This window comes from Streptopelia decaocto, assembly GCF_964273445.1.
Source record: "Streptopelia decaocto genome assembly, chromosome: 5".
NCBI lineage: Eukaryota > Metazoa > Chordata > Aves > Columbiformes > Columbidae > Streptopelia > Streptopelia decaocto.
Genome location: NC_138659.1, coordinates 61,495,690 through 61,631,809, shown reverse-complemented (window position 1 = coordinate 61,631,809; position 136,120 = coordinate 61,495,690). Strand labels below are relative to the sequence as shown.

The 136,120-nt window shown below is 41.8% G+C and overlaps 1 protein-coding gene across 9 annotated transcripts; it reads right to left on the bottom strand.

The window, feature by feature from the left end:
- Window positions 1-20,804: 20,804 nt before the first annotated feature.
- Window positions 20,805-120,485, bottom strand: ADD3 (adducin 3). Of its 9 annotated transcripts, XM_082054102.1 has the most exons (17): window positions 110,685-110,893; window positions 86,636-86,682; window positions 68,669-68,707; window positions 49,484-49,707; window positions 36,207-36,345; window positions 34,581-34,732; window positions 34,377-34,457; window positions 33,151-33,300; window positions 32,153-32,296; window positions 31,966-32,064; window positions 30,846-31,028; window positions 29,759-30,016; window positions 27,971-28,090; window positions 26,218-26,307; window positions 24,917-25,040; window positions 23,871-23,966; window positions 20,805-23,185 (listed from the first exon to the last, which is right to left on the bottom strand). In XM_082054102.1, the coding sequence occupies exons 4-17, from the start codon at window positions 49,676-49,678 to the stop codon at window positions 22,887-22,889; spliced, it is 2,130 nt and encodes a 709-aa protein (XP_081910228.1). In that variant the 5' UTR covers window positions 49,679-49,707; window positions 68,669-68,707; window positions 86,636-86,682; window positions 110,685-110,893; the 3' UTR covers window positions 20,805-22,886. The 9 variants fall into 9 exon arrangements, with proteins under 9 accessions (XP_081910228.1, XP_081910225.1, XP_081910226.1 ...); XM_082054099.1 differs by lacking the exons at window positions 68,669-68,707; window positions 110,685-110,893 and adding an exon at window positions 120,380-120,485; XM_082054100.1 differs by lacking the exons at window positions 68,669-68,707; window positions 110,685-110,893 and adding an exon at window positions 112,178-112,195.
- Between the last annotated feature and the right edge of the window lie 15,635 nt (window positions 120,486-136,120).

The following is a 136,120-nucleotide window of genomic DNA, read 5'->3' as shown; positions in this document are numbered from 1 at the left end:
GGGGAGCTGTGTTGGCGGCGGCGGCGGCACCGCGCCCCCGGGGATGGTGAAACGGCGCTGGCGGTGCCAGTGTGGCGTTGGGGGTCCCACTGTGACACAGAGGCACAGACGAGCTCGCAGTGCCCCTTTGTCACCCTATGTCACCTCCCGTCGCTGCCCCAGGGTCCTTCCCTGCTCGGGGTCCCAGGGTGACAGGCAGGCTGGGGACCTCTGCTGTGGCCAGCCCTGCAGGCACAGCTCCATCTCCAGCGGACCCCCTCGGCACGAAGCACCAGTGGTTTAATACCAAATTACTCTCCCTTTTTGAGCAGTGTCTCACAAAAAGCCCTCTCTGGATCTCTGGATTCAGACTCCAGAAGCAATTAATAAATTATTTTTTTCCAAAGCAAAACAAAGCTGGAGAGCAGTACCAGCCTCTCTCCCTGTGTCCATCCCTGCAGACCTGGGGTCAGGGCCACGCACTCCATGGCTGGGATATACCCTTATTTTCCTCTTGTTTTGTACCCAGACAGGTAGAGAAATAGCACCTGTGCCCCAGGGAGAGAGCACAGGACCTGACCCAGGCTGAGAAGGAGGAGGAGGGTGAGTCTTCACACTTCCACAAGCCATCTGCAATCTCAGGTCCATGAGTTTTGAGGTGGCAGCAGGAGGGGACCCTGCTGGCGCTGGGCTGGCAGCAGGTGCCCTCCAACACCCTCCCGGCTGGCTCTGTTTCCACCCATGGCGGCAACGCCTGGGCTGTGGTGCTACACAGGCAACGTGAAACCCTGCTCCTGCCCAGCCAGTCAGGTTGGTCAGGATCCTTTGAGGAGCCCTGCAGGAGCAGCTGGCGTGAAGCACCATCCCAGAGATGGGCTGGGGTGCGCAACCTGCTCATGCCTGGCTGCTGTGGGGCTCTGTGAGCTTTGCTGGGTTCACCAGCCTTGCAGGGGCCAGCACCAGCTGGAGGTAAGGAGAGGAGAAAAGAGTTCATGGCGACGTTTAAAAGATGCCATATTAGTAAGCGCTAATTAGTACATGGAGCCTGCTGCATCATGGGCACCTGAATCATCCAAGAGGGGATGATTCCCCAGACAGCAGCACATGCGATGAGATCCCTCTGGCTCCCCATTGCTGGGGGCTGGCAGGCTATTTTTGAGAAGCGTGGCTGCAGGATTTCGCTGGTCACATGCCTTTCCTGGGGCTGGCTCTCCAGGCGGCTCAGCCCAGCCTCTCCCGTGTCCCCGTGGCACCTACACCACGTCATTCTTCCCAGGCTGCTGCTGCATCCAAGTTGCCACAACTTGTCCTGTCACTGCATTTGGCAGAGTGCCCCTAGTACCACCCAAAATGGGCTGATTGGTGGCACAGGGTGGACTGGCAGGGCCTGGAGATGTGGAGTCCCTGGAAAATTAGGAAGCGGGGGATCACAAAGCATCGGCTGGATTTGGACGTGGCCTAGGGAAGAGGGTAGAAGGCAGAGGTTAGAGCCCAGTGTGCCGGGAGCAGAGCGGGACCACACGCTGCTGCCGGGCTGGGATGCGCTCAGCCCCCACAGACGTCTGGCCATCCAAAAGAGCAGGATTTTGGCTGGAAGAGCAGGGCCTGATCAGAGCAGGGGTGCAGGTGTGAGCCAGGCTGAGCCTGAAACTATAATACATCCAGGCAAGCGAAGGACTTAAAATTTACTTGGCTTTTATTAACTCCACTAACTACCTGAGACATGATTCCTGATTTACAAGTGTGCACTGGCAAACACTCCCATGAAAATGTCAGGCAGAAAAGTCTGCAGCTTTCTAATTGCACAGGGACTGAGCTGGGGACGCAACTCTGCTTTAAACCGAAACTGGGCACAAGTGGGTGCCCAGCTCAGCATAGCACTGACGTTGTCTTTCTGCCTGCTCACCAACAGGGAGAAAGGTTTCTGTGATCTTAGCTTAAAGTATGAGAAGTCATTGCTGAAAACAGACTGAAGGCAGTGGAGGCAGCCAGTGGGAGACCGCTTAAAAATCAAGGGATTTTAAAATCTTGTCCCATCTCCCAGAAGATGAGGATGTGTATGGTCATCCGGAGTTCACACCGTAAATCCCACACTTAATGGCAGCATCCTCTGTTGCCTATTGCATCTCTTGGTCCTCCTCATACATCCCCCAAACTCTTCTACTGGGATTTTTTGAATGCTTTGTATGAATTGGTGCTGATTCAGCCACTGTGTTTCCCAGTGTGACATCCCCAGATTCAAAGCCAGAACAACCATAATTTTGATTCCCTTCCCTTTGAGCTTAGTTCCAAGATTTTTTTTTTTTTTCTTTAAAGTTACCCCTACAGAGGAAAGCAATCTGAATTGTAAGTCTCTCCAAACAACCTGCCCTGGAAGGGTTAGAGCGTCCCTGCCATGGTTGGACAGACTACAGGATGTCCCAGACACCCTCAAGAACTGTGGTGGGTCTGGCCCAGCTTTGAGCCCCAGATACCATCCCCAGAGCTCCTGTCTGGGTGGGAGCCATGTCCTAGACCCTTCGATACTCTGTTTCTTCTAACATTTTTCTCTGTGTGCCCATCTTTGGCTGCTGGTGACAGGAGGCTGAATTGGCCTGGCTGGCTTCATCCTTTGCTGTAGCAACCCCAAATCACAGCTCCTGTCTGAATCCTGGGGGTCCATACATGGTCTATAAAATGTTGGAGGCTGCGCTTGGAGACCTGCCATGAGGATGGTCCTCGTTGAGGTTTGTTCTCAGACAAGGCACAGCTCAGGCTTTCACATGTCAATGACGCCGGCAGGTGCAGGAACACTTGCCTGTCCTGTCTGCTCCTGGCACAGCAAAGGGTTACAGTGTTTGTTAGGGAATGCGGTAGACAGATACCAGCATTTCCAAGGGAATGATCCAAAGGCAGGATTTCCAAGGGAACTGGCTCAGCAGAAATTGAGTTTCTAAGGGATGTGAGGTAGGGGCGGGTACATTGCAAAAAAAAGGGGTGGGCAGGGAAGAGCACATGGACAGGTCATAGAATCATAGAATCACAGAATGTCCTGAGTTGGAAGGGACCCACAAGGATCATTGAGTCCAGCTCCTGTCCCTGCATATGACAACCCCAAAGTTCACACTATGTGTCTGAGGGTGTTCTTAAATTGCTTCTTGAAGAAGATTGCAGAGGCAACACAAAAGGAGGGATAAGGCAGGAGGTTCTGCAGTGTCACCAGATCCGTACATCCAGCAGCTGTGGTCCAGCACCTTCACCCACAGCAGCCTTCTAAACACAGCCAGGTAAGGGTGTGCTCTCTTTATTTGCCTTCTCTTTTGTTTAACCTTTGAGCTCACCCTGAAGTCTCATTGCCATTTTTTTCTCTACAAAGTGGTGGCAGAGCTGCTTCTTGGAGAGAAGCAGAAGGATGGGGTGCAGCCCCATGGGCCCATGGCAGCAGGAACCAGGGTGAGCTGGGGTGAGCCGGGGTGAGCTGCCGGCACAGCCCCATGGCTCACACCATCGGTACGGCCTCCGCTGCCCGGGCACCTCGCCAAAGCATCACTCGCCACATGGAACATCCCTGGACTTTTTATCAGCAGCCTACGACCACGTGCTGCCTTTGGCACGGAACAGTGAGGGGATGGCCTTGGGGTGCAGAGGTTGGGTGCTCATGGTGCCACTGCCAAATTCTCACTCGTGGAAGTGGGAAAAATATATACCTCATCCTTTTGGGATTGGGCCAGGTGGGAAGTAAGATTGCTGGAGTGGTTTTGTTTTACAGTGCTCCATTACACAGCAAGGAGTGTGGGTTTAGGTGCAAAGCTGCCTGGCAGTGTGAGTTGCCATGAGAAACCCCTGGTTTGAGAGTGAGCATCCCACTCGGCTCTGCAGCGGGTATCTCGTGTGTGTGTCATGCCCTTGTCGGGCTGAACAGTGAAAAACGGAGCTACTGCTCTGAGCATGAATGGTGAGTCCCCTTTGGTGGGTGTATTTTGACATTGTTCTGCTGGTATCATGCACTCGCAGCTGCTATTTCCCCACATTGCAGTTGTTATCTGTTCAGTTTGCTCCAGTGGCAGCACCACTGTAAATCACCCCCTGGACAGACCTGGCAGGGTTTGGAGAGGGTTTGAAAGGATGGGGGACAGGACAAACCTGGGTTTCAGTCTGCAAAGGCTCCTGGAGGCACCTGCTCTCTCCTTTCTGACTAATCCCATTGTAATCCTTTCATAAAATTTCACCTGCCTTTAAAAGACTGCTGCTGCCCTTTCAGAAGGACAAACCTGTTTTCCAAACAGTAATTACGCTGCCCATCTGCCAAGGGCAAGCATTTCTCACTGCACAAGAGTGATATCAATATATTAAAAAATTGTTTGGAGGGCTATCACATCTCTCTCTCTTCTATTTTTTTTTTTTAATGAACACAGTTGTTGTGGTGGTGACGGGCTAGAGCAGGTCTGGAGCAGTTGTACCCTGAATGGCAGCAGATCTCTGATAAATCCTGGGTGATTCCTAAAGGCTTGACTTTGCCGTTGGACCTGAGAAGTTTATGAGCTCAGGCCCAAGCCAAGAAGCTGCTGCAGCTGCCAGGTTATTCCAGCAGCGCTAGTGGGCACCATTAGCTCTCACAGCCCATTTGGGTGCCCGTGTGGGGTGCCCAGCAGTGCCCCAGCTGTTATGTGCAGGTCGGGATCTTCCCGTACCATCACCTTCACCAGGACAAGCCATAGGTTGCAGCAGGGAAGCAGAAAGCCTCTATCCATGCCAAGAATCGTGGTTATGAGGAGCAGCATTTTGTTTTTCAGCATTTCTTTCCCAGCTCTGATACCAGCCTTTCCATTTCCAGATATCCAGGCACTCATTTTATCATTTGCAACCCAGTTTGCAAAAATAATCAGCCCCTGGCCTTGGCACTCAGCCGTGTGTCAGACTGTAGGGGCTTGCTTTGCAGGGGAGCTCCATCCCTGGAGATGTGTTATTGGCCTTGCTATTTGTGGTCAGCCAAGTGGTCCCAGCCCAGTGGTGAGCACAGGTGGGGCCCAGCTCCTCACACAGGTGCCCAGCCACTGTTTTGTCAGGATACAGAAATCTGCCAACACAGAGCGATGTACAGAGTTCAGTGAAATCTTGTATTTCATCTTTCCTGTTTCACATCTTTGTTGGACACAATTCATAATTCTTCTAATGCCACCACTGAAAGTCTTCTCCATCATCAGAGGTCCAGAGTGTGCTCTCTATGGGGTCGCCAAAACCAGCCTTGGGTTCTGACTGCCAACATGTTTGGGCTTTAAGAGGTCAGGGAAGAAGTGGTGACCAGTCCTCTGTCCCCCCTGTGCCCACAGCACATCCATCAAACAGCTCCTGAGATGCTGGGTGGGGGTGCAATGGTCCATCAAAGCACCAACGATTCTTCAGATGTTGAAGGCCCAGCCAGCTCTCAGACACTTCCCAGCATTCCCTCTTCCCTGATGACACTTATTCCATCAGTGGGTTATTTATGAGGAAGAATCCAGCATTTCCCTTGTTCAAAGAAAAAAAGGGAAAAGGCTTATGGCAAGAAGAAAACCTGAGAAGAGGTTTAAAGAAGATGTATTACTTCATATTTAAATCAGATCATTCTTTCACTTTTTCAAAGCATGGGTAAACCGCATGGGCCATCAAAAGCCTATCTTTATCTTGAAGAGGAAGGGCCAAAGAGGAGGAATGTTGCTATTTTCATTTCCTCTATGATATTAATCTGATTTGTTTCAAACTTCTAGATGAAAGTTTCCAATTCAACCCATGGATTTTGCAAGGACTCAGCTGGGAAGTTTTGTAGTCAACATTTGAATGGCTTGTGAGTATTTCTGCTCCTGAGCATCCTTCATTAGAGAGAAGTTAATGAACTAAACTCTCCCCAGCATCAGCTGCAGGGTTTCCCTCCAGGCCCTTGGCTGCCTGTTATCCCTGGTCCTGAGCTGTGACATGGGACAAGGATTCGCAGCAGGGCCACATGTCCTTCTGTGAGGCAGGTAGATGTTTGCAGCCAAGGGTTGTATCCTCCTTAGAGATGCTGTCAGAGCTAGAAATTGTGTTGGTGTTCCCTCCTGCTGCTCCTGTCCTGCCCAGCCACACCATTTATCTCAGATCTGTTTATGCTGCTACTTCTTAGAGTTTCATCCTTCTAGTATCCCTAAAGCTTCTACTTTATTTCCTTTGAAATCCTTCCTTACAAGCTACCTGTGTGGTGCCTCCTGATCTCCTCCAGCATTCATTAAGCAAGCCTGAGCCATGATCTCTCCTTTTACAATGAGTACTTTTTTATTCCCCTCCAAGCCTCCTAATTGCCCTTCCCCACTCTCCATCTTTGCAATTTATAGTTTTCTGTTTGGAGGCCGTGAGCCGGAACAAGCTCTTCTTGGCTTTTACTAGATCTTCACCGTTCACGCTTGGCCTTGCACAGTAGTTGCTACACAGTACTGATATAAAAATAATATAGAATTTTTTTCTTGCCCACCCTTAAGGGAAAACACACATATGGTCTAAAACTGCGTTGTGCCAGCAGAAAAAAGCACATCTCTTGGTGGGTGGATTCACTGCTGAATAAACTTGTCTGGTTTGTGTGGCTCCATGAGGGATGGATGGGATCTGCCGAGGTGGGTGGGGGGATGGATGCAGGGAACAGCCCGAGAGCATGGCCCTGGTGACATGGGCCAAGTGGACGATCTAGTTCTCCAGCTGTTGAACCGAAAACTTTACACCACTCCTAGGAATATACTGACTGATCCTCAGGTTTAGGCTGGTGGATGAAGAGAAGATCGTTTAACATTGCTCCAGGCAGGAAGAACTTATGACATTCTCAGTGTGCGATTTTGCGTGCGCTGGCTTTGGGTTTTTATGTTAAACTCGAGATCTGTGACATCCAACACATCATTGCTGAGATTTGTGCTTTCTGGCCCGGGGCTGTTAAGATGAGCCTTGCAGGATGCACTGGGGGAAGAGCTTAGAAAGAGGGACCCACGCTTCCCAAGAGATGGTAGTTTGAGCCTCTTCAGACTTTTGAATGCCTTGTGTCGCTCCCCGCAAATGGCCTTTCAACTGATTTGATAGGAAATATCCTTTGGATCCCCCTGTGTTTTGATGCATTAGCTCAGGATGGGCTTCCCAAGGTGCTGACAGTGATGAAACCGCACATCCCTGGGACCATGTACATATTTCAGCTACTCTGGTGCTTTGTTTTTCCCTTTCATCTCCCTGGGTGTCATGCCTCAGTGAGCTGCCGAAAATAAAGCCCAGAGGAAGAGAAAGGTGGCAGCTTTATGAGGAGAAATGTCCAGAGAGGTTTCAAGCCATTCTCCCAGAAGATGACAGAGCATGTGGAAATACTGCACAATATTTGGAGGGACAGGGGTTTGGTTTCACCCTCCCCAGGGCTGTCGCTTCAACAATACCTTATTTCTGCTTTGCCAAATCTTTCAGAGCTTGGACTCATCACACAGTCTGTACAAAGAGGAGATCCCAGCTTATGCACAGACAAATTAGTTTCCTGGATTTTTGTAGCTAAACTGGGCTTCACAATAGCTAGGGCTGGTGTTAAGGTGGGGAAATCCATCAGGACACAGCTGACACTTGACTTCGGTAATGCCAGTAACAAAATAATAGTGAAAAATTACCCACTGCTCTTCAAAGGTGCTCCTCAGTTATTCTGAATAAAAAGGTGGATACAAGGTTTAATTTTTTAAATTAATCAAATTTTAGAAGAAATGTTGTGTGCTGAATGGGTCATGCCCAGACCTGGTGTTATCAGTCGCCTGCAGCCAGAAGGGGTCAGTGCCCAGGGAAAGACCACTGGAGCCTGAGGGGCACAGGCTGCTGGGGCAGTTTTGGGGCTGGGGGGACACAAGGATGCTGCTCTTGGCCCCACGCTGTGTCATGGCAGGCAGGGGAAATCAGTCCCTGGCCACAGTGTCAGCAGTGACAGAGACTGACTGGGGAAGGGAGCAGGTGACCTGGAGGTGACAGCACTTTTGGGAGGAGCTCCAGTTCGGGAGGAACCTCAGGAGCAGCTGGCGCCACCAGCCACCAGTTCTGCTGGGTTAGTGTGGGAGCAACGCATCGGGAGACAACTTGTGGTGTAATTACAGTTGCCTAATGATTTCCTTCATTTCTCACCAGCATTTTCCTCCAACACCTCCATGACCTGTGGCTCGGCTCACTGGACTTCTGTGGGGCATTGGCAGGCAGGGTTTGACCCCCGGAGCTGATGTAGGAAGGTTTCCCAGCACATCCCAAGAAAAGAAGCAGCACAGCAGTGCTGGGATGCCGTTTTTCTCATCTTTACTTTCTTGGCATCATAATATTCAGATACAAACAGATGGGACCTACTGCTACTCAGAGCACCTGGTGTTGCAAGGGGAGGGTGAACCCAGAGAAGATCATTTAGTCCAACTCCTGCTATTCTGAGCAGCCACGTCATATAATCCCCGTCACAAATTTCCCAGCCTCCCGGCAGCCCCTACCAGTTAATACCTATTTGTTCGTGTGCCAACATTATCTGCGGTTTAAAAGCTGTAGTCTCTCCCCAGTATTTCCCTGGGGCTTTCCCGTCTCACTGTAATTAAGGAGCAGGATTGTGACCCTGCCCGGGATCCCTGCCTTCACCCCGGACACCGATGATCATTGCGCTGGCACCACTGGCAAGTCACGGCAGCTCGGCTCCCGTTGTGCCACCCACAGCTGTGCTGCGCAGTTGGTTTCTCATTTCTCTCCAGGCGACTGAGATCCCCACATCTTACACCCACCATCTCACAGAAGAACCCGCTGTTGCCGGTCCTGACTCCCATTTTAGGGGTGGAGGATGATGTCCACAGCCCCTTGGCTCCCCTGGGCCAGCATGGTACCCGTTTTGCAGCTCATTTACTAATCCTCACCTGCTCCAGTTCCACTAACAACTTCTTGCATGGCACTGCCAGGTACATCTGAAGAAGAGATATGATCTGTTGCATCACTTGGCCTAGAAAAATAACTGGCTGTAAAGGAAAAACATCAGTGTGACCTGTTCATTGCACTTCTAACCTTCTCCCCGTCCCCTCCACGTCTCTGACTGTTGTTTACCCCAGAACCACAAATGCTGTAGGATCCCCTAAAGAGCAAACTGCTTGCAGAGTAAAAAAAAGATACAACACCTTGCAATGCCCTGACTGCCCCCAGCCCAATGTGCCAGAGAGTGGCGAATGACTGCGGGTCCCTGGCAGGGCCGGCCAGGCAGCACCTCCAGCAGGAACCTGTTTGTTCCGTGTCATTGACTCGCTGCCCTGCGTTGGGTATTTCCCTTCCTGGGCACTCCTACAGCCACTGTTCATTCAGGGCTTGCAAAACACTTACAAACCTGTGCGTGTTGACTTCAGAAAGCCAGCGACAAAGAGGAATACAAATTATCTGCTCTGGTTTTCAGACTGCTGAACTTGGTGGGAGATGACTCAGTCCAGACCAGCCAGTTAAATCCGTGGCTGTCATGAGACTCCGACACCAATTTTCCCATCGCCGGCTTCAGCTGCCAGACTGCCTCACCATGAGCATCACTTTGGCAGCGCTTAAAAGTGCTGTTTTCAAAGGTTCCCATCTAAATGTTCCCTTCAATGCTCTCAGCACCTGCAGGAAGCTGATCCCAGAGATCCTGGTTCAAACCTACCCTTGTTTATCTGACTAACATAGAGAAAACACTCTGTGCCACAGAGAGTTGGCTCCATCCCTCAGAGCACTCACAGCTTCTGGCAAATGGAGAAAAAGGGATTTATTGGGGTGCCCAGGATTAGCAACAGGATTCGCTGTCTTCAGAACACTTGAGGTGATTCAGTGTTGGAGGCTGAAGGAGGGAGATGTGACCGTGCTGCAGGTCGTGGTGGGTGAAGCAGGATGGGGACAGCAAATCCCACCCAGGGGTGGCGCAAGAGGCTGGTGGTGGAACAGCACTGGCACAAGCTCGATGCCAGGAGCTGGGACACATGGGCGCTGGAGAAGACACCGTAGAAAACCAGGGCTGATTTGATGAGAAGCCAAACTGAAGCAATGAGTCATACTGGGGATGTACAGGACATGGTCACCCAGCGCCACTGCCAGCAGGAACAACCCGCAGTGGCTGGAAAGCACCAGAGAAAAGCAGAGGCAGGGCTGCAGAGGGAAACCAAAGAGTCCTGTGGCCGCTGGTGAGCTGACCCAGCAGTGCACAGGGTGAGCATTGCCAGCCATTCAGGGTGAAGCCAAACTGGTGAAAACTCCCTGGATCCAGGCGCCATCCCTGCCGTGTGCTGGTGTCACCCAGCTGGGCAGCCAGACACGGCAGAGGGCAGAGCAAAGACATAATAAATAAAAAGGTTAATGTTTTCCACCCGCCTGTCCCAGCTGCCATGCAGATTGCAGCTGTTTCTCCCCAGTCACGTTGGCCGCAATACTCGTTGGGTTGGTATTTAATTGCCTCTCCCTAACGACACATTAGGCAGGGTGTAATTTGCCAGTGTTGGTCAAACAATACAGATAAACCCGGTTTGCACACAAAGGCAGCGGAGCAGGGAAACTTCGCCATCTGATTCTGCTCCCCTTTGGAGCTGGTGGCTCCAGACGTGGGCGGGATGTGAAACAACAGACGTCTCGGCCTTCGGGAGGAGGAAGGAAAATGTCAAATAACAGGAGACACCCTCTTGCGCCGGGGTGAAGCTGTAAGTGCCCCCAACATCACCAGGGCTGGGGGGCCGGGTGCCAGCTCAGGGGCTGGCTAAGTGCTGTTACAGCTCAGCACATCCCTTCTCTTGGACTTTCCTTTCTTCTTCCCAAATTTCAGGCGTAAGGATATTTTAAGGTTCCTCTCTTTGCTACTTTTTAACCTCTCTGGTGTGAGTGTATATATGTGAGATGGCAACTTTGTTCTTGCCTGGGCATCACCCAGCTGGAGATTAAAAACCCAACAGGTCTTCAATTGAGGAGGCAGAACAGCTGCCATAACACCAATGTGGGCCCAATGTGGGCCCTCGGTGTTTCTCGGTGTTTGCCTTCAGTAGAACCAGGTAAAAAATGAACAAAAAGGGAAGGCTTCATTCCACAGCCATAACTTCTTGTTCTGGCTCTGCAGCACCATGATCTCAGAGCACCTCTGCCCTCCTTTGGTTTCCCTCGCACCTCAGGCTGTGGCCAGGGGAAAGAGATTTCACCCAGATGCTATAAATAAATGAGAAGAAGAGGGTTAAAAGTCAGCCTAGCCTCGCAATGCACGTGTTGAAAAAGCAAAGCACACCCTTCCTTGTACTGGCCCAGACCTGTGTTTATGACCATGTCTAGCACAGCCACACATTACAAAAGAACATAGAAATGGGCAATCCCCAATATTGATACAGTGAGAAGGGCAGTTCCACAGATCATGGGTGGATTTTAGTGTTCCTTAAATATTTACACAATCTACGTTGTTAGTCAGAGTCACTTTTAAAGAACTGAAAATCTGCCACATGCAGTGAGCTTTAAAACACTCAGAAATGAAGTATCGTCATTACAATTAACTGAGGAATCACCTGGTTTTGGGCACCCTGAGTGTTTTTAGGATGGTAGGTACGTAATCCTGCCTGTGCAGCAGTGATTCCTGTGGGTCACTCACTTCATGTGTGGGTCTGTGGGAGCTCTGCTTCACCCTACAGAGGGAAGATTTATTCAGGATGTCACTAGGCTACTGCATCCCATCCCTGGACCACTTAGCATCCTCCTCCCATTTCTAACATGTCACACACATGCGATGAAACTGGCTGCTTCGTCACCAAGTTGCACATTAACACCCACACCTACAGCACAGGGCAATTTATGGGAAATTGTCAGATAACCTTGTCGTGGCGCCCGGCATCCTGGCACCTGGTAGCCGGGGTGCGCCCGGGCACAGGGGACGCCACCGGTGCCTGTTCGGGCACAACCTGGGGGGAAGCAAACAAACAAACAACAGAAAAGGGGCTGCTTGTTTGAAGGTCTCTGGAACAGGAGGAAATCAAAGGTGCGTCAAAATGGAAAAGCACAAAGCCAGCAGGGAAACGAGGTTTATTTATAAGCTTCTAGATGGACGCAAACAATGGGCTGGGAGATTTTTATCCCACCCAGAAATGGAAAAAAAATCTGGCACAGTGGGAGAAGCTTGCTGTGGAGCCCCAGCTGAGTGCTTGGCCTGCAGCATCCGGGGGCTGTCGAGGATGCAGCTCCGCTGCCTGTCCAGGGCTGTACCCTCGGCAGGTGGGCATGAGATGCTTGTGGCTTCCTCCAAAGCTCCATCACAACAAGCTCTGGTGGTGGTAAAAAGCTACACAGCACCGTGGTGTGTGGTTCCTCCCTGAGGTGGTGGGGAGCACCCACAGGTGGGCTGGTTTGGCGGTAGGTTCCTGTTCCTGAACAGCAGCAGCCCTGAGTGTGTTTTGGAGCAGGCAGTGCAACAGCAAAACCTCACTCCTGCTCATCAGGTGTCTGGGAACTGTTTGTAACTTACTGCATGTCCTCATTTCTCCTGAGTACAGGGAGTGTACAGTGAGCCACGGCCGGTGGCAAGTCACAGCCTGGTGTTAGTTCTGGCTGCCTCCACCTGCCTGTGCCCCAGAGCAGCTCATAAAGGACAGTGGCATGCCCAGTGCTCCTCCTGCAGCCGCTAAGCTTTGGCGCCTGTATCAGCCAAGATGTGACGGTGATGGGACCTGGGCACAGCAGCTCCTGCTCTAACGCTTCTCCAGCCACCCCACAGAGCCCAGGCAGCGCTTGCATGGTGTATGACGCTCAGCCATCCCCAACAGCTCTATTGCAGATCTCGGACTTCTGTTCAAAGTTAATAACAGTAAGAAACACTTTTCCTCTTTCAAAGATTGTCAGAGCCAGGATCACGATGGAGGGATAATTTGCAGCCTCTCTTTCAAGCACCCACTGGGCCCAGGGAGGTTTCAGGTGAGCAACGTCAGCTCCTGCCCAGCTGAGCGGGAGGAAGGCTCAGAGCTGCCTCTTGCAGCATCCCCTTGTTTCATTGGGAATGGAAGTCAGAGCACTAAAGATGCTCAAGATCACAAGTTCGTGTTAAAACGTAACAGCATTTCATGATCTTGCCACTGCAGAGCACCACCTGATTTATTGACCTGTGGGGACAAGACTCTGCGAGGCCATGTCCTCCACAAGCTTGGCACGTTGTTTGCATTGCATATGTACTGTGCATTTCTTTAACAGCCTTTGCTCAGTGTGTAGGGCTGCCAGAGGCAGGTGCTGCTTTGTGGGCAGTGCAGACGGCATTTACACGGACACCGAGGGAGCACAGTGCTGTGTTTCCATTCACCCGGATGCCGCTTTGGCTCTTTCACGTAATATCAGTTTTTCTGAGGAAATGTTTGGGTTTTTTTTGTTTTTTTGTTTTTTTGTTTTTTTTTTTCCTGATTGTCCAGTAAATCAGTGGTATTGACAGCCTTGATTAGATCTAAAGGAGGGCAGGGGCCATATTTTGGGTCACCCTGCTTTAGGCAGCAGTGCTCCCCAGCTCTGGGGGCAGCACCAGCATGCACAGGGATTAAAGGCTGGATCCACATGTCACAGGGGTGTAATGCAGCATGTGTGGCTTGCCAAAATCCACCCCAAAAAGGCACTTGTGGTCCATGATGAGTCTCAGCAAGCTGTGCCATGTTGATTTGGGGGTCGAGGTGGCTGGAGGTGCCATCTGGGAGCCCGGTCCCACCAGAGGAGCCTTTGACCTGCTCACACAGACCCTCTGCAGGTCAAAGGCTCAGATGAGATTATTTTCACACAGACAAAGGTGCTGATCCTGTATAAAACACACTGATCTCTCCAGCTAAATTGGCTGCCTGTCACTACCCTGCGCAGCACGCGATGGTGTGCACATCCTGGTGTTCACACCAGCACCCGCCTGGGTTACACTGGAGGAAGATGCTGAAAGGAAAAGTGAAGGTTTTTGCACTTGTACCTTGCTTTTAAGCCTAAAATGCTCAACATAAGAAAATCATCAAGAATATTTCCTCTTGTCCCCCCAGTTCACAGAAAGCTTATTTTAAATGAGGGATGCTGTCCTTTATTGAAGTGTTTGTAAGAGGCTCAGCAGCCCCAGCGAGTGGCTGGTACCCCGGGAATCCTCACCAGACCAGCAGGCACAAGGGTGCTGGCAGGACAGTCCAGCTAACACTGACCATGAGCCTCCATCCTCATTCCAAGAAGACATCTGGGGCACCTCTAGTACCATAAAGCAGCTGGAGAGGCAGAAATAAAGCCAAATAGAGTAAGTCAGCCCGAAACATCTGGTTATAAGAAAAATCATTGCAATAACCAAATATTCTCCCATTGCACAGACCATGGCAGAGCAAAGCCTGCTCACGGTGCCTCTTGCAGGTAACTTGTGAAGTTGATCCCATTAAATAAATCCAGGAAAGACCAGCTGCTCCAGCTGAAGGTGAGCGATCGCATTTAGGTGACTTGTCAGCCCGAAAATCAATGCCTAAATGGATGTGATTACTTATTAGATGTAAACACTGTTGAATAAATCTGAATAAACTCTAATTATTTATACAGCATATTCCTAATGCTGGCTGAATGTTGATTCAGCTTTAATACAGAACTGAAGCAAGGCAAGGTAAATGATTTCATATCTCTGTAGATATGATTAGCATGTGTAATATGTATATACAAATGTATGTAATTAAAGGTATTGGTGTTTGAGAGAGTTGTCTGGCCAGTGGAAAGAGTAAGTACTAGCAACACTTTGTACTACCTGCTAGAGAGGGAAGGACATTTAAAAATCACTGAATAAGAAAGGGGTAGTTCATATTTGGGGAAAGGAGTTACTGCCCCACGTTCTGCCTCTGCTGAGTGGGTTTGACAGCCAACTTCTCCATTTTATTTGTTGAGCTAAAGAATTGGGGCTGGAAGTGTCTGACCGCCAAGGGCCGGTGTATGAGCCACAGCTGCTGCAGCGTGTTCACACCATCTTCTGTAGGTCATTTTTGGCATCCAGTGAAGATGTAACTGAGAAAATGGTGAGGGTTTGGTACTCTGGAGCCTCTCTAAGGCCCCAGCACAGCTCCCACCTGGGTACACATCTGCACGCCCATCCAGGTGATAAGGCAGAGTCAGGGCTGTGTTTATCACCCCTGCTCTGCCAGGCTCCTGCTCGGCTCACACATCCCCTGCACAGGTGGCTTGTGCTGCAGGTCCTGGAGATGCTGCCAGATAACAGGACCTGAGAAAGGCTCACCTGCCACAGCTGCCTGCCCTTCTCCATTCCAAGTGCCTGGCAGATGGCACACAAGGTAAATGTCCTCCATTTTACAACTTGTCTGGGCTTCAGGTTGGAGTTTTTTAGTCTGGTAAAAGCAAGAATTAGTCCTTGCGTCTGGTCTTGCACAGAGGGAGGCACCACGCAATTGCCTGTCCAGCTGATGCACATGCAACTGCACCTTAATTGCATTTATTTTCCGGTTTTATCAAGGCACTGGCTGCAGTTTCTCTTCACTCAAGTTTGATGTTTGGAGTTGGTGTCAAAGGGAGCAGGTTTTGTGCTCCAGGAGCCTGCAGGCAGATGGTACCTCAGCACGTGGAGGGACAGGGTGATGGCCTCTGACATGCAGGCAATGGCGAGTCCATCCCACTGCCTCAGGGTAGAGCTGGATTTCTTTATAAAAATTATTTTTAAAGCAAGCTAACTTCACAGGCACACACAGCTTGGGACTGAGTTTATACAAGTTTAGTGAAGTTTTGAATGTTTGCAGCACCTCTGTTACTTTGCTGTTACAATAGAGGGAAAAGAAAGGAGGTGATGTCCCAGCATCTGCTCTGTCGTACCATGAAGCCATCTATCTGTATGGGGACTCAAAACGTCCCCAAGCCTTAGTGCTGTCATGCCAAGCACCCGCTTGAGAAACACAGGGGCAGGTCCCTGCACTGCCATTAACACTCAGAGACCCTTAACATGAAGGCATATTCATTAATGGTCAATTAGCTGCTCTCAACACCCTGGAGACAGAAAACCAGCCATCCGCAGCAACCTCCCTTTCCCCATCCCCACGGGAGCACGGAGGAGTGGGGAAGGGCTTGGAAATTGGGATGTTTACTGAGGAACTCAATCCCCACGAGCTCCTCAAGCACGACAGCCGGTTGCCATGCTGCTCTTCCCCCTGCAGCTCAGGGGTGATTTGGCTCTTGCTGCATCAAGCCAAGGGCTGAACAAGCAACTTGTTCTGTGGTTCCCCCGGGCACTGGTGAGTGTGCTCAACCCTTTGAGAGAAATCAGGCTGTTAATTCAAGAACATCATTTGAAGCAATGTTTGAACTTTCCATACCTTTGGGAGGAGAAGGATCAGCCTGTTCTTGATGAGAAGGTCAGGGAGCAGCCAGCAGCTGACGTGCCAAAGGTCAAAACCAGAACTAGCCGGCAGAATCTGCTGGGGAGCAGACGGCTCCTGTTTAAAGCTGTGCTGGGGACAACACTGCCACCCCAGAGCATTTCACTTATTCCTTACAGAGTTCAACTACTTGCTGTCCTGATAACCCAAAGCACAAGTTTTGTTTTTTTCAAATTAGAAGTTTGCAAAAGCTACAGCAGCATCCAGAGACATGCAGTCACACCAATCTATTGCTGCAAATGCAAAACGAAAGGCGCCTGGAAATTACAACACTGATGTAGGCAAGACAGAAAAGTGCAGGATCCTTCAGCACTGGTGGGTACAGGGTATCTCTCCCTGGAGAGATGGGGAGCCCTGGGAAGGGTCTTCAGCAGCCCCTCACTCCTCTGTCTGGGGGAGGTGAGGGGCCTGGCAGCTCTGGCACAGCTGGGACATACAAATGTTGACCAGAGATAGGAAGGAGAAGCTAGAAAAGGTCAGGAAAGAAAGATCAAAAAGGAAGTTCTGCTAAACACGTGCTGCAAATGTTTTCAGCTGTCACTTTTTTTTTTCCCCCCTTTATGTGCTTCATTTACAGGCAGTTCCCAAGTAAGAAACACATGGAGAACACCTTCCACTTTCTCAAAGTCAAATGTGTCTTTTTCATTCTTGGAGACAATTCGGAGCATCTGTCCCTTTGACCACCATATATGAGAGATATAATACACTAATATATCTGTATTATGTATCTATAATGTATATTTTAAAATACATAATAATGTATCTATCTCCATCCTCTCCCCCTTTTCTCTGATTTTCTGTGCATAACAGTTAACAGCACCAACAGCTCAGTCTTTCCATTCTCAAGTTTGACTAATCCAGAAAAACAACTGTAGCAAATCAGGATAAAGGTCCAACTTGTCCAATATCCTGTTTTCCACAAAAATGAAGGGAAGGCACTTGAAGAAAAGCATAAAAACAGGGTGAGCATGCAGTGATGTTTCCAAGACCTTGCCCTCAGCCTCCAGCAATGTGCAGTTCGGAGACCAAGATGCCAAGTGTGCCTTTGGTAGAACTTCCCTGCTGAAGAGCAAGCAGACACAAATGGGTTGGCTGTAGCAGAGCACCCCGTTCCCTTTTAAAGAGTTATGAAAATGTAGTACAACTCACCAAACTGTCGCAGTTGAACTTCCAAATCAGCAGGTTTTTCTAATGTTTTAAAGTATCCTTCTTCACTGTAGACCTTACCAGAGACACAGGTGCTGTGACTTCTAGCTCTCCACTCACACCCCTGCAGCTCACCCGAGGGGCAGATCAGAGAGACCATGCCTGACCCTGAGACACCTGAAGCTCTGCAGCTCCTCAGCCCTGTCCCTGTCCCCCAGACCTTCCACCGGGGTCTCCTGCCTTTTCTGCCCCCATCATCCAGGGATGCTGAGAGCTCTCTGGCCTGTGGGCAAGGTTGCTGGAGAAAATACTGAACATACCAATATGCTTCTGCTCAGTGGAGCGAGCTTACAAGTGAAAAAATAATAAAATATTCTTAGCGAGTTGCAACAGTGTGAGCGGATTGAGGGGAGCGGAGGAGTCTTGCCTCCCGGACACAGCCTGCTCCATTGCTGGATTTTGAAATGAATCAATAAAGAAAATGAGTCCGACAGCCAGATGTCTGCTTTCATCTTGCTGCGCTGGAACTGGAATAAAGCCCACAAAATCTCCACCAAAATACTTTCTTTGAAAGCTCTTTGTTAATGGCTTTCTGACTGCAGGGAATGACGGCAGCAAACGCGAAGGTCTGATGCCATCTAATGGCCGCTTCCATTTTTACCGCTTACAGGCTGTGTTCGACTTTGGGACTCCCAACCACAATTGCAGAGCGCGAACTCTTAAATTTACGTTGCTCCCTGCAGACACAGAAAGAAGAAGGGCACAACCAGTTGTAAAGGGACTTTGAGAACGCATCTAAGGAAATATTTTCTCTCCCCGGCTCAGCATAATTGCCCTGTGTAGCTCCCACCACTGATGAGGTATCAGGGTTAAATACCTACACGGATGATATCAGAGCCAGGATGGAGACATTATCTGTGATCAGGTTTGCCCTCCAGTTCTCATCATCAGGCTTTGTTCTGTTGGCTTACAAGTTGATCACACTTGACTGAAACTTTCCATGCTGTGTGCTGGTCCAAGTGAAAACTGCTTGGGTGTGTTTGCATATACTATCGGCATGCATAGAATATAAAGCTAATGTAATCAAACACTTCCAAAGAACAAGGCTGTAGAAAAACACAAGTTTCTCCACATTACATTCTGGCAATCTTATCTTCTAGAAACCTAAATTGTTGCTGCCTTCACAACTGAGATTAGAAATTGTGGCAAAGGGATGAGTAACCTTTATGTAAGGGATGTGCTTTCTGCTATTCCTTTAAGAGTCTGTGTAAGCTCAGCCAATCTTCAAGTCTCTAAAAATAGGAGTTTATACAGGCTCTGTGACAGCTAAAATGTCAGAAGCGCCCATCTGCACTGATCGCCCTCCCGCCCTTCCCCGCCGGCTGCTCGTGCCGTCTGAGCTGCACACAAGGCAGCGCCCGCAGACAGACTGACCGCGCTCCAGCTGCCCGCACACACATCCCCGGGCAGACTCTAATTAGTGCTTTTCAATGAGTCCTCCACCTCATTTAACATACCGGACCTTTGAAAGAACAAACATGAACCCAGGCAATCACCCTGTGGCGAGGGTGATTTCCCCACCAGTCTGCAGGAAGAGGAGGAACATCGGTGCTCACGTCAAAAGTTGCCACCAGACCCGCACGCCTGGACTGGGCCAACACTGGCCCTTTCTCCCTGTCATTGGCTACTTAGCAGTACGTTGGATTTGAGAAGCTTCCACAGGCTGAAACAGTGAAAACTCAACAGTCTTGCAAACTGGACTTCCAGAAAATACAACATCCTCAACTACTGAACACCAGAGAAAACAGCAAGATATGCTACATGCTCAACAGTGGACAATAACTGAGCTGGCAAGGCAGGAAAATATTGGTCAAAATGGCCTATTACAGCCTTCACCAGGACATTCTCCTATCTAAATCAGCATCTAAATCCTGATCTAAAGTATACCTTATTCTGCAGTTTTCACAAATTGAGCAAAATCTGGTTTGCCATGTAACACTTGCCTCCAGAACAGGTGAGAGTCCATAAAAGAAGTCAGCAGGTGATCACCTGGATCACAACACAGATTTTAGTACGGCCATACCTACACAAAAGTGGGGTAGAAAGATGCACAACTTTATAAATCCCTTGTTTTCCACTACAAGGTTCTTGAGTGATAGCTTGCAAGTAACTGCCTCTTCTTTGTATTGCTCTTTCTTGGATTAAGCATCCTAATGGTAATAATTATTTCCTATTGTGTCAATGATCTGTTTTGAAGCTCATCTTTCCAAGGGCTCCCTCTTCCCAAGATTTAAGCCTTAATATACATTATGCCTGCTATGAACATCCTTTTGACTTGCAGAATCTCAGATCCTTCTTGTTAACACTTGAAAGAGTCAGATCTAAGTGAAAACAAAGGGTCTGCTGTGGTTCATACGCTCTTGCGAACAGAGTTCAAAGCAGAAAACTATAGATGCACTTAACCTCACAGTGTCAGCCCCTCCGTGTTCATCGAGTGTCCGCTTTCATGTTAGTGCAGCACTAAGCAGACTGATTCTGGAGACAAACGATAGTAAGAAAATTACTTGAACCTTGGTTAAGATTTATTGAAAATGCTGAACCAAAATTGTCCTCCCACACAGGGACTGAGTTCATGGAACTGTCTCCAGACTCAGAGGGCTGGATTTTGACTTTCTTGTAAACAGAAACAAAAGGCTGATTTACAGGAAGACAATGAAAATAAACATTTGTGAAGTCCTTAAAGACATTTCACAGAGTTGATATAGCTATAAAAACACAACACTGCAACTTCTGCAGCCTCAGGGACTCCGAGATACACCATATGCTGGCAGAGCATGACACAGACGTCTTCCAATAACTTTGCATTAAAAGCCTTCTCTACAAAATAACTTTGTTTTCATTAGTAGAATTAAAAATAGTAATTTCCACAAGCTATTTCCCTGCTCTGTACTTACACAGACCTTAAACCATCCAAGTCCCACATCTCGGGCCATCACACGTAAACCCACGCTGCAGAGCAGAACACACAACCCAAGGAGCCGGGGAAGCAGCCGGGGTGAGGAAACCCTGTGGCATGGACGCAAAACAGCCTGACAATGCCGCCTGTTTTACCACAGGCCCGTCCTCGTTCATCTCCGGGATCTGTGACACAGAAAACAATTGTTCTCTAATAAGATCAGATTATTTTCTTGCATAGCTTTCGGAATAAGCATAAGCAAGAATCCATCTTCAGAATAAACTCTCGAGAAGTAACACGCATAATCAAAGCATCTTTTCTACAAGCGAGAGACTCAAGAGCACTGTTACAAACAAAAGGCTGCTACACAAAATCTATCTATTTAAAATACTGTTTATTTGTGATTTAACATTAATTAGCATTACATCTATGAGCAATTTCAGATAACATTTATATATTTTCCACAGGACACAAGAGTTGGCTGGCTCATTCTTTATGCCAAAGCAAGTAAATAGAGGCATTAGCAAAAGGTGCAAATAGTTCACGGTTGCATTTTAAAAAATATTTATGCACATTGCATTCATTTAGATATATTTTTTAAAAAGTTATGAAAAGCGTAGTTCACAGGTTACTGTTTCTACATATGTTGTAATACAACACAAATAATGTAGAACATAAAAAACAAAGTAAGCAACTGAAAGTTTCCACTATGATTAAAAACACTGATTCCAGTATTTAGTGATAGCTAGAAAATTGTTTCCAGGATCCATTCCAACATTGCATTATCACACTGACACGGTCAAAGCTAACCAGCCCCCAAACATGCTATAATCAACATTTTTGCATGCCAAACCACTCTCCAGCCATATTTAACAATTATATATTGTATAATATTTCAACCGGCAATTTGGGAATCACATGGATCTTTAAAATGTACTTCCTATTGCAATGACTGATTTACAGACAGTTTGACACAGCGAAGAAAACCCTATGTAAAGTTCTATGTTTAGTTTGTATTTACAATACAGTAAAAGTACTAAAATGACAATATCAGTAAAAATGAGTAAGTGGCGGTACCGCCCTTACCCGTGGCACTAGGCTCTGATTTGCTCTGGGTTCATCCAAAGGACAACACAGATTCACGAGACCCTTTTACAATCCAAAAGAAAGTGAAGGAAAAAACCCAAAGTGTTGCACTCTGTATGAATCCATACAAGTTATTTAAAATGTCTAACATGGAAATGTCACTTTGCTGATTTAATAAAAATACCCCACAATCCATATCATATATTTAAAAAAAATAATCAAACTTTTACTTTCTTTGTCTCCTCCTATTTTCTTACTATTTCACTTTCCCTTTTAACAGTTTTGTTTCCTTCATTTGGTTAAGAGATTATTTTTCTTCATTCATTAGCAATACCATGAGAGAAAAAGAAAACAAACCACAAGTAATTTTTAAACATGAATCCAGTTCAATTTTATATGCTTTTATCCTTTGATTTCTAAGTCCCTGGATTCCTGACTTATATTTAAGTATACTCTAAACCAAGCATTCTTAAATACACTCTACTATTAAATGCTTGGTTCACATGCTTATAATACCTTTATACTGAATGGTATACAAACATTTGAACATATAAAATCTTCTTTTTGTTTTGCCAGTTAAACTAAATTATCAATGTTAAGTGTATAAAAGCCCCTTTCTTGAAAAATAAGGGTTTTCCCCTCCCCAACTGATAGAATAAAAAAGAAGTCTTCAAAAATTATATTTCACTAAAATGAAATATTTGGCAAAAAAGTTATTGAAGAATGGAATTCTTTAGACATCTTGTATAATTCCAAATAAACTTTCTCTTACACAGTTTTTCCCCTAATATTATGTGCCAGTGTATAATATTTCTATATGATCTAGTCTTAAAAAAGATTTAAAGGTGTGCTGTTACTATGCACCCACTCAAAGAGGGGTACAGAAACATAAAATATATGGTCAAAAATCACAATACAAAAATGTATGCTCTGGTTATGAAATGAGACAGCAGTTTTAAAAAGTCATATGATCACTCAACAGTAACTTCAATAAAGACTTTAACTGTACTGAAAATTTTAAGGTCGGCAAAATACTCCAAGCAGAACTCGCTGCTGCATACTGTGATGGTATTTGATCTTGCTATGATGGTAATTGAGCACCTGCCAGTGTAGTTCTACATGAAACTAATGAGCGTTTCCAACCCTCATAGCAATTTTGGGCACAGTTAGGTGAGAGATGAATTAATTTTCCACTAACATGAAAGGTTGGGTTTTTTTTGTCTGTTTGGTTGGGTTTTTTTTAAAGCAAAACCTCTTCCAGTTCCTTTTTGTGTAGGTTAAAAGTCCAGTTACTGCACACTCCTAACACTACGCTGTTAATGGTCAACTGAAACGTTTCAAATGTGCAACGTCTCCTCACTGCAGAACTGCACTTACGCTTCTACTTTCTCCTTCTTTTTACTCTTTTTCAGGAAAGATGGTGTGCGGAACTTCTTCTTCTTCTTTGATGGAGATTTGGAAGGCGACCCTTCAGGGGACAGGGTCTCTTCTATCTTTTCAGAGCTTTTAATTGTGATCTCTACGCTCTCCACAGTACTCGTTGTTAACTGACTGACCCTCCTGGTGAGATCTTCTTCCACATCATGTGCATCTTCCTTGCCGTTCACCACCACAACTGGCAACTCCACTGATATTAGCTTAGCGTTCTGGGTATAAAGATCTTCATGATTTTCTGAAAGAACAGATAATTTTGCAATTATTTATGTCCACTATAATGCAAAAAACCCCAGAATTGAGACAAAATCCACGGGGTCTGGACTGTGATGCAAAGAATGACACTCAAAGTGCTTAGATGTGTTTTTTTCTCCTTTTATCTGTACTCTTACTCATTGTAAACAGACAAATGTTGTGAAAATGTCATTAAAGCAAAATGGGCTGGCAAGGCTAACCTTATATCTGCCAGGTACACATACAGTTGAAGCTGGATACACTATATACAAATACAGTCTACACAGCATATATGTATACAGTCCCAAGCGATCAGAATTACTCTTTACTGCATTAGACTAATTTATGAAAATGCAGCCATTTCATACAGAAGTCTTTAGAAAATTACCCTTTCCAAATGCCTTCTTAGACTTCACTGGAAAAGTCTTGGGCAAGAAATCTAATCTTAACGCTTTCAATAAATTTGAAATAAAATATCTATTTCCCCTAACTCCAGTAATATCTAAGTTTCAGTATGCCCTGCATTATTTTCAGTTTGTAAGAATTATGTACTAGAAAAAAATGGGAAAAGCAGTTTTGGTAAAAGAGGTCTCTTTTTGGCTCAGTGGACTTCATGCAAGTGTAAAGAATGCAGCAGATGACTCAGGTTATCAGAGCCATTGGCATTGTACAGAAAGTGCTTGGAATACCTTCTAATTTGTCTGGGACATTTTGCGGGGATTGAGTTTGTGACTGAATTTGTGACACAGATGAACCGTCATCTGAGAATAATTCCTGTTCAGCATCTGCAGGACAAGATTTGAATTAGTCGCCATGCAAAAGTCAAAAACAAGCAAGAATGTCAGTGCTAGTGCCACAAGGTTAACAGCTCTGCTAGCATTGCGTTGCTCATGCTGACAACATCAGGAAGTTACAATACACAGTTTAAACTCTATAGAATTATGGATTTAAACATTTTATTTGCTAACAAACATTATATATTAGTTCTTTAACAGAAAGAATTGAAAAAAGTGGCAAGGTTGCATTCCAAGTAGCATGCCCTATGGTTTTATCTAGCTGTAAGTCACACAGTTTGCTGTTACAGTAAGGTATTATGCTACACCCTGACTATGATATATAGGAAAATTGTTTCATTACACAATATTAGTGAAGAAAGAATGCATAGTAAGTGTTACTGTTAAAAAACAAAACAAACCCCCTATGTATAAGGAATTATGTATTATGGAATAGTAGTGTTGGAAAAAGATTTAAAAAGTGAAAATAGATGAGCCCTGCACATTGGAAGAACAGAAGAAAAATTAAAGAAGCCAAGAGCAAGCATCTCAGCAAACTTTTGCTCAGTTGGGCACAGACCTGAGCAACTTGATCTAACTTTGATAGCAACTTTGAGGAGGAGGTTGGATTAAGATGACCTTCTCAGGGCTCCTCCAATCTAAGTTACTCTATGATTCTGACAAAAAAGTCATTCTGTTACAGTGTGTTTTTGTTAACCCCATTTCTGAGCAAACCTTTCATTTTAGCACTAACCAAAGTAAAAAACAAAAGAAAAAAACCACAAAACAAACCAAAAATCCAAAACAAAGAATTCCACCATCTCAAGAATTATTAGCTCTAAAGTAGTTGCCAACAGTATATACTAATAATTAACACATATACATTTTTTACAGTAGATTTTTTCAAACTAAACCCTCATTATTAAAATGCAAACCCCAACACTTAAAAGTACATCACAGACCTTCCAACCCTTGCTGTTTGCGCTCAATTGTTTTCTTATACTCTTCCAGTTCCTTTTCTGTGAGATGGCTGAACGGGTTGGGTGGTGCCGGTGGTGCGTGTTCATCATCTTCAAATTGCATTGGCTGGAAAAGAGAAAACCACAAAATATAACAGTTAAAAAAAGCAGCAAGCAAACAAGATGTATATGGTTAATGTTTCTGTTTTGCCCAAAATTTGGTGACACCAGATTGGTAGGGAATACAGAAGAAAACCACAGATGCATCCAGATGAAAATAACCCCATTTAATAGGCATTCACACAGTAATGAGCACTGAGCTGTAAATCATCATCCTTTTGCAGCAGCACAACTATTATTTGAGGTTTTTTTTTTCTTGTATCAATGAGAACAGCTTTATAGTAGAGAGCTGCTTCAACAGCTTACACTTCGTGGACTAATATATTCTTCAGAGAAGTGGAAGTTCTTTAACAACAGGAGTTAAAAAATAAGGTTCCCCTTATTTTCTGTAAACATCCCAAATTCTAGGAATTTTTGTGTAGGAAAGTGACTATGCTCACGGTCCAGGTTGAGCAATCTAACTGAAAGAGCTCTTCTGAGACTACTCTTACAATGACAAAGCTAAAATTATACTCATGTTGAAAGAAAACTCATTTTGAAAATATTCTGAAGTAAACAAGCAAACTCCATAGTATCTCAAAAGAATACTGGAAACCAAAATGGGAAAACAGATGCACTAACCCATGGATGGTTGGAAACTCTCAGGACTACAGAGTTCCAATTAATCACAGTTTGTTATATAACTTTATTAGGGGTATCTGCACTGTTTGGAAGTATTTTTTATTAATGAAAATATTAATGTGGACAGGTAAGAAACTGCAAAACCTCCCAATAAGAAGCCAGTTTCCAATGCAACGTGCCTTCTACACAGTCCCATCCCAGCTTTTAAACTCAGTTATTTATGGGTGTCAACCACTTTCTTTAGCAGGGGTTCCACAGATGGATAAACAGATTGTTTCTGGCACCATGCATTGCAAAGTTCATCACTCTTCAGCTGAAATGGTTTTAGACAGGGGTCCTACTTCATCAATTTCAATGGCAGGCAAACTTACTATTCATATTTCCATTTGAAACTAACGTTTTAAACCTCTGAAGTGAAACACGAATAAAATGTATCATATATGTCATTAAAATAATCAGTTCTAACAAAGCATTTAGAAAGAAAATGGCCCAAACTGATGTTTGAAAGACAGGCAGCCAAATGACCCAAATATTTGTAAATAAATCAGTTATATTCTACTCACTGGACTCGGCTTTTTATCCACAACAATCCCAGCGAGAAGCTGAGACTGTGGTCCTGCTGTCTTTAGGTCATATCGGTTTTGCTCCCTTATCTATAGAGAGAGAAAATAAACAGGGTTAAAATCAGATATTTCTCTTTAACAAATCTTATGCCCATCAGTTCGCAAAGCCAATAACACAGGCAGCAGTGAGTGGCTGGAGGATCAAGCTGTATGCTGTTGCACCTACAAATAAATGTCTCTCCTTCTACCTTTGAATGCACTGTATATCTCATTTAGCCCTTCAGATACTCCCAAATACCCAACCTAGTCCCAGCTCCTGCACCTCATAGAATCACAGAATCATTCCAGTTGGAAGAGACCCTCAGGATCATTAAGTCCAACCATAACCTATCTCTAGCACTAAACCATGTCCCTAAGAACCTCATTTAAATGCCGTTTAAGCACCTTCAGGGATGGTGACTCCATCATTTCCCTGGGCAGCCTGTTCCAATGCTTCACAACCCTCTCCATTAATATTTTTTTCCTAATATCCAGCCTAAACCTTCCCTGGTGCAACTCGAGGTCATTTCCTCTTGTCTTGTCACTTGCTACTTGGGAGAAGAGACCAACACCCTCCATGCTAGGACCTCCTTTCAGGTAGTTGTAGAGAGTGAGAAGGTCTCCCCTCAGCCTATGCAAACCAGCCCATGCAAACCAGTATTTAGAAATAAGCTCCAAGGAACAGTATGTCCCTGAAACTGTTCTCTCCATCCCATAAATGACCTATGTTAGGCTATTGGAGAGATCTCTGCAGTCACAAAGTTTGGTAAAGTTTTCCTCTCTGTGAATAGCTGACTATTTTCCCCAAACCAATTATGCTGGCTTCACATTGTCAGTGCTTAAGAGACTGATAGATCAGATATAAATACAAATACAGATAATAAAAAAAAAATCCAGAGTGGAAAAATAGGAATAAACCATCTAATGAGACAGTGACATGCATGAATTGAAATGTATTTATCTGGGACTTGTATTATTAATCTCTAGATGATTAGAGGGTGCCTTTGCAGTTCTAAGGAAGGGAGTTGCTCCTTCTGACTCCATTTCAGTCCCCACGGATACTGATACAGTGCTTTCCAAGAAAGAAAAAAAATGTAATCAAATGGAGAGTGTCCTGAATATCTGTTAATATAGTTATGCCTAGGGTGGAGTATTTGGCCAGACTGACAGTCAGCATCTTGTGTGCTGGAAGGGAAAAGCAGTGAGATACTTGTGTTTACAAAGAGGTTCAACAATACCTCACATTTTCCTTTTTTTTTTCTGCTATTAGGAGGAGGATGGGACCATAGAAACTCCAGCTTAATAAGTGCTAGGAGAATTAATACAGAACAGAGTGAGATTACGGTCTGAGACAGAATCATGCTGCAGATGATGCACCACAATTCAGTTCATGTTGACCCCTAATTATCCACTAAATGTAATGCTAAATAGCTGGGACTACTATTTCCCATCTATCATTTCCAGAGTTAATACTCATCCTTCATTAAACTATTGCATTCAAAATTTTTATATATGTATACATAGCATATGTATCTACAGACTTCGTGTTTATCATACATTTAAATACGTGCCTTTTTGTGCCAAAATCACATACAAAGAAACTTCTTAGCAAAATGAGAACATTTGAAAACATTATTTTACTGCTGTGTTGAATTATTACTTGAACATATAATTTGGAAAAATTACCATTTTCATTTAATTACACTTATTTTACCTTATTTCTCTTTTCCAACACTTCACTTGGGTTTGTGTTTAGAGGAACAAATTGGTTTGGATCTTCGATTTTGATTGGTGTCCCTCCACTAGTCTTGGAGGAGTCATCAGCTTTCATCCACTTATAGAAAAAAAAGAAAAAAGCTAAAAACACCAACACGATGGGGAGGAACAATCCTCAGTGTTGTCTTACTGCTAAACAGAAGGTATAAAGACAGGACTTTCTGACTGTATTCTCAATTCTACATGACATCCACGAAAGAATCCCAACTCCTTACAAGTCTGTTTGCCCAAGAGGATTTAAGTTGTCTTGATCACGTACCATCACTTTTTGTAAACATTGAAATACATTCCTGAAAAACGCAGTACTAACTGTGCGCTAGTGAAGTCATATTTAGAAAAGATCATGCTTCCTAGTAACTGGCACACAGATCCACCAGCTCCAAAGCTCTGCTTCATGCAATTAGCTTCCACCTCTGCTAACCACACATTTTGTCTGTAGTTTTTCTCCTTTGTAAGCAAAGTTCAACATCAGCTGCTGAGGGTATTTCTCCCAAACTTCAGTTTAGAAACTCGCTAGTCTGCCAGCAGGAGGAGCTGGTGCTTTTACAGTTGTACTATGTGACTGGGAGTAGCCCGATAGAAAATAACACGCTTTGTGGTGCCATGAGAGCGACTTCTCTCCAGGCTGCAAACACAGTGGAAACATCTTGGTGAGTTGAATGAGGAGGAAAAAAAATCTTGATCATCACTAAAAGTAGTATCATGAACAGACTCTTCAAAGTCTGTTTTCAGTAGGCTCCCAAAGAGGAAAGGGGCAGTTTGAGATTAATTCACAGAATCATAGAATGTTAGGGATTGGAAGGGACCTCAAAAGATCATCCAGTCCAATCCCCCCACCGGAGCAGGAACACTCAGATGAGGTTACACAGGAAGGTGTCCAGGTGGTTTTGAATGTCTGCAGAGAAGGAGACTCCACAACCTCCCTAGGCAGCCTGTTCCGGTGCTCTGTTACCCTTGCTGAGAAGAAGTTTCTTCTCAAATTTAAGTGGAATCTCTTGTGTTCCAGTTTGTACCCATTGCCCCTTGTCCTACCTTTGGTCGTCACAGAGAAGAGCCTGGCTCCATCCTCATGACACTCACCCTTTATGTATTTGTAGACATTAATAAGGTCACCCCTCAGTCTCCTCTTCTCCAAGCTAAAGAGACCCAGCTCCCTCAGCCTTTCCGCATAAGGGAGATGCTCCACTCCCTTAATCATCTTTGTTGCCCTGCACTGGACTCTCTCCAGCAGTTCCCTGTCCTTCTGGAACTGAGGGGCCCAGAACTGGACACAATATTCCAGGTGTGGCCTCACCAGGGCAGACTAGAGGGGAAGGAGAACCTCTCTCGACCTACTAACCACCCGCCTTCTAATACACCCCAGTTTGTGCTTCCCTGGTGTAGAGAACAGAACAACCTATGGGTTATTAAAAACCTTACTATGTTTGGTGGGTAATTAATAGAACAAAATGATATGGTAGAAAAACTGTTTTCTACTTCAGGCATCAGAAGGGCTAGTAACAAAACAGAAATCATTGTGAAAATTTATCATAAACTCTTACTTTTCCAAACAGTCAATCCCTCTTTTTCCTGAACAAAGGAGGCCCTTAGTACTGATACCACTAAGTCTCCCCAAAGGCTATTTTTATTTGTTTGATAAACTTCTTTGATAATCCTCATATAAACTGTGCATAATTTACTTCCAAGTAGTGCAAAAACTAAGCAACCATCTAAAGTATCTGCCTACCGTGATCTTAGTCCTAGGACTGGTTTCCCCGTTCCAGGACTCCTCAGGCACATTAACTTTCAAGTATGTGTTTGGAGAGTTCAGCCACCTTGTCTTTTCCCTCTGTTGCTTCTGCGCCAGGAATTTCAGGGGGGAAAGCGGGACTGTATCATCTTCAAACGAAAAGGCAGTCACAGTGGCTGGGATCTCAACGTCACTCTTATGTCTGGGTTTTTCTCTGACTAATGGTTGCCTATAGGCATAGCCAGTTCTATACCCCTATGGAAGAGGAAAAAAATAGATTAAAAAATAACAACAAAAAAACCATTTTAAAATCAGAAAAATCTATCCAAAGTAGTCATGGAAGTTTTGTGCTGCTCTATATGCTTTAAGCAGGTACACTGAGATCTTCAGAGAACAGGCTACTGGTGTTGTCCATCATTCATCCATACTACTAACATTCAAGAGACCCATTTAAAATACAGTACAGCAGCAGCTGGGCAGGACCCCACTCACACTTCACCTCCCTCTCATCTTCATGAACACGTGGCCACCAAATGACCCCCTTGCTCAGGTTATGACCTCAGCAGCTTGCATGAGGACATTTCTATCTGCCTTGCACAATGGCACATCCTAGTCCATGACACTCCCTGCTTCGTCACTATTTGTATTAAAGGCTGTTCCAGAATTCACACTGCAGTGAATCAGACATGTCAGACAAATAATAAATCATCAGCTTATTTTCTAATATTAGAGTTAATAAAAAAATACAGAGGGAATCTGCTATGTCAATTTACTATGTGGTGGTTAACATACATTTTTACTATTAAGCTACTATAAAAAGCAAATATGTTTGTGAGATGGGCTGGACAAAATTTATATTCAAAACATTATAAATTCTTATCAAGACAGCATACTATTGTCGGATAAAGTGACATAATAGAAACTAAACCAAGCAGAAGAGATTTCACATACAATAAAATTTACTTTGCCTTCATTTTCACACTCACAAAGAAATCAGAAAAAATAATTTGGTTTACAGAAGATAATCCTACACTCTCAGAAGCTTACAAACACCATATGGACAAGGCCATCGACGTGCTCTCACCAGGTTGTCCAGCATCCGCATGAGCGCTTCAAATTCTTGCTCCCCAACTTTCCATTTGTGTTGCGAAGCCATATTAACTCCACCTCCTCCAGTCGCTGCCACGGCGTGCGTGGAAGGCTTGAACTTCTGCAGATCCAGCAGCAGGAGATTGTCTATCCCACCTGCTCCAGCTAATGCATGAACCTAGAAACAGCAATGAGAGTATTGCATTCAGGGAAAAGCTTTCGGATTCTCTGCTTTTCTGAATTGACAGGAGGAACTAACACATGCTGCAGTTATTTCTCAGGCTAGTTTTCTACTATGCGAAAATGTATTAAAATATATAGCAAGTGATGTTGTTGAAAGGGTGATAACGTCTGCTAACAACTGCACTTTTAAAGGAGTAGACTCAAACACTAGCTATCAGAGTACCTTAAAAAGGTCTTTCTGCATCACCCGACTAAAAATATTATGCTTTTAAATCCATTTCAAAACAAACAAGTCATTGAACGCAAATGAATGGCAGGGTAAGGAAGCAAAGGAAAGAAGAGGGAGACCGACATTTGCATTACCAAATGCCCACATGGGAGGACAGGATGACTGGGTGAACAAGTAAGAGCAAAGTGATGAAGTTTCTGGGTGTGGGCTTAAGAGTTATGGAAGGTGAGGACACTTTCAGGAGTCTTTTGTCACAAGTTATAGATAATACCTAGACACCTAATTAAAGTTAAGACAAAACTGAAACAACTGATTTGGGGAGTTAAGGTATGTCTAAATCCCCTACCCTCCACCATTGCTCCAAAGATCTTTTGTTTATTTGGTTTTACGAATCTTTGTGATCATAGAGAGAAGCATCTTTCCTTGTTACAACATTCAGCTCACTCTCCACAGCATGGAGCAAAACCTGTACCCTTGGAGTGTAACAACACTGATACTCATTCTAGGAAGAGTGATACAGTATTTGTGCTGTTCCTTCTATGCTTTCCTGATTATTCCAGTTTCTCTGACTTTGAACTAGCATACAATTACTGGATCCCACAACTCCAAATATTTTGTAAATATTAGAGTTCTTCCCATCTGGGATGTAATCTATAACTCAGCAGCATTAATGATTGAAATTAAACAAAGATAAAACTCTCACCTGTGTTTCACAGGCCAGTTGAACGTTAAAAATATAGTGGAATGCTTCTTCCAGTGTCTCTCCCAGTGCCACCACACCATGGTTTCTCAAGACTAATACCTAGTAAATGAAGACACTACTGTTAAATGGTAGAAACTGGAGCAGTACATGAAAATTGTTTATGAAGTGCGTGAATGAGGTTGAATACCTTGCAACTGGGCCCAAGAACTTTCTGAAGCTGAATTCTCTCTTCCTGTTCATCAAGAGATCCCTGGTAGTTGTAATAAGCAACATCTCCCAGAATCAGTGCCTCCTGTGATATGGGAAGGATGCCACACTTCATAGACGAAACCTGTTTCATGAAAATCGAGTACTGATAATTAGGAAAAAATAAAACTCTTAAAACCCACATCTCAAACACACAGACCTTAGCAGGATGTACTTTGTATCTTTGCTAGAAGACAGACAAAGTCTCCATAGTGGAAGCTTAGAAGCAATACCTTTTTCTTTTTCAGATTCATTATAAAAAAAGACAAATTATCCCAACTGTGTTAATTTTTGTGAATTTTATCCATGTTTAATTCTCATCATAAGCTTACTTAATGGTTTTTCCTTCTTTCCCACATTTACAACTACAAAAATCTAGTATAAAAGCAGTTACCCATTGCTTTTTTTTGTCTATAGTTAAGGAATTAATATATTTGCATTTATACATAAAATAGTATTAAGTTATATATTTATCTCAGACCAATTCTTTCAGGTCTCCTTACATTTTTATTATTGTTATACAGACCATTTTTTACTTCTATGTTAACTATGACTTTTTAATAGTGAGGCAAATCCAAACTGAATGTAATTACTAATTAAACCACTTAAAAATGGAGTCGCATAATGCAAATGATGATGTATACAGCATATTATATAATCTAAGATGCTATAAATGAAGCCCCAGCAAATGATATACTTTACAGCCTCCTCAACCTGAGCACAATCTTAGGCGAGCATCAGGTTATTCCTACCCATTTTAGTGCAGTGGCTCAGCCCTCTTTCTCTGCTGATTTGATAACCTCACACCTTTCTTTACCAGTGTAGAGTCAATGTTAAAAACCAAAATAGAACTGGTATGAGCAGTGATTCTCAGTCAGAAATGTGCTCTAAGCTCATAAGGCAAACCTGTTTTCTTTTAATGCCAGAAGGAAGACTTACAGCTGCCGTTGCAGGGGTGTGTATGTGTATTACACATCTGACATCAGGGCGTGTGGAGTAGATGGCCACATGTGGACTGAATCCTGCATTGTCAATACTTAGAGCTGTGCTTCCCTGGTCAACAACATCTCCTAGGATGTTTACTTTAACCTGGAAAAGTTAAACAAAGGAACCATATTCAAAATGTTTGTAAGAACTGCCATTATCTACAAACCACCCTCCCTTTCTTTCTTGGTACCAAATTTCCTTCCCCATATTTAGGGCTCAGAGCATGAAAAAAAGTAGGAGAGCAGACAGGAATCTGTGTGTCGATCAGCCCCCCTGCTACCCACACCCTTGATAGTTGTTGGAAGTCCAGGTGTGGAGAAAGTAAAGACAAGACCCTGATGCAACATATATTCATTCCTCTTTGGTCTAGCTGACCTTATTATTTTTTTTGACTTTCAAAAATCAATTTTGTTAACATTTCCTACATTTTAAATATGAAGAAAAAACAGCCTCTGAGAAATTTCCTGTAAGAAAATTAAATGCATAGGGAATGTTCAGGTTCACGGGAACATTAAAATAATAATTCCAGGATCAACAAAAAACAACAGCAGGGGCATATCAGGTCTTGTTCTCATGTTTGTATTTTGGTTCTGTGTTTGCTGGTGTAATGCTATCAGTCTTGATGCGCTAGCCCTTCCAACTGGAGGTAGTTTCTATACAGAATCATACTGACATGAAGAACATATGGCAGGTTCTGCACCAAAAGATGAGTGATTTAGCAGCTACCGTTGCCTAAATGCCAATCTGTAACTTCACCCAACTCCTTTGTTGAGCCTGGGGAAGATTATTCAACTTTATTTCCCCACTTACAAAGATAAGAGCAGATTCTACTAACACTACTCCTACAGAGTCATTTCATATGTATTACCATATTGTCAGGTTATAGGAGGTTGCTGTTACACTGAGGTTATTTGATGAGCTGCACCAGACAGGAAAACAAAACTTTGCTGCTCCACATTGAAGCTGAAGGCAATGCAACAGAAAGCAAAGCTAAACCCAAAAAGAAATGCTGAGGATAAAGGATGCTAATGTCCAGATCTCTAAATAGTTAATCAGCTTTTCATCTGGCGGGTAAATAATAAAAACCATAACCCAGCACGATTATAGTTTAGAAGTCCATTTCAGCAGCCACAAACGGGTTTAGCCTTGCTGGTTATTACAGCAGGTGAATCACATACCAAATTAGAAGCTGAAGCTTCAGAAAAGGACAGACCTCTTGGAATGATTAGAATATGGTCATGTTCTTTGCTCACTCTTACCTGGAAAGGAGGAAAAAAATGGATTACTGATATATTTTTGAATTTATATCAATCAGGGGGAAAAATAATTTGAATGAATAGGTAAGATTCCAAATAAAGTTTTTAGTTCTCTAAAATACTTACTGTAATATAGGCATTTGGCAAATGTGCCCACCCAAACAAGTCGGCCAACCTATATAAGCTGGCTAACTTGCAACGAGTAAGTTTTTCTCCCTTAACAAATGAGGAGGTATCTATCCCAGGTAGATCGTTGATGGGTGTAATCATTCCATGGCCTGAAAAACATATAAAAAAATATGATGGCCATTCAGAAAACTAAATAACTTCTAGCTATATCATGATCTGCCAGAAGTAGTGTATTTAAACTGTTAGCACAGCAGTACCAGCAATTCTTAGACTGGAACTGCACTGCTGGAATTTCTAAGGTCTTTACTGAAGCCTCCGTTACCTTAAGACAGTAGGAACCATACTCAGAATTTAAGTCTTCATCTTTCTTTCAAACATGAGAGAGGTGAAATACAGCCTTCCTTTGGAGTACCACTTGGATTTTGAGCTTTCTCCTGATTCAAGATCCTATATAGGACTGGAACTGCGCTTAAGACATTTGCCACTGATTAAGTTATTTTAACATGTTTGAAAATTACAGGAGAACACATTCCTGCTGGAATTCCGACACCAGTATAACTATTTGAAGAGATGTCTCAGTCTGAGCACTCTAATTTAGCCCTAATGAAGAAGTTACAATTAGTGCAAGAGTTCTCAAACTGCTGGAGAGACCACCTCTTCACAGAGAAGGCACAAAGATCAGTTTATCTCTTTTGACTTGCGACTACACAAACATACATTTGTCCCCTTCACGAATGCACAATATCCCTTCGAGTGCTACAGCCTTTGCTTACATGAAATGTAAGACCAGAAGAAGTAAAAGTGATTTTGGTTTTCAGCAGAAAGAGTCTGTACTTTGAAATTAGTCACCCTGTCCGAGTCTCTGAGCAAACGCAGCAGAGACAGCAGTGGGACCTGCAGCCTCAATAACCAGCCAGAGACACAGAGATAAGAGTATCTGGGCTCTCTGTTGTTCTCTTCCACTCATTTTGTTAAATGAACTATGAAAAGCCATTTTGGGACCAGTTCTCAAAAGGTGCTGAATACTGACAGCTGCCACTGTACTTCAGGCTTGTGAGCTCCCATATGATGTCCACCCACAGGACTCACGTTGACTTTAACGTTTCAGTGCTTCACAACTTGGAAAGAAGAACTTGGGTGTTAATTGAAAGATCCTCATGACATCTTTATGACTAGAGTGCATACTACAAGCTGTTTTTAACTGTGGGAGCTGTTTGTGGAACTATCCACCCACTCCTTTTTAAAAATAATAATTTATATGCAAGAGTAGAAAAATAATTTAAATTGTCATGTATTTCACATCTTGTTTTATGCTCATGTTAAAGCACTAATAGTAACAGGGTGCAGCATTTTTTTTGCTCCCTACCTCAGTTAAACTTTTACTGGCAAATTCTACAATAACTGAGTGTGAAGACTCCAAACATTTTGGATATGATTATACAAATCAAAGAATTCAAAAGAAAGAAGCCTAAAAAGGAAAGTTAAGGTCACCATCTGTACTACTTCACAGCTGAATCAAGCTCTGACAGAACTTTTATTCAAAGAAAGGGGAGATCCCAGCCTGAGGCCTGGTGATAATAAAAGAAAGAGGAAAAAGTGCAATTATATGCATAATTCACTTACTGAGTGGAGATGAGGAAAAACCTGCAAAAGAGCTTGCTGTAATGTATTCAGCAATCTGCTGTAATGCAAGCAGTCCAGTGGGGTTATTGCCCTTCTTCATCTGTTCTTGAATAAGGCATTCCAGATCTTCTCTAAAAGCCTGTAGAAACATTTGAGAATCAAGGAAACCCGGCTTTGACAGAAATAAGATTACTGTAAGTGGGGCTGGTAGCTTCACCTGTTGTTAATGTTATACTGTACTTCTCCTCAGACCTTGTTTTTAGCTGCTTATAACTTTGCCAAACTTTAATTATCTGACCTAAACTTTGTGTGCTAAATATTGGCAATTTGGGGGGCAGGAGGAAGGAGTTTGGTCACAGAGGGTTAACTAGTTCCCAGAACAAAACAAGATGAAGTGTATTTTTTTGTAAATAATAACAAACCCCATTTTTATCAATAAGCTCCATATTTTGGAAGCGGTATTTGAAATTCAATCACAATGTGTTGCTTTTAGTGCTAGATATTTTTTAATTCTGTAATCCTTCTGAAAATCCATCCAAATGTGATAAAGTTATAAACAACTGGAAAACTGGAGCTCATCCACGCTCAAGTAGTATCACAGATGTCATCTCCTCTCTATTTCTTTCCTTCTCCCAAAGCAAAAAACAAAACACAAAACAAACAAACAAAAGACAAACAACAACAAAACAAAAAACAAACCAAAGGAAAAAATGCTTTCCTCTTCTCCTGCATAAAATGTCCACACCCCAAAAGATAAACTGTCCTTTTTCACAGTATCAAACCTGGTGTACTATACACTGCGGACAAAGCCTGTTCCTTCTAGATGACGGACAGATGAACCACTATCCACAACAAATGCCTGTCCTAGGACTACTGCTGTCTTGCCATTTCTAGATTAAGTAAATTCTGTTCCTTCAAACTTTCTTTAGAGCAGGGGTGCCAAACTCATTTTCACCGTGGGCCACATCAGCCTCGTGGTTGCCTTCAAAGGACCGAATGTAATTTTAAGGACTGTAATTTTAGGACCGTATAAATGCAGGAGTAGCAGCTTTAGAGGTTACGTTTTCTAACCCTCTCATCATTTCTTGGCAGCACCTTCCAGCTTTTGTCTGAACGAGCAGTTTGCAAAGCTGCATACAACATGAGCTGAGGTGTATTGCAAATATTCTTGCTGGTTCATTCCAGAAAGACATTTGGTGTCTTTACCACACAGCTGACTCCTATTATAGCACTGGGCTATTCCCAGTGTGTAATTTCTCCTTTCAGTTTGCCTTCCTTAGCAGAGTACTTGCTCTCAATTTAAAAAGAAAAGAGTTCTGTATGGCAAATGCAATTTCTTCCTTGAATTTTAATTCAGTCCTCCAAAACACCCACTTTGTTGAGTAAAATCCACCAACCTCATGACATAGTCTGTTCATCAACAGTTTGGACTCTAAAAGAGAGAGAGAGCTACCAGACCCCCCAAAAAACCTCCTCAAGACTCTACTTGATGTGGCCTCTCAGTTGGACAGCTGAGCATCCACAACTACACTTTAATTTCCAAGCTTTCAGGCACCCTTGCTCTTCCTTAGGGTAATTTTGACAGGATTGTGTGTACCTGAGACTTGCCAGATTTCCACAAGTAAAGCCTCTAAATATTCACGTGGACTGACTGCAGTATCTGTTACATGGATCTTTTTGTGCAAATGAGACTATGCACACAACATCCCCCAAAGAGATCAATCACCTCTTACCAGCCTCCATATTTTGGAAGATATATGGGCAAGATCAGGTTTTTCTCATTAGCAGCTGCTGTAGGTAAGATCTATGCAGCAGGGGAATGGAGCAGATGGGGAAAAGGAAAGAAGAAACAGGGAACAGAGTGAGGAAAGGAACCTGACTGAGATAAAAGAAGTGGAGGTATGGGAGGGGGATCAGCACTGGGAGCCCGTAAGGAAAACTGATGGGAGGTAATTATGTGGAAACAATTGCCAGAAAGGCAAACAAGGATTTGAGGAAAACAGCAAGTGGTTGGAGAAAGTATCCTGACTTTGATCCTTCATCTATCAGCAGATGACTGTGGAACCCACTGCCTTCAGTCTGACTTATCTCTGAGGATGGCCATCATCACCAAGACCTCATGTGTCTCCACGGCCATGTGGGTGCCACCTGTACCAACAAAATAACCAGCACTGTCCCCAGTCTGGAACCTGCATGTGGCCACAAGCCCGGACTGCTGGAAGTCAGACACCCAGAGGATATTTCTTTGCCCCTTTTCACAGAGATAATAATCCTTAAGTGTACTACAGCTGTCTCCATGCCTCATTTGGCACACAGTGGCTAGATCTCACTAGAAAAGAAATTCAATATTTTTTACTCTTCTCATGGCTCAGCGTGTGGCCCTGTGCATTTTTTTTTTCATGCCACTCATACTCTATTGAGATGACAACTATTATTTAGCTGACAAGATCTTCTCAAGGCAGATAATTACTGTAAATCCAACTGCTTCACAAGCATTAAGTTAGTAATCCCCAAAATACGCCTTTAAGGTGCAGCAGGGCCCTGTCATCACTTCCACAGAACAGTAGTGAGCAGGCTGAGGTCAGACGCTTCCACCAATTTGGGACATTCATTTTGAGAGTCCCAGAGCCCCATTTGCAGAGCACTGGGCAGTAAGTAGCTTCTTCCATACTCAAATCACAACTCTTAGTGAAAACCCAAGTGCAGCACTGAGTGTTTGAACACAGTGCCGAAGCTCAGGGTAAGGAAAGGGATACACAGAAAATCACAATCTGAAAAAACAGGAAACATGATTCAGCGTCACCCATGACAGCCCAGTTTTAATCCTTGAGGCTGCTTAGTTCCTGAATCTGAGCATCTCTCACTACAACCAAAGTGGTTTTCAATGAAATTCAGATGCATGTGATTTATACAATTCCCTGTTGAAGACATAACTAGAAGAAAATGTTGGTGGTCAAACAACTCACAGTGCATAGAGAAAGGAGCCAAGGTCGAACCTTTATGTTCTACCAACCTGCCTGAAAGCGTATAAATTGTAAAATAACAGAGGTACTTCCTCAGCGCTTTGTGTATCATACCCCTCACATTACAAAAGGCTTTTTATGCCCCCCTAAAAATCCCCCAAACACATAAAACAGACTTTCAAGCACCATCCATCCCAGTGCCAGCTCACTTTTCTGCTAGTGGTTCACCATATGGCTACAGTTTTATGGCACTTTCTCCTTCTGTTACTGGGATCTATTAAGACTGAAGAGACAACAACTGGCCAATATAGTTCATCAATAAGCTGTACGAACACTTATTTTCAATTTGTCATTCCAAAATATTCAGTTACTTCTGAAATATTCCTGCAAGAGGCCCCCTGGAAAGCTCTGCCATTTCACATTCAGCAAAGCTGAAATGCGCTTTCACTCTTGTTTACAACCTGTATATAAGGAAATGGTGCATTTGTGGTCTCCTGGGGGCTACATGGAAGACAGAATTCATGAAATTTATGGAAGTATTTGCTTGAGAGGAGATGGAGAAAAACAGTTATCTGTATTATAGTAAATCACTCTCACTTCAATTCAACAAGGACTATAAAAAAGATCTGCAAAAAACATTCACAATAAGCTCTTATTAGTCATGTTCAAACTTTTTTAAAAACTTGTATGAGTAATGTTACTTCTACAGCAGTATAAAAAGGTAGTACAATATATTTTAGGCAATATTTGGCAGATTTTTAAAAATTTCTTATTGCATTTTTAATTCTTCTGCTTTCTGATAATGCTACTTTCATTCTTCTGAGCTCAGTTTTGCTCTCTGATGCTAACAGTAGTATATTATACACCTGCTAAGACTACTACAAATGAGGATTTAGTGTTGTATCAACAATTTTGTTAAACTGAACAAGCAGCTTGCCTTGAAAATAATTTCAGAAATAACAGAAGATAGGTAAAAGCCAGGGCAAGTAGAAAATAGGGAGGTCTGGGATGAGCTGTAAAGCAGAGGTGAGGATATGGATGAAGTGTGTAAAATATTCAATTTATCCACATGCCAATGAGTAAACGTTTTCTAGCAGATTGCGCCTTCAGCGTGTCACGCACATGACTCACACACATTCCTCCATGCATATTAATGAACATTTCAATACCTTTTGTTCACTGCTACAGACCTTTAAACTTGGATATGTATGTCCTTAGGTAACCATCTCACATGTGCTAATACAACCTTCCTCTGTTTCTGATAATTCCCGATGGGCTCATATGAAGGGCACCACCTTCTTCTGGAGAACAATTTACCTTAAATATTAGCCATTACACTAATGATATGTATTGGAACTTCTGCTGTACAGCACTTCTGTAAAACCACTACCATGAAGGGCTCTGATTTTGAGATCTGCTTCTGAAAACCTAATGTAGCCTGGAATCCAAGTGGTGTGGTTTTGCTTTCATTCACAAGACTGTAACATATACATGGCATTACACTGCAACTGACCACAAATGACCAAGTAAAAGTGATGCTTGAGAGAGATGTTTTCAAAAAGACAACAAACACTCTGGTCTGGCACAAAAGCAGATCTTTTTCAAGCAGAAAGGTCACTAGTAATTTCAGACGTAGTATTTGACAAGAAAATGCTTACAAAGGAAAAACTGTACTGTCAGATGAGTGAAAAATTATGTTATTCATCTGTAGGCTCAGCATTGCTCAATAAAGTTTCAGCTCTGGGATTTAAATAGCTCTTTGGGTACTTGTGAGTTTTAGACGTAAGATGATACAATAAGAGCAGGGATGTTTCACAGTGGGATACTGAGTCCCAAAGCAAGGAGCACAGCGCCTCACAGCTGCCCGTGCTGCCCATCAGCCCCGCTGAACCACATCTGGGCTCAGACATCCCACCTGTGCCTGCACTGGTGCTACCGGTGCTGCCACCCGGATCACCCACCCACCAGAGCTGAGAATCAATTCTTTGCACGAGCATCCTCCTGTCTTCAGTGAGTTCACCTGCCCAGCCAAGCACCAGTGTCCCCCTTGTTTGTGCTGGAACAGCACCACGAGCATCCCGCTGAATGGCGCGAGCGTGCCACAGACTGTGGCATGAAAGCTGAGCCCAGGACAGCTATTGAAAAGGAGGCAAAGCAACACTCCAGACAAGATGCACAACTAGGAGAATGCTGAGTAGAGCTTTTATTTGCCTGGCAGCAGAGAGTCAGTGATGCAAACAGCTTGATAGAATAGAATGTCCTGAGTTGGAAGGGACCCACAAGAATCATTGAGTCCAACTCCTGTCCCTGGATATGACAACCCCACAGTTCACACCATGTGTCTGAGGGTGTTGTCCAGTCTCCTCTTGAACACTGTCAGGCTTGGGGCCGTGACACCTCCCTGGGGAGCCTGTTCCAGTGCTCCAGCACCTTCTGGGTGAAGAACCTTTTCCTAATGTCCAACTTAAACCTCCCCTGGTACATCTTCCTGATCTCGGTATGCAGCAGTCTGCAAATTCCCCTTCCACTACCACCAGTTGAGGGTGTTCTCTTCAAAACTGCAGTGAATTGAACCACATCATGTTACACCAGATGAAAACATGGTTTTGCACAGACCACAGACCTCAGCATTCCCTGCACTTCCAAGCCTGCCACAGCTGCTGACTGGGCTGCCCTGAGAGGGCTGTGTCCATCTGCTCTGCTGCCCTCTCACCCACCTTCTGAATGCTGCTCCACTACCTGGCACTCAGACATGAACATCCCCACAACTCACCAGTATAAATATGCAGGGCAGCTCAGCCTGTTTCTAAAACTCCATCCAGCTCTTCTACACCAGCCTAGACAGCCTTACACGGTACTGCAGCATGCAGAACAGATACCATAGATGCAGTTTTTCTTGATACAGTCACTAGTTACATGATTAGGTCAAGGTCTTTCTAATATAATAAAATTACTTCTCCAGAAATATGTGCAATCATTTTCTAAACACGCATCATAAACTCAAGCAGTTTAGATGCAAAAATCTTTCAACTTAGACCTGCAAGGGCTCTCTGAAAATCAACAGTGAAGTTACAAGCCTCAGTTCTGACTCATTTACTTCCATTTTCTTTCAGGACAACGTAAGTGTGAGGTGACAGGGTAAATTGGGGGTTTTAAGAATCAAAGCAATATCTGTATATGCCAGTTGACAACTGGTATTTTTTAGACAATGTAAGCAGAAAAGCTAGAATAACCAACTTGCTAAAATAATCTATTTTACATGAATACACGTCTATATATAGCATAGAATAATAATGTTGAGAAAAATTTAGTATTAATCTCTTCATTTTGGTAGGCAGCTCTCTGAGGATGTTAAGAATAATGCAGGCTCATAAGTATTTTGACTATCTTTCTATGCTGCTTCTTGTTTGTTGACCATTGATTTCCCCATGTAGTCCTTTTCCACACAAAAGAAGTAGAAATAAAATAATAAGAAAAAAATTTCACTGTAAACAGAGCAAATAATGACATACAGGTTATCTATGAATACTCCACACCATTCCAAACCTTTAAGAGGAGAAAGCATGAGCTCACATCAAGGCTAATTACATCAAGGTCCAAACTGATAGGTCAGCCTCCAGGAAAGTAGCTAGAGAAGACATGTGAGGTCCCTCCATTTAATAGCAGCTCTGCTCTTAACCTCAAAGCTGCACAATAATACAGGAAACCCCTTCATCCATTTTCACTTTTGCCCATTCTTAAACAGTTTATATATCCATTTTTAACAAGGTTCTAATTCAACTTATCTACGTGTAAATGTGCCCACCCAGAGTCTCTAAGCCATATCACCACCACTGAAGAAAAGTTACAAAACTTAACTGGAATTTTGTTCTTGAGAGCGAAGAGATGTTAATTTTAACTCCCGTGCTGTAAACGCAGCTGCTCACAGAGAGGAAGAACTTCACCGAAACAGCCGATATGGCCTCGTCACAGGCTGTTTCAAGACTGGAGTTCAGATACAAACAACCGGTGCCCTAAGTGGAAAAGGGTGGAGTTGGCCACAAAAAAACCGCCAGCGACTTAAGGCTGGCGGGGAAAAGATAAGAGTCACAAAAAGTGTTTGTTAAAGCTACAAGAAAAAAAGGGAGTGGGCTACTGTCTTAAGACAGAAAGAAACAGGCTCAGTAATAAATATGGGGAAGCAGGTAAAGCCATAATAATCTCTTCACCTGCAGTGAAACGTGTGGGTGCCTGGGCTGGATCCAGTGACTCCAGTGACAGAGCTCAGCCCGCGCTGGTTTTTCCAGCTCCTCTAACCTGGTACTCACTGACTTCCCTCCTCAAACGGAGCAGCATGTTTATTCCTGCGATAAGCAGCCCAGAAATACCCTATGATTAGAGCAAAACCTGAAGCACTGAGCTCATTCGCAAAGCCCATCTTCGGCACAGCCAGCTCCCCAAGCCCCAGCGATCCCCAGGTTCGCGCAGCTGCTGCCACGAGTGGGTGGCCTGGGTCAGGAAGAAGAAATCAAATTTCAGCTCGTCATGGGGTCTGACATGTTTCCGAGCATGATTAACTGTTTTTTCAGTAAACGCGGGAGTAGAGGTGGTGGGAACACGTGTGGTGGTGATGCACCAGGACAGACAACGGGCAGAGATCTCGCAGCCAGAGGGGAAAGTCATCAGCCATGACTTTGCAGGATTTTCCAGCCACTGTTAAGAGATTTACTAAACCAAAGGATTATTTAACAGCCAGTGAAAACAACCAACCAACCAATACAAAAACCACACAAAAACACCCCCCAAAAAACCCATGCACAACCAAAAAACAAAACCACAAAGTGAAAAACACCCCAAAACAAAAAACACGCAAAAACTCATAAATTAATACAGCTAAGTAAGACCTTTAATTGTTATTCACTACTTGTACTGTAATGGAAACCCCTCTCCCTGCTCTCACCAGCCCAACTTGATGCCTTTGTTGGACAGAATTTACAAGACTAGTGAATGAAAGAAAAACAATGGATTTCTTAACAATACTTTTTATTTTATATCCCTCTATCGATTTCTTACAGAATTAACCCAGAATGTTATTTACAATTAATAGCTTCAAATACATGTAAGACCATAGGAAAGTCATCAGGCAAAGGAGGATGGGTCTGATTGTTCAGTGATTTGAATAATCCAAAGAAGATGGTGCCAGAAGTACAAGAGGATCCACAGACACCCCCAAAATGACAAAAACCCAAGCAGTTCACCAACCAGCAGAAAGATTAGAAACATAGGTGTGAGGGGGGAAGTCATTTTGGAAACTGTTGGCATGTATATCTAATGAAAACCGCCGTTTAAACTCAATGAAAAGCAGCAATATGGAAATAAGAGAGGAGCTAATGGTAACTTTCATTTTTTAATGTAAGAAAGCAGTGAACAGCACAACTCCCAATTGTATTTGCAATGCTGATGTGTCAGAACCTGGATGTGAATTGACCCTGCACCATCACCAACACAGAAACAGAGTTTAGGGAAGAGGATTTCTTGGTTTCTCATAGAGATCTAGTGGATGGCCTTGAACTAACACAGCGTTACCCTGAGCACACAATTCCCTTCACTTAAAACACTGAACTTGCCCGGCCCCCCATCTGTCCCAGGCTCAGCAGGATATTGTCACGGCTCAGATGGGATCTTTAAGGGACGTTTTCTGATGTGTCTTAAATGATGTGCCAAGTTGAGCTCATCTCCCATGGTGAATGAAATGCTGCACAGGTCATATGACAAAAGAATGCAATTAAAAAAGCCACTGGATGAAAGGAGAGTCACGACTCCCCAGCAGGAAGCCAGGAAGACGTCAGAGGAGACCACAGCCAGAGGAAGGACCTAAAATGCAAGAGGCTGCCCAGCAAGGAGGTCCCATGGGGAGGTACCAGGTTGTGCAAGCCCTTCCCGGCCAAAGGGTGACACTCCTGAAGGATCTTAAAGGCTTTTGAACTTGTGGAGAAAGAGCCGTGGAAGTTGAAACACGTGAGGAACTGAAAGGACTTTGATATTTTAAGAAAATAAACAGCTCCAAAAGGGAGTGGTGTTGTGAAAATACTGAATGTTCACTCAATAAAAAAAAGCCAGACAACTGCAAAAGCTGGGGAAAAAATAAATCAAACCATCCTTCATCTCTGTCCTGATGGTTTGAAAATAACACAGCCAGGAAAAGAAAAAGAAAAAAATGGAAGTGTGGGTGGGTTTGCTTGTTTTTGAGGAGAAAAATCTGCTTGCACGCTGCATGCTAAGACAGAGCTCTGAACAGAGGAGTTGCTAAGCAGAGCTGTTATCTCCCCACTTTTCTGGGCAAGACCAGCCAACGTGGGAGGCAGGGGCGTCTGTGCGTGGGCCCGGCAGGAAGGAAGATCGGCACCGGAGAGAAGTACATTTTTAACCTCTGCGTTAAAAAAGCCTTGATTTTGCAATCCAGCTGGCTAGACCTGAACCAGTGCCCTCAGATAATGGCAGCGCTGAGCCAGGATCACTCCAAACACCCTGAAGAGTCTCGATGGATTGGTAGGTGCTCTCTACATCCAACGTGAAATTAAAGCAAAGCCCGAGGAGATCCTGCCAGCAAACTGCTCAGCATAAAACCAAACAGCCTCCAAATAGCTGCGTTTCATATGTAAAAATAGCAAGTGCATATTCAATGGGTCTCAAAAAGCCACACAAAACTTTCACTGGTAAATTCAAAACATAAACTGGGCATTAAAATTCCAAGAGTCAGGCATTTCTACGTTTACGTATTTCAGCTGTTCAATTCAACACTTTATACACAAATTTGCCTACTCCAACTTCTCCTTACGTCAGTAAAAATAATGAAATAGAACAAAATCAAATAATATAATGAAATAGCAGTATATCTTATGTATAAGAATGCATCCTGCTTTGTTTCCAGAAGGAAATGAAGGCCAGGAGGACTTCCACACCATAACTGAAATAAGGGTTTTGATCTTACAACAAATAAGTGTTACTCTTTGAAAGCGGTAGGTACTCTGCATAACAGGCAATATATGATTTTTTAGCAAATGACAAGACAAAACTGTTTTTAAAATTCAGAGTTAAGCTGGAAAATCTAAAAAAACCCCCCATATTTTCAAATTTATATTTATATTATAGGTCAAGTATCTCAGAACCAACATAAAGTAACAAAATTAGTCCACTGCATAAATGCAGCGCCTTTCCTTTAAAAATAATGATGCAGTACTTGAACCTTCTGAACTTCCACACATTACTGAAATAAACGCTTTTATGGTAAAATTGGCCAGCAGTACCTCTGGATGCTACCAGGCTGCTCAGTCCTAGCTCATCTTAACTCCTTTCCATCTTTCTAACAGACACAGAACGACAAACATGCGGGTCCCATCAGATTCTCCAGGCCATCATGGGTCACACGCAGCATTAAGCAAACAGGTCTCAGAATTCACTGATGATGTCAGGACATTCTTTGCAGACAGTGGTCATAAAACTCCTATTAATTTGTCTAAGACTTACTGTGAACAGACTCTAAGACATTAGCAGACATCAGAGCTAATGAGAATAGCTTTTCAGTAGCTTTTAAATTATTTGATTTAGGAAAGGGAAACCGCACATCAGAGAGGAACAGTCAGATTGCACATCAATGTGTGCATCAAACAGCACATCAGAGAGATGCAGCAGTTTGATGTCTGAAGATGTCTGGTCAGGGCTGTAGCCCCTACAGTAACATTCACTGCACAAAATATAACATGGCTCCTGAAATATATTTTTGAAATTATTTTCTTGCAAAGAGATTTAGATTTTCCTACTTGAAAGAAAGAAATGAAGAAAAAAGCTTGTTGATAAAACAGATTAAATCAGTACCTCACCTTCCTTATATATGACAGTCATTGACCCTTTAGTTTTACACCATAAACATTTGCTCAGAGGAAGTGCATGTTCAAACAAGCTCATCTCAAGTCCATACATGCTTGTGTATTTTTAAGAAAGGTATTATCCTTGCTACATACACTTCATACTTACTAGTATTTACCAGAAGATGAGTCAGTAACTATTTCCCTGATCTGAACGCACATATCTAGACTGGGTGAAGATATGAATGCATTTATCTAAGACTGGGTGAAGATTTAGCAGCGAGCGAGCTCTTCTTTAAAATGTGTCTGATAACCTCTCTTAGTCTTCTTCCAAACACCTTCAAACTATTTCCACCTTGTTGAATGGAATAAACCAGAGATACAACAAAGCTCTATGCAAACTTCTACTGCAAGGTAATTCTGCAGCTATAGAACAAAAACATTAAGCACAATTCTCCTTAATTCAATCCCAAACCTCTGTTATGCAGATTGGTAACAGGAAAAATGCTTTATGGCCCTTTTGTAACAATTATTATGTTCAGGTAAATGTCCTGACTCTCAAGAAGACTATGGCACATTCCAGCTGAAACCTGGAAGAAGTAATGCAGTTTCTATCCACAATGATGAATTATGAAATTTGCTTGATGGACACAGTCACAGATATTGTATTAAAAATACTTTTATTTCCTCACACAATAAATCATAGCAGGGTTCCTCTGAATTTTCTATTTCAAGAAAACAGACAATAAAAGGAAATACTTAAGTGAGGGGAAACGGTTGTTCAAACACCTTCTCTTGGTTCCTGATGGCATTCGGCTCCCACGTTCCTCCCTGTCAGATGCCAGGAGCCGGGCAGGCGGCAGCGCCCTGGCTGATTTGGACAACTGTTCCCTTACACAACAAGAACTTGCAACTTACTGGCAGCTCCAAACAGTCACTTTCCAAGAAGTGCTGGGCTCAGCTTCTCTTGCAAGACACTAACATTAGCCCAGCGGCTCTTTGTCCCCCAAAATTCTGTTAAAAGAGTTACCGACACTCAGCATTTGCCCCTCTTCATCCCCCTTCATAAAATCTGCAAGCTGATGCTAAATTTATATAAAAAAAACCAAACCACAGTGGCTGCAGCAAAGGGACATTATGTTATATTATGTTACAGAAATATTTACGCTCATCAGATTCAATACTGCCATCACAATGACCAAAAAATACCACACATACAAATGCAAACAAGGTCTCTCTAACTTATTTTTATCTGCTAGGCTAAAGATCTAGTCTTTGCTGTGAGTCCTGGCTACTCAGAATGTGAATATTTTAACAGGAAGGAGCAGACTCCAATCACATTTCACAATTGAGTGTTTAACATGAAATTATCATGATTAAAGCATTATGCAATACCTCCTTAGAGCATTTTCTTTATAAAAGAGCTTGGCTGCAAAATCAAGCTTGCACAAATGGACTTGAAAGCAATAAATTCCTTAGTCAACAGGTTCACATTATACTCAGAGCAGCACAGAGATCCAAAAGGCACTCCAGGACAACACTTTAGCAAACAATCCTGTTATTCATGGATGACTATAATAGGGTGATTACTAACAGCTGTTTGCAATCTCATTACATATGGAAAAGCTTAAAAAAAATTACAGAAGGAGCACCCCAACTTACAGAGGAACTGAAGAGAAAATGGTCTGTAAAGCTGCTTAACTCCTTTCCAGTCCCATTATCCTCACTATGTTACACCCCAACACCCCCAAATGCTCACCCTTGCAGTCCTTACTCACTCCCTATAGCTTCAAAATACTCAAGGCAATAGCATTACTTTCCAATGTATTCATCAGGTTAAACCCAAAGAATGCATGTATTAAAATATAAATTAAAACTAATTTGAGGGTGGTTCAATAGACTCAATAATTTTATATGCAGCCTACACAAGTAATGAACTTACACAACCAGTAGATGATTGCAAATGTGGCCAAGTATGGGAATGATCACCCCCAAGGACATGAAAAGAACACAGTCTAGCTTTTAAACAAATTTAACCCAATTAAAAATGTTAATGAAAGCATTCCTGATGCAAATGATAGGTTAATATTCAAACACAGAAAGCAGAACACTACGTAATGCCCTAATTTGTTCCTATTTGACCGGTGACTCCTTCACTTTCTTCCCTGCCCCTAAGGCTTAATTAAGTACCCTGCAGCCAGCCAGATATTTTTGTGATACTGCAGTGAAGCATAAGAATGTAAAAGCACCAGGAGACAAAAAAGCTCACAATAAAACCTGCTTGTTCACAGACAAAAAGTTATGCAAACAAAATGCTGCATAATCTATTGTGTGACTCCTCTTACAAGATGGTCCAGAATTATTCCAGCTAGCTGTGATGTAGGTTTCTTGTTTTGAAGTCTTATAAAGTTAATGGTGAATCTCAGAAAATAACACTTGTTTGTTCTCATCCCCCCTTAATCCCACTTACAGGGCTCTGCAGTATCTGAGTGACCCGCTTCCTTTGCTCCATCATATTGAAGTCCTGTCTCAGGTCAGGAGACATGTTTCTCTCCCGAATATACTCTGGGTCATTCTCATTGATGCGATCGAAGTACCGCTCTTTGTGAGGCATCGTGGCCGAGGGAGGAGTAGTGATCACCACCTGACTGGCATCAGTACTCATGCTTCAACACTGCGGATGGGAGGCTTCAGCTGGAACAAATCAAAAAGAGGGAAGAATGATTAACCATTAAAAATGGGCATTGAATATAACTTTCAAGTCTGGACACAAATAACGTTCTTGTTCATCTCTGAAGGACAACATCAAAAATGAAAGAAGAACAAGTGAATAATTACTGTAATCAGAAAACTAAGGATAAATTCTAGAAAAGTATTTTAAAAACATTAATAAAATCTCTGGTGGTGTATAAGCATCTCTATTCAAGTTCAAATAAAAAACCCAACAGCATACAATTAAAAATTATTACATTCAAAATGGCCATCATATCTTTTACAACAAACTGTCCTGTATCATTTTACATTGCATTCATCACTCCCCCACGGTTTTCATACAGCTGCCCTTCCTGACACATTCAACCAAACACACCCAGAAGACGGGACCTCTGTTTAACATCAGCTGAGAGCTCATCTCCCAACTTGAAGGAAGACATTCCTCAACTACTGCATTTCCAAAACGTCTCATAACTCCAGCTCAAAGGAGGCGCCGGGCCGCTCTGAGGCTGCCAGGAGCCTCCGCCGAGCGCTGGCTAGTGCCTGCACTTTCAGGAGACACTCGGAGACACCGAGGGATCAGCAGGAAAGTTTGTACGTTGGGTTGCACAGGATTGTGGCTGCACCCACGGCAAATAGCTGAGTTTTAGCTTTTTTCATCTTGTGTGCAATTTTATGGAAAGCTTCTCACAGAAGCTCATTACATTCAGAATAAAACAAACCAACCCAAAATTTTCATGTCTTAGTAGAGAGCCACACTTAAAATTTCATGTAAAAAAAACCTGATAAGCATTTGTAAACACAAACAGAACCGGATCAAAAGCAGAAAAGCAGACATCTGAATTTTCATATAAACAATCAGGCTCAGAAGCACACTCGGGAACATCACTCCTCAAACAGGTACTGTAGAGGGATGTTTTCTCAAGTTTGAAGAACAGAGAACCAAGATTTGTAGAAAGAGATAGCATACTACGAAATTACATTTTAACATGCAAATATGTACGTTCAATAATGTATTTAATATTAAAATGCTTGCAAATGTATTTGGTATGCAAATAATTCACCTCTTCAGAGGAAAAAAGCCAAGAATGAAGGAGCAAGAGTTGTCAAACAGTATTAAAGAGCACGGTTTGACATGATATCAGCAGTGTAAAGTGTCCATGCTCTGTAGCACAGTTCACCCACCCCTCCTTTGGGTCAGTGCAACTACTGTCCAGGAACATCTGTGAACTCGCATGGAAGATCTGAACTCTTTCAACTACAACGTCGCACAAGTTCCAGATAAAATATTTGGGGAAATCCCTGTTAAAACCAGCTTCAGCCACCCAAGCCCCCATGCTGCCTGCAACGAGCCCTTTTGGTCCCTGTGCTGCAGCCTCCGCGGCGCAGCCGCACCACGAGCCAGGCTGGCAGCGGGATGGAAATTGGTTTTCAGCCAGTTTCCCACACTGACGCCCAAGCAGTTTTGCTGGCACGCTGCAAGGGAGAGCGCAAGGATCAAATCCTGGGGCACTGCAGCCCTGCTACCAAATATGAAACCCCAGACAGAAAACAAGACATATATCACCTACAGAGCTGGGAAAGCATTAGCAGATAAAATACAAGAAATCCACATCCATGATTTTCATGTATATTACAGATTATGATACAATTTGGGATTGAGATGAAATACAACTTGCAACCTTCTAAAAAACAATCGCTACGGGTTGTAATTTTTTTTTTCTTTACAGTTTTTGTTTGTTTGTTTTTTAGGGGAAAAAACACATTCTAGGATGCAACATTATCCAGCTGCACGTGCAGAGCTTACAGGAGGTATCTGGCATGCTAGATGAACATATCACATTCTGGGACATATAATTTGCATCCCGGGTGCAAAGCTCCATGACCTCTGATGGCTTTGTTACAGAGGCAAGTTTTGCATTTGCTGCTTGGCTGCAGTCTGAGCTTGTTCAGCATTTGCTGACTGACCACTGGGGAGCCTGCTACATTCGATCAGCTTGGCGATGCTGGGGAGAAGACAAGGGGCTTGCTTCAAGGAAGTGTAGGTTTGGGAATGTCTAGTAGAGGTATAACAGGAGTTTAAGTTTTTCTAAAGAATGAACTGTTGTCTTTGCAAACTGGGAGCACTGAAGCAGAAGGATAAACCTTGTGGGACAGCATTTTGGGGATATGATAACAGCTCAGCTTCCCTCAGTTCAGGTTAGAAGAGATACCCTTATAAATATAACCGTGTATTATGTCTCATCTCTCCTTCCCCCTACATAGCAGGGTTTAAGATGCAAAGAAGAAACAGCATGATGAGAAGACACAAGACCACAAGCTCACTGTCCAAATGCCACAAAGTATGAAGAACTTGAGATCAGACCCCTCAGCCTACACTGTTCTCCAACTGAGTCAGAACAGACATGCTCAAGCACCTGCTGGTAACTGGAAGCAGTCTAGAAATGCAGATGGCAAGGACCTTGCTCCAATCAGTGCCCAGTTGTGACTCCTGCTCCACAGTTACTTTGTCCCAGGACTTGCCTTACCCAACTGTTTTTCCCAAAATGCCCCTGAATCTCGTTAACCCCAAGGGACACACTGTTGCTCCACTGCTGACCAACTCGGCTGGTCGGACCAACTACACGCATGTCTGAACTTCAAAAAAACTTTTATTGTTATTATTGTAGGTTTACAGGATATAATTAGTTCAAGTCCGTTACATTACAATTCATTCTTACAGTGACAGAACAGCTCATTCATCTGTAAAAAGACACAAACGTGGCTGGCAGTACCTAAAATCCACAAAAGATATTTTTCTAATTGCTTTAGACTTCATTTTTTCCTCTTTCCTTTCAGACTGGTTTGTTACCTCTAGCCATTAAGATTACAACATTAAAGCCCTTGTACTACAAAAAACCTCTGGTACTGAACATAATACGGGTACTGGGTCCAGTTGCTCTTACGAGGTCTGGTTCAATGCCCGCTCTGTTGGGCCCAGGCTGACATTCATACAACCCCTACTGTTCGGCTGGAAAATTTTCAAACAAACCAGCCATTCTTATTTAATTGCATCTTACATTTAAAAAAAAAAAAAAAAAAAAATCATCAAAGACACTTGTTAAAAATGTGCTCAGTTTTGGGGGATCTAAAATTCTGTACCTACTTCTCAGCACAGGACTGGCAATGACATAGAAGTATTAACAGAAAATCCAGATCTCAAAAGCTGTGAATTGTGACAGAGAAGTCTCTCTCGCTCCCCTCCCTCCTTTTTTTTGAGATTCTTTTGCCTAAAAGAAAATGTGTTTTGCTACAAAGATACTTTTGGCTTCCACCCCTGTCAGTGATGTCCATGAATTACAGAAAGTGAGCCATCATCTTCCTATGTATGCTATACTGCTTGCACGGGGGAGATCTGTGCTTACAGAGACCAAGGCACAGGTGGAAATGACGGATCATATGGCCCTATAGCAACCAGGCACTAAACCTAGACTGGTCAGAAAGGACAACCACAAACAGAGAAAACAAACCTACACTGGGATCTGATTTTGTCCTGGGGAGAGCCATCACTCTTGTTCAGCTGAGACAAATACTTGGTCCACATTTTGGCCCAAGACACATATGCTGTCATGCCAAAGAGAGATTCAAAGTATAAAGAACAGCAGTTTTCCCACCTATGGTTCAACTGGTACAATGAGGGGTAAAAGAAACTAAGCAAAGCAAGTCAGCAGATAAAAGTTTTTTTAAACACCAAACCTCCATCCCTGCTGAAAATACCTCAGGGACCTGTGAAACAAGGAATCTCAAAAGCTCTTGCTACAGAGTAACTTGTGACAAGGTAACTTGTAGCTGTTCTTTCCCCTGCCCGGGTCTGCCCTCCTGGTTCAGGCTGAACAGAGCTCTGATACTGCTACAAAAGAAAACAGGTCATGTCCTCCCGTGTTTTGATGCCTTATTTAGCTCACGGGTTTGGCCTCCACATTCTGTTCCATATTTTATAACCGTAACTGGGCCACAGGGAGAAAGTAGAGCATTCCACCTTTGTCAGGAGGACATGCGCCTCTCCACTTAGAAGTACGTTCATTTAACAAAAAGCTTCCAATTTATTCCAGGAACTTGGAACTGTTGATTTTAGGCTGCAACATTAAGTCCTGAGCATCCCCACCTGACACTTTGTAAAGTCTAAGTAACATGCCACGCTGCTTCTGTTGGAATAACTTGTTTTCTATGTCAGATCACAAAAGCAGCTCAAAAATAATGAGGCCAGAGAAAAAGAGGAGCACTGAAGGGGAAAAAAAAAAAAAAAAAGAGCAAGAGACCAAATGCAATAAAAAATTATCTTGCCAAAGAACACTCCAGATATCCCTGACTTGATGTATTTATATATTTTATTGTACAGAATGTATATTGAAAAAACAAACAAACAAACCACACACACACCATAAAGGAAAGACTGAGCAACAGAAAAGGGACCAAACCATCAGACCCCCTAGCAACAAATCATTAACCTACCTTTTACGCTGATTGTTTAGGGTTGCTTTCAGACATTCCCATTTTCTCTATGCAGTGCAATCCACCTGTGAGAGCTCCCAGCGTTGCAGACCAGCAGCGTGCACACCGTGTTGTTAACCACTGATTGCAGGTCTGAGCGCTCCAGCCAGACTGTACCACATCTGAACGCTGCTTTTTTTAAGGAGCACGTTGTGTTATTCTGCTCTCGCTCTTTCTTGCCTGCTTGTTTTTAAGGAACAGTCTGCTCTTTCTTCCCCTCTCCAGGATCTCGTCTGCCAGGAGACTTGTTGGAAGCAAACTGGGTGTCTCTTGATCTCAGTTCCAGCCTCCCTGTGAATCAGGCAGGTTCCAATCTGAATCAAAGACTTGGCTTTAGCCAACACTGTCAGCTACAGAAGTCAGCTGGCAGAAAGAAAAACACTTAAGGAATATGGGGGAATGGTTAAGAGTGGCAGGAAAACATGTAAGAGAATAGGAACTGAGATGAGGGTCACCACTGCTGTCTTCTGGCATTAGAAAGTCACCTGTCCATTCTCCCTCCTATAAATTTTAGTAATGACATGCAATTGCATGATAGCATCTGTTCTATGGCACAAAAACTACTTGGATGAACACCTCAATTTCAATTCATTTTTTATTCTCCTTATCAGGACATCAAATACCATAGAAATCTAACAAAGCATTGACAGATTATTATTTCTTTTTTTTTTTTTTTAGTATTTCGACAGGTTTGGGTTTCATTTATGAGATCACTAAGGTGTATACTCAGATGGTCAGTATTTTCTAAACGCAATTTGTGGAATGGAAAATACCGCTATGCTAGATAGGTAGTACTTGTTCAAAATTATATTAACTGATTTTAATAATATACAGAGATTCTGTCCACTAACACTCAAGTCAACTTGTCAAACTACACCCTTAAATTGACACAAGGTAGTATTTGAACCAAAAAAATAAAGCAGCCACACCTTCTTCCAGCTTTCCCAGCCATTCAATCTTTCTCGCTGTCTCACCTCCTCATATTCATGACAGCAGATGTTTCTAAGGTAGATGGTGAAATGGGAAGGATAAACTACTCTTTCAATGATTTTACATTTTTGTGCTGTTTTTTAAAAAACCAGCAAAAGTTAAAAGTAAAAAAATAGATTTCATTTTCAACTGTATCAGTTCCCCCAGCCAGTTCACTCCATATCTACACAAATGTTTGTTCTGAAAATGAACCAGTGATTATACAGGGGTGTCTAAGACTGCTTCTCCCAGTAGCAATGCAGGCATAAACGATTTGTCATAGTACAGCCCAAACTGGTTACAAATCAAATATTCTAATCGGGTGTTGTGCATTTAATTTAAGTCTTTCTGCTTTTAAACAGAGCAAGCTAATTAAATCATCATCATCTCCTTTCAGACAGCACATTGAAGAGGCTATGTAGTGGCAGTATACATTTTTTCTAAGAAAGAAGAACTTGAGTGTATTTGAGCCTTGATTTTGTGTTTCTGTGTTAAGTCTAACACATTATTTTTGCCCAATTATATAGTGCAATATTAAAGTCAATGAAAATACTCAAGCTGTGCGACTCCAACGAGTGTAAACTGGAACTGACCCAGCTACTCTTTACTGTCAAAAAGTGAGATAACACAGTGTGTTGCTGACAGCCACCCAAAATATGAGGGCTAAACCTTTCCCTTTCCCCTGAAGATGTTACATTTCTTTCTCTAAGGAAGGCTCCTCATCATGCACCCATCCTGTAGCAGGTGCAGTCTGCAATTCCACATTTGCAGGCAACCCTGCCAACATTTTGCAGCACAAGCAGTGGCGGAGGGACAAAAAGCAACACCCAAGCCTAGAATGATGTATCCAATATGTTCTACCACATGGGCATAAGTGCTATTTGCATGTGTTAAGTCTCATAAATGAACTTGAATGTTTTTTGACACAAACTACTTGAATCATTCACATTTTGGTATTCCTTCACTGCTGCATGAGTTTTGAATGATGGAGGGAACTTCTGACGAGCAAGTTGTCCATTTGCTATAATCCAGTAACAGCATGATACAACACAAAACCAGTCTCAAAAAGAAAACCTCTAGTTCGGATTCAAGGTCCATCAAACCTCCTATGCTGAGAAAAGGCTGCATGTAACTGCGCTGTTTCCAACACAGTATTGCAGGACCCTTAAGCAGTCAGCAGCGTAGGGGCTTTGTTGCTTCACTGCATAAAGTAATGTTTTCCTGTTTTACTAGCAAATTGTTAAGGTTGTGCAGACAATAAGAACATTTTGAGATTATGCTGCTCTTCACACAAAACATTCAAGTTAGAACAAACCCAGCCATACAAGCAAACCAGTTAGAAGAAGCAAGAGAGGAGGAATTCGGAGTTTGTTGGTGAAATGATGGACACAGGTGCTCCTGCATCGCAATGCGATGGGGTGGCTGCACCGCGAGAAACACGAGAAAGCACTGAAATGTCAGAGTTGTAAAGGGGGATTCATGTCACAATTTGATTATTATCAAGCCTCTTTTACTGCTGGACACAGTTCACCACACTGGTTATTTGTAACAGTATGATAGAAGCAAATATGAACTATTAATTTGAAACTTTAAAGAGACACAATAGACTGTGTCACTAAAACCTCGCTTTAAGAGAAGGTCAGTCACTCACAGGTATCGCATTGGTTTGTTTTTTTCCTTTTCCTAAACTTGTTCCTTTAAAAGAAATTTTTGTTTGCAGTAATTATACTTCATTCTTTTATTTATGTTATTTTTAACAAGTACCTAATTCACTGCAATTTACCAGAAACGGTTTTAAAGCTGAGTTACATTTCGCTCATTTGTAAGTTTTATTTACACATGTAAGTGTACACAAATATTTTCAAACAACATCAAGTTGCACTTCGGAGTGCTGATAGTTGCCATCTCTGCTGGGGCACACAGGGTGAGGGGTCCTATGAAATGATATGGAGTCTGTGGATGGAGGCTATTTCCAATGCAATTGAAAAAAATCACCTCCTTAAATAGAGTAAAAACACCAGAACAGCTAATAAATCATTTGGTAAACTGCAAATAGCTTCCATACTTACTAAACTTGACAAGTGTGTCAGTCCTACCTCACACCCCCTTTTCCTCTGTGTTTCTTTCATCTTCTGTGTTACACTGAAGTTCATGAAAAAGCACAGCAAAAATGAGCTTCATGATGAGAATGTAAGTTTCTCTTGGTTTAAGCTGTTTTTCTACAGCAGCATTAAAATTTCACACACAGGATATGAGATCACTTAAAAATATCTGACCACCGAGCTTAAATAACCTGCTTCTAATCAAAGGCGAGGTTGCTGTCCGGGAAATGTCCTCATAGCAGCAGAAAGTGAAGGAGACTTACAGGAGCTGCCAGGGAAAAGAAAAACTCTCCCCATGGCACATGCAAGAAGCTGCTCCCACACAAAGCACAGATGCACTGAAAAACAATGTTAGAAATGAAGTTACTTCGCCCTCTTTAACATTTTTCTGCTCACTCCCACTTTGCTCCAGGGTAAAAATTCAGATGCCGCTTGCAGAAACCCCCAATCCCACCTCCTTAGGTCAGGGAACACCTCAAACTAATGTCAGGGAGCTTTAACCCCAAATGTATAACTCAGTTTTATTTTAAAACCAGAAATGAAGACATAAGACATAAATATCAGTTTTTGGTAGGAATAACTACTTGCCTTTTTTAGTTTTAAGGATTCTGATGAAACACAAATGCTGCAGCACCAAAGCAGCTTCAACTTGTGGTTTTCATGGTGCAGCTTGAACACAAGTTGGAATGGGAGAGTGGGGCACAGTATTTTCAATTAATCTAGTTTCAAAGATAACTGGGATGTTGCTAATGAAAAATGTAGTATTTTCAAAAATATTGCAACATTAAGACAATAAAAAACTTTTTTTTAAAAAAAAAAAAAAAGAAAAAGAGAGTAAGGGACTTATCTGTGCTTATCTACATAATCACTTGTGGCTAAGTTACCTAAAAATATTTCACGAGTCAGTAGATAGCAGAGAGCCAAATTAAAAGATTACGTTCTGTTAGTACTTATCTGTATTAAGCTGCGAAAGTACGCAAACACAAAACCTCCACACACACAAGCAATGGCTGAAAAATCTCCCTAAATCCTTTGAAAAATATGAAACCTCTGTTTCTCTGCAACAGAAACTAAAGAACTTATATGTAAGAAAAAACCCCACACATAACTGGACAAGCTGATTGCAGTCAAAACCTTTCACATTTTGCAACACACTGCCTCTCCCAGTCCTGCAATGTGAAGCCTCCAGCTTCCTCTGGTGACCTTTTTCTTGGGCTTCCTCTGAACTGCACAGATACTGAGGAAAACAATTTCACTCTTCATGGAGACCTACACAGAGTTACGGAGCAGAAGAAATGAGTTTGTTATGTAAATATATATATATTTTTTAAAATCCCACTGATTTACACCAACGCAGAAGCACCACTCGTGGTTACGAGGACTCCTGGCAATCTGCAAGAGCCCTTCTAGGTCACTGGTACAACACGTGACATTGGATAGCGGGGAAAATGCCTATTGATCCTGGGGCACATCAAAAGCCTTCTTGATTTATGGCAGTTGGATTCTCCTGAGAAATGTCATGGCCAAAGCAGCTGCCTCCTGGGTTTTGCTGGAGGGTCAGAGGCTGCGATAGTGGGCAACCCCAATGATCGACACGAGGCAAATGCTGGATTTTACAAATGTTTGAACGAACAACCAATCTCGTGCATGGCAGCACAGAGCCAAACCTTTTTATAGCCCAAACCCCTGGGAGTTCCACCTCTTCACATCACATCCTGACCTTTACCATCACCGATAGCTCAGTGCAGACCACATGTAAGACCACTGCCATGCAGTGACCATACACAACTGCAGCTCAATGCCCTCCGTAACTCGTAAGCGAGGAATGGGGAACCTGGCCAGCAGCTGATCTCAGTAGGGACATTTGTAACTGGAGACTTGAAGAAAAGATGAACTAGCGCCAGGCCTTTGATCATAAAGTCTTCAGGACAAATTGTATCCTTCTTTATATCATGTACCATACCCTGCACGATTCCCCTCAGTTCATCTTGGGATCTCTGAATCACCCTACTATAATTTTAAATAAGGAACAATAACACAAGTCACATTAATATGCCAATATCAGTCTGACCATGTTAAAATAAGTTGCCTAGCTTCTCAAAAAAGGAATTTCAACAGTTTACTGACAGGTACATACATTTTCATACTAAACAGAAAACAGCAGCATTTCAAAAAAGCTGATTTACAATGAAGTCATAAACTAAGAATGTTTAAGACAGAACAACACAATTGCATCTATAGATTACATATATGAAGGACAAGCATAGTGGGAAGGTTATGTTGTCTTGAGGTTTTTAATCGTAATTTAAAAATTAGTAATTTTAGGGATCAGTGAAAGTGGCAAATGATGCCAGCCAAGCCCAGGCCTGACTGTGCAGCAGGCACATTGCTGACAGAAAGCACCCCAGGCATATTGAGAAAAAAGCAACACATTTACTCTAGTAAATGCTCCAGAAAAAAATTTCTGTAAGTTGAGATGTACAGGGAAGGATCTATTGGTAGGACTCCAACAGCTTATATCAGCAAAGCCATGGCATAGGGGACAAAAACCTGTAAAACCTATTCCCAAATTTTGTTGACAGTGTCTTTTCCCACCTCATTCAAGTCTCCAAAGGATCTTGCTTTTTCATCCATAACCAGAAATAGTTTTGCCTTAACATATGGGGCATTTTTCTCCTCCTTGGTCCATTTGCAAACATAAATGTTAATGTATGTTAAAACATAACATGAGAAAAGTTAACAAACATGCAGAATTTGATTGAGGTTATGGTCCCATACCTAATACATATAAAATTACTGTCTTTAGAGGACTTAAGTACACCTTATGCTACAGTTTTTGTGCTTTCCTGGCTGGCTTGAGGCAATCCTGCCCCTCTCAGCCCACTTGTTTCAGCTCCCCACCTCCCAAAATGCCATCCCCTGGCTGGGCCAGCACACCTCTCTGTGAAGCGAGTGTCTAAACTGGATACACAGAGATCAGGGTTAAAAATAATTTGGGAAAGGAGGACAAGGGAAAGTATGGAGGAGAGAAGGGCCACATGGAAGTTCAGGGGGCAGCCAGGCCCTCCCTTCTTGAAAGTTTAAAAGGCAGCTACTTAATTAGCTGTGTTCAAAGCACGTTGCTTTAATTATCCTTCCCAGGGAAATCCCCAGGATTTACAGTGGTACAGCAACACTGTTTTTGTGTTTATCTACATTGTTAGTATTGTCTTCAGCTTGCTTAAACATCATTTCAAAACCCCAACCAACTATCTAACTAATAAATACAAAAAGTTTAATTTGCAGTCAAAGTTTAACCTATATAAATATGTACATTTATCTCAATTGACTTGACTTGCATTTGACCTGTTTCTCTTCTCTACCACCCTTTGCTCGTGGTACTAGAAAAGCAAATCAGATTCAGAAAGCCAAAGGTCTTCCACACCTTCAGGAATGGAAAATTACTCCACTGAATTTCAAGCACGCCAGTCTGAAGTCAGCAGATCATTCTGAACTCAAGAACAGCACTGAACAGAGCAGCAGACATCCCTGAACAAGTGCAGAAGATTTACTAACAAGAGCTTTGGTAGGACACACAGTGAGGGGTATGGTGAATCAGCATCAAGCACAGTAGAAAGATTAGGTTTTTTTAAAAGCCAAAAGCAAAATTTCTAAGTATTTCATAATTAGGTTACTATTATTTTTCAGTACAAGCAAGCAATTATCTACTTTTATACCATCATTCTCCTCCTCCATCATCACTTGTAAGCACTGAAAGTCTGGATAAAATAAGACACTCCACAACAGACTGCTCCAGTATCGCAGAGCACAGATGCATCCCGGCATGCTGCACAAAATCCTGGGAACTTGCCAACATCTGCAGTGGTTGTTTCTAGAGTGTAAAACCAGCATGACATTGAACACTTCTCCTTGAGATTTAAATTATCCTCTCTTTTGTCCTAAGCAGTTGCATGAAGCATAAATAAAACTGGCAGATTTTCATGTCTAAAGAGAAGCCGATCCAAGGTACAGAGGACAGACTTTCCTGGCAGCCAAGGTGGCATAAACACACCCGATCAACCACAGACAGCTTCAAGAGACCTTCACTTTCCACTAAAGCATCATCATGCAAATGAAGAAAAGCTTCTCCATGATTTCTCTTAGAGGTGAAACAAACCCAGCACTTGAATGAGTTGAAGCACCAGTGACTCAGAAGTCCAGTTGCAAAGACCGCGGTTATAATTTTGAAGGCACGTGCAGCCTTTGATCAGTCACTCACGTAACATGAAAGACTCTCCCTCAAGACTTCTACTGGGGTTTTTTTGTTTGTTTGTAATTTCAAGAATATTCTGAAGCCAACAAACATATTAGATGAATCTGCCTCTTACATAAAACCGTTTCAATTTAATGTATTATGACAAAAAAATCATAAAATAACATAAAAGTTGTTTTATTTGTATTTCCAAAGCTCATTTATAAACCTGGCCTGAAAATGGTATTTGCCTGTTTGCAATTAAACCTGCTTATGTTTATATTGAATATAAGTATCAGCCACGTTACCCATGGGCTGGAGTTCAGAGTCTGAGTGGAGAGAGATGTGGAGATAAATTTTTCTCTCAATTACATCATTATGAATCAAAATCAAATGCTCTAAGAATTAATTAACAATTGCTGTAAAACTGACATTGTGTTCTGAGCTCTGTTGATTATTACTTTTGAATAACTCTTGGAAATCATCCTAGGTAAACACGGTAATTCTGTTTATACCATAACAAAATGACTGATGACACAAAAAATCATCTAACGCTAGACAGGTTGTATCTGCTCGATGAGTGAAAGTAAATTGCACCTTTTCTGTGGCTTTCAGTTATCTTGTTCACTTCTGTGTTGGATTATTTTTTTTAAGACATCTGTGACAACCTAGCATTGCTAGAATTAAGGATCTCTGTATTAATGTAATAATATGTCAAAAAACACCACAAAAGTTGATTAATAAAGTGCTGAATAACAGGTGATAAGGCTCCTGCCAAAGGCTCATTTGTGACAGTTCCACAGACAGGTTGGAATGGACGACACCAGCCCAGGGCAGCCAGAGCTCTGCATTTGCCACAGCGGGGATGCAGAGGAACCGCATCGTTTTTGGAGCTCATTTCCTAATCCAAAAAGGAAAAAAGGAATGTGCAGGACAAAGCTGGTCTCAGGACTCTGGTCTCAAAGGCTCCTGAAGGAGTAGCAGTGGATGCTGCTTTTGGACTTGGGCAGTATTTCAATTTTTAAATTTTATTTATTTATTTATTTTTTAAGATGCATTGTTCTAATTTTCCTAATTTATTGCGTTACTTTGGGCAGGGAGATAACTGGATTTCTATTTTTTTATGTTAATTATTGAGTGATGCTTCCAGTATGCATTGGAACAAGCATTTAAGGTGCCGTTTGTGGGTTGCTGTGGGTTTTTTTTGTTTTGTTCTTTTAAATTCTCTGGCAAATTGTCATGGGATTTTGACTTCTGCCTCATCAGCATTGTGTTCTCTCTCTGTGATAAATTATCAAAACTGATTAGAGTTTGTACTGCTAAGCAGTCAGAAAGAAGTGATGAAACACATGCTAAGTTTTGTGCTATATGAACAGACTTTTTCTTAAGACATCTGGATTCAAATTTGGAAAGCTGGAATTCATAATAAACACTCCTACCTGGTGCACAACCCTTGTCCCCCACAGAGTGCAATTATACAATAACGCTACATGAAACCTGAAGATATGGTTTTGTTATGTCTATCGTGTTTATTTTCATGTTGTAGTCAAAGTGGTTTTTGTAATCAGCTGATGTTGGACTAGAAGACCAAAATGGACGGATCTTTTTCAACTGGTTAATTTTTTTGAAATTATTTTTAACTGTCACATTAATGAGGCACTGAATACAAAGCTTTTAATAATTATATATCTGATATGTAAATAACCAAACATGAAAGACCAAAAGATAAACAAGTAAACATACAAATGCATCCTTTCCTGGCCCCTCTGGTACAGCGCAGCAGGCTCTGGTCATGTCTGGCTGCCCAAAAGTCACTCAACAGCTCTCCTGAGCTAACGCTGCCTTTCACATTTCCATTCTATATTAGAAATAGTGAGTACTCCAAGTCAGCTGTTTCATCCTTGTATGGGACGTACATAAAAAGTGCTGCTTTGTGTATTCTGACAGCACAACCATGAATGCTTTCAAAACTATATCATTTGGAAATGCAACTAATGCCTCTAAGTTAATTCTCTATATTAGATGGGAACATCTTATACACTTAAAGAGGTTTTTCCACTTTTCCCAGCAAGGTATAAAACATTTTAAAATTGAGAATTTAAATCATCTTTGGTTCTGCAAACTTGATCATGAGTTCAATTAATTATGTACACTTATACCAGACTTTGCTCAACTTCAGCATCAAAATCCTACATCTTTCTCTTCTAACCAGATATCAACTTTTGTAATGCGTAAACTAATTATTTTTTACCCTTGTACCAAACCTGGCTTGAAGTAACCAACAGGTTCAAAAGGTGAGGTCTGATTTTCACAGAGCATCAGATCAAGGTACCTGGACCTCTCACTGACTTGCAGCATGAGCCCAGACACAAGCACAGACCTGAGTTCAATCATTTAAGAAAAACTCCCATGAGAATGAGGTTCAACCTATGAACAAGCACAATTTTGCAAACACGGACAGTCGAATGGGAACTTGGATAATCATATAGAAGAGCCAATATTTCTCTTTTAATAATAAGCAGTGTTTGTGCCTGTGGTGGTAGTACTTCCTGAAATGTGATCAAAGCAATAGATACGTTTGGAAATTTAAATTTGTAGTATTAAAATAGCATAAACTCTCAACGAGTGCCAAAGGCCTAGCCAATGTTAAAAGTGGTGTCAATAAATAGCACAAGTTCATACTTCTGAGAGGAGATAAGCATTCAAAATTCCCCAAGTGCCAGCGAATGATGACCCGAAAAGAGTTAGTTGTCCCTGAGCAATAGAAGCACTCAGCAGAATTGGGAAGAGTAGCTTGACTTTTTTTTTCTTTTATGCTGTGTTCTTCCATTTCCAACTGCATCCTTATCACTAACAAAAAGATATGCAGATAATGATATTCAAGTGACTCTATGTAAACAACAACAACAAACAAACAAATACCACAAACCCATATCTTCATTGTTATTCTTGCAGCACATCTGACATCCTCAGTACAACCATGACAAATGCTAGGTCAAAAAAAACCCTCCACACAAAAAAAAACCCAAAAAAACAAAAAAACAAAAACCACACCACAAAAATCAGCACAAATTGTTGCATAGGCTCAGAGTATCTGTTAAGAAATATAGCTGCTCTGAAACATTTAAAGAGAATACAAAAGAGCCTCTACAATAGTATAACCTTTGCCTCTGTCTGCTAGCATCACAGTTTACACAGTTTCCATGGAAACCCTCTGCAAACATATGAATGTGCTTGTTGCATTAGATGTTGAACAGCAAATCCTTTGTGGCAACTCTGGAGGGCCATGGCCAGTGCCAACCTCCTGGCGGAATAATGCCCTTCACTATGCCCTCCCCAGCAGGCTCATGACACACTCGCTCACATGGCACAGCTGCTGCCATCGCTTGTTTTTCCTCAAGTGATATAAAAAGCCCACAACATTTTTAAAAAGGGTGCACATCCTAACTATTAAATATTTCTTCCTGCATGGAGAACACATTTCTTGTTCCCGTCAAACTGATGGCAAAATCTCCAGCACTGGACCCTCGGATGCAACGAAGAGCTGCAGGGTGAGGGCACTGACTGGGAGGCTTCCAGTCAGGGTGCTGGGGAATACATTTACATAATGAGGAGGCAACTGCCCAAGAAAGAGGACGCCATGATTCTTCTTTATTACATATTTTCAGAAAAACATATTAAAAAATATACATAAAATTCTCAGCATGTGACAGATACACTAGTCCAGAAGAGAAAACTAGTTTCAACACCTTGTTGTTTCTCATCTTGGAAAAAAACCCAAACAACTGATCTACAAATAACTCACATACTGGATGGGCTCCTCCTCCAGTCCCAGAGGCAGGAAAATTCTACCCAAGACAGTATGAAATGCCATCAGGAAGGCTGGTTTCTTTTTGTTGTTGTTAAGGGTATGTGTGCAATGAAAGCTGAGGGACTAAGAAACTAGTCTCCGTTCTGCAAAGGAGGAGCTACAGGCAAACACCTGAATGTTGTGTCCCATCTAACTTTCCTCAAAAATATATGTCTACTCTGCAGCTCTGCATATTTTACCAGCATTGAAATAAGAGTGATGATAATAAAAGTGCACCTTTAAGACTAATGGCACATATAGCTGGAGTGTACGTTATTTGTAGATTAAAGCATTCCCCTGTATCCTTATTCTGAAACAAATTCCTAGTACAGCAAGTTTGATTCTAATTTCTAATATATCAATGGCATTAATTAATCTAATTGCTTACAGATGTGCACAGTCTCAGGAAGAACAACAGCTCCAAAGGCTGCATGTTCAAGATAAAATCAGGTCAGCAGACTCCACATGGGGGGTGACAGCCTGCCTGTCCCCTTCTACGTAGAACTGGGGAGGTCGGCACCTTTTTGCTTGTGACTGGACAGCCCACCTGCAATTCTGCCAGTTCCAGATGCTTCCACAGTCACAGTGACAAAAATCAATGATGTAATTGCTTTGTCTTAAAAGCTGTAGAATGAAGGAAGATAGATTTTTGTAACAGGAAGAAAAAAAAAACCACAAACAAAACACTTATTTTGCCAACACTCTGTTTCTATGTTTGTTTATTTCCCTTTCACAGGGGACAGCCCTGAGGAGAAGCTCCAAGCTCCCTCATGGCCATCCTCACCTCACAGCCACCACCAGCTCAGGCCCCCACACACCGGCCACCAAATTAGCTCTGAGGGCGGTCAACCTCTCCCTTTTAGCTTCGCCAGCACAATGAAGTAATGAGGAGGTCAGCCGCAGCCCCGTTGTTCTAACGTTCTAATAGCCCATTGTTCTCTTGAGTTGCGTCTGCGAGATAAAACACCAAAAAAGCCGGCATTTCCTGAGGGGAAGCGAATTCCCACCGTGTGTTGCAGGACGTGGGCCAAGGGTTTGGCTTCACAGGGGCCAGCCAGCCCCACGACTCGGCAGGGAGACAGTGGGTTTGGTTTTGTTAGCGGGTGGGTTGCAGGAACATCTGCGCAGTGAAGCGGCGGTGTGGCTCTTGCCCATCACCGCCCACGGGCCCTTCCCTGCCAATCCATGCACGCTATAAAGATACTAAACTGACAGTCCCACAGCTAAAGTTAGGCTCCTACCTGATCATTGTTTATGATCTGCTCCCTGCCCTAAATTGTAGAAGGATTGTAAGTACAGTGGCTGCTACTGAGCTGTGGTTAAGTTTCCCAGGAGCAGGGAGCCACAGTGGTGGGGCTGGAGCACCCCCAGTGTCACAGCGTCACGTCCACCATGCTACAGGTACTAATGCTCAGGTAATGGGATGGGAGAAAGGACACAGACAGAAAGTATTCCAATGATGCATGAAATGTTAAGATTGAGAAGTCAGTAATTTTATATTTTCACCACATCCTATTGTCCAGTAAAGAAGTGCACTGAACATCATTAATGTCCCACTAATGAGACATCGTCTGCCCAGAACACAGCAATAATGAACGTGAGCTCTGTTTCCACCAAATCTACCAGAAAGATTTGTAAGGGTCTGCCTTCCCGCTGACACGAACACATGACTCCCATTAGCCTTAATAAAAGATGAGTGCATTCAGTGGGAGAGAAATTTCCCAAGGTTGCATAACTGAACTGTGGCATGCTGCAGACACAGTATAGACCGCTAAGGGAAAGGTTAGCCACCCCAAAACTACAGCGACTGGCCAAATTCCTTCAGAATTTGCCCATTAATTTGTTCAACTTTTATCATAGTTAGCACTTCCTTGCTTTAGGCCAGTGAAAATATTCAGAACTTTTCTTATGGCAAAATTACGGAAAAGCAAATCAGCTCCTATTTTTAGGCTGAAAAACATAACTCCAAATACGCACTTTCTTTTTATCTGAATGTGTTATCACTTTATACTATTCTTGACTCCATGGTGCATAAATTCTTACTTCTGTAACAATGCAAATCTGTTGACAGGATGATAGGTTAAAGTTTATCTTTCACGCTGCTTCCCTTGCACCAGTCAGAAAAATCTAGTTCTGTCAATTTATGTCCCTTTGAGTGCTCAGCGAGGCGAGGAAATGGAGTGGAATGCCAGAATGTGGAAACAATGCAAAAAAACCTAATGCCAGAACTGAATATCTGACTCCTAGGCTAAGCTCTGCATGACCTCACAAAACTTACAGATTAATACTGCGTATCTCAAAACTGTGTTTAAGAAAAACCTTAATTCCAGATGTTGAAAGTATGATTAACCTACTGAAAGTTAGAAACTTTTTCTCCACCTTTTCTCCCCAGTTCAACTTTATGTATTTTAAAATACTTGGGTGTCTTGCCTTTTTTTTTTGGGGGGGGAGCGGGGAGGGGGTTGGTTTTATTTTGGTCACCATAAAATTGAATTTCATAGGAGTTTAAAAATAGTTGGTCATGTGTTTATCATAAAAAAAAAATAAAAAACCAAAAAACCAACGATCTGATGTAATCCAAGATATTCAATGCTATTATAGTATATATTAATGAAGGCTGCTTCACACAGTCTGTTATAGCTTATCTCGCTCCGCAATGACTAATACAGGAGAATATCTAGTCTGCGACAGTTTATACACACGATAAAAGTGCATCAGCACACATACAGAAGTTGAACTAGTTTGATACAATAAGCTGAGACAGGGAACCACAGTGCAACAAGTGCTGTAGCTGTATGACCAGTGCTGCGCTGTATTTCAGATCCACGTGTTAAAGTGTATTTTCCAATTCAATCAAGATTACCTACCTATTTGTATGCAGCTGTAAAAACAAATAAACAAACCCCAAACCAACAAACAAAACAACCAAACCCAACCACAAAACCAAAAATATTTGCTTTATTCTATTTCATAGAACTAAAAATTAAACCTTGAATGCCAGTAGAGCAAACTGTGGTACTGCACCACAGCAGAATCAACCCTGGGCCCGGTGTGGTTGTTCTCACTGTAGCTGCCAACATATACTCAAAACTCTGAGCCCAGTTTTAACGAAGCTAGCCTTCTCCTTGACTTAAGCAGAAGCAAAATCAGATCACATATTCCTCAAAAAAATGTAATATACAAAGAGATAACTGATTTATGGATAACACACATACTAACTACACTGGAAAACCCCATTCAAACACAGAAATTGTAACTCACCAGTCATGTCACGACATTGACGATAAAAATCATGCAAGCCTGAAACAGAAGACAATCAAAATACAAGACAACTTTCTGCAGCATCCATCCCCAGCCATTCTGTCAAATACACAACGGCAATAGCACAAAGCATCTTTATGACAGGAATAAAAGGCTCTTTAAATGCCTCTTTTATTTTTATTGAATGAACCCACTCTTACACAAAGTTCACGCAACGATGTCTCGAGCTTTAGTGCTGCCAAATCTTGTATCTGATTAGTCAGCTACGGTTTGTAAGTCACACACAGAACAATCTGAAATATTTATTAATTACATGAAATTCATGTAGCAAGTTGAGTAGTTGATTAAGACACTGAACTTTTTAGTACGTTGAGATATGTAGTTGTCAGGAAGACAAACATCTTTTTGATGTTTCACCATAACTGACCAAACACTTCTCAGTTTCAAGTCACTGACAAAAGCTGAGGGAGTTAAGAACCAAAGCCACAGACTCCTCCCAGCTACAGCATTAGCATTTTGTGTGGTTGACTCTTCTCACAGAATTAGTAATCTTTACTAACAGTGTTCCTCACTCCAAGGAAGCACAGTGCACCACACCTCCCAATTGTTTTAGAAGTACATGTATACAAAGACCATAGCTGAAAAAGATATCATCAGATGTGGCGAGTCCAGAGAAATCTTGTCCTAAATATTTTTCGGGTTTATTCATGAGAAAAGGGTGGAGTAAAAAACCACAGCTACAAGATTCACAAACATGAACTCATTTACAGGTTTGCAAAGCAAATCATGCCACCAACCTGTCACGTAACCCATAGGAAAATGCAGCTGCAGACTCTGTGGATCAAGATATTCACTGCTGGATAAAATTAGATTGCCCAGCTACTATATCAGTTCTAAAAAAACGGTTGGGTTTTTTGCCACTTTAAATCTTTCAGCCAGACAGGCACTAGATTCAAGTGAACTAAGAAATAACGTAAAGCCAGAGCAGAAAGCAACCAGTTTCTAAACTTTAACACCTTCTTGCACTCTGGTGCAGTTAAGAGCCCTGTTCTCACGCATTGTTTAGTGCCTTAAAATGGACACAGTTGGTTACTGGCCATAAAAACAACTGGAGCTCTATAATTTCTTAAATATTTACTAATAAGTTATACCAGAGTACAAAACCCAGAGCTGTGTTCCTGATATTCAGACCTTTCTGTCAAAACAAACTGACAAAAAGATCTGGTAAAACACACCAGAAAGGTTTTACACTTCGATTTAAAGTACAGATCTGCCTTTTTTTTGTCCTCCCTCAAACACCACCCACTCTTCCAAACAAAAAAGTCATCCAATGTTGCACAGGAATTTTAATTGTTTCCATAACTTCTGCTACCTGCCAAAAAAGTACTCAGCATGACATACACAGGACAGGGTGCCTATGATACATGTATATTTAAAATAAAAGATGAACATACATATATACACACACACATATATACATATGTATAACATATGACAACTTTTGTATAGCTATAAAAACTAGAAGCCTTTGAAAGAATCAGCCTTTATTCTTTGAGTAACAGCCACGGTTCAAGCATACTTGACTCTCTGGCTCAGTTTTACAATTGAGTTACTACAGCTGAACTTCCTGCGTGCCATGTGAGCCGGGCTTGGTTTGGTGTCTCCTTGCGCACTATTAGCCCTGACAGATGCAAGTTCACAGCAGAAATCCCTTTCATGAACGGCCCGACGAGGATGCGCTCTTTTGTATCTGCTGCACATAGAGTGACACATGTCCCTGCAGCCGCCTCTGCCAGAGCTTGGCTGATGTGAACGCTGTGACTGAAAGCCTGGCTGCTTTCGAGAGTTGTGTAACTTCTTATTTTCTAGGGGTTTTTTTGGTGTTGTTTTGGGTTTTTTATTTATTTATTTATTTATTTTAAGACCTTGGTCTGTCAGCCCTTCCTCACTCTGCACAGTATAAATAATGGCCCTGGTTTCAGTGGGACCTTTGAAATACTCATCTTGTGGTAGAAGGAATTGCACAACATAAGCTGGTGGGGACATTTTCAGCATAATTGTACAACTTCATTTATTATAGTTATTAGGACCAGGTCTTAAAACAACAACAAAAAATATCTAGCGTCTGTTTAAACAAACAATCAGTTCTATGAATCAGACTATTTATAAACATACAATACGCAATTTCTGTGTATCAGTAAAATCCTTAGGATATTTGTAGATATTTTAGCAAAAGAGCTTATAGATGGTCCCCTGACTAAAATGCGTGACAGTACAAACCTGCTAGTAGGGGAGGCCGAACAATTTCCATTAAAAAAAACGTGCATTTAGAACAATTTAGTAAACAAGTGAAAAAATATCTGTGGGATTTACAGGGTGGAAGCTAGAAAAATATTATCTTCGACAACAGACGCTACACGTTTTTCCAGTGATTTTACAACTAAAACCAACAAGCTGCAGCTTCTAAAATCATTAGAGCTCAGAATGTACTTTTGACAGCAGTTTTTGATTTGTGATGGGTGGTTTGTTTTCGCATTGTTAGGGGCTGGGTGAAGCCTCAGGCAGACATGCAGCCCTGTTGATAACATGCGTATTTTCCAACTCCGTGATATATTTCCCATAACTGCTGGCCTGGAACACAACTTTCAGCAACTTCACTGTTTCACTTTTGGCGAAAGCAGCATCAGTCCATTTGGTATAATAGCTCCAAGACTAGAGATGAAGACAACCATTTTCAGAATGGATTAGTGTCAACGCTCAGCTTCAGAGGACTATTTTCAGAAAACACTAACTTGCTTTCAGAAAGCCAAATCTCCTCCTAACAGATTTTTTTCAAGCTAGAAATCCAAAGTCAGAAAATACTTTTGGAAGGTGCAGCTGAAATCTGAATACCAACATCAACAATGCTGGTTGTTACAGCGTAGGAGAGGTTTTACTTTGTATGCAAATCCTAATAAGTGGACATATTTCAGTACTTTTGCACCACTACCGCTGAGGTCTGTGCTGTTTTCAAAGCCTAAAAAACTTGCCTTTCACAGCTGCAAAGGAAATGACAACAGAAGGAAAACACAGCCAGTGTATATCAGCAATTAATTCCATCCACAACTGCCCAGCTGTTTGCTCATGGAGGAACTGGACTGTTTCCTCTCTGAGCTTTTGCCACTGAAAGCTGATACGGCGCTTTCAGAGACACGGGCTGTGGGTAACGTGTTAGGAATGTGCGCAGGATCGCATGGAGCTGGACAAGAAGAAATGAAATCCAGACCAGCGAGCTGTGTGTGATGAGGATAAAGTTATCTGGGGGAGAGGGCAGCGGGAGGGGGACAGGATGGGGAGCTGCTGGCAAAGCCAGGCTTAGCGCGCAGGACAGACACTACTGTCACTGCCAGAGACCAGGTGGGACAGTCGCAGAGACCCTTGTGTCTATATCAGCTCTGCAAGATGTTTTTACCTTGACTGATGCCAAACAGGTAGATTTGGGGGCACTTCACAAAATCTGTTACTGTTACTTAAGATCAGCGCTTTCACAACGAAGTTGCTGGGGACTTGGCTCCACGTACACTAGAGTAAGACTTACTGCTAAGTAATTACTACTTCTTGTTAAGGAATCTTACCAATACTTGCAGCCCTGAAGCTCCAGAACTTAAGGCAGAATTCAGCTCTTTAGAGTCTTTCCTATGCACACAATCCTCTAAAGCCACACTTAGGATTTCAGGAAAGGCATCGGGTATATATTAACAAGAGGAACATGCTATCGGTAGCATCTACAAACCCTGCCCTGCCAAGCACCTGGAAATATCATCCCACTCTGGAAAAAACTCACAAAGCTACATGCAAAGTTCATATTTTTCCTGTAACATATTTAAAAAACAAAAATGTGTATTTTTTCCTTCCTCAACTCATTTAAAAATTCCAAATTATCCATATGGATACCTTATTGCTGGGTAAAGCCACACACAGCAAGCCTCTTTTAATATATATTACTACCATTTTTTCTTCAGCTGCACCACCACCAGTTAAAAAGAGCTCCTTTGATCTTTAGTAGCAGCAGATCACCTTTTGACTTGCTGGATCACACAACCAGAGGCAACAGCTCATGCTGTACAGGTATTCAGAATAATAACACTAATAACAAAATATTTGCACTTGACAACTTTCAAGACCAGTACCTAAGGTAAGAAGTAAATATAGAAGGGCTATTCCCACTACAAAAAGGCATGCTGAAGTACCGTCTTGTGTATTTTGCTGAATAAATAGAGCCTGCTAAAACTACAGGCTTGCGTCCCAGTGTGTGGAAAGAAAAACACTCTGCAGAAATAAGATTGATACTGTGTCCATATAGTAATGAAACTAAAGTGAGAACAATATTGTTTTAGCAAACAAGATTGATGAGATATCTAAACATTACCTTTTTAAATACAGACCATTAAAGATTAGACCTATGCTTCTGGAAGACTGGTATAATCCATGAAATACCTACACAAGCGTGTAGCATTATCACAGGGAAAACACAAAAGCAGAGGACTTTCGGTAATTTACAGTTTCCCAAGGAAAGTAAACCCAAATCTTATGGTTGGCTGGGAAGTATGAATTTGTATGAATTGGTTACAATACCTTCTCTTTTTACTCTCTTGGAACCAATGACTCAATAACGGGTAAACAGAAGCAGCAGAATTTCTTTAAGTCAGAAGGATAGCACACTTTAGACTGCAAGTAATCTCACTATACTGTTGCAGGAGTAGTTCTACTGCTGCTTGAAAGCAAGAACCGCACTCATCATTCTTCCCATAATTTCACTTCAAGCTGCTCAACATCAGGCAAATCCACTGGGGGATGATTTTGTACATCGCTTACTGTATGCCACAGCAAAACCTGACTTTCTCACATATTAAACGCATACACAGAAAGCTTCTGTATGTGATGAATCCAGCTTTACTTTGGGATAGAAGGCACAGGGGGAAGGATGGGGAGGCAAGGGACACAGCCGAGCTGCACTGAGCAGTCCCACCACCTCCAAGGCACACAGGCCAGTGCTCCAAGGTTGTTAGTTCTTTTCATATGAAGGGCTGCAATACAAACAATATTACTTATATATTACTTATCTTAAATATTGGACAATACAAAGCAAAACTATTTGAACATCAAAACAAAAAGGAATTTTTAATCTAAAATTCCCAGAAGGATAAAAGGCTTGATTAAACCTACCTCAAAACCTAAGATATTTCAGCAAACTACAGATAAAATGACTGTCACTCCACCCATACTTATTAGAAGGGGTATTAAATCAGCAGTTATTGATTTGAAGACTGCTTCTCTGGCTCAGTTTTCAGTCACATTTTGCTAGAAGGCTGTGAAAATGTTGATAGATGATAAAGTGACAACAGAGTAAGTTTCACTGCATCAGTAAAACTCAGGTGAGCACTACAAAAATAAATCATTCAAGTGAATCTTACAGGTGTATGTGTGCCAACTGGCTGACTAAACATGGCTGTTACTGACTAGTTTCTTCTTTATTTTTCTCCAGAGCAAAATTATTGCTTGTGCAGCAAACCTATCCAGGATCTATGCAACACAAAAGCATGGAAGACACGTCCCAGAAATAAATACCACAATTCTTCTGCTCTTAAGGATTTACCATTTAAATTTAGGCATGATGCTTCAACCTGAAGATAAATTTAAGTGACTAAGGCTAAAATTCACACAAAGAAAGGGTTGCAAGCCTGTGTACCACTTACATATCCTAAAATAGACTCGCGGGTGAGGGCAGTAGTGAGGTTTTAAGTGGTACACAGCTCTCAGATTTGCTACACAGCAAAAGAATTTAGCACTAAAATAATGTAAAAGAGGTTTAGAAAATCCCCAGTTTCCACATTCAGGAAGTTGCATTTACTCCTGCAGAGAAAGGAGCTGCACAAATGAACAGGCAATACATATCGCACACCTTGGATTAATTACTGAAATATGGAAGGTGCTTGAGAGTGTCTAGAAATACTTACATTACATAATGGGTAAGGATAAATAGCATTACCCGAACTTGCAAGAGGAGTTTAGTGGGTGAATTACCAAATTTAATACTTAATTGGTAAATAACGTGTGAGTTACTTGGGATGACTTCAGTTTTTCTCTCTCTGGAATTTGAATCAGGAACAAAATTGCCCAACATTTAAAGGTTCCCAGTCTGGAAGGAAAATTCCTAAGCCTTAAAGTAATAGTTTTCATTTATCATTCATATCATGTATGAACTACTGAAACTTAACATTTTCACGTTCAACATTTATGTTCAGGAATTCATTAGGTCCTAGAGTGCTATTCTTTTTGCCTAACTTTAAATATTTACATAACATTTGAATTAATTGTCTAATTAAAGTCTCACTCTAGGATGAAGTGAATAATTTTCTAGACTTCATTGCCTGCGCCATAGACTTACAGTGATTGCAACAGAGGCACATAATTCACAAGCAGACATCCCCATAGCTGACATCAGGTTACGCAAGACTCATACCGCTCTAAACACTTGCAAGCTACATGCAAGACTGAGGAAACACATAACAAGAGATCACTTTGCTGCTTTAAATACCAAGGGCAAACAGTGGCCTACTCGTTAAACTCCTGCAACCTGCACAGCCCAACAGCACCTTTTGGCATGTGTTTTTTCTATGCATCTCACCATCTTCAGAGGAAAAGGGTCTTTTCCATTGCTCCGGTCAACAAGCCATGTTACACACTCATTTTCTGCACTGCAGCACAACACAGTAGAAAACGAGTACCTAGTGGTACCAATCAAAAGCTGAAATCTGGCAACAGTGGTGTGAATGTAGACTAAAATATGCTGTGAGAAAATGTCACCAGGCACAAACAAGCTTTCAGAATACCAAGTGCAGGAACCGCTAACATAACAAACATTAAGTGAAAATACACGTCTGATTCCTTAAAAATATATAAATAAAAAACCCTGTCAACATGCAGGGAAGAGAGTAGGAGGAAAAGTGAGGGGAGGAGTAGATTTAGATTTTCTTGGGTTTGTGATCAAAGTACAAATTTACTTGATTAGGAAAACGAACATCCATGGAGACTACTACAAAGCAAACAAGTTTAAGCAGAAGTCATGTTTACTGAGTTCCAAAAAGGATTTTTAAAGCAACTGGAATGCTTTCCTTCCTGTTCCCAGTAAATACTTGGAGCTAACGTACGTTTCAAAGATTGTCTTCTGTATTTTACTATTGCTGTCAAGAAAAACAGATGAGCCAGAGTTAGCAAATGCATTATACACCTCACACTTCTGGACCTCAACATGGTACTGAAGTCTTCACATTTCAATACTAGCATGACACGTCAATAAGCAAAGTACTCCTTTATACTAGAAATTCTTTAACAGTCCATGTTGAAAGCTGAGTTAAAGCAACGACAAACCAGCCTGCTACAAGCACCTTGCTAAACTCACTGCAATACAGAGTTTACAGCTGATCTGAAGTCTGTTTGGTAAAAGCTAATTTAAACTCGCCTCCATACACCACAGCTAGATCTTCTGGGGCACGATTCATGGCAAAAAATGCAAGATCGTAAGTTATGGTGAAGATGAAAGGATTTTTGAATACTTTTCTAGATCATGCAAGCTTATCAGCACCCACCTACGAACATATGCTTTCTTCCATATGACACAAGTCTGCAAAATAACAATGGTGCAAACTCTGTGTTTTATGTTTTATAGAGAACAGCATAAAATTATCTACAGTGCACCTCCCCAAAACCTGAAGGACAGATTAGGTCAAAGAGGTAACCTGACCTCTTTGGTAGCCTTTCCTCATCTTATGATTCCTTGGTACAAAACACACAGCTGACAGATGCAGAAGACCTTTCAGCTGGTAGCCAAATAAATCTGTTTCACTTCAAAGCTATTTCACCATCATTAAGGTATTAACTTTTTTTTAACAAAGATCAGTGTTGAGGTTTTTTTTTTCCCCAGTTTCTTATCTTTTCAAAGATTCACAGGTCATTAGCAACTTTATGCACAACTGGTCAAATGCAAGTTCTTCCTGCTTAGGAAAAGTAGCTAAAAAAAGTCCTCAGAGCACACAGCCTTATTACTTTGTGCAACTGTTCACTCCTTTAAGGGAGATGTCATTGCAAAAGTGTACAAAATACTTTTTGTCTTCATCAGGTCTTTTACTCTTTTGCAGAAAATGTGAAGTTCATAAAGTGCCCATTTCCTCCTTCAGTTCATAAATTCACACACTTATGATCAACTCTTGAGAAAAAAAAAAAAGTTCAATTCCAATGTGAACTTTTTACACTGAAGAAACTTAAAATATATTCAATCCACATACAAAGTCAGACACCTTAAACAGGCTGTACCTATGGAATAACTCACAAGAACCCACTATTAGTTCAAAGCACCTTTTTTCCTGAACTTTTGTATCTGATGCACAGAAGACACTACACCTTACTTGGTTTGTATCCTCTTATCATGAGTTGTGTGTCACTAGCAATAAAAAAAGAACCACATCCATCCAGTCTGGTGTGTGCCAATCACATCTGAAGACAAGAGAAAATTCAGACTGGGCAGGTTTCATAGGAGTTGACTTATTGACCACAGCACATCTGCCACAAACAAAGCTTTACCTGCATCTTGTGGTCAGAACCTGACCAAAGGTGACCAAATATTCACATCTAAATTAATGTATGTTAGCAGTCACAGATTTTGACCACAGACATTTAGTGTGCTTGCTGCAACACAGTTAATTTCAGCCCACTGCTTCTTATGATCTAATTCTTTATTGACATTCATCCAATTTAACAAAAGGTTACACGGTGGTATAGTAATACTGTTTCTACTTATTAAGTATAGTCTTCACGATGTTACATAATTATAGAACAAATAATTGCTTTTTTGCATTTTACATTTGAATTAAATTACATTTCATTTCCATTTCTGCAAACTGAAGAGAAGGAAAAAGAAGTGACCCCATTAACAGCATGTCCACCATAAGGCTAAATACCATCTATTTGAAGTGTACACGTGTGCTGTTCTCCAAACACGAGATAATGTATGTGCACGTTTACAATTCTGTGGTTTTTATTTGTTTCCAGTCACACATACCAACTCGTCTGTACAGACCTGCTGGTCTGTGGGACCCTGACTGTTTCTGGAATGCTTTTAATATATTGAAATTGCGTTTGCCTATTTTCCTGACTCTGATCCCGAGTAACAGACCACAGTTGCCAGATCAGTGTTGTCACATGCAGCTACCTTAAGATCACTTGGGCAAATGATACCTACTCCTGGCAATTTGAATATTTTTTTTAGGTTCTTAAAAAAAAAAAACCAAACAAACAACCAACCTATATGTTAAAAAAAAAATTAAAAATCTACCAACATTTCAATTTGAGACCAGTTCTTAAAATACCACCTATGGAGCAAAGTTCCTGCATGAAAATCATAAAATCTTGCAGGAAAGTCAACTTGGAAACACATGATTTAGCTTTCATCTGCACCTTATCTTCTCTGAGCAGTTCTTTTACACTTCAGTCATCTACCAGCTCCTCAGTCTGTCTGGCACGACATCCATTTCTGATGCACTTGAAATGATTTAATTTAAATGATTTATTGTAGGCTCTCATATCCTTAGCAAATTGTTTCTCAGAATATCTTTTGGCCAGACTTATTATACTTTAAAATTTAATTTGCAATAGCTGGGGTTTTTTTCCTTTCTATTTTCTTTGGACACAACTTCAACTTTTGAAAGATGTCTCCATGTTTCTAAGAGGTTCCTGAACTCCGCTATAAAACCCTCCTTGCCCCTGAAAAAATAAAAAGTAGCGACAAAGAAAAAAAAAAAAAAAAGGAAGTTTTAGATAGGTGGTATACATTTAATCCGACTTTGAATTCAGTCTTTGAAGAGTCACTTTGCTACCTGCAAACTTCCTTATAACAAGCATTCTCACTTTTACGACTAGCAAAGACAGAAGGCTGACATGGGGACTACAGCATTCAGCTCCCTGGCTCAGGTGTTACCAGTGAACTTCCAGTTCAACTCCACAAACATAACCATAGTTCAAACTTCTACTTACTGGAGTCAGGTAAGAACCAGCTTTGCTATCCCAGGCCCCATATCCAATGCACTGCAAACAACACTGATGCTTTCTTAAGCCACTTCCTTCCACAAATGTGAGACTGGTATCAACAGGCTTCCTCCTCTGAAAACATTCATCAGGTCACCTCCACAGGAACAGGCTGGTGCTCCAAACATCAAGGCAATTTGTTAAATGTATTATTAACCAGGACTGGAACTCCTGCGAGTTACAGTGTTTCACAATGTATTTTCTTTAAGAAATACATAGTCAAAGACTGCAAACAGAATGTAAACAAAGGAGTTCGTTTTGTCCTTGTTAAATCATTACATTTGCGGGCTTGACTGCTTTAGTTTATTAGAAGAATTAACTCTATCTTAAGTTACAGCCTATGCCAAGTATAAATTCTCTATTGCCATCCTTACAATTAAAGACAGTTAGCTGGAGTTGGAAGGGACCTCTGGAGGTCATCTAGTCCAACCCACCTGCTAAAACAAGTTCACCAGAGCAGATTGCACAGGAATGTGTCCAGGTGGGTCTTGAATGTCTCCAGAGAAGGAGACTCCAAAATCTCTCTGGGCAGCCTGTTCCAGTGCTCTGGAACCCTCAAAGTAGAGAAGTTTTTCCTCATATTAAGGTGGAACCTCCTGTGCTTCAGTCTGTGCCTGCTGCCCCTCATCCTGTTGTTGGGCACCACTGAAAGGAGTCTGGTCCCACAGATCTGATTCAGCGATCATCACTTACTGATTTGTGTAGCTGCACTGCTGTTAATCAGAAACACAGATAAATTTAACTTAAAATTAAGAGAACTAGCTATAGGTTGCTCCAAATACTTATATAGACAAACTTCAAACTGAACCTTTGACATGAAACTCTACATATCTCTCTCTACATTGAGTTGTGGACACCAGGCAACAGCAGGAACTGTTGACCACTGAAAACAGTTCCCAAACGCAGACAGAGCATAAAGAAATCAGACTCACGCTTACACTACATTTGTGATTTTCTTTTACCCCCATTCCCCCTCGACTAAGACTCTCCTCAGCCTAAAGAGGCCACAACACAAATCCCACTTCCTAGTGGTCCATGCTGACAACTGCCAGGGATTGTAGCGTTGGAAAGGCTCGGTTAACAGCTAAAGCCCTTTAGAAAGAACAGAATTAAGTAAGCCTCAGCTGCAAATAACTGAACTGACACTGTTTTAACCTGATATGCCAAGGTACACAACTAAGCCAAACCTTAAAACTAGTTCCCCATTTAACGGATTCTTTTCTATGAAGAGTCACTCACTGTTCATTAGCAGACACAAAACCCTCATGTTATTACAACAGAACCATTAAAAGTAAATTCAGCTTCAGCAAACGGGAAACAAAAAGCTGTATGTTTATTAAACTGACTTTCTAAATATCAACACTTGCTAAGCAGGTCATCATTACTGCATACAGTTCAATGAATGAAGGTGAAAAAAAATCCTAAAAACACAGGCTGTTGTTGAAATTATTAAATCAGTATTGAGTGGAAGAGAGTTTTGAGGCTTACAACTACTTTGGAAAAAGTTCATTTTCTAAACACTTATTCTCCATTCACTCCACCCAGCTTACGAATAAAGCCAAACCAGACCAGGCTGGATAAAAACCCAACAACCTCCACTGTAAAGTCACAGTGATGAGCCAATACATATCCAGCTACAATTTTCATGCTCACAAATATTCAGCATTTTTAAATCATCAAGCAACGACTTACTCCTAAGCTAAGGAGCAATTAAAAAATTAAGTACAACGTGGTAAAGATAACGTGGCATATTTAAACCCATTTTGTTAATAGTTATAACTCTAGGAAAATAGAATTATTTTTGCCTTTTGGAAACAATATTTAATTTTAAGCTAGATCTGTTCTCTTAGAATTATAAGCTTATTGATTTAAAATAACACCACTCAGCAATTTTGAATCAGCATTCTCGGCTTTAATTACAGCATCTCATAGAGCTGAAAAAGTCTGATCGCCATGTCAGAAGCTACTGAATAATTGTATCAACTCTTTTTCCAGATCTGTCCTTCATTAATTTAAAATTACCAGAGTTTGATAACACAATCTGTACTACTGACATTCTGTGACTTGTAACAGCCTGCTCGTGTCAACTGGAAAAGGATGAGTTTCTTTGTCTGGTGAGCTCCAAAGCTCCAGTGCTTCTCTCCCATGCTTGGCAGCACCCACTCCCTACAAATCCTCTGGAGGTGCCCACCAAGCTCCTCTGACCCCTGCTGCCATCAAAGACTTCCCATGAACACTGTCCTCTTCCTCATCCTGCCTCACACGGACCTGCTTTATCATACGGGCTGAGGAATTTGACAGGGAGTGTGATACAGAAACTTATCTGCTGCCAGCAAACTGCTTCCAGGATAGGGGCATTGGAAAGGGAAACGGGCGAAGAGCGATTCAACACTCTCCAACACATTCCAGGCACTTGTTGGGGGGGAGGGGGTGGGAAAAAGAGAAAGGCAGCACCAACAATTCAGGATTTTAACATAATGAAAATAATGCCTTTAAAAGATATGCTGGCTGGGAAAGCTCGAATGTCTTTTTCCTGAATCCACAACAGAAGGAATATCTACAGAAATTCTGCACAAGCCCAAGGCTCAGCAGCGTGCCTGAGGAAACAGGATCTTTGCTTCAAGTGCCCCATTCACATTTTAAAAGGCTGCACAAATTGCAATAATCTTTCCTTACTACCATGGATCATAGAGGTAGCAGCAATTCTGAAAGTATCCTAGGGTGATGTTTTCCTGTTTTACTTTAAAAGCTTCCTCATCCTCAACTGCTAAGCTCTCCTCCTCCAGCTTTCCATCACGGTGAGAGAAGCAGTGCAAGTGCTCGAGCTTAGTCCAGTCATGCCAGAGAAACAATGGTTTGCGCTCTTTTGAGACATGACAATTATCAGCTGGTGCTACGGATACAGAGAACTAGGTTCTATTTTGTATATGCAAACTGTTGAAAATTATGGTGGTTTTGAAATAATAATTAAAACCAAAACACAAGGAACAATGAAAAAACACTTTCACATGTGTAATAAAGCAACAGGAGCTACACAAAGCAAGTGCTTTTTCAGGAGAAAGGCAACAACTGCAGAAACACTGAACAGGATCTCCTTTTATCTTTTTTTATGCATATTCTCTTTGATTATTTTAGCTTGCACAATATATATCCCACACTGTATTTTATTTGTTTATGAGTATCTGGGCAGAGCTCCAATGCTTTGATGCAACTGGTCACAGCGAAGAGCACCGCTGTCACCTCCAGCACTCAGAGGGGTTGAGACCAGCCAAGCAGAAAGGAACCAAGTTCAAGAAAGTTTCTTCACCTCAACAGGGAGGAAAAACTCCAACAAGTGAAGGACTTCAGAAAAAAGCAATCATCTTAGTGATGAATGTAGTTATCTTACTCCAATCTTAATGAGAAAAATGCAGCATGCAGATACAGCATAAACAAACGTTACTGTCTGCAGCTACAAATATTTATTGAGAAGATTAAGTCAAAGATTCAGATTTTTCTGCATTGAAACTTCTTACGCTAGGAACAAAAAAAAAAGCTTAAAACTGATTCACTGCAGAGAATGAGGTATCAGATTACATGGTTTTATGAAACGTGCATGAGCCCAACTGTGTGTTTAATTTTATTTCTGTTACCAGACTGCAAGACCAATTTTTTTTTTTTTTTTTTTTTTTTTTTTTTTTTTTACCATTATTGACTGGAAACAGGCATTTAAGGCAGAAATACACTCGTATCACATATTCTGCTTCATCATTCATAAAGATAGGATTATTTAGAGTCACTGACATTTGAAGAGCCCCACCTGCACAACTTCAATGTCCCCAATTAAAAAACTGACCAAAAGTTCTACCTGACCATGGGGCTCTGAGAAGACAATAAAGTCACGTTCCACAGGAGGATCCCAGGCCTCTAAGATCCTGAAGTATGATCAGGGCTGGTAACTGATGGAAGACAGAGAATATAAGCTTCCCATGTTTACATAAAATGCCATATATCCAGGAATAAACACTTACTAAACAGTTTCTGTCACTCAAGCCTGGGAAGCGGCGTGCCTAAACTGATCTCAAGCGTTCAACATTCACCCCAGTTCCTCCTGAACTAGAAGGGTGAGGGCCAGTTGAACAAGAGAGACCTATACTTGGTGTTGGTAAAATGGACAGATGTGTTGAAAGAAGCATTGGAGGGAAAAAAAAAAAAAAAAAAAAGGCAGCACTCAAGTACATGCTTAAAATAGTCCCACAAGCAACATCCAGCCTCTGTCCAGGCTTAGAAAATCCAGGGGCCCAAAAGCACCGAAACCAGCCTGGTTAGAAACGTGACCTTCAGCAGGGCTGCTGCGGTCATCCTGCAAAACAGATACGGTCACACATCCTGTTTGTGCACCCAAGAGAACAAGACATTAGGGTCTGATGCTTTAATTAGGGTAGAGACAAAAATTTTGGTTAACTTCACATTGGTAATAGGCAACAATACTTTGGTAAGTGTCCTGCTCTGCCCTATCTTGACATCTTCCCCAGCACTATGTGTAAGGGGATTTTACAAGTCTAATTTTTACAACAAATTGAGTAATGCTAACCAGGACATAGAAAAGTGTTTCGTATCATAGAAAGGAGTTAGCCACTGCTCTCAAAAAACATTAAAAAAAAAAAAAATCAACTTTATGAAGTCACTGAACCCGAAACTATAATTTTGTGAGATGGTTTCAGAAAATGGCTCCAACAGGCCCTTGAACATTTTAACAATTCAAGGTCTGAGCCCTCCTCACACAAGCCACATGGGACAGCAGAAAGTGAAGCTTGCCAGCTGAGAGCCAAGTCTATTATATTTACCTAGGTTAAATGGTTGGGTAATGCTTCCATACTCTGTATTTCAGGGAAGGGTTGGGTTTTTTTATTTAGAAAAATCAACCCAGGTGATAAATTTGAACACAGATTTTGATTAATCTTCCATCTTACTGTATTTTTGTCCCATTTGCTTTTAGCCTGTTCCTCAGACAGAGCAGGAAATAAGGAGGCAGTTGTTTTACTGTGTTCTCCTGTCCTTATAATGCGATGCACCAGATTGGAGTTATTGAATAAACTCATAAGCCCCCAGGTTACATTCTTCTTCATCTGCAATCTTGCCTTTCAAGTCAGCTCTACTCTTATTAAAAGGACCAGAGGCTGTTTTCAGGCATACCCCATCTTTGAAGACGAAGCCCCAGCTACATTTTATGGAAAAGACCTCTCAGTTCATACCTCTGCCAAACTGCATAGCAGGTTTAAACAATTACACAAGACAGTGGATTTCGATTCCAGGCTCCTCTTACTCAGTCTCAGGTTTTAAAATAATATTTTGCTTTCTGCTAAGGCACTCCTGAAATAAATGTTCCAAAGAGTGATGATCCAAAGGCATTAAAGAAAAAAGTTACAGCTTAAACAGCATGACAGGGATTATGAATAAAGAATCTCTTTCCATATGGAAAAAGTTTTTAAAATTTGACATTGCTTTTCAGTATGCATTAATCAGAAAGACGGTAGTGAATTCTGACTGCGTCAGAGAGGAGAGAATCAAAACTGTTGGGACATATTACAGAAAAGAACAATTGCAAAGAAGGAAGGACAATCCTATAGCTTCTTTTAAAACCTAACGATTAGCAGTGTTTTCTTAAATGGCTGGGAAAGTCTGCAGTTTGGAGTCAGCCACATGTTACTTATCAATGCTTCAAATGCAGGGTGAGTAAGAAAGGCCATGTCTGGTTCCTTTTGCAATGGGGAAAAAAAAAACCCTCTTTTGAAGTCTTTCTGAGGGACTGATGGGGGAGAAAGTGTCAGGAAAAGGATCTGACAGGTTTTGCACAGTGAGGGGCAAAAAACCGTCTGGAGTAAAATCTCTTGTCTAAATTGAGCAAAGAGATAGAAACCTCTCCTTCAGCACTGGAGACGCCAGATAAAAAGTCTGAGGCTCCCTTGTATCTTTTTTTCCAGCCACACATTAATTCCTTTTTATGCTTTTTGCCAGGTTCTCATGTTACCAGGAGCCTGCAGGAGAGGCCAGTCCAGCACCGAAGGGAACGCAGCCACGCTGAGGCTCCATGTACAGCAGCCTCCCAAGCTCCCAGCAAAACAACTTGTATTTTAAACACCCCAAGAACCACAGAGATTTCAATTTAAAGGTGGAAGTGATCACCTGAATGAACTTAAAGCAAAAGTCGAAGGATCAAGAAATTACTCTGTTTCTTGATATGAAAGGCATTATAGATGAAGATGTCACTGCCAATATTGCTGGTTTGCTCCGGGACAGGATTTCTCTCCTCTATTTTCAATTCCGTGCAAATAAATAACCTGAGAAATTCTACATTGCCCACAGTGTAAGTGTAAATACCCACCAGCAGGTCAAGAATTAGACACGTTTCATTTTTCCCAGCACTGTAAGTTGCTCTGCCCTTTCTTTTAAATTCCCACGGTCTTGAAGACACCAATCAAAAAGAAAACACACATTTTTCTCCTCAGCCACAAAGATAAATTCTTGATATAACCAATCTCTAAAAGCTGCATTAAAAGTAGAAATTTGAGATTAATTCTATATAAATTATACTTCTATCTGTATCAAACTGCTTTTGCATGTTAAAAACAGCTAAAAATATGCAAACTCAGCATTAACTCAACAGGGCAGAAAACTCTAGAGTTCACTACATCATCACTCACAAGTAACAATTTCATGTTGTTTTACTGGAAGAAGGCAGCTCGTCACTGTTCAATTTGAAGTAGACAAAAGCGTGCAGTAAGCTTTTATTAATAAAAGCCATTGTCTTTGCACTTTGACAAAGTGTTTTGACTCCTTCCTCGCTTCTGCCTCATGGTGTTGCATTTGCAAGGTATGTGTGGCATTTCATGGGTAATATTTCACAGCAAATAAAAGAGAAAAAACTTTCTCCAGCTGAAAAAAAAAAACCCACAAAGAATCCTATCCAGGTGTTAGCAACGGGATTATTTTAATATAGTCCTTTTAGTTACATAAAAGGCATGAAAACACAAGTTGTAACACACTGTCTTAATCAAGGACTGGGGAGGTGTGGAAAACACTGGTAGAAAAAAACACCCTTCAGATAAGAGGTTAGGCATTAAAATCCCTAGAAGACTGCACTGCAAGAATGTTTGCTACTTATTATCATCAAAATGAAAACCATAACACAGTATGTGCTAGCTATACCACAGTAACTCTGGCAAGACATAATAGTCAGAAGTTTCTGTAAAAGGTATGAAAAAAATAAACCAACCCCAAAACAAAAAACAGTTCCTCACTTGTAAAACAAAGGCTACTGTTCAGTTTCTGCTGTCTTCATACTCATCCTTTTGCATCTTTAGAAACTGTACACGTAAGGGTTAAATAACCTACTGAAGTCTAGTAATTACTGTGATGAATGTCAAAGCTGCAAGCAACACATTCACTCATCTTTGATGATACTTCTCATCAGCCGGTCCCTGTACCCCCTTGTACAAACAGGTAATAAGCACCTCACTGTGGCTGGAACTTGCAGGAAACCTCGATATCCTCACACATAAGAAGTTCCATTACACAGAGTCAATATTATGCAGTATTGTTCAGACTCTTGCACATACACCCAAGCCAAGGTACACTTTCAGCCACAAAAGTATTTCGCACAACATTAATGAGATTAAAGCTGTGTGGGTGTTTATTTCTTTGTTTTTGTTTGGTTTTCTTTTGTTTGTTTTTGTCTGTGCTTTTTAATAAAACCACTTTAAAGTGATGGTTTGCTGATTCAATTCCCCTCCTCCCTCTTAAAATCATTACACTAGACGATGAGCAAGAATACGGCCAAGAATTCAGACAGTAAAATGTTCTGAGTACCTTGATTTCTTTTCCACAGCTCTCCTTGCTTTAGTAATGTTGTGGACCTGTAAAACAGAAGAAAAAGATTACTGACTCCTGGTAGGCTTTTCAATATTACTGGAATATGCTTGAAACTTAAGAAAGGAGTTACACAACATTTAGTTTCTTAAACTCTTTCAGAATGTTTTATTGAATTGCATTTTACTTTGTTATCATATAATGCATTTTTCATATTAGAAGATATCAAAAGAAAGTCTTACGTGATAACATCTAGTTGGGAATCTCACCATTTTGCCTCATGCACGCTGGATTACAAATCAGACAGTGAAATCCAGCCTACCTGCTGCATTTTTAAAGTAGAGCATAGCAGCCACAGCGCATGATTCCTCTGCTAACCCAGCAGAAACTGAAGTGGGGAGCAGCCGCTGTGCTGCCGAGCGGGTGGGAAGCAGGGAAAGGAACACAATCTGGCTCTTTGAAGGTTGACAACTGGTGGTGGGCAAAGTTCATCAGGAAATAACTGCCTTGCTCTGACCCCTTCCCACCACTGAGCAGCTACGGCTTCTCCTTTTGCCTTCAACTTGTAACATGAAAGTAAAATGAGTAAATAAAATAGCAATTGTTTGCTTCCATCGTCTTTCGTCTTCTCCATCTTTGAGTTTTCTAGAGTTAAGCCTGACAAATCTATTTTCATCATCTTCCCTTTTCCCTCAGCTGCTCCTCCAAGGAAAAACAGTTATTTCCTGGGGGATGAGGGCCAGACCCCTTGATTTCATACATGCGTACAAAACATATGCTACATTTTCTTTTTTAAGATCTATACATTGCAAATTAGACATTTTATGCATTGTGAAAACACTGAGCTCAACCCACCATCAGGCACAGGCAGCACTTCTCACCAACCTGTTAAGCCCTTTTTATTCATCAGGTTGCAGCAGCCTCTTTCAATCATCACCAGCTTTTCCTTGTTATTCTTTCATGACTTTAGCATAGTACCCTCAATCATTACTGCTTAGGTCTTCTGAGTATATTGCACTACTAATACTTCACAATTTATGTGTTTTAGCAGGCTGGCTATCCCCTATCCCCATCATCACTAAAGGCTGGATTATTCAGTATTCTCAGTGAATTTCAGCTGTAAGGAATTGACTTCCAAAACAACAACATGCACAGGATGAAGGCAAATAGAATCATACAAAATTAATGCAAGACATCATTGTCACAAGACACTCTGAAGCAAAAAAATCCCAAAACTTCCAAAAGAATCACAGTTAAAATAACATTATTGCATGTGTGCTGAAATCGTCTGTTTTCCCTGAATTACTTTTTTAACAGAATGTCAGTTCTCACTCACTTGAGAAAAAGCGTCGCCATAAATATGGTACTGTTTTCAGCAAGTTTGCACTTAGGAATGAACAATGTACTTACACTCAGTACTAATAGAGGTAAACAGCCACAAAACGATTTCATCTACATTTAGACCTGACAAGAATACAGATTTAGGGGACGGAATCAGCTCTAGCCAGGTGCTCTGTGTGGAGTTTGGGCATATTTGCTTATTTTGCTGTCCTGCCAACTGCTCCCTGGAGCAGCACATGAAGCCATGGCAGCGACCAGGGAAGAGTGTTGGCATCAAAGCACCATGTCAGAGCAGGAACCCTCCACAGCATCAGGAATTTAAACACTTTAACGTGACTGTTTATTCTTGGCATGAGTACGGTTTATTTTTCATCTACTTCACACTGCTAGAGATAAGGGAATGCTATTTCTATGCAAGTTCCCGATACGTTATTTTAAGCACAGCCATCACTCACACGAAGACATCCCATCTTGCAGGCTAGCAGCTCCTGTTTCCAGAGGGCATCAGCAGAACACTCCCAGACAGGAAAATTTATTCTTCTTCCCAATTTCAAAAAAACTCTCATTATTAAAAAACAAAACCAAGAAACCCTTGACAACTGTGACACTACTATGACATTTGGTGCCATGACCTAATTCATTCTGCTTAATCCATCGGGGTCTTTTCATCCCACTCTACCCACTCCTCGACTAAGGGCCAGAAACTCTTTTGATGTAGGCACCAGTCAGTCATCGTCTTCACTGCAATTAGCACTGTTTAGGATGTGTTCTCAGCTCCTATTAATTCACTAAATGTCTCTATAGCCAAAATAAAGTTATACATCCAGTAACAAAGGATGCAGATCATATCAAGAACGGGAAAAAGAAAATCTGAAAAGGAATAACAGTGATACAGTAAGGAACCAACTCAAAGGCAGCCCTCAGATCATGGAAAATAACTGAAATACATTATTCGAGGAATACAGATATGACAGCATTAAGATAAATATTGAACGTGAGCATCTTCAAAAAAATTTTGAATACTCTGAATTAATGTGTATATCAGAAATCAGACATAATACACAAATCCTAATAGGATATTGAAAATGCATGTATGAATTAAATGTTAAATGAAGGCTTCAGCCTGTAGGACAAAAGTATTTGTGTGTCAGAGATACCATCGCTCTTCTTGAGAATTACAGAGCTATCTTCTCCCCTGCTCAGAGAAGCAACGTTTTAGAGCTGCATCCAGATCCTGTGAGTAATCACAATGACAGATAGTCAAGGAACTGATGGGGTATCCCAAAGAAACACCCGTTGGAATGAAAACAATCTTCTTCAACTACTTATATTATAATGGCTGCTCAGTATGCATTAGGAAAATACACTTCTGGTTTGAATCCAAACCTTGAGTATGGAAAGCAAAGCCCTAGTAAATATTTAAGAGAATTTTGAGTTCCAAACTAAAGAGCTGGCAACTAATTTCTTTTTTTAACAAACAAAACCATCAAAAGATTGTGCAACTCTAAGAGCCCTTAAGGAAACAATTGGGAATTTTTCATAACATGGTATTTCCTTATACCACTGACCACAGGAATGCAAACAGTTCCACCAAACAGAGATTTCTTCATTGGAAACAACTGACAATCTAACCATGTTTCCATCTTTTCCACTCTTAGCGCTCAGCATACAAAATAGATGATATAATAGGATACAGAAGCATCATACCAGGGCCACAAGATACATTTACTAAAACACAGCACCTGAGAGGCTTTACAAAAATATATTTCCTAAGGGTTAAAGAGAACTTGTGCTTAATTATCAGGCATTTTTGTCTAATGAAAATTTATTTTTCTACTGCAATTTCTACTTATTTGTTAGATTTCCCCAAAATACTGTTAGCATCCCTATCAACCAGGAACAGACTCCTATCCCCAACCATAACTTTTATGGTTTATCAGTAACAAGACTCAATCCTGCAGCATTCCCTGTCAGTAAAACAGGTGATACTAACAAGGAGCACTGGTATGAAAACACTGGTTGTTACTCAACTTGCCAAGTGGAACTAGAAACAATACTACTGGTAGTACACCTCTTGTGCCTTATACAATATCTGCCAAGTTGGGGAGGAAATCTTTTCATTAGACTAACTTCTCTGTTTGGGATTATTTGAGCAATGTCAACTGACACTATGAATCCCCCTAAAGGAACCTAGAAATGTTGGTGGACCTGTCTGGGCAATGGCACCCTCAGTACTCACTGTCTACCAGCCTCGAAACGCCACATGAGGAGACCAAGTATGAGACATATCCCAAGAGAAAGGCAAAACAGGCCTTACAGAGGGATTTAATTTTCTTAACAGCTAATTAACAAGTCACTATCATGGAGAATGCAATTCACACCCTGTGCCAAGCTGCATGCTGCAAAGAGAGAAAAAGAGAACAAAAGCAACTGTAAAAACAGAGAGTATTGTCAGAACTCAGGAAGGCACCAGGAATCCTACAAGGTACCAATCATCTGCACCCTGACAATTATCTGTCATTGCAAATTTGCAACTCAGTTAAGCCAAGATTTTAATCAGGGCTACAACTGTACTTAATTCTCACTGTTGCAGCTAAAGGAAAGTAAGGGGAACAAGTCATAAAACCAGAACAAAACTGAAATGTGCTACAGAGACCAAATTGTTTTCAGAAGGAAAAACCAAACCAAACAAAACCCATTAAAGAAAAAGCATTGAGTTAGTGTGCCAAACAAGTCAAGAATTTTGGATGGTGGAAAAGACAGACAAATGTCTTAACTTCAGATAGAGAAGTTAAAAGACTTTGCTCGTGTGGGAGGGTGTTTACAATCTATGGCAGAGGGATTATTACCCTGGTAGCCAAGGAAACTCCTCTTACAATTACAACATTTCAAATTTTGGAATTCCCCTTTTAGGAGGGAACATGCAAAAATCCTCCATGCTATTCAAAAAGGAGAATGGGATATGGCTCTTGTGTCCCACATGCAGACAAACAGGGCCAAAAGCTTTGACAAATTTGTCCCAATGGCACCATGGATGAAGAGGTCACCATCACAAATAAAATGTGTCTATACTGTACTTTAGTCTTCCAAGATGATAAATGATAAAATGCCATTGCAATTCTCCACTAAAAAATTTTCCACATACAAAACCATTTACCAGGACTTACTGAAAAAGAAGCTAAAAATTTCAAGCAAGGCTTTATTTGAACTACTGCATTTCTGGACCTTTTCTTTCAAAGAGATGCACACTGAACTCTTAAAGTGCTGAGCTTTTGTTCTTGGTCTTAAAGAACTCAGCTTTTCTGAAGTTACAAACATAGGAATCTTTGCCTCCTTTTTAAATGATGCTGAAGATCTAAACATAAATTATAAAATGTAGCAGCTTAGTTTAATTACATATAATACTGCAAAAATAATTTTTCCAATTATCTTAACTAGATAACAAAAAAAAACAAACAAAAACCCCTATCAGCTGATTTGTCAAAGTCTGTGCTGAGATTTAGAAGACTACTCAAAAACTATTTTTTGTTTGTATTACTGTCAGTGTCCTCGATAAAGACATGCACTAAAAGGTTTTCAATTTAATCTTATTGGTGGTGCTACAGAGAATGCCTCAAACCCTGCAGACTGTAATGCTAGGCAGTAGTTACAACACACCACATATTTCCACAATTAGAGCACAATATCAAGATACTCAATAAATTATTTACTGTTTTTCATTAAAATGCAGAGTTCGTTTTTATTTTTTCCTACAGTTGCTGCACCGAGATGCCTGTTCAGGAAACTACTGGGCAGAGTCCATGCAACATTCATACTCAGGTTGAACTGGCGCTACAATCAGTGGAACCTTTGGTGTTAATAAGGAAGCAGAGATAGAAAAATGTTACAAGTCGAATATTCCATTTTATCTTTGTCATCTGATAAATCCCACTACTAAAGCCTCAACGCTCAACAATTCAGTGTTGTAAAGAACAGAGCTGATGTCTGGTATCTACTGCTTCTCAACAGTAAAAATAGTTTAAGGTAGGGTATCTTAAGTACCAAATTAATAATTTTCCACATACAAACAGTGGTAAATGACAGTTCAAGAATCATCTGAATGGCCCTAAAGATCCAGTAGCTGGGTACAGTTCTGCAACACGCATCCTAACTGGTCTCAGGAAAATAATTGGAGCATTGCAAACCTCTGCTCCCCTTGTCCCCTTAAAATAAGGTGAAGTCCCCACTGAGCCCAGCGTTAGTCAAGCTGTGTTTATTCATATTCATCAATATATTGCATCCCTTTCAGTGACAGGTACTTCAAGCCAGACAAAATACAAGCGCTAACTGTGGCTTCAAAAAGCTTGTCAAGGTGAATGGACAATGCTCCTTTAGCCTTCATAATGATAAATGAAAAAGCATATGTTAAAGCTACACACAATACGCTTAAGCAAAATAATTTTCAAGCTATGTCCAAGGTTTGGGTAACTGTGAACAAAAATATATCTAGCATTTTCCCATTGCTGTTTAATGCCTCTGAACTTACACCCTAATCTTTCCTCCATCTCTACATTTTTTGCCTCTGTCCACGTATATTCTGGTATTCAGACTCTTCAGATTTTTAAATCTCTGCTGGAAGAAAAATATATCTATCTTTTTTTTTAAAAAAAAAGAAAAAAGGAAGACAAATGTGAAAGCCCAGCATGATTCCTTTCTCACCTTTTGTTAGCAGAGATTTCCTTCTTTCTTCTTGTCCCTGAGATGAAATCTTTCTTATTTTCTACCAGTGTCTCAGTGTCAACTCCAACTCAGAAGCTTTTGCTACAATCCCATTACTACCATCAGATTTCACCCACTAATATGTTGTATTCACATTTTAAAAGTTGCTCTCAGCTTTTCACCAGAAACCATCCACTCCAACCACTCCTACCAAGTGGTTTGCAGGATCCCACCCCCAGCAGTACACACTCGTTCCAAAATGCCAAGCTGATGGCTGCAAGAAATCCCACCCTCCATCCAGTGCAGCTCACTCCTCCTGTGCTTTGGTCCTACTCCTGCATTCAGTTTTCAGCACCATCCTCTGCACTTATACTGCACTTATATCACTTCATCTTCGGCTCGTTCCTCCTCTTCCATGGCCAGGTGTGCTCTTGGTATGAGAAGCGTCCCTAAGCATTGCTTTGGCTAAGCTCCTATAAATCATAGATATACTAGTTTACGGCTAGGAAACAGCCCCACAGCTATTTAGCCCTTTTTACTCTTGATCTGACATCCACAAGACAATATTTTGACATTTTTAATCACCTCAGATTTGCAATCAGAAGCAACTTCTTGGCACTGTATGCAGCCCACTTATCTCCTGCTCTGCCCAAGACACCCACTACAGCACTGAAGCTTTAAGAATGGAATGGGCACTTCAGGGAGCAAGAGTTCTGCTCCCTTGGGCTCCATCTCTCACACAAGGAAACAAGATCAACATCTCAACTCACTCAGGTATGTGCATTTGATACACCATTCTCAGTAGACCTGCATATAAAAAATATACTTAAACATTCACAGTTATAGTACTGGTGTAGCAACAGTGGTCTGCCTACAGATAAAAAGCAAAGCAAGTTTCACAGGGAATCTTGTCACATTTTTCATATAAAGTGACAATAAGATCTAGAACATTCTCATACCACATTTCATTGCAGAGCATGGTTTTGACAAACTGTCTTTGTCACTTCACTCCTAAAAAAGGTTCATTCAGGCAATTTTTACCAAGAAGCGCTGCTTGCTAACTTGACACTTTCACCACCGAAGCAGCCATTGATTCTTTTCTGATACCATATTTTCCTTTAATACTACTTTGTTTCTATTTATGAGACAGGAAATCTACAGCACCCATACACCTGCACTAGCACACAGCTCGCTCTCTTTCCACTATGAAGCTGAAGTGTTATTCCCGTTCTACCGCAGCAACATTAATTCTGAGCATTTCCAGCAAGGTTACCAGCATTCTGCATCCCTTTTCTGTGACCGTCCAAACTTGTCTGTGCCCAAAAAAGATGAGAAGAATGGAAATAAAAAGGAAGCCCAGCAGCTGAAGTTTTGAGGGGCTTGAGAGGACTTTCCCCACACTCCTGGCAGCAACTGAGGCAATCGCCCCACTCACATCCTCCCATGAGGAATCTCTGTGCCTTGACAACAGATGATCCAAACACATTTCACAACATAAACTTCGAATGTATAGTACTATTTTCTTCCAGTATTCATTTATGGATAAAGTCCTAGCTGGATTCATGACACCACTATTGCTGCAAAACTGATAATGTTCAGTGTACTTAGAGATCTTTAAATATTTATTCCTCAGCTACAAAGTAACAAAACCCTTATTTATTGAAACAAGCTGTATTTGGAAGTTAAGATTATGATTTGTTTACAAACTTACAAACTCCACTGGTGAAAGAAAATCAGATTTTTATCAGTATTCTTCCTACTTTATTCTGATATTCTAAACAGAAAATTTGCCTCTTCATATTCTTTAATTTAACACTATCATGGAAGGCTCAATCCAGCCTCCAAACCTGAGAAAGAATAGAAACCAACTATTTTTTTTTCTTTTTTTTAAACTCTCTATCTCACTTGTTCTCTTTTGACTTTTACAAAGCTTAATTCATCCAACCTCCACCCTCACCCCTGGGAGCATCTTGTACTTTCCAGCCATCTGGACTGTATTTACTTTACTGAGAAGAAAGTTAAATTTGTTCATGAACAAAGAAAATCCCCTTACTCTCTTCCCATCCTGACTGTACAGTTGTTTTCTAAGTTCTTATTTTCTCAAAAAAAAAAAAATTATTGTGCCCTCTGGGGAGCTCACATAATCTTCCTTTTGACGTCTACTGAGGCCAAACAACTTCTTCATTTAGCATTATGTAATATTGCTTTTTCTTTTTTCAAAAAAGTGAAATTACTACTTTCCCCCTCAATTTTCACCTTCTTTTCCCAAAAGCCCTTACAAACAGCATGAACGTTCACATATGCTGGATTAGGACATTAGCGATTGTACCATTGTTTAGACAGTGAAAGTGACAGTTTCGCAAATAAACTGAACTATTGCCAAACTAAGAGCAGAGACAAACTTTAGAAGGAACACAGACAAACCATGTCCCTCCCTCCCAGCCCCAGCAGCTCAATCCCTAACATTGTGATACTGTGACGGCTCATCTCTGCTCCTCCACCTTTCTGCAACACATCTGTGCTGCAGCCCTCCTCCCAACACTGCAAATACAAACATACCCAGGAAGACTTGCAAAAAAAGTGCAAACTGCACAAGACAAGCAGCTACCTCAAACTGGTTTTTACTTTCAACCACATGTTCTTAAAACCCGCCTACTTTTATCTGGTTTTATCTGAGCTGCGGTATAACGCTTCCCTTTCAGTGCATTTTATAACCTTGTTTTTGAAGGTGCGCTCTCTCTTTCGATCAAAGGTAGGCAACTATAGCTTATCATTAAAAGCCATTTTGCAGTTTTATTCTGCTCCACTTGACATGCACCAGAAACCTGCATCAAGTTGCAATGAAAGCCAGATTGGCCCCTTTGTTACAGAGGAAATGAATGAAAGCAATGAGCACAATGCATGACATGCAGCTAACTTTTTTATTAGGAATTAAAGGTTCCCGATGCTTTGTGATGCTTGATCCAAATATCTGATTAATTTCAAGATTTAATTCAGTTTAATGACCTCATTTCATACGTGTGATATGAGAAAAACACCAATGTAGAACTATACTGTAACACAAATCAGAAAATGGGTACTAAAGAAAAATACCTTTCTAGAGAGATGATTGCTTAAAGAGAACTACTTGTTTATTTTCAGTTTGCACCTCTGAATTTTATTCAAAGAAGCGACCCTTCAGAGGCATAATCATTTTTAATGATCATGTCAAGTATCTTGTTTCTTCAGCAGCCCTTCTGGAATACCAAGGAGCAGAAGTTCAATCACAGATGCACGGGAGGTTACATACCACAACCACAGTAAATTCATGAGAGTAGGAAAAACACGGTATAGAGATGACAACAAATTAAAAATGTAATTGAACGTGTCCATGGGAAAAACAAACAAACACAAAAACCAAATAAAACACCACAAAACATTATTGAAATAACTCACTCAAATGCCACCACATACAAAAACAAATGCAACATAGATTTTGCATAAAGCTCTGTGGCCACACAAATGCTTAGACTGTAATAATTAAGGGGACCAAGCCAGGACAGAAACACTTCCCTTGCCATCATCTATGAAATGAGGACTTAACAAAACCAAACATTGTTTCTTTGCATTTGTACTTGCCAGTTTCTAGGCTGAGTCAACATTATCTCTTCCCAGTTTTTGCCTCCTCATTTCCAAAACCCACAAAGGACCATCGGTACGTTTTGTCATTAAAATTAGCTGAAACACAGTGAAGATGCAACACATCTCTGGTTTGGGGAAGCATTGCCAAATTGTTTATCAGAAACAAAACCCCAGGAGATCAGTTACCAGTTGAGCAATACCTCCACTAACACTAACACTAACACTTTTTTCCCCCCTTTCAAGCAATTTCAAGCTGTTCAAGTTTTCTCCAGAATTTTTATTATTTTTTGTGAAGACATGGACAATAATCAATTAGGCAACTGAGCTTCCTTGGATTGAGATACAAGCTGAACGTTTAATGAGAGCTACTAAAAATAAGTTTTACTTCCAGCAATGACAACTCCTTGCAGCTTAATCAAAGGAACAGCAATCACAGCCTAATGGGCTCTGTTCTCCAGAGCATCAGAGCTGAAAAATGATCAGCAAGAGAAGATTTACTGCAGAGAAGAACCTGGAAAGAAGGACAAACCAATACACTTGCACCTAGTGTGCATCAATTTGATTTTACGTGTTTCTAAGAATGAATGTGAAGTGACTTGATTCTTAGCACACAGTTATGGTATGAAATCAGTTTCTAAGGAAACAGGGCAGAATCTGAGGGAAGAAAATTTCTGGGTTTGTGCTGCTTCTGTAACAAACAGCATCAGCTGCAGAAGACGCACGAAGCAAAATACCTCCAAACCGATTAAGGAATTGAATCTTGAGCATCCTGAACTAGCAATTTAACTCACTGGTGAGGCACACCCATGTGTTTGAGGAAGGAGAACACAGAGGTGTGAGCAGGATGCGCACCCGCTCACCATCAGTACCAGCTCACCGCCAGCACCAGCCTCCTCCTCCCAACAACAGTGCGGGAGGAGACACTAAAAATAACCAATAATATAGTTGGCACTTCATATAGCCTGCTCGTTCATGTGTGCCACAGTTCCCCTATGACTTCTTAAAAATCTGACTGCCCACATCTCACGGTTCCTCTTTCAGGGGGAAAACAAATGCTTAACCAGTGAGGCATCAAACATTTGATATGTTTTTCCCCAAGAACTCAAAGGGGGCCAGGTAAAAAGTGCTGATTTCCAGGATTTTGCACACCATGAACCCCAAGCAAGTTTTCCTGTCGTGATGAGTACTGGACCTCAGAGAGAGTCCCCCCTTAGCCTCCCTGCCAGAGCTGCTGACACGGGGCCGTTTCGGATGCGCCCCCAAGCCCATGCAGGGACCACACTTGGGACACAGACAGACCCTCAGGGCTGCTATGCAAGATTGGTTCTTCCAGGACAAAATAATCGGAATTCTTTGGAGAATTTAAAACTTCAGAAGTACGTGGTGCATTTCCGAAACCTTGAAATGAAACATTCCTTCTGTCAACCAGACACATAACCCACTGCTTAGCAATGGAGGTCGCATGTGTGTACGCATCTGCAAGAGGCAAAACAGGTCTTGTTATCCATCACTCTCACAACACAGAAAGAGTTTCTCTCTGGGTACACAGAGGGTTTTAAAGACAGAAGAAGTTAACTTAAATTCACATTTTGAAACAAATCCAGATCTCTTTTGCATTCAATGAAAACTAGACTCTTTCTAAAGCAGTTTCAATACAGGTGTTCAAATGCGGCTATTTCAACTCTAGAGACAATGCTCCTCAGTTTACATATGTGCTACACTAGTTTGGGCAGGGTCATTTTTTTTCCCCTTCACACAACTCTGTTTTATTAAAAGAAAAACACCAATGCACCTCAAAACATCAGTGTTAAGAACCTTCTTCCAAAAGTGTTTGCCTGAAGGCCAGCAGCCAAGAGATAACAGCCAGGCCTGAAATCCCAAATACAGGCCATGATATTATTTCATTGTGCTATTTCACTGCAGACTGCATGTTCAATAGCCATCTCTATCTATACATCAATGGAACCTGTTTCAGGCACAGAAGCTTCAAAATAAATCCGTAAGACCCACCTCCCAAATTAATTATGCAAATGCCATATGAAAGTGCACAGATCATTACAACTACAAGTTTTTAAAGCCCTTCACAGATACTCTGAAAGGGAACGAAAGTAAATGCCTAATTATACACCCTGAATAATCCACATAATGGCTTGTCACATGCATCACTCTGAATGCAAATCAGAATGATAGTCTTAGCTGTAAACACAATGTGGAAATGTCAAAAAACTTTGATCTCATCTTTGGCAAGAACACGCTTCTTTAAGATACCATTCTATATTCAATGGGATATATATATATTTAGCTTTTTTTTTTCCTTTTGAGCTTCAAAGCTTTTCCTTACAAAGCTTACCCTACAAGTATATTCCAATAGAGATGAATAATCATATTTCCCCAAACAGAAGAATGCTGCTACTTATTGCCTTGCTAAAAACACCAGGAGCAAAAATACTCTGTTCACCGCATTATTGTCATTCAAGCGGAGCATGATTGGTTGTGTATTCAAAATGTCCATAAAGGAAGGCTATACTCAAAAAGATCCTGTGATGAGGGGCACTTACTGCTTCAGAGAGAGGAAGAAAGGTAAAGCCCCAGCAAGTCACTAATCTCCTAATGCCTGCTGTGGAAATGAGCCCCTCACATGCACTCCAGGCATGTTTAGCAGGTAGGATTTTCTTCATTTCAGACTATGTCTTTCTTACAGAGCAAACAAACAGAAATTGAGAGACATATGAAAGGAAGGACTAAAACCAAACAGGCAGAAGTAGCTGAGAATGCCCAAGTCAGAAATGCCAGGGAGGCACCAGGATCCACCGCTGCCTTCTTTGTGCCTGGTACTGGAGAAACTCCTTATGCCACTGCCCATGCTATAAAGCCAAATTTCAGCATTTCAAGACAATGCTCCTAAGGGGAGATTAGGCCTTTAATGAGACAGTTCCACAATTCAAATTTAGGCTATCAGTTGGAAAAGAACAGATAGAGAATTTCAGTGGCTACATGATGACAGTAGCTATTTCAGGTATAAACGCAATAAGAATGTCTATCTGCTGTAGGACACAGCAGTCTTCACTGCCCCCCAACACCCAGCTTTGCTTTCTAAGAGCTTTTGCTACTTACAGGTAAAACACAAGATGCTAGATTTCATGTTGAGATTAGATTAGTTTCAAGGTATGAAGAAATTATATTAAATTATCAATACAGGAAAATAAACGCATTACTTCATAAATGATGATAACTGAAATAGGTTTAATATTTTCCAATGAGAATATTGCTGCTATACAGTTTTGCCTGGTTGGATCACCACGATGAGACAAAACACAGATCCTGTCAGATATTTTAGCAACAGCTACTACAGCAAAGTTTACTGATGCAACCCTTGTTTGTCATTCACCATAGGGATCCCAGTTTTCCAAAGGGGAAAAGAAACAAACAAACAGGACCATTAAAACTATACATAAGTGTTACAGTCAGTTTACAGAAGATATAAACAAGAAAAATACCCAAATGTACTTACATTCAGAAGACAAATCCCTACTGGACCACGCAAAGCTTTAGAAGATTGCTCAATTAGTTCAGCTTATTCTGCCATCAAAAGCAAAAGGAAATTCTTACATTTCAACTTGGGAGGAGACTTCATTTCACAATACACATGTAATTGTCCAAGTCCCAAAATCCCAACTCTGAATCAGTATGAACACCGCAATTTAACACAGGTCAAGCATTCTTGAAAATAGAAGCTATCGGGGCACAAGAACATGAGCAGTAAACCTTTCTTTCCCCCCTCAGAAATCAAGGGTGTTTTTCCCTTCCCCCCCTGCCTCTCTCTCCTCTCCAGTTGAGACAGAACATTATTTGCAACTTAGTCAAACTGACTCACTTCCACAGGCTCCTCCAGCACACTTCTAGGAAAGCCCTTTTGGGAGGGGATTGTTTTTCCTCCTTCAAAGCCATAAGACAAAATGATCCTCAAGTGTACAGTTAGAAGAGTAAAAATGTAAATTATTGCTATGAAAAAAGGACAGAGTTTAGTTTTGCATGTTCCTCCCTCAAGAAAGGAAGGATGAGATCTCATTTGGCTTCAATTCCTCCCTCCCAGCTCTTGCGAAGTGAAGTCAAACCACGTTTTTCCCTCTCCTCACCTCTTAGTAGCCGACTTTCAAACAAGATCCTCAGCTTTGGCTAAGGGCATTTATTGTACACGGCTTGATCCCTTCAGAAAAAAAATACTTTAAAAAGGGAGAAAAACATGCACTGATCAAACAGAGCACTACATGAAATGGCACCACAAGACCGCACAAGATACATGTCGAATATGAGCAGAATTAATCTAAGCCGAGATCTAAAATAAAACAGTACTACAGAAGTGTAAGATTTCCCAAGAATATGCACCTCAGTCAGTTTACATAAGCCCTTACTGATCTTTGCAACTTGCTTGCTGCTGAAGCTGCTCAAGAAACAAAATAAATAGCCACTTTTATATGCTGCTTCTAAAACACTGCCATGCTGAGATATTGTACAAATTCAGTAAGAAAAGAAAGCTAAACTAGCATAGAATTAATTGACATCTTCAGCTTGAGTTCAAGTATTGAAGGTTTCAATGACTCAAGTCTAATCTTGAGGTTTTATCTAAGCTTCTCTTTTTACCCTTCTATAATAATATTTGCCCATTCAGACTGGGTTTGGAAATGTAAACAGAAGCTTGTTACCTAGTTAAACAGAAATCCTATCCAGTGTAACATTTTATTAAGTCAAGATGCTACTTAACACACCATCCATATCCTCCCCTCACTGTCTCCCCAGCCACCTGCTCCTCCATTTGCTGTTCTGTTCAACAAGCTCTTGTTGCTTGTTCCATTTCTGTTCAGTAAAATGCACAAGTTTGGCTCTCTGTATGAAAACAATCATAACTGCCTGACAAGCACCTTAGGAATTGCAAGTTGTAATATCATAACACCTCATGAACTTCCTCCTGAGTTTGCATCAACCTACAGGATTACCAGCTAAGTGCAGTCATGGACCCACGTTTCCTGGTTTAATACTCCCCCTCCTCCTTTTTTTTAAGTAAGATTATTCTCATCCTTAGAAACAGGATGTCATTAAGTTCAAAATGTTTATACTAAATGAAAACATACATATTGCCATGACTGCTATTCAGTGACTGTTGGGTGGTCTCAATCTGAATCCACTTTCTGACCAGCAAGTGCTTCCCTTGGAGAAATTATCAAAGCACAGTCTCAGAGACCAAGAATTGGAAAGGTATAAACATCAGCTATTATAATTACATTTCAGGATTTTTTCTTAAGACTTTAACATACCCACAAAAACCTCCCAAACATCTGTTTTCAGTAAGTATTTAAATAAATATTTTCCCAAATTATTTCAGAAATTGGCTAGTGCTGTATGTTTCTTGGGATGAGGTCAGTAAAGTGCACTAATGCAGCACCTTTGTTGCAGTAATTGGCATGTTTATTTGTGCCAGAACGTGGCTGAAGAGGGAAATTCATAGTTCACTGGCATCTTCCCTCGACAACCTTCAGAACATCATCTGCAACTGCCCCAGCATCGCCAACATGCCAACTTCTGCTCATACTGTTCTGATTCACAAACTCCCAAACTATTTCAAGTTTCCTCTTAAATTTGACAAGCATATTAAAAAAAAAAAAAATCTCAGTTCAGTACTTTGATAACAATACAGTATTATCCAGAAATATTTCGCATATGCAGATCATCTGACTATAACTCTTCCCAGACTAAGAGAAAGAGCCTGTCACGCATGGTTTGAGTTTACTGTCATACTAATCCCAATTTACCACAGCTCGCCTTTTGCAGATACAAATTAGATTCCAGGAAAAATCAAACTCCGGTCCATCAGTAGAAGTTTTCATTTGCTTTTTTGACACCAACTGTCCTTATTACAGGAAAATATACTTCCTCCCAACCTTAAGGTTTCAATTATTAAATAATATTTGGAAGAAGTGAAGAACCCTCTTCTCAGAAGAGAGCTGCAAAGCAGTTCCTCAGTAATCATGAGCACTTTCAGGAAACCTGAATGCTCCTCCAGCACACCCACTTGCTTCCCCTGAACAAGCTGTGTTCACAGAATTATCTGGAGAGGTCTTCCAAAGTGCTGAGAACATAATTTCTGTGCATTTTGATGCTCTATGAATCACGAAGAGGAGAACATGAAGCCAAGAAACAGTAAAACATGCACATGTACAAACAACAAATTGGAGCTGCTAGGACGAATATCAGACCTACTAAAATACATCCCGAACATATCAGGAGGAGACCAACAGGAGCTTATGCCACGTTATGCCACTTCCACATGAGATTCTTTACTTTTGTTTAGACCCACAGATCAATAGGAGTGCCAGGAATTAATAAAGCTAGCAGCACAGCTCAGCTCTCCAGAGACCAGCCACATCTGTTCAGCCATGCCAAGCTGCCAGCTGGAGAGAGTCCCAAAAGCCTTTAAAGGGTCATCATGCACAGCAAAAGCTTGTACTCGGCTAAAAAGCTTTTAGTCTAGCAACTAAAAAGGTAATAGGTATTCTGTTAATTACATTAAGTAATTAAGATGTTTAGCTCTGTTAATTAGGATGCCTAATTTTAAAAGGTCTAATAGCCACAGTATTTAAATTCCTGTTTTGTTCTAGTATTACAACAAAAATCTATTCTAGACAACTGCCATTCTCATGATGAGTCAAAAAAAGTTATGTGTTAACAGATAAGCTAATCAGTTGAAATAAAAAGAGTCCAAGAAAGTATTACTTGTTGAATACTACATATTGTAAGCAACTTTAATGTATGGATGACCAATTAAGAAATCCAAAGTGAAAGACACCATTAACCACACAAGTATATTTTATCTGGGTACAAATTGTCAAAACATCCTTCCCTTGTGCACATTTGATCGGAGCCTGTTAGAGGAAGAAATAAGCCCTACACTATATGACATGTGCCTCTCCCTCCAGTATGTCCTTCAGTGACACATGAGTTTTGCAGGGCACAAAAGCTCCCATCAAATTTTGGACACAAAAAGCTACTCCTGAAATAACTGGCCTATATAGAAATTGCTCCTTCCAAATATCTCAAAATCAGAAGTATAGGACTGTACATGCTTAGTTGAACACTGCTTTATCTACAGCTTTTTCCACAGCTGCAGGTGGCTCAGCTTTCTTGAGGAAAAGACGCGACTGACACCCTTAAATACCTCGGTGGGCATGTGCTGAAGAGATCTGTTGTTCGGGATTATAACAGCCTCTGCATAGCTCCCCCTGCTCTGAGGACATCACAGCCCAACACTCTTTTTAGCACACAAAATCATGCCTCTGATGTTCACAAGGTATTAATATTTCCAGTTCTTATCTTTTGGATGTTTCTCTAGTTGAACCCAAAGGGTGAATCCAGGCTGGACCTCTTCAAAAGCCCCCCAGAGAGTGTTCATTTTGTAAGTGAAGCCACTTTTAAGAGTGTAATTAAGATCAAGCTTCTGCAATTAGTCTGAACAACTCATGCAGACAAGCACTGTGCAGTCTATTTCACTAAAAGCAAATCATTGCTCCCAAACTTTACTCATGGCAGTGAGCAGCATTGGGGGTTTGCTGCTAGTCCTAAAAGGCACTACATTCTGTTGAGGTTTGTCCCTGCACGGCATTAATCTTTCCGACTCAGAGCAGCTCCAGGAGTGCTACCAGCATCGCGGGACCACCACAGGATGCAGGACACTACTCGTGAAGGCATCTGGAATTATTAGTCCCCATTCAATTAGCAATTCAGCTACTAATTTTATATCCCTTTAATCAGGGCTTATTAACCACACTACACAGTACCCCAGACCGGCCATCTGGAAATGCAGATGTCATCTGCTCACCTTTGTAATCTGCTGTAAGGTTTTTCAGATGGAGATGTATTTCATCTTGTGGTGCTATATAAATAAACTAAATATTATAAACAATCATTTTTATTTGACTGGGGTTATGTCATACGATTTGCTTTCTTTATGAAAGAAAACACGTACATAAAGTGCAACCAGATGCTGTTGGCAGAGAACGTATTTAATACAGATTGATTTCTAAAAACATGGTTACAGATGTGGCCTACATCTTGAACCCAATGTTCAAGGAAAAAAAGCAACATTGTAGGTTAGAATTAAGCCTAGACTGAGCTTCTTTACTAAAAAGAATGCTTACCTAGGACTGCACCTGAATTGTAACTTGACTTTCAAAGTGAAAAGTTGCTACTACCACTGTGTTCACAGGAGTGGAGAAACTTAAGACACTTTAATCAATTATTTTAGTGTTTTGAGTTGAAGAAAAAAATATATTCAAAATTAGTAAAGTCTAAATAAGAACTCATTTTTTTTCTTGTTTGCTGATTTATAAAATCCTATCAACTTACCTCAGGAAAGTTTGAATAAAACAAACTCTCTTCAAAACAGGATAGAAACAGCACAGAAAGATGGACTGCATCATTCCATATCTACACCCAAATTTTCACCATATTTGATATCCAGGTATTGAAGTATTTAAGAACAGTCCTTCACAAGCACACTTTTGAACACCTACATTTATTTGTAAAGCTCAGGTATTTGATTAAGCTAAATTATCTTTTCCAAGCAAGGTATTACAAATGTCATATGAAATTACAAAAAAGCTGAAGAATAAAATCAAAGCAGGGAAGTGTCCTATTTTTACCTAAGAAATAAAATTTCCGATCATTTGAATGAAGCTTCAATTTTAAAATCCTCTAACGACCAGCTAATTTCTAATTAACAGGTATGTAACTGTATTTGCTTCTGGAGGCAGGAGGACCAGACAACTGGATTCTTTCACAACCATTAAAAATGTCCCAAGCAACCTTTAGCAAGGACTTCAAACATGTATTACATCTGAATTGAGCACAATTTTCAACAGTATTTGAAAAATGTATATATAGTCATATAAACACTCACTTCAGTGGTGGAATCAGATTTATTTAAAGTGCAGTTAGACCTGACAGGTTGTTCAGAGAGGAAACTTTGGCAAGGATGGATAAACAAGGCAATCTGAGCCCAGAGGTGCACAAAGCACTTGTTTCTGCTCCACGAGGAAAGGTTTATTTCGGCAAGAAAGGCCAACAGAACGTCCAAGAGCCGAGGCTCAGCCACGCTCTCACCCAAGCGTTTCCAGCTACTTGGGTTAGGGTGGGTGATGCGGGCGAGCAGCTCTGCCCACATGCAGTCTGTCTATATGGTGCCTAAAAACTACTCCAAACTTCAACTGCTGCAGCCTCCCTTAAGAGCAGCAGCCCTGCTGGGTAGGTGGACTTACCTACTATTTACAACAGGAGCCTTGCTAGCAAAGCTTTTTCTTCAAACATAAAGGAAACCCCAATTTAAGATTGTTCTGATTTGACTGATTCTGAATCCTGCCTATGGATGGGGAGGTAGGAGAAACAAGTGAGGATGTGTGTGCTTTTGTTTATTTTCTTAAGAAGGAAGACAAACAAACTGCTTGAGAACCAAAAACACATAGGTGGTTTCTAGACACGTTCATAAACCAATGGCAAAACCTTCACTCGTTTATCAGGTACCAACTGTTTCACATAAAAGGTTTCACTGTGCCCAAAAAGGGTGAACACCAGTGGCTGTCACATCAGTATGGGATAAAGTATCTTAAAAGAAGATAGATAACATATTGCAGCATTTACACAGCTTGTATTTAAAAGTTAAAAAAAAAAAATAAATCTCAGAGCCCAAGTGTTTCCAGACATTAAGCCAACATGCAGACAGGATATTTAAATATAACAGCAATCTGAATAATGAGCTGAGAACTCAGAGAATTGTTATTCGTGTGCTATCTGCATGGAGCCAAGAGGACCACGGATCCAGGCCCTGCTGTACAAAGAACTTGTATACAGGCCTAACAACCTAAGTGTGCTAATCACACTACTGTACCGGGGCAGCTTAATTAGCCAGCCAAGCCCGAGCTGGGCTTCCCTTGTTTTAAGGCTTCCGGCATCCATAGGGAGTTCTCCAAAAAGCAATTCAAAGCAGGACTGTGATTAAGGGGAAAGCCTCAGCTGGCTGAGCTGAGTGGTGTGAATACCTCCTGCCTGCCCTCTCCCTTACGGACCGAGCCAAAGAAAGATGTTGTGGCTCAAGAGAAAGCCCCAGTAGCTCTGGATCCAAGTCCAGTGCAAACTTCCCCAGGAAATCAGTCCATCTCACAACACAGACAGTTCTACCTTTATAACCCCCCTGATTTATCAAACACACCAAAGAGAGCACTCCAATTAATTAGAAAGCCGCACAATTGCACAAGTCTGTGCTAGTTCAGTTTACCTCAAAGAACAAAGAACTAGAATATCAGGTCCTCATGCACTGAATACTGTCACTCAGACCTCTCAGGAAATTTCACACAACTTCAAGGTACATAAATAATTCAAAGATGTCAGTTGTAACCTTTTATGATTTTCACACCAAGTTACACAACTTTGCAACCCTCAAAATTCACAGGCGCCTGTAGACGACTATGATTTTACAACGCATCCACACTCGTCTCGCCTCTGGTCAGAAGTGGACACTGCAATAAATTTCTAGACAAACAAATCCTACTTTTACTTTAATAATTTCGGTACTTCAGGGCAAACTTTTTTCTTTCTTGCGTAATACCCATTGCTGTAATCCACAGAAATATTTCTAACAGTTTATCCTCAGGGCAATATATAGTTTTACCCTTTCTGTCAGCTTTCCTTTTTTCATCAAGCAGAATCCTACTGTACCACGTGCATGTTATGGTACAAAAAAATAAAATGCCATGTTCATTAAATTTGACCATAATGCACTGTGCTAATGCACTACAAGTGCTAATCTCAAATCACATACCGCTTTTTGCTCCATGAGGAATCCAGTTTTCATCTTTCAAAGTGCTACACGATTAGCCACTGTAAAAGGCTTTTATTTTTATCAGAGTGGCTAACATGGGTAGTAAATAACAACAGAAAAGGAGTTAAAGTTATGCGGTTGACCCTGAATAAGAAAAAGATCATGAAGAAAGTCTCTCCTAGATTTGTATGAATAAAGAAGTGGATAAGGCACAGTGAAGACTGTGTGCAGAAAGAGATGGGGAAAGGAAACGGTTTTGTGTATTGGGTATGATTTGACTGTTGCACCCAATTTTACCAATGCCCAAAGACACAAAAATTACTGAGAATAATAAGGGGGGAAAAATACCCACAAAACATTATAATTAAAAGGACAATGAAACAATGGCTTCAGTTTTGACTTCAGCAGCTTTACTGTGGTATCTATTAGTTTGTAAATGTCAAAGTAAATACATTTTTTTCCTCCTCCCTTCTCCTTGAGAGGTATTTACAGAAAACTGCACACACTCTACCCTGAAATATCAGTGTTCTGGCATAGCAGAGGCAGTGAGAAATGAATTCAGCATCATTGTTCTTCCGGCAAAGCCCAATATCAGAAAAAGAAAACCACCGGCACTCTCTGCCTTCTTGCTTCACACTGAATGTCTGGCTGAGGCACACAGTCGTTTATTTATAGAATCTCACAGCAAATTCGCTTGTATCCTGAAATACGTTTTGATGACTCTGTCCCCATTTTAGCATATTACAATTAATAATATTTTATAGCTGTAGTAAAAGGCAAAAGATACCCTTAACAGCTGGCAGATGGTTCCAGCGAGTCAGAGGCAGCAGCAAGGAAGGTCAGGTACTCACGGTGCCAAAAAGCAGCGCTGCTTCTTGCTGAGCACGAGCTGAACGCTTGGAACAGGGTTTCAGGAACCTCAGGCACAGCCAGGTCTATTATACCAGATTCAGTTATAGTCCTTTCAGTGAATCTGGATGTCTCCTGTTGAATTTACTGCTCTAATGGTATTTGAATCAAAGAGACTTCCTGAGTAAGCCTGAATTCAGAGTAAACGCGTGAAGATAGGACACGGTGATTAGAAGTATTGCCCAAATCGTCTGCTATTGGTCTTTCAATTACTTCAGGCACTCAGGCTGCCTCAACTTTAAACACTGCTTGAAGCAAAATGAACAAATGCCAATAAAAAAAGTTGATGGAAAATCCAACATCAGCCAAATCTGGCATTGTTTGTTCCTATTACATAGAATCATTATGTCCGGTCTTTGGATCCTCCTTATTATACCCTCATTTCCCCTGACTGAAGAAACCTCTGTAACAGAAAACCCTCAGGAGCCATAATTTAACAAAGACACCATCCAAACTTGATACAACGACTGTATGAATGAAGCCAGTAATCTGGGTATGGTTAGTTAAAAAAAAAAAATAATAAATAAATAAAAACCAAACGACAAAATGAAAAACTACATTTGATAATAAATCATCTTTTTATGAGTAACCTTAATACCCTTCCTCTTGGTATAAGAATGTAATACTATCTTCCTTGCCAAGAAACAGAAAAGGACAGAAAACCCACACAGAACAAGAACCATAAGAAATGGAATAAACATCAGATGCACATAGTATTTTCAAAATGTTTTACCTTCTTTTTGTTTTTTTTTTGGCACACGGCATATGTCTTGTTAACCAAGACTTCTTAAGAATACCAATGCTTGAAATTTGTTTTCAGAAAGACAGCAGAGTCAGAGCCAAACCAGGGCTGGGGTAAGAAGAGACAATTGCATGGAAATTACTACCAAGCTTCTCCACACACCTTACTATTACAAGAATGCAACAGCCTACACATGCAAGCACAGCAGTCACACACAGACAGACCTCAGGCTGGTAGAGCACACACACCAGCTTTTTCCTACAGATATCAAATGGCAGAGAACCCAAAACTACTGAGCTTAGATGAGGACGGTGTTTGCACCCAACCCCAGACGCCTCTGTTCTGATGATCCGAACAAGAGCAAAGTGCTGATACTCCTGTTTGTGCATTTAAACGGTGCCCAGTACAACAAGCTCCCTCCGCAGCCATTTGGCTAAAAACATGTAAAATTCATGGGCTCTGTTGTGGTTCATTTAACACCAAAATGCTACCAACAGAAACCCAGTTCACATTGGGGGCAATATGTGTGACAGGCAAAGTAATTTTCAGAAGCTCGTTCTGTTGAAGTCAGTATCAGGTCGTCCAACGTGCTGACACAGCCAGAGCTGTTATTTTTAAACACAGCCATAGTCTATTTAACTAAAGCATCTTTACTCTGACTGAGCCAGTATTACTTTGATAAGACTGCTTAAGTATCTACACTGAAGCCTGCACATCACATCAAACAAAGAAAACACAAACTTTTGAAGATGATGCTTCATTGCAGCTAAGAAAAGAGAAACAAGGGAAAAGAGAGAGGTCCAAGAAAAAGCTCAGAGGACTGAGCACTGAAGACCCTGAAGTGGTATCTGCAGGACCACTCTTCACACCATGAATATGTATCATTCACCACCTGCACAGGGACTAACTGGAAGAATTTCAGTCAACTTAAACAGCAAACAGCTTTCCGCTGTTGGAAACTCAGCATTAGACTTCTAAAACAATCCTCCTGCCAAATTTGTTGGTAGCAACACTAGGCTTTCTTACACATCATTTAACTGATGAGAACCTGGATGGAAGGAGGAGAGGCAATACCATTTTCAAAGGCATGTAAGAGACTGCAAGCTATAGCTACAGAGTTATTTTGGGAAGCAGGTTGAGCTACGCTAAACAACTTATTTGTACATGTTTTCCTCAATGTTAAGTCTTACTTCTTTATACATAAAATTGTCTTGTAAACATATCCATAAGCTCATTACTATAACCAAGTACAACCCCATCCTTCCCTCTCACCAAATAATTTGTTCTATACATTCCTGAACATATAGGCACTGCGGTCTACCTGATGCAATGAAGTTTTCCTACAGTGATATTTAGCCTCCATTTCTTGTACATAACTATGAAATAGAACCATAAAGTAACAAGAGCAACAGTACACACCGTTCAATAGTGAAAACCTTTTTATTTTAAAATAGAAAAGTTAGTTGTGTCTTGCTCTGTGCACAAATGCTGCAGGCTCTGGAGACAAGGGAAGGCTGTTACAGAAAGCGACCCCAAGCACCCGACACCTCCATGTCACCCAGGGCTGTCACTCACTGGCAGCCTCATGGAGCGGGGACGTGGGTGTGTGACATGTGAGCCAAAGAGCAGCTCCCCAAGCATGCTGAGATTACCTTATTTAAAATAATTTTGAAGCCTGCATAGTTTCCTCAAAAGGTTGCGTATATCCCAAAGAGTCTCCCTTTAAGCATGACCATTCCCCCGATTTTGAGAGTATTGCAAGAGCAGGGGGAACCTCATGACCCCGTGGCTGCGACAGCACATCTCAAAGCCCAGAGAAACAGCTTTTTCATTCTTTCCTACAAACAAGTCCCCCTGCAGAAAGCTCAACTCACCAAGACCTTCCGCTTACATTTTCACATTGTGGGTGGGATCCTGAAGAGCTGTCGCCACTGAAGGATTAAGGGACTGGAGTCAACCCGAAGCTCAGTCCCATCTCCGTGTTCTCCTTATTGCCCCCCAGGTTCTCACCGCTGCCTTTGACACCTCGCAGCGCTCTGGTGCTCACTCAACCCTCTCAAGCTAATTCAACTTATTAAAGAGAGTTAATGCAGCCAGGGGAAGGAGAGGAAGTATTCTGCTGCAATTCACAGTGAATTGCATAAGTTCAGCAACCAGCAGGACTTTCACGAGAGAGGATGAGAAAGGACCACATGGCCAGGAGGGAAGAGCAGGATGTCCTGCTTAGTTTGGTTGTAATGTACAACACAAATATTTTAATCAGATGGAAATCAGAGTCCTAGAAAAGAGCGGCAACATTGAAGAGGTGATTATATTTATCGGAACAGTGACACACAAGTTTCTTATTTGATTGGGTTCCCACATAGGATTACAGGGCTTAAATTTGTGTCTTTAATTTGGTTTTGGAGAGAGCGTAACCCAAAAAAAAAGTTTATAGAGAGAATGGAATAACCTTGGAAGGTGTACACTACATTATGCCAGGTCAACCATAATAGTTTCCCCAGCACAAATAAAAGCTAGTCCACATTCTTCAAGTTAACTAATAAACAGAACAGCCATAAAAAAGAATTACTTACACTATGCATTTGCACATTGTAACTGGTAATTCTGTAGCTTTAATTTCATCTTTGAACTATCAGTTATATTGATAAGTAACAGTGGCAGTAATATATATTACAAAAGGAGTAAACAAACGACATTTGTCTAACTTTAATAACGTAATAAAGGGCAGACTTCTTTTTTCTTTAAACTTTCTTCAAAGGGAGTTTTATAATCAACTACCAGCAGGGTGTGGGCTGAAGCTAAAAACTTTGAAATAGGTCCCTGTGAAATCTGAAACCAAAATACAGCAAAGGTCACCTCCCTGGGAAGAACTGTCTTGTCTGTATGTATACTATAAGCAAAGCTCTCTTAGCTCAGCCTCGGTAATAATGTAATTCAACTTACCCCCTGGGAACAGCAACAACATCAGGTTTCTACTACAAAGATAAATTTACTGCACACAATACCTGTTACTATACATTTGCAACATCTGATAGTAGCCAGACCCTAGTGTTACATGGTATACCTCAAGCTATTTTTTCTTGTTAAAGGCTAATGCAGATTATAAATATGACACTGTTATTCTTACTTCCACCATTAGCTAATTCATTTTAGTCAACATTTCACATACAGTAGAGTCTAATGTACTGTTTTAGCCAATATTAATAGAAAAGGATTAAATACATCTGATAAAAAAAAAAATACTATTTTTTTTCCCCCCAAAGGAGAGCATTTCAACCCTCTCAACACAGAAAGAGGAGAATCTTTCCAGTGGAGAGACAAGTATCTGATTAACACAAGTATTGGGACAATAAGACTACTATACCTTGTTCTGTCTTGTGGGCTCCTGTGAAACAGTTCACAGACCCAAGCTTAGAGACAAATGACATACAGAAACTGCGGTTCTTGAAGAGAGTTGCCCACACACACAATGATCTGCAGATGTATATGGGCAAAGCCGTCTATTTTTCCAGCTACAGGAACTGCCGGGTGAGCCTGGCCTGCTGTTCATCTTGCAAACAGAGCAGAATGCTCCCACCTCCCACAGCTCTGCTCAGAGCCCCTTCCTCCTGTTCGCTCTGAGTTACATCACATGCGTTTGCCAACCAAGATGGGGCAATCTTTGCATCTAAGCAAAGCTTTCGTAGCGTAGGACTGAAACACTGACCGCCATTGCTACAGAAGACATCCCACTGCACTTAATGGTCTCCATTGGCCCACTTTGGGTCCATCACTGAAGAGACGGTGTCCTGATCCAGGCAACTAGAGACTTTCAGACTGTTTTGAAGCACATGGGATCTCACCTGGCAATACATTAAAAGTCACTCGACTTGATCAGAAGCAATGACATGCAATAATACACTCATGTTAGGAAAGGCAAGAAAGAGAACATTTTCTGCTGGTCAGCCAGCAAAAACTTCCATTTTGAATGGTGCGGTGATTTAGAAGAACTATGCAGTCTTTGAAAACTAGCCCTTAACCAAGAGTTGTCTTAGGGCATGTAAAATTATCTAAGCTTGAGCAAATGCACACGCAGTGTAACCTGTATACAACAACCATTTAAAGAGGAAGCAGTACTTCGGTTTTTCCCCAAGTGCTTGGCTCACAAGAAAACATCTGATGTAAAACAGGAACACACGCTGCCGCTCTGCCACCTAAGGGCAAATTACCCAGGCACCTATAAAAAAAACCCTCCTGATGTTTTACAGCTTAAACGTTTTATATAGTTAAACTGAGTAGTCTTGAGTTCACATGCTTTATGTTATTTGATATGTTTTAACTAGGAAGCTACCTGGATCCATTTCAAGATTTATTTTTTTTAAACTAACCTGGTTTTGAGTACAGACTCACTCATGCTGGCCCTACACAGATGTATTCAATCTCTTTGCATGCTGCAAAACTATTTAAACAAAGTTTGAAACAGAGTAAAAATGGAGGGGGGAACCTGACTGCCAGACCACTAAGTTTGGTTTCTGGTTGTTTTTATTTATTTTAAAAACCCACAAATTTCTATGTATTTGCAAGTTCTTTTATGCACTTTTTTTACTCAATACCAGACCCATGATTTTGATCAGGTTGATAGGGAATAAGCCAAACAAATAAAGAAGGCTTTACTGGTGAAAGACATACTTTGCTTTATAAAACATTGTACCGGCCATTATTAAAGCACGTATCACAACTTCATTTTTATTCCTCAGCTGTTTAGGATTAAATCTTTGCAATAAAAATATTTATGAAAATTTGACTGAGCGATTTACTTTGGACACTTTGCCACAGAAGACGGAGTTTTTTGTTCCAAATCATGCACATGCAGAGGTATCTGCCAAGCTCTCCAAGTGTGTCACTGCAGTCCTTAAGCCATTTAACACAGAACATGCACGTGTCCTTTGAATGCCAAGTCAGCTACACGTCAAAGACAAATAGCTCTGGATAGTCAATCCATAACAATCACACGTCAGTAAGAAATTAATTCGTATTCAGGATTATGGTCATTGATGGGAATGGAAAATAATAAATAAAATAAAATAAAATAAAATAAAATAAAATAAAATAAAATAAAATAAAATAAAATAAAATAAAATAAAATAAAATAAAATAAAATAAAATAAAATAAAATAAAATAAAATAAAATAAAATAAAATAAAATAAAATAAAATAAAATAAAATAAAATAAAATAAAATAAAATAAAATAAACACATACCCAGAGATTCTTTCACAACCTCAGTAATTTCAGGAATAAGAAAATTACATACCCTTTGGTGTGAAAATACATGGTTTGCCCTAACAGACAACAGCTTCCATTTAGTAAATGAATTAAAGACCATGAACATCTTTGCTTTCTGCCTTATGCCCTGACAGTTGGGTCAAAAAAAAATTTGAGTCACTGGAATAGTTTTGCCTTTGCATTTACTTCTAGACAAACAGGCATTTAAAGACAGCTGCCATTGAAAGCCAGAAATTGTGCACATTAACTGTGGACACCACAAAGACAATTGCTCCTTAACTGGGTATTTAGCATGACGCTTCATATGCAATCAAGATCTGAAACAGGATGACGGGCTTGTTGTGGGCACTATTACCATTTAATCATGATAACAGAAACACCTATTTGACTAGTTATTCATTTATTATGGCAGCAATACTACATCAGAAGGGCCACTGTTGTAGCCAGTTATCAAGGGAGTGCCAGGTACTAGTTTTATACACAGCTTCTTGCACCCTAAATTTCAGCACCATCATAGAAACTGCAGATAATACACCTGAAAACAATCATAAGAGAATAATACTCAGTCTTATCCTCAACAGACTACCATGCCATCCCCAAATAAAGTTTGTATGTTCTAAGACTTAAGGTTTATGTGTTTGGTTTTGGTGGTTTAGGAGAGTGGGTTGTCTGGTGTGTAGCAATAATTGGTATATTATAAGAGAGCTGGCTGAAAATGTGTTTTACTCCTGCTTTGGAATTGACTAGGAGCCTGGAGAAATTGTTATGCAGCTCATTAGCACTCCTAAAAATGGTTGTGTATCCGAGTCAGGAAAACACAAAGGTACTTGTGAGGTCACTACTTTTGTGTCATTGTATTCAGTTCGAAGCAGAGCTGGATGCACTACCCAGTATTGTCTGCTGTTTCCGTCCCAAAATCCTATTTTCAATTTCACCTAATTTTTCATACGTTAGGCTGAAGGTTGCCTCTGTTAAGTGTCTGCTAGATCTGAGCATCTATGCCAAAACACTTCTACTCTTCCTGACACAAGGGCTCATAAGTATACTTTCCCATTATATAGTTTAATTTTCATTTTTAAATCCAGAATATTTTCTTTGGAAAGCACCACCCAGCTTTCAAATACCTGACTTTGTGGCCTTAGAGACTTTCTTTATAAATACAGAGTTTCTTGTATATAAATCCATAAACACTAAAATTTAATATGGGTTGCAAAGGAAGTACTGGGATACTGGATTGTATGAAACAACTTACATTAATATCAGCAATCTCCCTGAAGCCAACCAACTTATAATTTTCATTGATCTAGAAATTATTTACTTGAATCACACAGACAACTTCAGTATCAAATCACCTCCGCAACATTCTATCAAGACTTCTAGAGCTGTCGAAAAAAGGCATTTATTCAACAAAAGCCAGTCCACATTTGAATATTATGTATTTCAATGATAGTTTTCCTTCCTTGTTTTTACTGTATGAGAACAAGTAAAGCAAGCTTTATCCAATAAGTAAGCTTTTCTATTTTGCGCTCTATCTACCATCAGAAGGACATGCACAGGAACACCTGGTTAAGTAGCAAGCACCCTGCTTCCAGAACCAACATTTACTGTGCATCCACAAATATGAGACGCAGATCCAACTGGCCTCTAAACTATGTCATATTCAGTGTAATAGCTATGGATGAGATGCATAGGAATGCTTGTTTCATACCCAAAGAAAAATCACGTAATAATTAAACACATGCAACATTAAAAAACAAAACAAAGCAAAAAAAAAACCACACCAACACTTGAGCCAATTATTACAGATACTGATGAAGATAACAAGCACAGGTTTTCACAGCAATTCAACTGAATCCGTTTGCTTGGGCCAACACAGCAGGTAGCTCAGCTCTCGGCTGAAGTGCCAGCCAGCATTAACACCAGCTCTGTGCTAGGTACCCGTTCAGGGCAGCAAGAGCAGCACGAAGCTGCCATCAACTCTACGGTATGCAAGATTGCCACATACTTCAGCTGGAGAAGTAACTTCAGGGGGTACCAGCTGCACAAGGGAAAAGGGATTTACCAGCTGTCAGCTGCCACGGGTCAAGAAAACACAACGTGAAAAGCTACAAAGCAAGTGGGACCTCTCACACCAGTCCGAGAGTTACTGATCTTCACCTCAACCTGCTAATTCATGTGGGAACTACCTGCTGCTCTGATGTCACTAGGATTTTAACACCTTAAACAACACAAGGCAAAAAAAGAGTTTCTTGCTAGCCAAGACCAGAACAGCTTAAGAGACTAGAGCAATGAATGAGGCTATTATAATATGTCCCTAATTAGCACTTTGTACTAGCTTGAATCCTTGTCAAGCAGAATTGACATTACTACCATAAAACATGTATTACGTTTAATGTGCTCCCAGAGTCCTAACTAAATAGATGCCTACATCACATTTACCAAATTGCCAAGATCTAGGGCAGGGGGGGAAAACAACCAGGAGCCATCACACTCCAACTGAGGTTTGAAGCTCTCAAGCCTTCTTCCACTATTTAACTTTTCAATGAACCCAAAGAAAACCTCCACTTTTCAGTAGTAAACATTTTCCAGTTTACTGATTATTTTCAAGTGACATACCCACCCCGTAGTCTGGATTATGAGCATGCCATAACTAGAGATACTTTCTTATCTAACCAAATTTATTAAGATTGGTTTGTCTTAACTAATAATCCATATGACAAATTATCCAAAGAACAGCCAAGCATTTGCTATAATATCTTTGAAAGACCTCTAAAATCTCATCTGTGATGAGGTACAATGACTTGTGTTATCTTGAATACTGAAAAGAAACAAAAGTGTTTTCCCATATACCAACTGACTCAAAACTAATATAGGAAGCAGAGCAGACTCTGTGGCAAACAAATCTAACATTAACATACAATGCATAAGTTACTGCTTGTTCCCTAAGGGTCAAGTAATCATCTTCATCTACCAAAAAATGCTGCACAAAAGACAACTACCCTCCCCAAGAACCCTACCAGAAGCCACACCACCATATACCACCATCTCTCATACAGCAACTAGCATTTCAAACACAGCTTGAAGAAAAGCCTGTGATGTAATGGGAAGCAATGTTATTAAATAATATAGATTGCATTCTTCTAAGTCAATACCAAAACAATGACCAACTCAGTTTTTAAAACAGCAGCACTACAAAAATGCAGAATTGATTTACAAGGAAAAAAATAGCGAGGGGTTGCTATGGCTGCTAAAGTTAGCAGACATTTTTTAAGGAAACAAACATTTTTATCCAGTTTAAAAAAAAAAAACTAGCAAAGGCGATTTTATGCACCATCTCAAAGTCACACAAGTTTTTCTCCTAAAATAAAATTGGTTTTGTTTGTTTGGGGGGTTTTGTGGGTTTTTTTTGTTTGTTTTGTTTGGTGTGTTGTGGTGTGGATTTTTTTTTTGTTTGGGGCTTGGTTTGGGTTTTTTATTTCTTTGCTTGGTTTGTGTTTGGTTTTTGTTTTGTTTTGGGTTTTTTGTTTGTTTTTGTTGGTTTTGTTTGTTTGTTTTAATATTATCATCCCAACACCATCCAGAATGTGGCAATGACATTTGCTGCAGTTTTAACTAGCAACAATGATTTTAACAAGGGAAAACTAGCAGCCTTCTTTTCTGTCCTTCTTTGATCTGTAAAACATTCCACTTACAAAAGGAAACAAACTAACCTTTGCCTGTCTTAAAATATTTCTCATTTTTTTGTCTCTTGCATGTCAATTTCTGATGAGTTTCACAGCAAACAAGGGTCTCACGCCAGGTCCTTTGGCCTGTAACAAGTTGAGCTGAACAAAAGCAGGCAGCCCAGCCTGCAATGTCACCTCTAGCATCACATGCAACAGGGACAGTTCCAGCACAGCCACACCGGACCCAGCTCGGCTCACCCAGCCCTGTCAAACAACAGACACTCATTTCATAACTGGCAAAATGTCGATAGAAGAGCTGCTGTACATCTCACTGACTGACTGGGAAACATCATCCCACTTCACCCAGATCACTCAAGCCCACCCAATCTCCAAGCAATGCAAAGTCTCTGCTGTGAGAGGCACCACCCAGACCTCCTCTTCGGGTTTGATGATCACAGTGTACGTGACAGCCTAACTGCACCACCCTAAAATCATAATTTCCTTAAATAAAAATGTCAGCTGCCTCAGTCCTCAGGCAAGACTCAAGGATAAGGACTGATTTAACCAAGAGACCATTAAATCCTCAGATATCCTAAGGCGTAGCAGCACTCCATCTATTGGTCAAGAATTAAGGACATGTTTAATCATCATCATCATGCACTAACCTCAATCATTAAACACTCAGCCCCTAAGTATCCCACCCCTTCCTCCCTGCATTGGGCTTCACATTCTCCCAACAAAAACTAAATGCAAGTATTATAATAATGTCTTCTGGAGAATAATGTATCTCTAAAAGGAGTAACATGAATATTTCTAAAGCTTAGACTGGTATACACCATTACTCACACAATTATTGTCTTGTTTAATTGAAGAACTCATGCACTCCCTACCCAAAGTAGCATTGAGGAACTCTTTCAATAACAGCCAAAGAGCCCAAGGCATTCCCAGAGTTCACACCTTCTTCACCTGTAAGTGCTGGATGCCATCAAGGAGGCTCAGATGAGTTCACACAACGTTTCCAGCCAGGCCACGTAGGTGACAGGATGTGCAGACCAAAGAACCCCCTGGATCAAGAGATGTGCCTGCAAACCCTGGCAGGAAGGTGGACAGAAGCCATTCACAGCTGATTTCCTGCCAAAGCAGCCACACGCAGAACTGCCCCGGCTCACATTGCTACCCCCAAAGCCACCACCGCACCTTCCCAGCAGATCACACACAGCCAAACATCCACCGCACCTCTGCTTTATTCCAGTCACCAGCAACTGGACCAGGAGGCAGGTGAGACAGCCTGAAGCTGCCCCAGGCACACCAAAGCCCTTTTTTAAAGGCTGAGGTCACATTTATCAGCTCCATCCCTCTGGTACCAAAACTGATTTAAGTAACGACTTCTCCCACACAATTAGTAATTCAGCAATTTCATACAATCATGCTTTTATAACCCTTGGCCAATTATCTTTTTGCCCAGATATTCATTGCCACTGATTTTATCTATTTGTTTTAAAACTTAACTCCTCCACATAGTGGTATCACACAGATGAGGCATAATCCCACATTTTTCCTCTACTTGGTATCACATCATTACCCGCAGGACACAAGTCCAGGGCTTGTGGATGAAAACCAGCAGATTCAGCCTGAACCCACCTGTAACATAACAATGCTGAGAACACAGAAGCAAAAACAACCCAACTCCACAACCAGCTGCAGTGGTTATTGCTTCCTCAGAGCCAGTCCAAGACTCCCCTGCTAAAATTCCATCGTTCAGTCATGCAGACCCTGCCTGCCTGCCCTGAAGTCCAGCACTCACACCGATTGAGGAAACCGCTCTGAATTTCTGAATAAGCTTTTTAATGCGAGATACAAACTCCCAAAAGGCCCATCATAACCCTCATTTCTAGAGCCTGAAGTTCAAAGCAGCAATCTTGAATTTTGTCCGTGCTAATATGAACACACAATGACAATAATCCCAGCGCATTCATCGCACAGGGCGGCCGCACCGCATCCCCCGGGGCAGATGCCCATCGCCGGTAGGTTGGCACAGCCGTGACCAGAATCCGTGCGTCTGTACTGGGAAATCGCATTCCTGGGCTCCCCGCACCATCAGCCGCGGCAAAGGTGGAGCCCGGCGCAATTAAACATAGCGAAAGGCTGGAGAAAATTATTTTCAGGAAGTTTTCTGAGGCTCGTGGGGACTTCGGAGCATTGCGATGGACGGAGGACAGTCCATAATTACAATAATTGCTTGCAAGGTTTCATTCGATTAGCAGAGCTCCCGAGCAGTGGCGCATTATTTAAAGCCCTGTCCTTCCCAGCCGGGCGCCGAGGCAGCGCTGCAGCATCTCCCCGGGCCGGAGAGCTGGCGCACACCCCCGGGGAAGTTCCCCCCTCAGCCCCACGGCCACCGCAGTCCCCCCAAAACCTCCGCAGCCCGCTGGCAGCCGCGGCCCCGCCGCCGCGAAGCGTCTGATGGAACCGGGTGGGGAGCGCTCCGGGCCTCCAGCCGCCCCTTCCCCCCTTCCCCAACCGCGGCAACGCTTCGGCCGCAGCCCCGCAACGGCCGCTCCCGCCCGCGTTCGGCGGGAAAATAGAAGATTCCCCCAGCCTCCTCCTCCTCCTCTCCCCACACCGCGGGAGCGTTACCTCGGCGGGCCCGCGCCTTTGTGCTTCAGTCCATCCCTCCTCGCCGGCGGCGGGAGCCCCAGCACCACCACGGCGAGCGGGCGGGCGGGGAAGGGGCGGCGCACTATGTGGCAGGAAGGGACACCTGAGCTCCTCCCCCCGCGCCCGCCCGCCCGCTGTGGCTCACTATCTGGCAGCGAGCGCGGCTTCATCCCCCCCCCTGCACCGTCGCCCCTCGGCCAAGTTTGAAGCCGGGGGAGGGTGAGGGGGGGCGGCAGCCGCCGCCCCCCCTCACCCTCCCCCGGCTTCAAACTTGGCCGAGGGGGGGCGGTGGCACCACCAGTGTCCTCCATTGTTGTCCACAGCCCAACTCCCCACGCTTCGGCCGCGGCGCTACCTGCAGTGGCAGTGCCGCTTGTCCCCGGGGGTCGCGGCGAGCGGGAGGAGATGGACTCAGTGCGTGGCTGGGGTGGGGGAATAAAACGAGGTGTATGTGGGAACAATGAATAAAAAATAAACACCAGCTCCCCCCAAAAAAAATAAAGAAAAAAGAGAAATTCTGAGAGATTTGAACAGTCTTCGGGGCTGAAAGGCAGCAGAAGGCTTCTCCAGATGGCTTGTGCTGCTGAGGAGAAGGCTCCTGCGCCATCCGCGGGGAGAAAGCGGCCCTGGCTAAAAAAAGCTGCACAAAATGCAAATCTCATTTTGGCAAAAGCTGTCTTTTTCTTTTTTTCCTTTTTTTTTTTTTTTCTTTTGGCTTTCTGTAATTGTTCTGCTTCGCAGCTGAAATCATCTTTGTTTTGTTTCCCCACCCAATGTTACTGGTTTCTTGTTTTCGGAGCTGGTTTGCTCACATCTGGGCAGTTCTGACCAGCCCTTTGAAGTCGCAGAAGCACTGGGTGATAGTTGTCCTTTCTATGCAAAAAGCATCTATATTTTAATTAGATTTTTAATTATTTCTAATACTCAGAAGTTGTCTAAAATGTGTGGGAAATGCTTAAAAGTCCCCTTTGAAATCAGCAATACTGCTCACAGGTGTAAAGTCACCCACACAACTAGCTTTGTGTGGGTTTGGGGACAAAACCTTTTAATTCTGCGTAAAGAGCTCCCTTGGGGACTGTGATCATGGGGAAATGAGCAGGGCTGGAGCAAGGGCAGGGTGAAGACATAATGTGCCTGGGGACATCTCCTGATGGAGTCACCAAGGAGGCTCCAGCTCTGCTGGCTGCTGCCACCACATCAGTACAGGAGCTCACAGAAAGACCTCTCTGGAGCTAGAGAGGTCCTCAGAGAAAAAAGGGCTTAAGGCACCAAACTATCCAGCCATGGGCTATTTGATTTGAAAAGGGAGAGGATGAGGAACATGTTTTAACTTTGCAAATTTATACCTAGCACTGAGATGGCTCCGCCTGACCAGACCAGTGCTATGGGAACCTGGACACACCGGGCAGTAATAATGGGATGAGGTGGTACAGCATCTGTTATTTAGATGTTATAATACAAGACCTCAAACTATCTGGCGGTTGTAGGAAATTAAAACTTAGGCACGGGAAGAATATATATCTATATGCAGAGTGGGCTATGGAGGTTGAAGCAATTGGCTTTCTCCAGTTTGCCTATTTATTCGGTATAACACTCACGGAATTAGTAGGGCTGTTCCTTGCATGTTCATTTCCTCTTGTTTGTTTCCTTTGAGAGAAAAATACAGCTGTGACATGTTTAATAAACTTTCAACATGAAACAGACAAGAGACCACACTTTAGGTGTGGTTTTGAAAGTGAGAGTGATACTGCAAAGAAATCCAAGGATCAGAACTTCTGCGCTCTGGTCCGGACAACTGCTTAGCTTGATGGTGCTGGCACTGGAACAATTTGGTATGACCTGGCCATGCACAAATTTAAGCTGGAAATTAGAGAAGGGTTGTTAAGCATTAGAACAATCAAATTCCATCTTTTCCAGGAGAAGGATTTGGAATGGAAGAATGTCACTGCTTTTCAGATTAAGTTTATTAAAGTCATTGTAAGACACATTGTTTGCAACAGCAGGGGACAGACTAGATGTCTTAGGAGCTAAGATGCTGCGTGACATTGATCATACACCTTGAGATTTTAATTTCAGAGGCAGCAGTTGCTTATCCCAGCAGAATGCTTTCAGACATGTAAAGATGCCTTTCGTGTTTATTGTAGGGTGAGTTTTCTTCTCCTGGGCATGTGGATGAGTTTTACTTTAGTCCTGAAAAGATTATGGAGATGACAAGTCCTCATGATTCAGGTGATTACAAGCAGGATCAAGAGTAAACTTTTCTGCATGGGAGAGACTTCTCCCATTAGTTCTGGAGGTTCTGTTCTATCCTTTGGAACAACTCTCAGGTGCTGCTGGAGAGTCCCTGGCCTCAGCTACTTCTAGTGAGGCAGGTGTCGGTGCTGCAGCTCCTGCAGATGATGCAGCAAACAGAGATCTCTCCCTGTGCTGCCTGTGAGCTCCTGTGGTGCCTGGGGCTGCTGCACAGACACCCTTCTGTGGGCTATGAGAAGTAGCATCTAGAGCAGGGAGGACAGATAATAGCCAGGACTGTTCTTTTGGGGCCAGGCTGTAGCTTAATATTAAAAACAAAAACAAACAAAACAACCAAACCAAACCAAACAGAACAACAACAAACAACCCCCACAAACAATCACAAAAAACAAACCCCCAACACTTAACAAGTGAAACCAACCCCATAGTAAGCTATCATAGCGCTACATTTTTGGAGAGTGGATCCTCAGACATACATCTGACTCTGTTACTCCCTCTGCAGCGTTGCTCCCTGCCTGCCATGTCAATGAAACCCTCTCTTTGTACATTCCCTGCTAAATACATTGCAAAAAATCCACACAACAGGTAAAGCATCTCCTTTTCGGGGACCTGATCTGGCAGAAATACTTTGCCAATTTACACTGTACTACAGCCTTTTCACCCTCCGTAACGCCATGTGTCTAATCAGTGGACCTAGCTGAGCTACTCATTAGAAACTTGGCCAAACCACAAACATTCGTTTCCTTACTTTATGCCAAACTCTGAGAAAAGAGGAGGGAGTGGCATGGAGCTCATGTTAATGAGTTCTTCATTCCCCACAGAGAGATAATCAGAGCACTGCTCAGAGATTCATCAACATTTTTTATTAGCACTTTAATGACCTACATGTTGGGGTTTTTTTTAAGGAGTTACTTCAGCTAAGAGCTAGATAATTCCTCATGCAGCTGTGGTTTAGGAAGCAGCTCAGGGGATGTGCATGCCAAATTACTTTAGCTCTAGTTTAAAAAAATATATATATCACAAGGTTTCTGGGTGCCTCCTTTTTCAATCAAGGGCATTATGTCCTCAATCCGTCTCTTCTGGGTTACGTATGGGGGTTTTTGGTTCCTTCTGCAATCTTTGCAGCTTCGAGAGCTATACAGCAAAATGCCAAACACTGGTGGTACTGCATGTTCCCTGCGGACAAAGGGCCGTAACAGCTCCCTGAACTCGGTCACTCCGGGAGGCAGGCTCTCTTGGGAGGGATGAAAGGCATTTCCAGGGACAAGCACTGATCCTACAGACCACTGCAGCTTCAGCTGGCTCTTCAAGGAACAAAGTTTCTAAATGCTGAGGGCTGGAGCCTTTTCCAGGCTGCTGCAGAGTGAACCTCCAGCCAAGGGATTCCCTGGTGCCTGCTGGGGTTTTGCGGCCTCACACACCTGGTGGGACACCTTGCTGCAGCCATCTATACGTCACGGTGAGAGAGTGCTCTCACAGGCTTGGCAGATACTGCTCAGAAATCACCCGAAGTTTGGTATTTGCAGCCCTCCTCCTGCAAGGAATGGCCATGGTGGCAGTTAGCAGCGGCAGCTGCTCCAGGGTCCCTTTGGTTTAAAAGCGAGAGAGCCGCTGGACTTTTGCTGTCACTTAGGAGGGACGTTGGCTGGAAATTGCTTCACAAACTCTTCCCATGCCTCCCCCACTCCCCAGTGACCAGATTTCCTTCTGGTATTCTAGAGAGAGCTGTGAGAACATATATATTAAAGACGGGGATGTAGTCAAATACTGCAGGATAACCGGGGTTATGGGAGTATTATAAAGGAATAATATTTACTTTTTCCTGAATCGAACCCCAAGTGTTTCCTGTCAGACCTCAGTACAATGGGACACAAATGTACAGTCCATTACGTTCACATTTCCTCCAAACAGCCGTCTCTTTCCTTCAAATGCAGAGGACAGGAAAAGATGCTTTCTGCCCCCACTCGCATCTCTCAACTGACTTTAACTCATTTTAAAAGGGATTTGAGACATTCAGCATTCGCTGTCTTCAGTAGATTGCCTCCCTTCTAATGCCTACTGCCTTAGCATGGGAGGGGTTGTAAATATGGAGGAATTCCTTTGAAATCAAAGAGAGTTTCGCTGGAGTAACATCGGCATGAATGGAAGCAAAATGAGCTCCGTGGGGAATAAAATGCTAAGGATGTGGAAAAAAAAATCAAGATTCACAGGACTAGTCCAGAAGAAGAGTAGTTCATACCATGTAAAAACCCCACAGTTCTCATTTCCTCCTTATCCCTTCAGGACAGAAAAGAACATCCTGCTCTTCTAATATGAGCAAAATACAAGTTATTTTTGGAAGCAAAAACTCATGTTCAGAGCACATTTTTAAAAAGACATCTCTAATCTGTGATTCTGATGATGCATTTGGAGCACAGCACATCCTTTTGCATCAAGAAACCCACGTTTGTAAGTTCAGCTCCATCTACACATGGGCAAAAGGTTTTTGTTGGCTGAACAAGTTGGGAATTCTTTGTCAGCACATTATCTATGACTTGAAGCTGCACTGTCACTTCTGACGGGGTGTGCTGTCACCAGAGCCACACCTGGTGGGAAGCTCAGTACAACTGCCTGGGGAGAGGAATGTGAAGGTATGGGAGTGCAGGTCATGGGCTGGGGGATGTGTTGATTCAGTAGGTCTCAAAAAGGCTTTCTGTACCTCTCCTGGATTACAGAGTTAGCACCCACTTTCTCCTTCATTATCCCAAGACAAACTGGACATAGGACAAAGCTAGAGTCACCCCTCTGCCCTCAGTGGTGATGTATCTTTGCACGCTGTGCTTGTTGTTCTAACTCTGCGCCCGCAGAGGAGCATGTGGTGCAATTTCCTGGACAGAAGTTTTGAAGTTTAGAGCATCAAGTCAAATTCAGGGCCTTTTGGCCAAACTGTTGCTTTTCATGTTTGATGAATCACCTGAAAGGACAGCACAGAGATTAAATCAGCCTCAAATTTGTTAGTATGTATAAACAATATTAATTCATGAATAATGTTTGATTTTAGATTCTGCATAGGTAACAATTACTCCCTAAGCCTCTTTGGAAGCAAATAAGATCGAAGAACATATGTTAGAGCAATCTTTAATGATAAGTATAAACAAATTGTAGAGGAGTTAATAATTTACCAATTCAAGATTAACAAATGGCTCATGTACTCTAAAAAGAGTTCCACTTTCCCTTTAACAAACATACATAGAGTATAAGATTTGAGCTCCTCTCAGTGTCAAGGCCCCAAATACCTAAGCAGACTCTTGGGAATGACCTCATCTGTAGTTTCTGAGTGTATTCCCAGGGATACGTAATGCTAGGAAGGGGAGGACGGAAAGCCGGGGGGCAGGAGTTGGCTGCCCTGGCGTGACCAGGCTCCCCAAAGCGCAGCGGTGCCTGCACGGAGCTCCCTGGCACCCACCCGCCTGCAGCGTGCAAGCCTGTGCTCAGCACAGTGTCCTTTCACGTTTAAATACATCCATCCAGAGATATTCCTATGAAGTCAGCGGATTATTCACAGACTTAAAGCACTGATTTCCCTGGCGGGACGAATTGTGTTTGGTGGTTTTCGTACTAGGGGACGTGCGATTGCCTCTGCTGACTGTCTGGGTTTGTTCTCAGACAGGAAGCGGAGAAGGGCAGCGGGACCGATGATCGGGTCTGTGCAAATAGACGCTGGAAACTCAAAACAAATCAGTCGCAGAGGTATGTGGATGGTGTGCGAGAGAAAAACCTTCGCTTGTCTTTGTCCGGCAAATCCCGGTAATTCTTCAGAATGTTTTAACCAGCTCCAAGCCTGTCTCTTTCCCTATTGATGACTTACTATAAATTGCAAAGTCAGTGGTTTTAAGCAGGGTATCTGGAGACTCTGGGACTCTGCAGGGAAAGACAGATGAATCTACACAGCAGACTTCAGTATCGCAGCCATTTTGATAAGGGACATAAGGAAACTGCAGACGAGTAAAAGCACAGATTCCCTTTAAGAACAGTAATGTGTAATTCTACATATCATCACTTATAGACTAGAAAACAATACACAGATCTGCCATCTAAGTAGAATTCTGAATGTGTCTAAGTGTTACACAGCGGAAGAAGCAGCTCGAACTACTGTGCAGAGAACAGACCTTGAATTGTCTAAAGATAGATGGTGAAAAGATTTCAAACATCAACAAGAGTTCCCGAGGCTGCACCAGAGTGGGAAATATATCAGTACAAATTGAGTCCCTGGCCCCCTGTAGCTCTGCAAATCATCAAAAGAGACATTAATGTCATTAGCAAAACCAACAAACGTGCCTATACTTATTACTTGTTTATAATAAGATTTGGCTAGTGTATAATTAGCAGGCTGCAGGAGTCTTTTACGACCTCTGAGAACAGTCTCTCTGCCATGCTGAGGTTCGCTGGAAAATTCCCATTACTTCCATGTAGCTACAACTTCCCCATCACTTTCTGCCCACTCAGAGGGACTGACATTAGCATATGCAACATGTCACATAAATCCATACGAGCTATATATATACACACATACACAAGCATTAGTTAGGTTTGGTTATTTATTCTACAAGGACAGTCTTTGATCAGGAATGCCTGTTTCCCAAGAGGCAATAACACTCTTCTGCCAAGCAGGACAGTGAGTTATGTTGTGGATTTGTGGTACATACACACAGGATTACCCATTAGCTGACTTGAACACATCTCGTTGTGTTTGGTTGAGCGAGCTGGGTCTCTGTCCTTCAGCTGGGAGGCTTAAACATGGCTGCAGTGAGTTATTTAAACATGTATAGCTAAGGATATGCACAGCCCAAGGGAGGCTGGAATGGGACACGTCCTTGCATAGCTGGTGAGCTAGGGTCCTGATTTGGATCCCAGTGTCAAAAAAAATGAATCAGGTGACAGCAAAAGACACTGAACAAGATTGCAATTTGTGCCACCACTCCTCAGAAAGTTGGAGGGACTTCAGTCTTTGGTATAGGGTTATGTGGTGATGGATGGGAAAGTGGCACACAAATATTCAGCTGACATGAAAGCAGATGAGAACAGTGGTGTTGGAGTTGGCCCTCTGTCAAACCAAACTGCAGCTATGGATCCAGCATCCTGCCTGGCTTTTGGGTAGGAAACCAGCTCCAGACCTCACAGCTCTGCTCCATTTTTCTACAACTGGGGGGCTTTTCAAAGCTGTTAAATGTATACCTGAGAACTGGCTGTTTCACTTCCTTTTCCAACAGCAGAGGTGTAAAGAGGCCAGCACACAGACAAGAAACGGGGCTGTGAGTCAGCCAGGAGTTTCTGAGCACCTGAGCCATGCCCTTACTGGGATCCAGTGCTCCAGCTGCTGGGGCTGGGTCCTGCTTGGGACCAGCTCCAGGTTCACATACAGTGTCCTCTGGCTGTGCTCAGCTCGGTGAAACAAGTGCTTTGGGAAGCTGGCATGGAGGCACCTGTTTTGCGATCCACCCTCTGTCATTTACACCGGTGCTGTGCCCCCCATGCTTGGAGAAAGCTGCTCCTGGTTTACAAAGCATGTAACTCAGACCCCGTCTCTCTCTCTGCCCTGCAAGCGAACGCTTGGGACAGGGATGTGCTGGGGTTGCGGGAGTGGTTACTCCCCATCTCATGGACGAACAATGCGGTCCCTTCACTTGTGATGTTGTTATCAATGATCCAAAATGAGATAGCAAAAATACTTTCCATGCTGTGTAACTAGCTTCCTAGTAGAGTGATCCAGCTGCAGATATGATACTCACGCTCTGGTGCTTTCAAGGATTATCAGTAGCATTTCAGATGCTAGTGGAAAGACAACAAGAGTGTTAAAAAAACCCGAAACCAACAGCTACAATAAAATGTGACTATAGTTCTGCTGCTGCTGTGAACTTTGTATATTAATGTGGATGCATCTTTGGAAGAAAACATGAAATTTGCATCCCCATATATGAGAGTCCAGCTTTTCAGATGTCCTGACATACAGTGCTGCAGGTGTTATCATAATTCATAACCTGTCTTCCACCTGCATATTCATTTTCCCAACTCTTGACTGAAATGCTGTGAGACTCTGATTTATCTAATTGGATCCAACACTCTGTGCTTCTGTTTCGAAGCCTGCTAGCAGGCAGGCAACACCAGCCAGCTTTACTTGCACAGTCCTTCTGGTTTGGGGGGAGCTCAAACAAAGTCAAACTTGTGCTTCAAGAACCGCTGTGAATACTCTGCTTTATCAGAGGAAATAGTTGGAGGCTGAAGTCTTGGTCCCTAACAAGTCTTTGCGAGGATATTAGCATGTCTTGCCAAGACCTAGTAATTCCCTCGCAGCCAATGCAACATTCCTCAGAGGCCATAAGGCAGGACTGGAAAAGGGGATCATGTGGCTCAGTCCAAGCTGAATTAGCTGCTCCAGAGAAACACTCTGAGCATGTGACTTATTCACAGACGTAGATCCAAAGTAACAAAACCCACCAGATTTTGGTGCATCCAGTCAAGACATCTATTGTCAAGATGACTTGTGTAAGAAAGAGAGGAACAGATTTTTAAAAATGAAATTAAAAACTGCCCATATAATAGGATACTCTTAGGAAAACCTTGATGATGGAGGTTAAAACTAGGAACTAGGTAAGAGGATATTGCATAGCTATGACTAGGTTTTGTTTGCCTGCTTTCCTGTGAGAAAAGTGTCAGGAGAAGAAAAGCAGCAAAATGCTAACCATATTCCCTGCAAAGGAACTGATTATGCAAAATACTGTCCTTCTGGGAGCTGCCTACGGGAGGTTAAACCTGACTTTCAGAATCTGAGCAGCAGGTTTTCAATTATAGTATTTGAGACCTCCAGAGTGGGGATTATCAGAAGATGGTATAAGTCAAGACAGCCCTTTTAAAACATGCTTTTATTCAGCAACAGGACAAGCCCTCAGACTGGTACCATTGCAAGCATTCAAGGTATGTACAGGAAAGGGCAGTACAAGATCTCCCAAAGAGGCTCCAGGAGCAGCGGTGCACAGTTTGGGCTGGGGAGGGAGCAGTGCCTTGGCTCCTGGGGTGTCACCAGCCCTGTGCCCCTGATCAAATGCCATGCAGCTAATTAATTATGGGAGTAGCCTTGCTGCCTGCTAGTTTGGTTACCTCTGTGCCACATGCCATTGCTGGGCTATTTCTCCAGCCTGAAGGGCAATGGGAATTTTACCAGCAGCTTCAGTGAAAACAGGCCAGCAGGCAGAGCTTTGCATCTCCTATGCTAAGGATCTTTACTTGGTTCACCACTCATTGTTCTGACAGTTGTCTCATTTATTCACTTTTTACATCAAAAGCCATTCCTCTAAAGCTTATATTCAGCCTTAAGCTTCAGCATGTGCTAATACTATTAATCATTCTGGAAATAGCTCTGTCTGCTCTGCTATCAGTAGCTATCTAGATGACACACTGTTCCAGCTCCACATTGCTTCCCCGCTCTCTGGGGGTGGCTCTCCCGCAACTAAATAGGTGCTGAGTAGGGAGAGGGGTAGGAGGCAGAAGAAAGCAAAGGGGGATGCCCTAGGGTTGTGCACCCGTGTTTTGGAGCACGTGCCAAGGTGCATTTAGCTGCAGTGTGATTCAGCAGTGGCTTCCTCTGGAGGGGTCTGAGTTTCCTCCATGCATCCCATCTGTCCTGGAGAAGGCATCACACAACACGCTTGGGGTGGTAAAGATGGTCTAGAAACCTTCCAAGAAGGATCCTACTGTCACAGGCATCAAGGGCATATGGGATCTGCAGATAGGAGAGCCAGGTCTTGGAAGTGCTCTGTGATCCTGCTGATCAACTAAGTGCCGATGTTGCTGCGTGACCTGCCCATATGGTTTTGTCTTTTTACTAGCCAGACTTCTGCATGTGCATCTCTTCAGAAAAAGGAAGCATATTCTGGACAGCTTTGAAATCTTCTCCCAGATATATTAGGAAGTAACACCATGTGTGGAATCACCAGCAAAGAAATCCAACTAAGGCTAAAAACAGAGTTTCCTTTTCCTTTCTTATTAAAAAAAATGCTAATGTCCAGTTCTAGGACTCTCACATTTCTTTATCCAATGGATGGTCTTCAGTCAAAACCATCCTCTTGGGCAATGTCATGTTCCCCTCATAATTGCCCGAAGTAGGTTTTATCTTCTTTCTTATCATATAATATCTCACAGTTAGCTATGGCAACTGTGGAAAAATGCCAATAACTGTAGTAAGGTTGCAAGTAACACGCTGCTGGCTTCTTGGAATATAATTTAGCTGCTGAAAAACAAATGATGATTACAAGCATATGACCAGTCACCTGCCTGCTTCCTCACCCATGTCTTAAGAACTTCAAATTAGTACCAAAATATTTCATAGTTAATCAAAAGTCTTACTTTTATGAAGGTCAATGGGATGGCTCTGCCCATGATTGCACACAAAAAATTTCCAGTACAAGTGGCAAATCACTTCCTGTGTCTTAGTTTCCCATTTTTAAATAGTGCAAAGTGCTTGCAGACCTGATAACTTTTCTACAATCCACAGCGGGTGCCAGGAGAACAAAATTCCCCATGGGGCATTTGGTGGTCTCAGGTATACTGCTGTACGCTGCTGCTGTATTGCAAGATGCAAATGCTGAAATAGTCATCGAATAGGAAAACATGAGGTCATTTTTAGCTATCGATAGTTCACGAAAATGTAAAGTCCCTGGCATGTGAGTAGGAGCAGATCAGAATATTGCTATGGTAATCGTTTAAGAAATATTATGCTTTTACTCACAAATCAATAGACAAGTCAACAATTTCATCTGAGATCGTTGTATATCTATTTGAGGCACTTCAGTAGTACTTGCATTTTAGTACCCTAGTATCCCATAGCACATGTCAAAATATTGTATTGGTAGTTAAAATTAACTTAATTATCCAACTTCGTCATCACTGATCATCTGTTTTGACTCTGTGGTCCTTGGGGTAGCACTTTTCCTTCAACTCAGAGCACACTGTCAACATTATCAGTGAATCATAGTCAGGAGAGAATAATCAACTTGCAGCCTCCTCTCTTTTCCAGCTAACATTATGCCATGAAGAATGTTTAAAAAGGCTGGAAATGAACATAAAATTTAAAGTTAACTGAGCTACTTCATGGCTTTTACTATAGCAGCAACAACACAAGCCTCACAGAACAAATTTACTGAGAAAATGATTTTTGCTGTCAACACCATTGGGAAAAATCAAAAGTCCCCATTCAAGTTACAGAAGTACTGTCCAAGTTAAAAAAAAAAAAAAAGTAAAAATGAGAAATTAATTTTATTTTTTATGTAATTTTTTTTTACTCCCTCCAAAAATGTGGTGGATTTCTTGCATTACAGTCTAAGACATCCTATTCAGCCACATTGCTTTTTAATCAAATGCTTTATTTTACCTGTTGCTTGACATTAACCCACTGCTCCTCCTCTGGATCCTCTCCTCCATCTCCGTGCTCCCCTTTCCCTTCTTCTTTGCTGTTTAAGTTAACATTACTTTCAAAAGTTCCCTTTTAATCAGACGGAGCCTGCTGGCACGAGCTGTCAGCAGTATTCATTTCTCGAGGCTCTTTCCTTATGTTGCATCGCCTTGGCAACAAGATTTAGCAGCAAGGCAACAGCCTTGAACTTGTCAGAGTCTGTTGCAACGTGCCGAGCATGTATTACTCTCCAGCACCTCGGGTTGCTATAACAACTACTAACAATAAAACTCATCTCCCAGCTTTAAATACAGGAACTTTTACAATCTGTTTCCTGGCAGAGCTGCAGCAATATTATGTGAATCCTGGTTGTGCTTGTTTTGCCGCCTTCTTCCTTTTTGCACATGATAGCAGCCCCCGGGAGCGGGGTGCCGAGGCAGGGGAAGGAGCTGGGCCATGGGCAGCGTGGGGTCTGCTGGTGCTGAGTTGGGCTGGGTGAACAAAAGGCTGAGTGACTACAAGGAAAACCTGGGGCAAACCCCAAAGGCTGCAGGCTGTGGCTGGTGATGCTCAGTGCATGGCTGTGGCATTTTGATTTTCCCCCTGCTCCAGCAAAATGCACCCTGCGTGGCTGGTAACCGCGTCCTGGGGAGGACACTGTAGCCATCAGAGAGGCACTTTGGTTCTCGGTCAGCACAAGTTTTTCTCCCACTCGTGCTAATACTCAGCTGGCATTACTCATGAGAATAAAAGAGCAGTGCTAGCATGGAGGGACATGCAAGGAACTGATGATTGTCCCCATCTCATCCAGCCCTGCTCAGCACAGATTGTCGTGACATGAATGTTACAAATTAGGTAGGCACTGGGGCTAGGTATTAAAAAAAACCCTCCTAGCAGAGAGAAGTCTTGCAGTCCCAGAGAAGCCCTTTATGAGGGAACATTTTCAGTCAATGGAAATGCAGGGTGAGGATGTAAGATGAGCCAGTGCAGCATCAGGAACCGTGGAAGTTTCCCAGCAGCTCACCCGCTGCCCTATCACACCTTTTTCCTGTGCCTTCATTCATGAGGACAGTGCAGAGCACTTATCCCTTTCCTGTATGTCACAGCCATGAGTGTGTCGTGCAGACTTAACATCATTCTCACTTTCCCATAGCACAGGTCATATTTCATCAAAGGGACAGAATTCATAACCCGTGACTTGAACAATGGGAAGGCTTGTTTAAGAATAACTCAGGATACAGCAAATTTCAAGTATGGCGAGGGATACAAACAGGAACAGGAAAGAAGCAGCAGATCTTTCCTCCTGTATGAGTGAAGCTGAGCTCCTGCAGCCAGGAAGGCCTTGCGGTGATACTGCACTTGCTGAGGTGTGACAGGAGGCAGAACTCTGCCTAAGCCAAGGTCTGTTTGTTTAGACAGATATTAAAAAATAAAAATGGTGCTTTTCATTTTCCACAACTGCTGCCAGCTGACAGACAGTGGTTTCAGGTGGCAGGAGCAGTGGGTTTAAACCAGGGGTATTTGGCTGGAGGTCCCACTGCTCCCCAGTGACTGCCACCCTGTGGGGCCAGAGGCTGCGATGCCTCTGGGACCCCGGGCACAAAGTGCTGCCCAGAGCCCCAAGTCTTTTTGAGATGACTCCAAACAGGACCTGCATGGGCAGTGATTTCCTGCTGACAACAACAGAATTAGAGCATGGCAGAAAAGTCACATCCCTGGATATACACCTTCTACAGGAACCCTTTTCATTGCTTCATTTGCTTTTTCAGACTTGTGCTTTCTCCTGCACAGAGCTTTGAGTAAATGTTCCCCGTACTGAGTTGTTAAGAGCCAAAAAACTGACCTGACAGTGACACACCAGCCTGCAAACTTCTCTGGAGCTCCTCTCATTTCATATTTCCTTTTGAAAAAACAAAATCAGCCCATTTTTTCTGACTTTTAGAGTTTTGGTTCTGTGGATAAACACAACTAATCAAACATAATGAACCTTTGTTTTAAGAAAAAACAGCTCACTTGAAAAGCCCAAGGCTTGGTTCTGCAGCTAGATCTCAGGACAGCAGTGCCCAAAGACCTGAAACATTACAGATGGGGTCCCAGATGGTCCCCAAGTTCTCATGGACGTGAGCTAGGGATCACCCACCATTGGGCACAGGAGCTGAAAACGTGGCCAGGCACCAAACTAACGTGCTCAAACAGCCCCAGAGTTGGGTGTAACACACAGGGCACCTGCCAGTGCCCACGTTTGTGTGCTGAGCGCTGGTCGCAGCTTGGGATCACATGTGGCCGGTGCAGGGTTCGCTCCCGTAAGGCTGCTACAGGATCTAGGGCTACATTTTTAAGGTTTACAGTTTCTAAATAAGACACATATAGAATGTTTAATCCCAACTTTTCCGCTTTGTCCTGTTATCTGAGACAGACAGTAACTCAATACTTTGTGTCTGGACTCCTGCACCCACTGGAATAAACATCTGTTTCTTGTACTGCGATTCAGTTAATATATTGCACAGCACGGAATGTCAAATTATTTCAACATATTCAGGCCCAAGGGATATTTTGGCAGGTGAGGGGGCCTCACTCGCAAAGGTGGTGACTTCAGGTGGGATTTGAAGCTTGTAAAATGTGTCCCTTATATACATATATATATATATACATATATATATATATATATATGTATTTGCAGATAAATCTCTACTATACTGCAAATGTAATTAGAAACAAAATCCATGTCTGGTCCCTCACTGGCAATCCAGATGCCAGAGACTCAGGTTAGTGTTGCCTGGAGGAGATGTGTCACTGACCCAAGCCCTGGCAGGAGCTTGCAGAAGGACTCCTGCTTGCCCCCTGAGCAGACACAGAGAAGAGCGAGACCTCACAGCTTTGCAGAAGGTGGAGACATCTGGTTCCTTTAGTTTTATTGCCAGAGCTGATAAGGAAACCTCGTGTAATAAAAATGCTTCCCAGGTGTCAGACCAAAACACAGGCAGGTCACTGCACCCTGTTAATGTTTGTGCTAGTGAAAACTTTGAAGAAGAATAGCATCATATGACCTGAAGAAAAGCCTTTGTTGTGCAAAAAGCATTATTTTAATATTTAAGTATGGAATATATCCTCAAATATATCCAATTCATCAGGATGTACTTCCTCAGCAACACGGAGTTTTATGCAAACTCAACAAATGATCTCCTGAAGCACTTCACAGGGCACCAGTGACCACCATGGTCTCTTTTGCACGCATATAGATCTAGCTTTCCCCATACTTTTTCCTGCTTGAGCAGAAAAGAGAAAATTAAGGAGTCTTGGACATCACTGTGAGGCTCACGTTTCACTTGCAAACAGGCGACTGCAGGTGAGCCGGGATGTGTTTGCGTTGTTTGGTGTGGAAACAGAGCCAGGCAGAACTCAGCAAACATTTAATTTTCATCCTTGTCCTTAAAGGTTTACAAGTGAAGTCCTAACATCTGGTATTTAACTGAAAAGAGCAGATGTGGAAGTACTCAGATATCTACCTGGCCTGCTGCTGCCTCCCTTTCCTTTCCAAATGCAGCTGCTGGGAACCACCCAACCATGATCAACTTCCAGTGCTGGCTGGATAAGATGTCCTCCCAAGAAAAACTAAGATAAGATCTTTAGATATGCTTGTTCCTTCTCTCCCTGCTATCTTTTCCCTCAAACACACCATTTGTTGTTGCGGTTTCTAGTTTCACTGTTTCCAAACATACAAAATTTATTTTAAATGTGATCCAAAAGGACTTGTGCCACGTGTTTGAAACCTCATTTAACTCAGAGCTGAGAGCTTAAAATAAAAGCAATTTTCTGCTGAACCATTCCAGGCCCTTCCTTGCCTTGGTACGTTACAGCTGCTCTTATAAACTACCAAAACACTAGTGTTAATTGTTGTTAGGTAATTTTCTGGGGTGGAAATAGGAAGAAAACTGTACTTAATGTACTTGGTCTCTCCCACGTGGACACCGTGTGCCTCCGGGCTGGAGGATGTGACCTTGCAGAGCCAGCACGGAGACATGACCGTGACCGTACTCACTGCA

Coding starts and splice junctions, on each gene's coding strand:
- ADD3 (XM_082054099.1), bottom strand. CDS start 49,678: ATGAGTACTGATGCCAGTCAGGTGGTGATCACTACTCCTCCCTCGGCC. Junction 31,029..31,965: donor AACTGGCCTGTGAAACACAG/GTGAGAGTTTTA, acceptor TGCTGTTTCTAG/GTTCATGCATTAGCTGGAGC. Junction 25,041..26,217: donor TGGATAAAAAGCCGAGTCCA/GTGAGTAGAATA, acceptor TCTCTTTTCCAG/CCAATGCAATTTGAAGATGA.